Source organism: Camelus bactrianus, chromosome 9 (genome assembly GCF_048773025.1).
Source record: "Camelus bactrianus isolate YW-2024 breed Bactrian camel chromosome 9, ASM4877302v1, whole genome shotgun sequence".
Classification (NCBI taxonomy): Eukaryota; Metazoa; Chordata; class Mammalia; order Artiodactyla; family Camelidae; genus Camelus; species Camelus bactrianus.
This window is the reverse complement of record NC_133547.1, coordinates 44557594-44701772: the sequence shown is the minus strand read 5'-3', so window position 1 is coordinate 44701772 and position 144179 is coordinate 44557594. Positions and strand designations below refer to the sequence as shown.

General features: G+C 42.9%; 2 protein-coding genes, 1 long non-coding RNA gene and 1 other non-coding gene across 6 annotated transcripts; 2 read left to right on the top strand and 2 right to left on the bottom strand.

Moving 5' to 3' along the window:
• Positions 1–32044: 32044 nt before the first annotated feature.
• On the top strand, positions 32045–32151 carry LOC123612672 (U6 spliceosomal RNA). The gene has a single exon (XR_006719963.1). It is a non-coding gene; the product is annotated as a U6 spliceosomal RNA (small nuclear RNA).
• A 48338-nt stretch (positions 32152–80489) lies between these two features.
• LOC141578639 (uncharacterized) lies at positions 80490–89866 on the bottom strand. 3 transcript variants are annotated; one of them, XR_012509194.1, is made up of 4 exons: positions 88759–89866; positions 87113–87245; positions 85553–85950; positions 80490–85054 (listed from the first exon to the last, which is right to left on the bottom strand). It is a non-coding gene; the product is annotated as an uncharacterized LOC141578639 (long non-coding RNA). The 3 variants fall into 3 exon arrangements; XR_012509193.1 differs by adding an exon at positions 86951–87012 and having other exon boundaries at positions 80490–85950; positions 88759–89862; XR_012509192.1 differs by having other exon boundaries at positions 80490–85950; positions 88759–89857.
• A 119-nt stretch (positions 89867–89985) lies between these two features.
• On the top strand, positions 89986–127994 carry TSPAN2 (tetraspanin 2). The gene is made up of 8 exons (XM_074370246.1): positions 89986–90144; positions 105555–105657; positions 116794–116891; positions 118177–118251; positions 119553–119651; positions 120897–120968; positions 124023–124106; positions 126681–127994. Exons 1-8 carry the CDS (start codon positions 90076–90078, stop codon positions 126744–126746), a joined length of 666 nt encoding a protein of 221 aa, XP_074226347.1. The 5' UTR covers positions 89986–90075; the 3' UTR covers positions 126747–127994.
• Positions 127995–136925: 8931 nt separating this feature from the next.
• Positions 136926–138336, bottom strand: TSHB (thyroid stimulating hormone subunit beta). The gene is made up of 2 exons (XM_010968287.3): positions 137610–138336; positions 136926–137180 (listed from the first exon to the last, which is right to left on the bottom strand). Exons 1-2 carry the CDS (start codon positions 137769–137771, stop codon positions 136926–136928), a joined length of 417 nt encoding a protein of 138 aa, XP_010966589.2. The 5' UTR covers positions 137772–138336.
• Between the last annotated feature and the right edge of the window lie 5843 nt (positions 138337–144179).

The window sequence follows — 144179 nt, the reverse complement described above, 5'->3', positions numbered from 1 at the left end:
TAAGTAAAGTGAGAATTTCGAGAAAGAGACAGAAAAAATGTTTTAAATACCAAACAGAAATTACAGAGTTGAAGAATAAATTAACTGACCTGAAAACTCAACAGAGGGGTTAGACAACAGATTAGATCATGCAGAACAAAAGATTCACAAACTCAGTCAGCGAAGTGGAATCATTCAATCCTTTTTGAGGAACAAAAAGAAAAAACAATGAAAAAGTAAAGACAGTTAAGGGATTTATGGGACACCATCAAAAGGACCCATATATGCATTATAGGGGCCCTGGAAGGAAAAGGAGAGATACAGAAATGGTCTGAAGCTTATTCAAAATAATAGCTGAAAATTTCTCTAACCTTAAGAAATAGATACCCAGGTCTAGGAATCCCAAATGCAAAATAAGAAAAGCTAAAGGAAATCCACACCAAGACATATTATAATTTAATTGAACTGTCAAAATTAAAGACAAAGAAAGAATCTTAGAGCAGAAAGAGAAAAGCAACTTGTTACATACAATGGAACCCCCATAAGATTAAGAACAGATTTCTCAGCATAAACCTTGCAAGACAGAAGAGAGTGAATGATATATTTAAAGTGGTAAAAGAAAAAAACATGTCACCCAAGAATACTCTACCTGGCAAATTAATACTTTGGAAATGAAGGAGAGATAAAGAGTTTCCCAGACAAACAAAAGCTGAAGTAGTTCATCACCATTTGACCAGCCTTACAAGAAACATTAAAGGAATTGAATATAGTTCCCAAATTTCTTGTAATAACATATAATAGAAAAAATATAGATGTATGTGTATGTGTAACTGAATCACTCTGCTGTACACCTGAAAGTAACATTGTAAATCAACTACACTCCCATAAAAAATTTTTCTAAAGAAACATGACAGGGAGTTCTCCAAGCTGAAACAAAAAGATGCTAGTTAGTAACATGAAACATATGAAACTACAAAATTTACTGGAAAAGGTAAACATACAGTTAAATTCAGAATACACTAATATTATGATAATTAAGGGTAAATCATTTACAACTCTATCATAATTGTTAAAACACAAAAGTATTAAAATAACTGTAACTACAATAATTTGTAAATGTATATACAATATAAACAGATGTAAAGTGTAACATCAAAAATGTAAATTTGGGGAGGATGTAAAAATGTAGAGCTTTTCATGCATTTGAAGCTAACTTATCACCTTAAAACAGTTAAAAGATGCTTTATGTAAGCTTCATGGTAACCACAATGCAAAAGCTTACAGTAGATAAACTAAAGAGAAAGAGAAAGGAACTCAAGCATACCACCACAGAAAAATCACCAAAATACAAAGGAAGATAGCATGAGAGGAAGAAAGGAACAAAGGAAATAGAATACAATGAAGAAAATGGCCATACTAAGTCCATATGTATGAATAATTACTTTAAATGTTAATGGACTAAGTTCTCCAATCAAAAAGATACAGAGTGGTTCAGTGGATAAAAAACAAGACCCAAGACATACAAATGGCCAATAGGCACATGAAAAGATGCTCAATATCACTAATTATCAGAGAAATGCAAATCAAAACTACAGCGAGATATCACTTCACACCAGTCAGAATGGCCATCATTCAAAAGTCCTGAAATTTGCTGAGAGTAAAACTTAAGTGTTCTTATTTTTTAAAGGCCAATATGTGAGGTGATGAATGTGTTAATTAACTTGATGGTGGGAATTCTTTCAAAATGTAAACATACATCAAAACATCATGTTGTACAATATACCAAATTATAATTTAATTAGTCAATTATACCTCAATAAAGCTGAAAAATATTTGTTTGTTGGATATTGAGAATTTTATGTTGCTGAGTATCTCAATTTGTTGCCTTTTATAAAAATAGGATTGTGCTTTATTTTTGAAGGACGTTAAATTGAAAAGGAGCTTAATCCTTTCAGAACTTTTCAGTTTTTTGTTAGTGTGACTCTAAAGTAGTACTTTTTTTAATATATATATAAAGATCTTCACCTTACTGATAAAGTGTGACACTGCAGGAGTCTCTTCTTTGTGCCCTGGGTGATTAATAAGCACACTATTCTGACTGACTGTAACACAGCTGTCTCCCAGCCCCATGTGAGATCTAGTAATTGTTTAGCTTATAGCTTCATAGCCTTTCTTTGCCCACCTTGTGGAACTTCACACTACACAAGTGCATTTTAGTATTCAGCAAAGACTCAATCAGACACCTATGCAGATTTTTGGATCTCCTTTTCTGTTTATCTTTCTCCATTACAAAACTTTAGCCCACAAGGTCCAATCACCTCAGCCTACTTAAACTTAGAACTCTAAATTATCCTCTAGCAAGACGGCTGTATTTTGCTTGAGATACTCCTCTCTATGCTTTGATTTAGAGTGTGCCTCCGAGTAGAAAGCCAGGGCTATCACAGAGTTCGTCTTGTATGTTTCTCTTCTCTTAGGGATAAAAGGTCCATCCTGACTGTTGTCTATTGTTGAACATACTGTTTCAGATGCTTGTTCCATTTTCTGATCATTTCTCTTGGGAAGGCAAGCCTCATCCTTGTTACTCCATCATAGCTGGAACTTACATATCTGTTAAAGAAACTGAAAGAAGGAAAATACAGCATGTTTTATATTTCTGACATATTTACCATTTTGAGGTCTCTTCACTCTTTACTGTAGATCTAAATTTCCATCTGGGATCCCTTCTCTTTAGTATGAAGAATTTCTTTTAGAATTTCTTGTAGTCATATTTGCTGACATTGGTTTCTCTCAGCTTTTGTTTATGTGAAAAAGTGTCTTCATTTTGCTTTCATTTTTGAAGTATATTTTTGCTAAGTATAGAATTCTGGCCTGACAGGATTTTTTTTAATTATTATTTTAGTACTTTAAAAATGTTATTTCATTATCTTTTGTTTCCATTATTCCTGATGTGTTTTATCTTACTTAGTGATCACTATGCTTCTCAGATCTGTAAATTTATATATATATATACATACATATATATATATATATTTTTTTTTTTACCAAATTTGGGATTATTTCTTTAATTTTTTTCTGTCTCAATCTTTCTCACTTCTCTTTCCAGTCTCCATTTACATGTATATTAGACCACTTGGTATTTCCCCAAAGGTCAACTGAGGCTCTACTCATTTTTCTTTCATCTTTTTTCTTTCTGTTCTCCATTTTGGATAGTTTATGTTAATCTCAGTTCCATGAAATGATCCTTTCTTCTGCCCTTTTCAATCTGCTGTTAGGCTTATTCATTGAATTTTTCATTCCAAATATGGTATTTTCCAGTTCTAGGATTTCCATTTGGTTCTTTTATATAATTTAAACTTTTTGGCTGAGATTTCCCATCTTCTCATTCCTTACAAACATAATTCCCTCTAAGTCATTGTATATATTTATGACTTTTGTTTTAAAGTTCTTATTTTATAATTTTAACATCCGAGTAATCTCAAAACTGGTTCCCATTGGCTGATTTTTATCTTACCTGTGAGCCACACTCCCCACGTCTTGGCATCTGGTGATTTTTTTACTGTATAATTATTATGTATGATACATTTCAGAATTTCTGGAGACAGTTATTTTTGAAAAGGGCTTAATTTTTCTTCCAGTAGACAGATAACTAGGGCAGCAGCTGAAATGTCCACTTAGTTCCCTCACTCTTACAACTGTTGCTTTCTACCTGGTTCTCTGGCATTTCCCCTCCAGTTGCATAAATTAGTAATTAGCCAAAAATTGGGTAAGGCTTATGTGCAGAATCTGGGCTCCCACTTCTGCAGCTCTCTCCTTTCCAGGATGTTTTCCCTACCTTTGCAACCATTCCGGTAGCCCAAACTCTGTCCTCGAACACCTTACGGCAGGGACACTGGAGCTTTCTGCATGAGGTCCAGCCATCCTGCACCACACAGACCAAGTAGAATGCTAGGGTATGAAAACCTCATTCAGTTGCCCTCTTTTGTGGGTTGATGTCCCTCCAGTTTGCACTATCTTTTGGTCACTCTCCAGTGCCTTTAAGTGGTTGATTTTAACATTTTAATTCAGAGTGTATCATTGTTACCTGTAGGAGGGTTAATACAATGCAAGCTACTTTACCATTACTAGAAGCACATTCCTTTATAACTTCTTTTAAACTACATTAATCAGATTAAACAATATCATTATACAGCACCCCTGAACAACTTTCTATAAAAAGTAATATGCTTGGTGATTTTATATTTGGTTTTATTTTCTAACACACTACAAAATACTTTTACTGTACAATTTAAGCCCATTTTACCACTGAAGCAGAAGAAATACCTTACAAAATAGTTATGCTTTACTTCTGTTTATTCTTTGGTCTTTAAATTAAATTTAGCGAGGAACAGAGCCATTTTGAATTTTCACTTAATTTTTTCCCAGTGTTATGTATAGCCAACATGCTTCAGGTTTTTGAGTCAACAATGCTGATATTATGTAAATGATGAGAAAATATGACTCAAGACTTTGTGGAGAAAAGAGATTATTGAAAGAATAGATGAGATGGGAATTATTTCACAAGTCTCTGCACTATTTTCTTTTTTTCTGTAAAGTCACTGTCCTCACACCTGGGGAAGAATGGAAAACTGCTCCCACACTCTTGTTCTATTTCCTCAAGGATAAAACTGACCCATCTTAGCAGCTTCTGCCTCCTGGCAAACAACTGTACCAACTAGAATGAGTTCTTGCAAACTATAATGTCCCTTAGAACTAAACATTTAACATCCCATGTCCTTCATTTTAATCATACCAGAGTGTACTTACTAAGGGTTGGCTGAGCATGGTGCTGTACCCAGCAAGTTAAGCACGTGCAGCCTCTGCTGTCAAAGCAGAGAACACCATGAAGAAGGAATACAGACAATTTGACATAAACAACATTCTGATGATGATTCCTTTAAATCTGTTATCTACTTATCTACTGTGGCTGCCAAACATCTGGATGGAAGATGCAGCATTCAGTCAGGAAGCTCACTGTTCTTCCAGATAACTGAATAGAGTTTTATGTGAATTGTATAAACCTAGCAATTAAAATAGTTATGCCAACTTATTCTTCTGTAATGATTCATAAGTGCAGGGTACGTGTGTGTGTGTGTGTGTGTGTGTGTGTGTATAAAAACTCATTTAATTACCATATCCTTATGGAATGGCTTAATTGCCCAGTTTTACAGATGAGGAAGTTGAGAGTCTTTATCAAACATGTATTGATCTCATAATCTGCGCCAGACACAAGGCCTGCAAAGGAGAAATAAAACGGTCTCTGCTCTAACAGTGCCACAAACCAAGGGAGGAACTCGGAGTTGAATAAACTGGACTTGCCCAAGGTCACACAACTATTTACTGTCAGACCCGGGGCTCTGCCCAGCATTTCTAGCATTAAGTTCAGTGTGGTCTTCACAGCTGCCTCCGATAAAAGCCAGATGCATTTATAGAGCAGTGAGTAGAGAGGAGAAGGGACAGAGGTGCCAATGGAATTGAAAGAGTCTTGTCATTAACACTGAGATCAGAAATGAAGTACAAGTCATTAAAATTACAATTATGAAGACTATGACCCGACATTGAAAAAACATTTTTTTTTCATGTGGCAGGGTTGTGGCTGAAATTTCCTTTTTTTCTTTCTTTCCTTCTTTTTTCCTATTATTTATAGTTTTGTTAATGTTGCTACAATATAAACTATAAGTAGGAAAAAAGAGATAACATGGAAATATTAAAGCTTTTGCAGCCAGACAGACCTGGATTCAAATCCCAGTTTTGCCAATGCCTAGCTGTATGATCTAGGGAAAGTTATTTAACTTCCCTGTGCCTCGGTTTCTCTGGAAACCTCACAGTGTCACGCTGAGGATTAGAGATTATGTGTTAGAACACCTAATACACACAGAGCAACCACTCAACCTATAATTATTTTTATTATTTTTATTATATGATGTAAACCAAGAAATGTGTTGGGGAATAGGCAGGCACTGCAGGGCCTGCTGGGAGGCACAGGGTTGGCCAAGAGTCTGCAGTAGCATCTTTAACCCAAAGAACAGCAATGTGGAATCATCTCTATCAGCAGCAAAAACACGTATTGAGCCAGGTTCTTAGGAAACAAATGTGTAAAACATCACCTGTCCTAAAGGGATTTACCATCAATCTCTTTCCCTACTCAATAAACATTTATTACATACCTCCTATAATTCATAGACCAAAAGAAGAGCTAGTGGTATTAAATAGGGCTTAGTTCTTGCCATAGTTCATTGAGGGAGGAACAACCATGGAAACAGATAAATACGATAGAGTGTGGAAAGCATAATCACAAAGTAAGGCATTTTGGGGCATGAATAGATGAACACCTAATCCAACCTGGTAAGAGAAGATAAGGAAGTCTAGGAAAGATTTCTGAAAGTGTCGGCCTGGAGCTGAGCCTTTAAGTATAAGCGAAGTTAGTTAGGGAAAAGGCCCGGGTCGGGTGGTAGTAAAACATCACAGGCAGAGAGGAAAACATAAGGAACCATGTGTTAGAAAACCATGAGCAGTTCGGTTTTGCCAGAGCATAGAATTTGAGGCAGGGGATGAGACTGGAGAGGAAGGTGGAAACCAACTCAGAGGAGGTTTTGTACACATTATCCAGAGAGCAGGGAAGGATTGGAAGCCAGGGAGATGCGAGTCAGGGCAGTCAGCTTTACATTTCAGATGAATGCTCTAGAGCCCTGCAGGGGAAGGATGTGAACAGGACACCCTGTTCACAGTTAGGAGTCACCTCGTGGGGTTCCGGAGAAAGATGAGTCTGCACCGGGACAGTGATCGTGGGCACAGAGATCAGGGTGAGGGAAACCAGATGGCAAGACAGTCCTAACAATCCCAAGGGCCCAGTGTGAAGTAGAAAACTTTGAGAAAAATTTTGTTACAGGCACAGTCTGGGAAACTTCATGGAGGAGGCAGGAAAAAGAAGACGAGGGCGAGGAAATGAAATTAACAAAGCCAAAGAAGCAAAAATACGCAAGTAGGGTTCACAGAAGTAGGTCAGTCGACAGCAAGAATGTATGATCATTGGCGTGCCCTCTACATTCTCATCCCTGTCGTGGGGAAAGCATTTGTGCAGGACAGGCTGTTTTCTCCCACAAAGCCCTGCTTTTCTGAGATGAGGTATAAAAAGAGGCTATAAGGTGCTCAAGATGGAAAAAGATTCAGAAACTATCTTAGATCATAACAGAGAAGAAAAGACAGAGTCCCTCCTGATGGCACCAAAGGTCTGGTGGTCTTGTGGTGACTCCAGGCTGTGACCAGATAAGGGGAGAGCCTCTGTCCCCTGCTCCTGCTTTCTCATTCCCCACTGCAGGCCCACTCTTTGCCATCCAGTGGCTGGCAGAAGTGACTGACTGACCAGCTGTGTCAGGGAGAAGAGAAGAACAAGATAAGGGAGAGTGGGGAGAAAAGTGTTACAGTGACCTAGAGGACAAGGGAGAAGGGGAGAAAGACAGTGCCCGAGGTGAGAGGTTCCCTAGCCAACCTGAATGTCACAGGGGTGCTCGGGGTTAGAAAAGGAGCTGGCAAACTTGCTCTATAAAGGGTCAGAGAGGAAACATTTAGGCTTTGTGGAACATCCACTCTGTCTCAACTATTCATCTCTGCCATTTAGCACACAGACAGGCAACTAAATGAACAGAGTGATGCATCAATAATACTTTGTTCATGGACACTGAGATTTGAATTTCATAAAATGTTCACATGTCATGAATACTCTCGATTTTTTTCAACCAGTTAAAAATCATTCTTAGCTCATACACAAAAACAGCCGGTGGTCGGGGTTTGGTTTGGGGAGTGGGGTTTGCCTTCCCTAGTTCAGAATAAGGGTCTCACGATAGACAAAGACCTGGGATGGGTCAACTAGCTCAGAGAAGCTTCTCCCAAATCTACACTCCTGTGGGTTCTGGATGGGATGGGATATAGGGCTGAAATTGAGGAAAAGACCTGTTTTCTATACTTTTCTGATTTCATGAGTGCTTCCTGGGCCGACAATAAACTGTTTAGTAATGGACCGTAACTTCCCTTTTCTCATAATTAAGGCTGTAGTGATGGCGTTTTGCATTGCTTTTATATTAATTAAATTTTGAAATACTGCTTCACATATCTATAAACTGTATCATGATATTCAAAAAAAACAACAATAAACAAAAGGCACACATATTTGGCTATAACATACTCCTCTGGCTACTAAAAAAAAAAAAAGGTAATAGCTGGGACCATGCCTATGAGCAGCTGGACCTCCCTATGGCCTCAGTTGCCCATCTGGGAAATGGGCAGAACCTCCTAAGCAGCTATGAGACTTGCTCTTGCTCAACTGGCTGCTCCAGCTTGGAAGGTCCTCCAATCTTCCGCAGACACATAGTGTTTTATTTACCCTCCCAAGTCTCGGTCTCATCTCTCATTGGGTACTACATGATCTTTTATAGTTTCCAAAGATTTATGTGGTCTTGCTTGGAAAAACCTGAGACTCCTCAAGCTTTGTCTTTTCTCCCAGAGGCATAGCTGAGGGGTAGTTGTGCATCAAAATAAGATGATTAGGAAGATTGACTGAAAAGATTCTTGACAAAGAGCCCAACCATTTTCCTTGGGCTGGGCACAAGTCTTCAGATTTCCTTAAAATAAATCATCAATATCATGTCAAATTCAGACTCTAAAACCACTAAGCCCCTCCTCCCCTCAACCCACTGTTCCCGGAATGAAAGGATTCATGTTGTTACATGTCCCTTATTTTCTGCTCCTTGGAAGCAGTTATTCCTCCTTCTTAGAGAGAATGTTTGGGATGCTTTCACTGACCTCTTGCCTTATCTGTGCTCCAAGAGTTCTAACTTCCCGGCTAACACCCCAGACTCTTTCTCCTTCTCTGACACTCAGTCTCTTAGAGGTGGGAATGAAAGGAAGGGATCAAGGAAAAGAAGAGAAGCCTAGAGAAAATAAGGACGCATGCCAAGGGCTCTTGTTTCTGACATTCCTCCTGCCCTCAGCTGGCCCTGATGACCAGGAAAGGAGCCAGCCACTAGATCCACCCAGGACCTAAAAAGTGTGTAATCCACAGAACTCAAATCTGAAAGGACACTGCCAAAGGGATTTCACAGAATCAGTAATGGCAAACTTTGCTGTGTACATTTCCAACAAGTCAAAGCTCGCAGGACTCGCCTGGCCCTTAGTGGTGAGCTGGCCCCTCGTGACTATGTTCTGAGGAAGGTGGATGCATTTTCCCAACTCTGGGACTCCAGTCAAAGTCCACTTTCTGTCACGAGGCACCAGGTTGGTTCGGCCGGCTTCTCACAAATCCGGTTCTGAAGGAAGGACAGAGCTCTGCTAAGGACACATTCATTCTCTTCCCTCATTTGATCTTTCTTCCACATGCCTTTTGGATTAATGCTGGCATTTCGTTTCCATCTGTTTTCAGGTCTCGGTTAGAAATGTCCAAGTCCAGCCCTCCAGGGCTGGGGGTCCTCCACATGATACGGTTCTAGAGCACGGTCTGTGGACAATCAACTGCATGTCTTATTTCAAACCTACAAACACTGAGTGAGTGCCTCTTATGTGCCAAGCATTGTGCTGTCCAACAGGCACTTGCCAGATGCCATGTCATGCCACTTCTCAAAACTCAGCACAGGCTCCCATTTCACTTGGAATAAAGCTCAAGTCATTACAACGACCCTCTAAGGCCTAAAAAGACCCCCTTCCCACCCTACCCTTTGATCACATCCCCTGCAACTCTCCCTCTTACTCACTCCCCAAAGCCACCAGTCCTCACTGCTCTTGTGTGACCACAATGCCACCTCTGCCCCAGTGCCCTTGTACTGGCTGCTCCTTCCTCTCCTCCCTGAATGTCATTTCCCCAGACTTCCTCACTTCCTCATCTTCTTCAAGTCTTTGCTCAAATATCACCTTTTCAACAAGGCTTAAATGGACAGTTCTGTTGAAAATCACAACCCTTCAACAGCACGCCTGATCCCTCTTCCTGCCGAATAAATTTTCTTTTTCTTCAGCACTTATCACCTACTTCCATGGCCCAGTTTCCTACAAAACAGCTTGCAGGACCGCAATTCCAGGGAAGCAGCAATGAGGTGAAAGGGGAGTGAAGCACAGAAGCAGTGAGAGCAGACCTAAGAGCATGTTTCCAAATGACCACAGTGTTGTAACAAGAGACAGCTCAGTCCCACTGGACATCTTCAGAGAGGCTGAATGAAGCCAAGGCAACTCCCAACAATCTGCCCAGAGGAGGAGGAAAGTACGTGTCCTTCAGCATCTGTCTTCCATGGGTAAAAGTCTGACACGTGGGTGTTAACTCCCTCATATTTCCAGGTGATGAAAAAGCAGGTTAGCACCCAGGAGGTCCCTCACCTAAATGGCAGCACGGAAGCCCCAGCGTGGAGGATGGGAGCTGAGAGGTGCAGCACAGGCACCAGGCAGGGAGCAGCAGGAGGGGCAGCGCTCACAGCCGGCTGCTTTGCCTGTAGGAGTGGCGGCGGGGGGGCAGAGGCGCCAGTGGCTCCAGGACGGCAGGCACAGTCTGAGCTGTTGCCAGGACTGCTCCAGCCAGGCAAGGTCCAAGTATGGATCTGGACTGTGCATGAACTGAACCCTGTATGACCTTCCAACACGGTATGTACCTCCTCCAGCTAGAACAGAAACTCCCCCAAGGCAAGCTCTTTGTCTGTTTGTGTTCCCTGATGCACCTTAAAGTCTAGTAAAAAGAAGCCTGGTACATGATAGGTGCCCAGCCCACTACTGAAAGAATAAAAAGGTGATGACAGTGAATGAGATACAGATCTTGCCCTCAGTGAGCTCTCAGCACCCAGGAGGACACAGACAAGCAAACAGATCATTGCAGTACAGACGGGAGGGCTGGACTGGCAGCAGGAGCACTTGGCAGAGCCATGGGCAGCTGATCATTGAGTCCTAATGCCTCTGATAAAACAAGGACACTGGTGTAGGACACTGAGCGTTGGGCTCTAAACCCAACCTCAGCCACTAACTGGTAGGATCTTTCAAGAGTTATCTAAATAACAGTAATTACTATTTATCAAGTTGTCACTTTCTGCCATTCACAGGCTGAGTGATTTACGGTCTTCATCTGCTCAGGCTGCTGTAACAGAGCACCACAGCCCGGCTGGCCTATAAACAACAGATGAAGTTACTCTCACAGTCCTGGAGGCTGGGAAGCCCAAGGCCAAAGTGTCAGCAGAGTCAGTGTCTGCTTCATGGACAGCTTTTCACTGCGCCCTCACAAGGCAGAAGGGATGAGGGAGCAGCCTGCGGTCTCTTTTATAACTGCATTAATCCCATTCGTGAGGGTGGGGCCCAAATCATCTCCTAAGGCCCCACCTCCTAACACTACCACCTTGAGGGCCAGGATTTAACATATAAATGTGGGGGTACACAAATATTTAGTACACAGCATTCACATACATTTTCTTATTTCCTTCTTACAACAATTCAATGAGAGAAATATGATGACTCTTATCTAATAGACAGAAATCTAAACTCAATCCAGAAACAGTTAATGAAACTTCTCCTGGCTAAGCAGTGGCAGAGCAAGGATTTGAATTTGAAACTTCCTCTGCCAAAGTCTAAGCTCACAATCACCCGCCTCTAGCACTGTACAGCTGGGCCTTGGTGCCCTCTTTGTAAAATGAAAAGATTAGACTATGTAATCTTTAAAGTCCTTTCCCATTAAGCTGTATCCTAAACATGTCAAGGTCAAAGAGAAGTGATCCAGCCCAGACTTGTGGGAAGTGTTTGGATATTCTCCAGGACAAATATACCTACAGGGTACTGTGGGCCACCAACCAGGTCTGTGTCAGCAGCAGCCCCCTTCCAGGCCCCCTACTGGTGGGCACATCTCTCTGTACTGTCCATGAGGACATGCACAGGAGATCCGCCTGGCTAAGGTAGAGCTATCACCTGAGGAAACTTAATGTGGGACCATGAGGATACATACAGAGTGTTCTAAGCTATGAAACGTGCATTATGGAAGCCAAACTACTCACTCACTCACTGCAGAGCCTGCAGGTTGGAGGGCACAAGGACAAGTGCAGTCAAAGCCTGTGACTCAGCAAATGCAGCTTAGGTCTTCTGCATTGATCCAGATCACCAGTGTATGATAGAAATACAGCATGAGCCACATGTGTAATTTTACACTTTCTAGTATGCACACTTAAAAAAGTAAAAAGAAACAGGTAAAATTAATATTGATAGTATGTTTCATTTAACCCAGTATACCTAAAATATTATTTCAACGTGGAATCAATATAAAAATTCATTGAGATATTTTACATCCTATTTTTCATACTAAGTCTTTGAAATCTGGTGCTCAGTAGGAATCAGCATGTATCAAGTGCTCACAGGTGAATCATGGCAGCTGAATTGGACAGTGCAGAGTTAGCATCTGCTGGTGCTGACGGAGAACACACAAACACATGACTCTCATCCCAGAGCAGCACAAATAACAAAAAACTTTATCAAGTCCCTGCATCATCAGGACCAGCAAATAACAAGTGAGCCCTGCACCCAGGCAACGAGGTGCAGCATGGGAAATAGGCAGAGGCCCAGGGGAGATGGACACCAACCTGAATCCATACACAAAGAATGCAGGCGAATGAGAGGAAGTCAGCTGTTCGTGGGGGAAAGAAGCCATCTGGCTCGCTGCCCTTTGAAGTTCAGTTCACCTTCTAATAACAAGAGTAGCAGGCCAAGAAAAAATACTGGAGGCCTTAAAGCAACTGAGGCAAGAGGTCAGAGTTCCTTGGTCATTTCCCTGGGAAATGAGTTTCATATGAGATTTGGGAGAGGGTGGAAATTGCAGAAAATTTATGAAGTTAACAATTTGTGTAGTTAAGTGGTGCCAAACCACAGGAGCCTAGAGTCCTAACACATTAGGACTCATTTACACTGAAATTAACTGCTGCTTGAAACAGATCCACAGAAGCAAGGGGTAGCAAGGAAGATGTGTGTATTTTAAAACTGAAGGACTTGGAGATGACTGCTGGGGGGACTGTGGTTTTTCCAGGAATGGGATCGATTGAAATGGATTTTTTAAAAAGAGAAAGAAAAGAAAAGAAAAGGATTTCCATCCCTCCTTTGCAGCTCCCCCAACCAAACACGCAAGCAGCAAAGGAAGGGTGACTCTTCTGCCACCCGGAGAAGGCGGTTCCCTCCCCGACAGTGCAGACAGTCCCTGGGCCTCCCCACCCCTCCCCCCTCAGGAGCGAACCATCTGGGCGACACTACTCTTGGGGAGTGTTTACTTGCTGCATTTGTGAGGTTGAGACTGGAGCCACATGGAAGGCACATGCAGGAAATGTGCTGTAATAATCTTATGTTTATAATTCGAGAGAAGGATGGCAGAGTCAAGGATGGGATTGATCAGGTTCCAAATCTATTTCCTGGAGTCAAATTTAAAAGAGCGTTGCTGAGGGCAAAATCTCTAACGATGTGGGTACATCGCAACAAGTTACAAAAGTTTATTTCTATCGGTGTTTGTACAGATTTTTTAAATCTGTTGCTTTCTTCTCACATGTACTAGCCCATCCCTGCCAAAGCTTACGGAACTCTGAAAACTGCCTCCTGTAATATATTCTTATCAAATTCAGAAAAATCTGATTTTCTAAGAGTTCATTTACAGGACAGCAGTCTCATTTTGCTGAAATGACTGTATTATTTTTTTTTATTGTTATTGTTGGGATTTTAAGTGTTACCATCTGAAAAGCTGTCGATTTTCAGAGATGTTAAACATCCATCCAATCACAGTCTGGTTTCCACATTTCTCCCAGGACAACCAAAGCTTACAGTGGGTCTGCTCCCATTCCCTGGCACACCCATGCAAGAAGACATTTTTAAGAGTCTCTTCAAAGCCACTTGTCTGAGCTGGCCGCTCCCTGGAGCTGCTTCTGAGTCACTGTTCCCCATTGTCTCTCTCAATTAGAATGGGATGTTTTATAACTCTTGCCGGGAAGTAGATTTTCTGGGCTCCTCAGCACGACATTTCAATGCCAGTTACCTGCCTCAGGTAGGAAAGCTGTGAAGCAATGAAGCAAAACAGATGAGCTGAAGGACTAAGTGTAAGGATGACTAATAGTAATTGTTGCCGTCAGCAGAGCACTTTGCACCTTACAGAATGATTCTGCGCATGATATCTCATTTACCTTCACCATCTCCCCATGAGAGAGGGATTTGGCCTTCTTTTTATAAAGAGGAAACTGAGGCTAGGTTTGCTGACGCATCTCACCTAAGGTCATCCAAGTAGCCCACAGTGGAGCTAGGAACTGGAGTCGCTCTTCAGGTTAGAAACCCAGCTCTGCTCTTGAGACAGGAGGGAAGGGGGCAGGGCACAGCCATTCAAGGAATGACGCAGCAGTTAACATCAGAACTCCCAGTAGGCCTTGAAACTCAAGATGGTGGTAGATCTGACTTTCAGTAGACCCTGAGCTTCATTATCAGCTCACTGTAATGTATTAGCATGATAAATAACATGCCCACAGGTGCCATGACAGTTCTAAGGCTGACCATAAAAGGTCAAAGAGTGGGCGGTGGCCCAGTTCCTGGGAATCCCAGCCCCTTCCCCAGGGTAGTTGGAATGGTCCTTCCACTTGTTGGCATGTGAAGCTACCTAGCCCATAAAAACTGGCAACACCTGTGCCTCGCGGCTGCCTCTCTCGCTCTCTCATCTTAGAGAGAGCCCGCACTCTGTCTATGGAGTATGTATCTACTTTTACTATGACCTGAGCACCCAATCCCCACACCTCGTGACCTTTCTCTCGCCTTCTGAAACAGCGTACATTCGATATAGTATATTTCTCTCTAAATAAATCTATCTTTACTCAGCTGTGGATCGCTCTTAAAATCTTTTCCTGCATTAAGCCAAGGACCCACAATTGGCGGGGCATGTCCCAGGGACTCTCCTGAGATCTGGGACACAGCCCTCCTCACACTCCACATCCGTTTTTTTTCCTGCATCACTCTGTCCACGTATCACTTCCTATAGACATCAGCAAATTACCCCAGACAGCACAGATGTTTTCCGTGTAGCCTCACTCAGTCAAACCTCGAGTATATAAGACATTTAATTGCAAATGAGCATGCCTTTTTATATCTGGCATATTTCTGAATCTCTTCCTTCATTGCCTTTTGGCGGTTCTCAGGTAAAACAATTCCAGTGTTCATCCAAAATACAATGACAGGAAAAGAGTAAAATTTTACCAAATATTTATTGAGGGTCTACTATGTAAGGAAAACCTTGAGGCTTACTCTCAAGAAATGTATTATGTTTGAGCAGAGGAGCTGTAGACTACTGGGGATTAGACAGCAACAGGAGGTACCAAAACCAGAGCTGTCACCCTTGTCGAGGCGTGAGATGCATCCTGGGCCAGGACAGAACCACGGAGATTTTGTGGAGAAGGATCACAACCCAGCCTGGGTGCAGGGTTCTCAACTTCCCTAAAGACAAGTCACCAGGGGCACTTTTTAACAATACAGATTCCTGGACATCAATCCTGAACAGGGATTTCCAGGAGAAAAGCCTGGTAAACTACGTATTTAACCTGTGCCCCAGGTGATCCCTATCATCGGGAAGGCTGGGAGCCATGGGAAGCCTGAGTCAGCGCCAGAGGGTGAGAGGTTCAGCTGCAGAGAATTTCTGTGCGCTGAGAGGGAAGAGAAAGGGCAGGCAATGTGGTAAAAGAGACTGAGAGAAGTGAGCCCTAAAAGTCAGACAAATACCAAGAGAAGATTTAACTCCCAAATAAGGGCAGGGACAGCACGAAGTCAGCAGGCTGCAGGACAGACCGGAGGAGGGCTCCAAGAGAAAAGGAATCCTGGCTCCCTCAGGCTCCTGCCATGAGAGGGATGCACACAGCGAGTGGGCAGCTGGGGGGCCTCACTGCAGGGGCATCACGTGCTGAGGCAGTGCTCACTTCTGCCTCCAAGCCCGTCCTGGGAACCGTGGCCCATCCTGTCCTCTAGTTTTCAGCAGAGGGTTGGGTGGGGCAGCAAAATGGCTTAAATTGCTAAATGAACCTTCGTCTTTGCTCAGTGCCAGAATTCCTGCATCTATGACCAAGCCCTAGGAGACACCAGGGGAATTTTGTCCCAAAGGAAACCTCTAGCAGCCACAGTGATGGTGGAAAAGTTCTTGGTCTAGGGGAAATCTGTGTTCAAAGCCCAGTTCCACAAGAACCTCACAGTGCAAAATCACATCTGCGGTCCTTGGTTTCTTCCTCAGTTAAATGATAATAACACCTAACACTTACATATCACTCACTAGGTGCCCAGCATTGTCCTATATATTTTTATGTTTTAACACATTTAATTCCCACAACAACCATGTAAGGAGGATTCTGTAATAACAGAATTGTCTCAGATTTACAGGTGAGAAAACCAAAGCACAGAGGTTAAATGACTTGCCCAAACAAGTAACTGACAGAGGCAAGATTCAAACCCAGGCAGCCTGGCTCCAGGGGCTGAGCCCTTAACCTACTATCCCTTACCTCCTCTCCAAGGAAAACAATGTCTAGTTGGTACAAAAAGAACAGGTGTGTGTGTGAATATGTCCCGTGTTGAGAGGAGGTCATCGACTTCAGTGAGATGAGAGATTTGTTGGTGAACAGCACGACAACAGATTCTAAGACAGAAGATGATTCTGGGCTAGAAGTTAGAAGTCTTCACGAAGCAGGACTGATCCCACCCACCTGATGGAGAAAGCCCAGTGGACTGAAGAAGACCCATACAGATGTAGACTGGAGACCGGGAGAAAGGGAATTTGGGGGGAAAACACTTAGCACCCAGTGGGTTCCTTTATCCAATTCTGTGGATGTTTAGTGAGAGCCTGGTATATGCCAGGCCCCGTTACAGACACGGGAGACACACTGCTGAGTAAACAGACACCCTCCCTGCCTTCATGAAGCTTAGGGTCTAGGAGGCAAAATGGATAAAAAAGAAAGCCAATAGATGAATAAAATGATTAGAAAAGTGATGAGCTGTATGAAGGAAAGATCTGGAGAGTAACAAATGGGTGGCTATTTTAGCCAGGGGGATAGGAAGGCCTGTCTGAGGAGGAGTCATCTCAGCTGAGTCCTGAAAGAGCCAGACGGGTGCAAGAAAGTGGCAGACCAGTGTCATCAGAGGGCACTGGATGAGGAAGAGGTGATAGAGGTGAGGGCGGAAGATGGCCCTCAAGGCCACCAGAAGGAGACAGGGGTGCAGTGCAGTTGGGAAGACACTGCAGGAATCTAAGCAGGAAACAGATGTGCAATTTTTGTTTTAGGGCAAAACCTCTGGCTGACTATGAGGAGAATGGCTTGCAGTGACCCAAGTAGGAGGGCACTGTTGTCATCCAGGTAGGAATGGGTGGTGGTCAGACTGGTGGTGCCATGGAGGTGGAGAGAAGGAATAGGATCTGAAATGAATTTCAGAGGCAGAATCAACAGGTGCTCATAACTTTGTTCCCACCACCATCAAAGAACCAGTTGCAGAGACAGCAGCAGGATTTAGACCTCAACTGGATGCCTTATTTGCCAAGTATAAATCCAAAGGAAGAGGGCAAGAAGGACCACACACTTTCACAGCACGTACCAGTGGGAAAGACAGACATAAAGAGATGCTCTGTCTTAGAAGCACCAGTTCCTGTGCTGCTCTTCAGGTACAGAAAGGTGAATGCAAGAGCCAGAGTCTCTCAAGCAGTTTTGAATGAACTGGAACTTAGGGCAGTAATCCAAGCAGGAACAATAGATGTTCTGTGGGGAGCCCAGCACGATCCCCATGCTTGGTGCTCAGAGTCAGACAGGCACGGTGATGGAGGGTGTCCTGGGACATGTGTCATGCCGAGTGGCAAACAGACTGGCAGAGGTGGAGAGAGGAGATGGCCAAACAACATTAGCTGCCTGAGAGCAGAAGCACAGGGCATGAGTATGTGGGGGCTTAGAAGGGGAAGGGACTGTGAGTCAGGGGAGTCCAGGGGGCATCTCAGTGTCCTCGACCATGGACTAATAGCCAGGGAAGGGGATCTGCTGGAAATGGAGTAAAGCCGCTGGTGGACTATGAATTTTTAGTACTATATATCATTTTTAATAAACGTTTCCTTTTAAGCAAAACCAGTTGTGTCCCAGTAAAGAATTTTACTAGCTTCCCATTCTTACTTCTTCATTTATTTAGTACATGGTTATTGACACAGTATTCTAGACAAGGGCTTCTCAAACTCTAATGTGCTCATCAATCACCTGGGCATCAGGTTAAATGCAGATTCTGGTTCAGTAAGTCTAGGGTAGGGCCTCAGACTCTACATTTTTTATTAGTTCTCCAGTGATGCTGCTGGTCCTTGAAGGACACCTTGAGCAAAGAGTCTCAAGCCCAATAACTCTTCGGTCCATTTCTCACCCCACTTTGAATTTAAAGTAAAATGAGATCATTCACTATTTATTAGAGCACCTAGTATATACAAGACAATAGGTTGAGGGTTGAGAGAGATACAAGAATAAATGCCATACAATGTTACCTTTATGGAAGTTACAACCTGGTTGGGTGGAGAGATGGGTACTAACACATTGGAATTATAACGCATTGCCCCACTTAATCCTCACTGCACCCTGAAAGAAGAATGGTATCTTACAAAGAAGGAAAAGTAAGCTAGGAAAAGTTGAGTTGATTTTTCAAGCTGACACAGCCATTGAAAGGTTGGATTTTGACCCAAATTTGGATCTGTCTGGTCCCAAAGTTCAAATTCTTTCCATCAAGCCATACTGAGATCATAGATCAATGTATAAAGACCCCAAATACTGGGAACTATGTGATGCATACAAGACAAGAAATATAAACACTTGCCAGAGGAGTTCAGCAGGTGGGTGGTGACAGAAGCATGAAACTATAGCATATTTACTAAATGTGACTGTTTTACCAGGAAACAGCAGCAGTGAGGACTTACTTCATGTTGAAAATGTATTTTTTAACACTGCAGAAAAGAGACGAGTTTCTTTGTTCATAAATTCTCCTTTTATGGACTGCAGTTCCAAAGTTGAGGAAGCTACTTGCCCAAACAAAAGAGGCTGGCAACTCACAGCTCCAGATGCTAGCAGACATTTGTCTGCAAACCCTCAGAATGAGGGCTACCTATTCCAGAAGCAATCTCCTTCTATTACACGTCTTCCTCAGTCTGAACAGAGAGCAGAGCTCAGCCTGGAAACTCAGGATGTGAGCATGCTTATTACCCGTTGTTATTTGGCTAAATCTGCACCCCGTCACAGAGAGGTTTTCTTCCATAGTCAACACCACTTTTCAAGGCCCCTGGCTCTAAGTTTTGCCCTCCCACTTACGCACACAGATGGCTCCCTCCCAGCTCCCGCCAGCTCCTGCCTGGATTGACCACTAACGAGGAGCCCCCGCGGCAGCGTGTCTGGGACTCAGAAATGACTCCACTTTCTCTACCGCTGAGTCATTGTTATTAGGTCCGGACGGGAAGACCGAAACCTATGAAAGCTCACGTCTCAGTGGTGAGGGCCACTCCCTGCACTGCCACACTCAGGGCTCCACCTGAGCCCAGTGTTCCTGGATGGTGGCAAAATGTTCCATTTCATATTTGGAACAGAAAGGACAAAGAGAACTGAGACAGTCTGTCATTAAACACCAAAATACCGAAACACCTGGGAGTCTGCCTCCCTCCCCCTGGCCCGAGACCTACGAGAAGCTTTTAGTCACATTCCCTATTTACTCGACACTAATGCAAGCTTTCTATTTCCTGCATAGGGTACAGTACACTGAAACACGTTAATTAAGAAAAGGATCCTTGTAAACACCTCCAGACAGGCACCCCTTCCCAAACGCGCAGAGCAGCTTCCTCTCGGGACCTGTCACTATACCTGATCCCAGTCACTTCTGGGGACAAAAACCACACTAGGTTGCAGATGCCAAGGACAGTTTGTATGGGGTTGTTCCCACATTCTGGGTCACCCTCTGCCCCAAGTATGGGCCTCACAGAGCAATTTTGTTATAGTCACACACACCCCCAGGTGCCAATGGTATATTTTGTCATTAAATAGACATGAAAACCAGCATTCCTTTCGCCAAACATGGTGGAGACAGTTTTTGGAATCACTGAAATCCCATTTTATTCCAACAGCTGCTGACTACAGGGGCAGCGTTCAGTGTCCAAGGATGACACTTTAATACAAACTGAGCCCCCTCCATAATGAAGCAAGCTGGGCTTTAGGGGTGACTTGTTTAAAAGCCACATCATAAATCAGCTGTCAGTTCTTCTGTATTCCAGGTCTGGCGGGCTTACCTTCACCCTGAAGTAATCGCATCTGAAACTTGACCTCCCAGCCTCAGAGCCTGCTGGAAACAACATGTGCTCAACGACTTCCAGTCAAAGAAGCAAGAACTTAAATTGTTCCACATTTTTAATAAATGGGCCAGGAACCCATGAGGCGACTCCTATTGACCTGGGTGCTCAGCATACTGATCAAATAAAGAAGAGAGTGACAGGTTTGCAATGACCAGGTTTGAGGCAACATGTACTAACCCTGGCAGGTCGAGCCTGGACAATACCGACTCATGTTCTTAAGTACAAACAGATAGTCTCAGCCTAAAGAAAAGCCCAGAAATATTACATTAATTGCCATTAATAGTTCGGCCGGGTAGGGGGTGAGGGTAAATGGCCGTGAAGAGAGGAGGGAGGGAAGGCATGCAGGACCACCTGCCAGAGAGACAGGAAAGAGCTGAAGCTTTCTGTAAGGAGCTGCGCCTCTGGGACTCCTTCCAGCTTCTTGGTTCTCTGATGCTAAAAAGAGAAATTTGATTGCTGGGGAAAGCAGCTTTGCAGCTCACTGGGACAAGGCTTAGGAGCTGCTGCTCTCAGTCAGCCTTGGTGAGAAGCTCTTGTGGGCAAGGCACTGGGCTGACCAGGGCAGATGTGAAGATAATGAAGACAGGCTCCCTCTTCAAGGAGCTCGCCTTCTGCTGTGGGAGACCAACGTGAAAAGAGATCTGATGGTTTAATAAGAGGAACCACCACCATAAGCCTGTGCTAAGGATATAATCAGGAATACGATACACAGCCCTGCCCCCTAGATGCTCACAGACTAGTAGAAGAGACAGATAAAAAAGCAGAAAGTACCCACCCAGTGTGATAAGGACTATGAGAGGGCCCCTGGGAGGACCACCCAGATGTGGGTGCTCAGAAACATCTTTCCAGAGTGGAGGGTGTTCAGCCAAGACCCAGGATGAGCAGGGGATCAACACACAGGGTTGGGGGGCAAGGAAGGGGCACAGAGGAGGGACATGCAATACTGTTGCAGGGGGACTGGGATGTGGACAGCTCAGATGAGAGGAGGCACAGCACACTTGTCAAACTAAGAGGAACACAGTCAGACTAAGTATAAAATGCAGGGGGAATGGGAGAGAGAAAGCCAAGCAGCAGGCAGGCCTCTGTGTACAGCACACAACAGGAGCTTAATAGAGGCATGCAAGAGGGCTGCGGTGCACAAAGCAGGGCGCCGTGGAGTTCACTGAGAATGGCTGGAGAAGGCTTTGCCAAAAAACAAAAAAGCCTCTTAAAGAATGACTAGGCATTTACCAGAAGAAATGAGCAGACTGCTCCAGGCAGAGGAAGCCATGCTGCAAGAGCCTTTTGGCACTTTGAAAATTAACCCTATTCTCTCTCCCAATCCCAGGTGGGGTCCAAGATGAACAGCATACCACATACCTGGTTCTGTCTTGTAGGTTCACATCAAGGGCAAGATTATGAAGCCTCAAGCTCCAGAAAAAGTGGAGGGAACTGTCAGTAATAGTAGCTTCTGTAGGTCAGGGTCCTTGAGCACAGGGACCCTCCTGATGAAGAGAACCTACATGTCCAAAATCAGAAACACAGCCCAGCCAACTGGAAAAACTTCAGGGGGAGCCAGGGAAATGATCACCTCTTTGGGGAGGTTCCTATAAGTTGTTGACCTATTAATAATATAAAAATACCCTCAAAACAAGGATCCTCAGAAATGATGCCGATCTAATAGGCAACACTTACTATGTGCCAGGCACTGTGTTGAAGTCCCACAGGCACCATCGTGTTTAATCCTCTAATCAGCCCAATGCAATGTAAGTATTCCTACAACTTTACAGATGAGAAGATTGAAGTTAAACATCCTGCCTGTTGGTAAATGGCAGCTGGTGGCAGGACTAGGACCCCCTAGGCCACACTTCACATCGCTCTCGCCAGCTGCTCCCCATGGACAGGTCACAGCCTCACTAAACCATCTCCCGACAATGCCCCCAGAGGAAATAACATGGAGACCAGCAAGAGAAAGATTATTTCACTTAATGTGTGTGTACCAAAGACACTGCTGTGAGGTTTAGCTGAAGATAAGCCTTTTTACCTTCTCAGGCCATGACTGGCAGCCAACTCTCCTCAACTTACTAAAGATAAATCACCTCTTCCACGAGGCAGCAGGACTGTCTCATATATGAGACCCTTTCACTCACCTTTTCTTGAATGATCCCCAATGTGCCCATTTTACAGGTGGGAAGTCAAGATTCAGAGCCACTGAGTACCTTTTCCAAGGACTCACTGCTACTAAAGCGTTCGAGCTAGGACTCAAACCAGGTTCTATTTTATTTCAGGAACAAAGTCTTCCATGTCACCCACCACATCACAGCAGAGCAGAAGGGAACTGCAATGTTCCCAGGAGACACTTCATCATAGCCAGGGAAAGAAAGCTAAAGACCCGCTACCTAAGGTCTCTCACAAAGAGAAAGTGTATTTTATAAGGATCGCTGACATGTCTATCCTGCCAAACACAGGTTCTTCCCCAAAAGAAAAAAAAAGAAAAATACAAAGACAGTTATCAGTGCCAAAAAAGAGAGAAAAGGAACATTTGCGGATGGATACTGTGCCTGCTCCTGCAGCCAAACTTATGGTTACACTTTCCACTGTCAGATGCCATTGTCAGAGAGTAACTCTTACATGAGGCAGAGGATTCTTTATAAGACAACATACATAAAGTGTGGGGGAGGACCGGCCCCCAGGGACCTGGGGTAGACGCGTAAGACAAGTCCCTTGAGGAAGGGAGGTCTGCAGAAGGAAGAGCCCAGCTGTGTGGATTTGTACTGATGAAAGCTTCATTGTATTTCATGCCCAAATGTATAGACTCTGAAGCTGCCTGTGATCTGCTTCAGAGTGCTAAAAGGTGATGTCAGAGAAAGAGCACTAGACAGAAAGGAGACCTGGGTTCAAGCCTCTGTCCAGCCACCATTTCAGGAAAGTCACAGAAGCTCCTCTGCTCTCATCTTCTTTGTCCATAATAGAAGAAATTAGACTAGATGACCTCCGAACCTCTTACAGCTCAAAAATATGTGATCATGACTCTAGTGTCCTTCTCTTCACATCCTTGATGGGGCCACAGAGATACAACCCACCTGACAGAGTGAGCCACAGAACCAGGAAAATGCAAAGGTGTTACTAAAGGGGTTGGAGCTTAAAGATAAATTCTGTCCACACCACAGCCTTGCTCGAGACCTGCCTGCAGTCCAGTCGCAAGCCCTGGCCACCAGACTCACACAACACTGAAATCCCCACTCTGGTTTCTGCACCCACACGCTTTCACCTACACTACTGCCTGCCTGTGATGAAGGTCACACACTTGGAGAAGTCAAAAAATGAACAGCCCACAATCTCAAGATGAAGATGCTGGAGGAAGGCAGAGATCTTGCTGTAGGGCTCAGACAATACGTGTAACCATGGAGAGCAGTGGGATCCAGGTGAACCAGCTGTGTGATCTAAGGGATTTCACCACTCTAAACCTAAGTTTCTTGACAATGTAAAATCATGATGATGATGATGATATGACCTGATGACAAACAGCCTATCTCAGAAAGTCATTGTGATTATCAAATTACACATAAAACTCAAAGGCTCCCTAGATAAGCAGGTGCTGTTCCTAGGGCACATCCACGGGCAACAAGGAGTTAGGGCTGGGGCTATTGCATGTGTGAAGTTCAATACACACTCAGTCAACCCTTTGCCTACAAAATGGTCCCAAATTGCCTACACATTTGGTGGAAGGAAGAGGAATCACTCTTGGAATGGCAGGAAATATAAAGTAGGAACATGGGAGAGGGTCCAGCCATTTGGACCAGACTAGGGAACCCACCAGTCACCACCCAGAAGCATGAGCCCCTGAGGCGGTGGCGGGAGGTGGAATCTGAAGAGTTGTCTCTTTCTTTACTGAACCAACTTCCACAGGAAGGGAGGAGGGCCAGTCCCCAAGAAGAGGCTGCAGCTGCCTGGGACAGGGGTCATTTCTTATGCACTGCTGGATCCCCAGCACCCAGCGTGGAGCCAGCATGTCATGGACACTAATTAAATATTTGCTGACTGATGAATGATTAGAAATGGAGAGGCTGATGGAACAGAAATCCCAGTGAACAAACTATGTAGGGGCTGAGGACCTAATATGGCTGGACTGGCCTCCAGACAAGGGATGTCCCAGAGGTTGGGGTGACCTGGAGAACCAAGAATAGCACTTGGAAAAACCAGACCAGAGAGAGGGTCAGTCTGTGAGTCACCTGTCCTTCAAATGCAGGACCTGTCTGAGGAGGGAGCAGAGGAATGTAAGACCGTGAGTCAGCGGGTTATCTGTGCTGCTACCTTCTGAGTCACCGCCCCGCCCCACCGGGGGCCGGCCCTTGGTGTGAGGGGCCTTGGCATGTGTGGCCCTGTGTTTATATCTATACCCACACGCTCAGCAGACACCACCAGCCAAGATGAGTCAAGAGTTTCTCTCACGTTTTATTTAAGCTGTGTCACTGGGCTGACTCACTGCTTACTTGCCCTCTCCCGGAAGAAATGCCTTCCAACAGAGGTGCAGCTTGGCACACCTCGTGGTGTGTCGGGGCCATGAGATCTGCTTACTAGCCAGGTTCTGTCTGTCTTCAGGAGCCACATGTTTCCAGGCTCCCTGTGAGCACCCTGATGAGATCAGGCCCTGGCCCAAGGCTGAGGGTGGTGCGTCACCCCAAGCCCACGGGGAACCTGCCTTCTCCTCCCTCATCTGCCCCTGCTGTCTTCACTACCACCTGCTTCTGCATTGGCTCCTCAGGGATGCTTACAGAAAGGGCAGCTCCCTCCCGGGCTGTTGTAATTTATTATTAGAAAACTCTTGAAGGCCCCAAAGCCTTCCAATTTCCCTCCCCAACCCCGCTAAAAGAATTTCTAGTAAATAATTCTTCTCGCCACTAAAATCATGCCTGGTATTATTGCCAGATTAATCTTCCTCAGATGTAGCTCATTGCTCAGAAACTCCCATCTCATACCAAATTCAGTAAAAATGTCTTCTCCCTCACACTGTGTAGTTTGTTGCCAGTCACCGGCAGGGTGAGAGGAAGGAGCTCCAGGCAGCCGTGTCTGTACTGTGTGGCCCTGGTCACAGTAGAGTGTCCAGGGTGAGCCCCTGACCTAACTGGGGCCAGTCTTAATCTCTTCCTGGGAAATTCGGAATAGAGGCTCAAAAATTTCAGTCTCAGTCTGGGCTAAAAGCTTAAACAAGTAAAGACGCAGGAGTGACAGGGGATCATTTTCCTCGTAATGTGAATAGGAAAGCTTAGAAAGCAGGTCCACAGTGAAGGCTGGATGAAGCCGAAGTGCACAGAGAAGCAGAGGCGGGAGGAAAATACATTGCCCAGGTCCCTTATGGTCCCCAGTTCCCAGGGTCCAATGCCACCCAAAAAGTTCCTTCTCCAGTTTTAATATATAAGCATGGAAGGTGGTAGATGAAATAGCTAAATGTCCTTTTACAACAGAAAATTTAATCAGAAAAATATTTAAAATCACGTTGTATATAAAATAATATTTTAGAATTTTTTCCACACTCAAAGAAGGAAGACAAGAAGGAAGAAAGACAGGAAGAAAGAAGAGGAAAGGAAAGGAAAAACAAAAGAAAGCAATTTATAGCATCAGAAATGTTACGCTTTTCATTCTTCTTATAGGCGATTATTTATGATCTAAAAATGTTCTTCAAAGGGCTTAGTCACAATCGCATCTATCACTTGCGAGTGGGAAGCTCTATTTCCAGGAAGAATCATTTAATCAATATTAAAGTTATCTGCCCCATAGTTTCTATGTAAAGAACTCTAAAGCATCTCAAAAAAGCATTGATTAAGATTGTTTCAGGCTGGGCCTGAACCACCTTACCTTATTGTTCAAAACAAAGTAATTGAGAGGGTTCCCTGTAATATGAGAGCCTTTGTGTAGCCTCAGATATAAGTTTGCTCCCACAAAATCATTCAGATAAATTCTCACTTAGACTCAGGCATATACATTACTTTATCTCATGTAAACTTTACAAGCATCATTTGAAATAAATATTATTAACTTTATTCTACAGATAAGGTGACTAAGGTATAAGTGAGACCACACAGTACATGGCAGAGCTAGTTTTGGAAGTCGGGGTGTTCCGACTCCTACTCTGGCTGAAGCGGACGGGCTCTGCATCAGCTGCACGGGCTTCTCTTGCACGTCTACATCGTGCCGCCTGGGCAACCACACACTAACTTGATGACTGGTCCTGAGAACATCCATCTCACATGGAGAAGAAAGAAGCTTGCTAGTAAAGCTGATGAGCTGCCTTTAAAATGAGTCAAACTACTTAACATATTCATTCAATCTAATTTTACTGAGCACCTACTATGGGCCAAGGGGTCTGCTTCATTTTATCATCAGGATTTCCAAAATCTAGTAGACATGGACCACCTGTGAAGAACAAGCTTGAAATGTCAGAGAGTCTGGAAACTGGGGCCTTGGGCAGGAGTTGGGGTAAGACAGAGTGGGCAGTGAGAACAGTACACAGCTTCTCACCATGACGGCTTGTAGGAAAGGCAGGAATCAGTATATTAACCTACTAACTGGATGTAACTCCACCTGGGAACCTTAATGGTGGTTCATAATTTTTTTCTTTAATTGGAATTTACATATTTTTAAAAAATATTAATTGTCCCAGAGCTTGAGTGACACCCAAACTGTTTTACTACAGACAAATAGGCTCCCAGCCAAGGTGAGAAAGGATCTATGAAAGAATCCATGGTCTGTCTGTTCCTCTCTCTCTCTCTCTCTCTGTCTCTCTGTTTCCGGTTCCCACATGTGCAATCCTAGAAGGAGAGGGAAGCGGGGGTGGGCAGAGAAGGGAAGGAGGGAAGAACAGACATTCTCTGAGAAGCGCTTTTATAAGTGCAATAAAAAAGGCTAGCACTTATTGAGCATTCACTATAGTCACTGAGCTGGTGCTTTACAGACGTTATCACACGTAATCTTCACAAACAGCCTAAAGAGTGGGCACTATCCTCACCCTCCACAGAGGAGGAAGCTGAGGACCAAGGTCACTCTCCTAGTAAGTGGCAGAGTCACTAAGTTCAGGGCTTGGGCCCTTAACCCCCAATTACACTGACTCTTCTGGCCCATCTGGCTGTTGGTCCTCAGCTGACAAGTCACATGGCCCTCATCCATTAGCCAATCGAAACTCCTGGCCAGGGGCTGGAGAAGTAATGAGTCGCTATGATCTGGGAAAGAGAAAGCGCATCACCACCTTAGACCAAAGGCCCAGGGGCTTAGACCCAAGCAACTTTCCTGCCATCCTTTTGTCAAGTACACTCTGGTCAGGGACCAAGCCTGGCAGCCTCCTCTGACCCGGACCCTGGAATCGAGCCTTTCAGGAAGGTCCCGAAAGCAAAAGGAGCTGTCAACTAAGGGACTGTTCCAAAAGCCCTGGCCGTGAAGTGAATGGGTTAAATTGCTCTTGAACGGCCAGAAACTAAAGAGACAGGGTCCCTCATACTCCTATTCCTAGAGGCCCCAAAATGCCCCCAGCAGAAAGGAGCCAACGCACTGAAGCATCTTGTTTCGATTGCACTGAAAATATCCGCTGTCATAGCCCAGACCCCGAGAAGACTAAAAGGAACATTCTCGACTCTGCCGGCAGAACACAGAGTGCCGTGCAAAGAGCCGCTCACTGCACTCGAGCGTACGACAGCCAAGAATGCTTTCATAGTTGCGCTTTGCGCTGATTCTGTCTGGAATGCATAGACTTTGTCCCTTTGATCTTTGATATGGCTGCTTTGAGGGGTCAGGATCCCAGCATTTGAGGATAGTTCTGTCTTCATCCTCCACTGGTTCTGCCTCCACTCCAAGTTCTTGGACACAATTCTACAACTCTGCATTGAGAAGTCCCTCCTCCCTCCCTTTCTCATCTCATCCCACTCCTGAGAGCGTGCCCTCGGCTTCAGACCCTGAACACCCTGCCTCCCTGTCAGCAGGCTAGCCTAGTCACCTCTGACCTTCCTCAGGCAGGTCGGGGTGAAGGGACACTGGCTCCTCCTCTCCTCAGGACCACCTCCACAGTGCTTCCTGCACCCCAAATACAAGGACCAAACATCTAGATGCTTGGAAACAAACATCTGGTTAATTGGCTGGGGGTCTGGGGTTTGTTTTTACTTTTCATCCAGATGTTGGTGTCATGGAGACCCTGCTTAGAATTCCTGCAGCCACAGTTAGAAGTTGTGTTTTCTATTAGGATTCAGAATTAGTCACAGCAACTAGAAGAAGTGAGATGTTGTTTGTCCTTTCCAGCACCATGCCCAAGAATAAGACCTGGGGGTTTAATCTGCTCAAAGAAATTTATTTGTGGACATACTACTCTCTTTTTTAAAGGGAGAGGGAGAGGGGAAAGATAGATAAAAGCAAGATTCTAGAATCTGCTTAAACTGGGCTGAATGGGGGCCCCAGAAATACCAGGTCCTTATCTCTGGAACCTGTAACATTACTGTCTTTGGAAAAAGTGTCTTTGCAGATGTGAGTAAGTTAAGGATCTTGAGATGGAGATGTCATATGGATTATCCAGGTGGGCCCCAGTGCCATCACGTGCACCCTTCTGAAAGGGAGGTGGAAGGAGGTTTGACACACACAGAAGAGGAAAGGGAAGACAGAAGCAGAGACTGGAACAATGCAGACACAAGCCAGCAGCCACCAGAAACTGGAGAGGCAAAGAGATAGCCTTTGGAGGGAGTAGAGATGACTTGGTTTTAGACTTCTGGCTTCTAGAACTGTAAGAGGATAAAATTCTATTGTTTTAATAAGCCAGCTTTGTGGGGATTTGGTACAGAATCCCAGGAAACTAATACATGGCTATTTACAAAAGCCACTGCAGACAAGCCTAGAGATGGGGGTAGAAGAAGGAACAAGTAGGACTAACAGACTGTAAGATCTACACATGGGAGGTTTCATTGGTGACTGATGTTTGCATGTCTCTTGGGTCCCTTCAGATTAAAGAGCTGCTGCAAAGCAGGAGAATAATGCCTCCAACAGAAGCATAAGGAATCTAGGTGAGGTGAGGTCCAGCCAGTGGGTCCAGGAGTACTCAAGACCTGCTTTGACTTACAGCCCTCCTTCCTGTGAATTCCTAAGAGATGGGAGCACAAGGGAAAATACCAAATACAAAGCCAACATACGTCTGTCTAACCATCTAACTGGGTTTGGGCCTAAAAGTCCACTACAGAGCTTCCTGGTAAGCTGGGCTGACACATGTGTCCCAAGCTAATGGTTGAAGAGTCTTACCTCTTTCTGGTCAATTGTAGAAGACCAAAGAGATGAGTTCCCACAAACCTGGGTGGGTTGGTAAACACACCAGCCCACTGTCCTTCAAATCCCACCACTAGTAAATATGGCTCAATGTCCTGGACTGTGACTAATCTAATTATTAACTCATCCTCTCTGTTGGACACAAAAAAGGGAAGTAGGAATAGAGCTAAGCTCATCCTTGTCTTACAAATAGGAACAATTTGGGAACCACAACCTCTCTAAGACTGTTGATTGAAATCTCTATTTTGGGACATGGATGATGAGACTGAATCACACCTTTTGCGTGTTTCAGCTTCCTTCTCTCATCTCCACCGAGAGACACTGAGCCAACTTTCCCTGGGTATCTACCCTGTGCCATGTGCTATTCTAGGCACTGGGGATAGAGCATTAACAGGACAGACACAGTCCTTGTCTCCATGAAGGACCATAAACTCCGTCCCAGGCCCTGCTAAGCCTTCACAACTCTGAAACACAGTCCAAGGAAGTCCACCTCCAACTTAGTCCCCTCAACACCCAGTCCCCCTTAGTCATACTTCCCAACCAGCACCATGCTGGTCTGAAAACCTGAGAACTATAATTCTTGAAAGAACTATGTTTTAAGTGTATGAGAACTGGATAAAATTAACTTCTCTGAAAGCATGAAATGCTATAAAAATACACAGCATTTTTAATCGTACTCTATAGCCAGTTAGATCAGAGGATCAGAAAATTGTGCTCCTGAGGTCAGAACTTTGTGATCTCATTAACTGCATTTATTCTCATGTTACATCCTGGACTTAACCCCAAACAACTGATTAAAACCAACAGAAATCAGCTGACTCCCATTCAGCCATTTTTAGGATCAGCCGATAGCACTAGTTGCCTTTACAGAGAATAGCATGTTATTTTTGAAACATGAAGAAAGAACAGAAAGAAGACACTCTGCAAGCCCCAGGAAAACTCACGTCCATGGATAAGCAAGCCACATGACAAGAACTGAAGAAGGAGGAGGAGAGAGAAGAGGAAGAAGAGGAAAAAGAGGAAAAGGAAGAGGAAGAAGGAGGAAGGGGAGGAGGAGGATGGAGAGGGAGGGGGAGGAGGAGGTAAATATTTCTAAATATGCAAATGTTTGTTATGATGTAGAGATGGGAGCCTGTAACATTAAAGGAGACTTCTTTTATTTGATAACCATATCCATGAGCAAACACTAAAACTGAAGCTAATGGAAACCAAAACAACTGTTCTAAAATGACGAAATATGGGGATTACGTCTAATTGTATAATGCTAGTAAAAACAAGTTCATTTTGACTAATTCCATGGGAAGTAGCACAAAGCTTTCCTGTCCAGGATCTGTGGTTACCTGGGTGGCACACATCCAGAACCAAACGTCTTTGTTTTCCTATTGCTTCAGTCCCAGTTCATCACCGACACTCAAGAAATTTCCCACTAGACCACAATACATTAGGAAGAACCACCATTGTTTGGGTCAAAATGAGTGGAAAGCACACCACAGGAGAAGAAACAATAATAGAAAAAGACAAAAGAAAGAAGAGGAAGTGACAGATAAAAACAGAGCAGGAACATATAATTTGAAGAAGAAAGTGGAAACACACCACTTTAGAGGTTTGGTTGAACTGAATGAACTGAATGAACTGAAGACAAAGGCCAGTAAAACGTTCCCATCACCCTTGGCTTCAACTGGGTTAATTATGTCCTTACAGAACAGCCTGTCCAAGAGTTCACTTTGCTATTTCACAATCGTTCGACCAACAATTACTTATGGAACATGTGAGGCCCTGAGCTTAGTTCTAAGGAGGTAGAAAGGTGAGCACAAGCCTGAAGGTAGGATCTTGCAGAGACATGAGACATTAATGTAAACATACAAATACTAGTGTGACCTTTACATGGAAGAGTACAGCTCGATAGGGTGCATTTTTAAAAATAAACTTTTTACTTTATAGTATTTTTTAATTTACAGAAAAATTGTGACTAGAACACAGAGTTACCAGACCCCACACTCAGGTTTCCCGTCTTTAACATCTTGCATTAGTCTGGTACATTTGTCACAATTAGTGAACCAATATTGATTAATTATTATTAATAAAAGTCCTTACTTTATTAAGATTTCCTTACTTTTTACCTAATATCTTTTTTGGTTCCAGGATCCCATCTAGGACACCACAGTGCAGTTAGTCACCAGATCTCCTTAGGTTCCTTGTGATTGTGACAGGTGACAGCATTCATTTTTAATGTAATTTTATTTTTTCTTATACTGTCCCTCCAAATAGGTTTAGTGGACTGGTCATTTCTCTGCCCCTAGATGACATCTTGAGCTGGTCCCAAACTTTTTCAGTCTTTCTCAGATATTATGTCCTATTCAAATACAAAATTATTATGTCCAGTATTGTGTAACAGTTGGTCAAAATTGGGGGGCAGTATTCACTTTGGCAGCACATATATTAAAACCGAAATGATGCAGAGTAGATTAGCATGGTCCCTGTGCAAGGATGACATGCAAATTCGTGAAGCTTTCCACATTTTTTAAATTAGGAATTTGGGATTAGCAGTTAAAAATTATTATATACAAAATAGATAAACAATAAGGTCTTACTGTGTAGCACAGGGAACTATATTCAATAGCTTATAATAACCTATAATGAAAAAGAACATGAAAAAGTGTGTATATATATATATATATACACACACACATACATATATATATATACAAACACATACACACACACACATATATGTATAACTGAATCAAATGTGCTGTACACCAGAAACTAACACAACATTGTAAATCAACTATAATTTTTTTTTAAAATGGGGGGGGCAGGAGTTAGTAGAGGAATAAACAGGGAAGAAGTGAACAGGAGAGTTTGAGGACCCAGGAAAGCAAAGTATCATGGAAGCTAAAACAGAGAGAATCTTAAGAAGGAAAGGTAATCAGATGCTGCAGAGAGGCCCTGGTAGAGGAGAAGGAGAAGAGGACTTGGCAATCAATCCACTCACAGTTCTCAAAGATAGCTGTATGGAGTGGCAAGAGTGGAAAACACAGTGGAATAGGTTAAAGAGTGAAGATGTGGCCAGAAAATGAAGGCCACCAATTTAGCTCCTCTCTTGAGAAGCTGAGTGGTAAATATAAGGAGAAAAATAAGTTGACACCTTAAATGGGCAGCAGCAAGTTTGAGAAAAGGGCTTTGGGGTTGGGGTGTATGGGAGTGAGTTTCTAAAAGGTTCCTGATAATCCACGCCCCCCCCCCCCGATATCCACAGTTTAATCCCCTTCCCTTGTGTGTAGGCTGGACTGGAGATTTACTTCTGACAACAGAAGACTGCAAAGGCAATGGGATGTCATGTCTGAGATTAGGTTATGAAAGACTGTGATTTTGTCTTACTTACATTCTGTCTTGCTCTGGGTTTTCTCAGTTTGCTTACTCTGCTGAAGCAAGCTGCCATGTTATGAGCTGCCCTACAGAGAAGCCCACTCGGCGAGGAACTGAGGGTGGCCTCCAGCCAACAGCCAGCAAGGAACTAAGGCCCTCAAACCAACAGCCCATGAGGAACCAAGGGCTGCGAACAATCACATGAATGCACCTGGAAGCAGATCCTTCCCTGGCTGAGCCTCACTGAGGGACAGCAGCTCCAGCCAACACTGCAGTCTGAGAGACCCCGAAGCAGAGGACTGGGCTAAGCCATGTCCTCATGCCTGACCCACAGAAAACAGTGAGATAAGAAATGCTGTTTTAAGCCACCAAATTTGGGGATAATTTGTTACACAGCAACAGGTAGCCAACACAGGATGGTAATTTTTTTAATAAGGGAAGCCTACACATGATTCTAGTTTCAATTTTTTTTTTTAATCTTAAGACAAAATGCACATTCTAGGCACCAGATCTGAAGATTTTCATTTAAGCACTGGAGATACAACACTAACTGGATAGCACTCTTTGGGAAAGGACCCAAGAACAACACTTTTGAAATACCTCAGGTAATTCTGACGCAGAAGAGGAGGAAAGGTTCATCCAGTGAGAAGGAAATACCAAGAAACACAACTCAGAGATGTGGGTCCTGATGCCCCAGAGCAGGCAGATGGGCCAGAATCCAGGAATCATGAGGAAGTGGGCCTTGAAGTTTTGACTCCTTTCTCTCAAACAGCAGGGAAGAACAAAAATATGGGGAAAGATACACACAAATTTTGAGCTAAAAAGAAGGAAAAGCCTCAGTCATCTCTGAAGGAAGAACATGGAGCCATCTATGAAGCCTGAGGACATGGAACTATCATTCAAGGTTTAAAGAGAAGAAAGGATTTGGAAGAAATTGAGGACGCTTTGGTGAGTCACTAAGAATTTTTTAAATAATTATAAAAAGATTGAGAGGGCCAGAGGATGACTAATGAGCATAATTTGGAGAAAAATGAAGGCGCTCACACTCCTCAGCCTCCCCAATCTGTGAGCCATTGGGAGAGGGAGAAGGGAAGCCTCTGTTGGAGAAAGTTGCAGGGACAGGATTCAGGGCAAAGGCAGATAAGGAGGCAGAAGAGAGGCTTTGGGGAAAGGTGAAGGAGGAGTTTATTCTTAGTAGAACAAGAGTTCTATTTGGCTCCGTGGAAGAGTCCCATTGAGGGGAAGCAAAGGTATCCTGTGTTGGAGGGGCTGAACTGGGTAGGAAGAGAAGGGGCAGGTCTGTCATAGGGGTAGGAAGTAGTTCCCAAGGAAGCCAAAGATTGAGGATGGACTAGAGATTCCTGACAGCAATGCGGGGACAAGCAGATACCAGATAAGTTGATTGAATTAGCCAGCCCCTCAAATCTAAGTTAAATATTGATCACCATTAACACCATTATCTATGGCTCCTTTAACAGCAGGTCTAAGATAAGGACTGACAGCATAAGCCTCCTACAGGGCTGCCTCTGAGAGCTGGCCCACAGTGAAGATCAGGTCCCAGGAAAGCAGGGGAACATGGCCATATCTGAAATGATTAAAGCCCTATATTTAAACTTTGAAACTGCTCCATTCATCTCATACAGGAATTTGTTTGTGTCTAACTTGGTGTAGAGGAAGGATCCCTGAGCTGAGAGTTAGGAGATCTGGGTCCTCATCCCAGCTCCACCTCAACTAGCTATGCAGCCTTAAAAAGCCATTAACCTCCCTGACATCATCTGTAAAGTGAGGGAGCTGAGCCAGATGGTCCCTCATGTCCCTTCCAGCTCCAACATTCTAAGGGCCTGAAAGCACGCAACCCTAAACCAGGTCTAGGGATCATATGGTTTAGTTCTTGGAAACTGAGCTTCAAAAAAGGAAGGAAAGAATTCCAGCCCTTATCTGTAACCTTCTGCAGACTTCTTATCCATTGATAGAATTCCCTGTGGGAAATGTTTTGAAATAGTGGACATTCCATGAAATGAAATTCTGGGGATTAATCTGCAATAAAGGATGAAAATTTTCAGAGTGATTTTCCCCAAATGTATGAGAAATCTTTATCCAATTGGATGTGGGGCAGATTCTTTTCTAAAGCATCACGCTTGCATTCTCAAGGCAGGGCTTGGTAGGAAAAAGCACTTAGGCCCAGATATCTTGCCACTTACTCACAAAGTTTTTAGGGAAGATGCGCTGACAGCACGGGTGAATCATGTCTAGGTCATCTCATGTCTAAGGTTTTAAACTATCTCCAAGTATTGCCACATTCACATCCACATATACCTCACTACCAGAACCATGAGACAGATTGGGAAAGAGCTTCAGTCACATCAGTGAAGTGAAAGTAGGACTTTCTCCTGACCTCCAACATCCCCAAGGAATACTCTCTCTCACCACCACTTCTCTGATGGGAACTCCTAAGGTCATTTAATCCCATCTTACATTTTGGAAACTCAGGATAACCTACCAGAAATGTCCCAACTCATATCCCCAAACTTTACATGAAAGAGAGGGGATGAAAAATAGGCATGAGAGTCTTTTGATTTCCAAATGCAGGAATTTTGATTACCCTGTCTGGGCACTTAGACACTCTGCTTACATTTTCACAATACAGTACCAGTAAAAATAAAAATGCCCTTTACAGTGGCACACTGTATATTTTAAATATTTTATACATTTTTCCCAATCACCCAAAAAATACGTATTGAGCACTATGCTAGGTGCTGGGAGGAAACTCAACATCTAAGTTATGAATTAACTGTAATGCAAAAAAATCAATTGTATAACAAGAGAGGTATATTAAAAGGACAATATAATTCCCAAGGGTAGGGAAGTTGAGGGAAGTAAATGATGACTAAGAGAGTGAAGATGAGTAAGAGCTAGCCAGGTGATGAATGATGTTTGAAAGATACTCAAGGCAAAAGAAACAGGAGAAAACAAAGACACAGAAATGTGAGATTACATGTGGCATATTTAGAGATCTACTAGGGGCCTAATGTGGAGGTAATGTGGCTAAAGTATAGGGTTCAAAGCTCAAGAACAAAGGGACAGAGAAGTGGGGAAGTAGTTATGGGGCCAGCTTTTGAAAGCTTGTGAACAAATAGCATACTGAGGACTATGGCAACAGGGAGACAAATGATTGTGATCAAGATCGTGATCAAAATCTGTACTTTAGAAAGGTAATGCGGACAGCAGTGAAGAGAGTGGATCCAGGAGGGAGAGAAGAAAGGCAGAGAGAGGTCAAGATCTTTTGTAACAGCTAGGAGAGGAATGATACATGTAAAATACATCACATGTTATTGTCATTCTTTGTTTTTTTTTCCTTCCCGACACCCCCCACCCCACAGGTAAGTTCCTTGTGGACAAGTACCATGTCTTGTTCACCTTTGTATTCCAGCACAGAACAGAATGGCTGACACAGTGCAAGCACACAGCAAACGCCCTTCATAGGTGAATGAATGAATGGGGACTTACAGTAGGATAGTAGCAGTGGGGATGTAGAGAAAAAGGCATATTCAAAAAATAATTCTGAACTAGATTCTAAAGAATTTCATCTGAATAAAATTGAAAAATCTAAGGTTTCTATATTGAGTGACTTACAAAGTCTCTAACTTTTTAAAAAATACAAGAGGTTGAGCAGGTGGAGAAAGGTAATGAGTTGAGATGGGAACATGCTGAGTTGCAAGTATCTGTGGGCCACCATCCTGAAGTCCAGTAGACAACTGGAAATACGCATTAGGACCTCAGAAGAGTTTACTGGCTGATCTTTACTCATAATCACTCATAAAGGCAGGTGAACCAAATTATTTAAAAATCTAGTTTTTTGAACATGTGCTGTAAACTTTATTTCCAAAGAAAAAGTAACCAAGAAAATGAAAACTGTCTTCAAAGATTCCCTGCCTCATCACTCTTAAAACAAAAGCAAAGACAATTTTATTGGTCAATTATATCTCAATAAAGCTGGGGGAAAAACATTAACTAATTTTTTAAAAAATCAAAGGTAAGAGGAAGAGCCAGAGTAATCCTTCACTCTTTGATTTCTGAAAATCTCGCTGTCAAGTTCTCATATCTTCAGAATCCCAGTGGAAAGGTTCCTATGAGCAGCATTAGCTATCTAAGCATTAGTTTGCTGACTTACTGCAAAGCATTTAAACAATGAATATTCTGGCAGAAAATCCTAACATTTTCCCCTTTGTTTTCTGACACAAGGCCACTGAGAATGCTCAGGTAGGCATTGTTTTCTTAGACTCATGGAACATGATGGGAACCTGAGGCCATATGGTACCTGGAAACTTCACTGGATAAAGAGTTAGAAGAACTGGTCTTAGTTCCTTCTTCACCACTAAGTGGACATGTGACCTTGGGCAAGTCACTGTACCCTTCTGTATCACAGCTTCCTCATCTGTAAAATGAGATCAGTTTAGATTTTCTCCCTCTGTGTTTGTGTTTATTTTCTTAAACATTTAGCACCTAGACTTAGATCCTTTCATATGTGTTAATTATTAGCTCCTCTCTCCCTGGACTTTAATAAGACCATTAGTTAAAGCCTAAATTGCCTAGAACAGACTGTCAGAATCAGACTTTGAGGAGGTCACTGGTAAGGTCTTAAAAGAAAGTAAGGGGTATCTTGTTGGAAACTTGAAGAGAAAGGATCCTTGTATTGTTCTGGCAGAAAGTTTATTAACACTCTCTCCTGCAGTAATGGGAAAGGTAGTGAAGGTACCTAGTGTACTGGATAATTCAGCTAAGAAGTCTTCTAGCCCAAGTATTGAAGGTGCTCCCTGGTTTCCTGTTGCTGTTTATAATAAAATGTTAGAGGAGAGAGACAAGCCAAAGGAAGCACTGTCAAATCAAAAGACTACTGGTTGTTGGTTCTGAAGATTCTGGGGCTCCTCAGATGGCAAACAGTACTGAAAATAAGAAACTGCACCCAAGTAAAGACCAAATCCAGAACACTCTCAGAAAACAATGTTCTAAAGTTGAAGCCAAGAGTATAACTGTAAAATCCTTTGTTAAGATCTCAAAAAGTTAAAAGGTAGTTCCTCAGAGTACATTTAGTCAGACAAAAGGCCCTCTAGAGTTTAAAGGTTTGCCTCACATCTAAATGTAAATAAAGTCATCAAGGTCCTAAGAAGCCTAAGGGCATCGTCACTCAGCCACCTCAGTAGAAGCCCGTGTAAAGGGGATTTATCTCAAAGAGATTTACAGGTGTCTAATGGAGCAAACCCTAGTGAGTTTCACAAGAGGACCACAGAGGTTTTGAGACAAGAAATACTGCTAGCTTGGACTGAGAGTGACAGACACAGTATCAAATGAAAAGAGTCTTTTGAACTCCCAAACTTCTACAAGCAGGAAACAGGCGGAGTAAAACAACTCAGCTGCAAATACAAGATGCCTTTCATGAATAAGGAAGGATGACTCAAAAGGTGGACCAAGAACCTGGAGAACAGAGCCAAGAACTATGGAAAGTCACTTCCAGGCAGAGTAGGACTGAATCCAAATCAAGGAACTTACAACATTTTGCTGGTTGGATTTCATACTTGTTATGAACCAGTGACTCCTTGATGCCTCAGTTTTCCCCCTTTTGCGGAAGAATGTCTATATTAGTTATCCTCTGGTGTGCCACCATTGTATGTTGGATGGGCAGGGGACAGACAACTTGTTCTTAGTTCATAGGTCTACAAATTAAGAGGAACTGTACTCATGGAGCTGTATTTAAAGAACTACACTTTGAGAACCTAGATTTGCTTTAGAAGATGAGATTCTGAAATTGGATCTGATGCTGTAATGGGATGAAACTTTTGTGGACCTTAGAAGGGTATGAGTTTATTTTATATATGCAGGGCCTATGAATTACTGAGCGTTAGAAGACAGACTGTGGTAGCCATACTCCAAGATGGTCCTGAATGATTCGCACTTCCTGGTGTTCACATCCTGTGGCTTCCACACTGTGCAAAGATTTGTCTGTTTTATCGACAGCATATTGCAGGTGGGATAGTAAATCACTTCTGAGATTAGGTTATACTGTAACTTCTGCATTGGGTACTCTCTCTTGCTGTCTCTCTCTCTCTCTGTCTCTCTGATCATTTACTCAGGGGAAACCCAGCTGCCACATCTTGCACAACCTTATAGAGAGGTCTGCATAGTAAGAAACTGAAGCCTTCTGCCAACAGCCACATGAGTGACCTTGGAAGAAGATCATCTATCCCCGCTTGAACCTTTGGATGACTACAGCCTTGACCAATAGTTGAACACAACTCATGAGAGACTCAGCCAGAATCACCCAGCTAAATCACTCTGAACCCTCAGAAACAGTGAGATTATAAAATGCTTGTTCTTTTAAGTTGCTAAGTTTGGTGGTAGTTTGTTACATAATGATGAAAAACTAATAAATAAAGTCAATATATAAAAATACGTTTTACTTCTATATTGCACGAAAACAAATGGAAAATGAAATTTTAAAATACCATTTACAATAGCATCAAAAAACATATACTCCGGGATAAATCTGAAGACATATGTGGAAGAGTTCCACATGAAACATGATTATACATTGCTGAAAGAAAGTAATAAATATCTAAATAAGCAGAGAGATATACCATGTTCGTGGTTGTGAAGACTCGATATTTTCAAATTGTCAGTTTTTCTCAAGTTGATCTATATATTCAACACAATCCAATCAAAATTCTTGAAGACCTTTTTGTAGAAATTGACAAGCTGGTTCTAAAATTTATATGGAAACATAAATAGCAAAAACATTCTTTAAAAAGAACAACTGACTGTAACTGTTTTCAAGACTTATTATAAAGCTACTTTAATCAAAACAATGTGGTAGTGGCATAAAGATAGACAAACAGATCAATGGAATAAAGAGTCCCAAAACAGACCCATATTATATGATTAATTAATATTTTACCAAGGTGTCAAAGCAAATGAATGGGGAAAGGAAAATCTTTTTCTTTCTTTCTTTCTTTTTTTCTTTCTTTTTTTTTTTTTTTTTTTTTTTTTTTTTGATTCTGGAAAAGCTGCCAATCCATGTCTGAAAGAAACCTCAATTCATGCATAAAAATCATTTATAGATGGATCATTTACCTAAGTATAAAGCTAAAACTATGAAGCTTTTGGAGGATAACATAGGAGAAAAATTTTACAATCTTTGGGTAGATAAAAGTTTCTTAGTGCCCAGAAAGCAGTAACCATAAAAGTAAAAAATCAGTAAATGAATTTTAGCAAGATTTTAAACTTTTACTCATCAAAAGATACTATTAAGAAAATGAAAAGCAAAACACAGACTGCAAGAAAATTTCTTAATACCTACATCTGACAAAGGATTTATATAAAGAATATATAAGAATGTACTTTCAACACACTTGCAATTCAAAAATAAAAATATAATCCATTTGTCTTTAAATGGGCAAGAAACTTGAACAGGTACTTGACAAATGATGTTATACATAAACAGTTAAGTACATAAAAAGATGCTAAAGATCATTAATCATCAGAGAAACAAAATTAAAACCATAATAAGATACCAGTATACCCACTGGAATGACCAAAGTTTAAAGGAATGGCAATACCAAGTATTGGTGAGGATATGTAGCCAAGTGGAATGTCAAACACTGTAGTTGGGACATCCATTTTGGACCTAAGTCTGGTAGTTTCTCATAAGGGTAAATACGCACCTCCCCAGTGACTCAGCCATTCCACTTCTAGGTATTTCCCCAAGAGAAATGAAAACATGTGTTCACACAAAGCCTTATACAAGAATGTTCAGAGCAGCTTTATGCATAATAACCCAAAACTAAAAACAGCCCAAATTGCAATCAACAGGAAAATGGAAAATCAAATTGTGGCATGTTGATTCAACTCAATACTAATATAAAAGAGAGAGCCACTGGTACACAAAACAATACAGATGACCCTCAAAAGACATGCTGAGTTAGAGAATCCAGGTACAACAGAGTATAACTGTGTTATTCCATTTATTTGACATTTTGAACAGGCAAAACTAATCTATGGTGAAAGAAATCAGAACAGTAGAATGGTAGTTACCTCTGGTCAGGGAGGGAACAGAGATTGACTCAAAAGGAGAAAAGGGATCTTTCATGGGTGATAGAAAAATTCTATATCTTGGTTATACAGGTATATACAATTGTCAGAATCTAACTGTATACTTAAGATCTATACATTTTAATGTTTATAAATTAAACCTCAATTTAAAAGAGAGAAATCATTTACAAAACTATTAAAAATATCAGATACCTAGAAATTATTCTAATGAAAAATGTATAAATGTTTCACAGAGAAAAAAAATTGAGATAAATTGAAGAAGACCTAATTGAATGGAAGGCTATTCTATGTTCATGACTTGGAAGAACCAATATTGTAAAGTTATCAATTCTCTGAAACAATCTGTAAATTCAATACAGTTCAAATAAAAATTCCAGTAGACTTCTTTTTTTTTGGTGGAATTTAACAATCTAATTCTAAAATATGTAAGAAAACCCCAAGGCCAAAGATAGCCAAGACACTCTTGACAAAAGCAAAGAGGGAGAATATTTTTTCCAGATATCAAACTTATTCTAAAACCACAAAAATTAAGAGAGTGGTTTTTTGTGCAAAGATAGACAGACCAACTGAATAAAAGAGCAATTTCAGAAATCCACATATATTGCAACTACAGAGACATGGGAAAAGATTGATATTTTTAATAAAAGGTATGAGTTGTTTGGATAGCCATATGGAAAAAAAAAGAAGGTCTTATCTGAACTCTTTATCTCACACTATACACAAAAATCAGTTCCAAGAAGAATGCAGCAAAATAAATAAATATAAAAATAAAGGCAAAATGAAGATTCTAAACATATATGAATATTTTCATGACTGTGAGAAAGGATATATTTCTTAAACAGGAGTTAAAAATGCATTAAATATAAAGAAAAAGATTGATAAAATGCAATACATTAAAATTAAGAAACTGCTCACCAAAAGACACAATGAAGAGAACAAAGTGTACTAAGAGTACAAAGTCAAAATAGAATCAGGTATTGGCAATTTATGTAATTAACAAAGGGCTTGCATTCAGAAAATATAAAGAATTCCTATAAATCAAAAAGAAAAAAGAATACAGCTCGCTAGAAAAATGTGAAAGGGATTTGAACAGGCTCTTTACAAAGGATAATACCTAAATGGCCAGTAAGTAGGAAAAGTTGTTTAACCTCATTAGTCATCAAAAAAAAAAAAAATGCAAACTAAAACCACAGTGAGATAAGTAGCTCTACATTTCTACAACCTGGCTAAAATTTAAAAAACTAAAAATAATTAGTATTGGTAAGGATTTGGAGCAAACACTACTGGTGGTTACATCAATTGGCACCACCACTCTGAAAAATAGTTTGACATTAAGTATTAAAGATATTCATATCCTGCAACCCAACAGAAATGTATCCATATGGGCACCAAGAGACATGGGCAAGAATGTTCAGAGTAATTTTCTTTGTAAGAAAACTGCAGACAGCGCAAATGTCCACCAACAGTAAAAATGTATAAATTATGGTGTATGCATATAATGTAACACTATACAGCAATCAAATTTACAAACTCCAGGTACATTTAACATGAATGAGCCACAGAAACAAGACTCACAAGAAAAATTACTATATAGTTCTTGTTCGATAATCTTTAAAAACAAGCAAAACTAAACTATAGCCTTAGAAGTTAAATAATGACTTAGCTTTGAGGGAGTTTCTAGCATGGAGACAGAGGAATCGGCGTGAAAGAGGTGGTGACAGTGTTGTTCTCCACCAGGGTCGGGGTTACACAGTTACATGCATCGTTTAAATTTATTAAGCACATTTATATTATATTTTTTTGTATGTGAGTTGTATTTCTTAACCAAAAAAAGTTTAAAATAAAAAAGAAGTTAAATAAAAATGCCTGTCATGTAGTCAGCACTTATAAAATAGTCTTCACGATTATTCTCACAGCACCCCTCTCACCCTGAGAACATAAAACAGACTTTCTTCTCCCAAAGGGCTCTCCAAGGAAAATTACAAGCTGTCATAGGCAAACATTGACCTTCCTCTCCCTCTCCCTTTGGGACCCAGTTCCCAAGTTCAGAGATAGTAGGAAAGGACCCAGAAGCAGAGTCCTTCACTGTTTCACCAGACCCAGACTCAGGGCGGACTCTTATGACTATCCTCACATGCCCCTGCCTTCCGATCCACAACTTTGTAAGTTGTTGCAACCAGTCTGGAGGATAACAGCACTGCCAGTAAAGTGGAAGATACACTTTCCCTGTGACTCACCAATTCCGTATCTCAGAGGTGCTGGTGCACAGAACGCAGGTGCAAAGGTACAAAGGTGTTTAATGTAGCATTATTTGTAATAGCAAAAAAAAAAAAAAGAAAGAAAGAAAGAAGAAAAGGGGGAAAAGCCTGGAACAACCTCAGTATCCATCAACACAGGCATGGTGAACACATTAGGGAGTAGTCATATAACAAGCAGTTGTTACCATAAATGAACTTCATCTAATTTACATGGATAAATCTCAAAAATATGCAGCTAAGTTTTTAAAAAAAAAGTTGTAAAAGATATGTACAGTAGGACACCATTTATATACACTGAAGCATACAAGACAAGGCATGTTGCGTACGGATGTGTAACAGAATTATGGAGAAGGGACACACTTCAGGAAAGTAGTTACTTATGAAAAGGGAGGGTGGTGGGACTCGGGGGAGATGGCTGTAGCTGAATCTCTGATATTTTATTTCTTTAAATAAGTATCTGAAACAAATATGATAAAATATTAACAATCACTTAAATCTGGTGATGGGTATATTGGGTTCCGTTACTTTATTGTTGTGCTTTCTTGTATTTGAAATATTGTCCAACTTTAAAAAAAAATGTTAATTACCTCTCTTAAAACATTCTCCAGGTTCCTGTTTCCATCACAAATGATAATTTGTCTAATTCTGCTAGGTTTTCCTTTTTCTCCAAGGTGCAAATGGAAATTTATGATAAACAAAGGTTGGCAGTAAGGTCACCCATTCTTCTCCAGGCAGTTCCTGACACAGAAGCATCTCTGACCTCAGCAGACCCACCCGACCCTGCCCTTTGCCCCAAGAAGCTCACAACAAGTCCCAACAGCTTCTGGCTTCTGGCTTCTGACTGGGTTTGGCAAATGGGAGGCAGAAGCAGAGATGGTCCAACAGGAAGAAAGAAAGGACTAGGTATTTATTTATTCTTGGCTTCCTCCCCGCTGGCGTACAGTTGAAGTAGCTGCATGTCTCTGCTGAGGACCACATCTCCAAGCTGGGTTCCCCCGTGGCTCTCTCTGGGCTGCAGCAATCCCTCCTTCCCCCATTTCTTCAGGCCAGGGTTGTAATGGCTCCTGGCTGTCCCCAGCCCCAGGTGCTTCAGCGTCCTTTCTGGCTTCCCTTCACTCTCCCACAACTTTATAAATGGTACCCTCATTAGGCTTTCCTTGATTTCCCCACTTGAACATGCCATCTATTTCTCACTGGTACCCTGACCCCATAGAGCACAAGGGAAGTACTGTGAGAGCCTAGGCGATCCAGGAAAGCTGCAGAGATAAAGCTCATGCCTGAACAAAGCCTTGAAAGAGGAGCAGAGGTTTGTCAGCCAGTCAAAGGGTTATGCTGGGGGGAGGAGAGACAGGAGTGGCAAGACTGAGGGAACAGCTTCCACAAAGGCTTTTGCATTAGGTTGAACATATGAAATTGCCAGTATTGGGCTATTTTTTGATGTACAAAAAATAAAAGGCAATATCATGTGGTTCAACCTAATAATAGGACTGAGACTATGATGACCTTAAATAAGACGGAGCCCTAAAAGAGCAGGAAGTCTCAAAAATGAGCCTGTCCCTACAGAGTGGATGTCAGGAAGAGTGGAGATAACACTAATCTGAAGAGGAGGAAAATCTGCTTTGCAGAGAGGGATGAAATTTTTTCTATGTTTATTTCTATTCAAACAGAAACACAGATTTCTCACTGTTCTCCTTCTTATCTAGGTCTGCAATCTAGTTCTTACAAAGAAGGCAAATGCACACAGGCTTTCACATCTTACACCACAGCTCTTAGAGCTAGACAGATCCTTAATATTCTATCAACTCATTTCAAAGATTAAAAAAATAATGAGACACAGGGGTTAAGAGTCTTGCCTACTATCACACAACTCTGTGATCCTCCGATTGGATGACTTGATAATGGAAGACTTCTAGAAGGAATGAGTTTGGGAGGACTCCAGTAACACAGTTCAAAGAGAGAGAGGGTGAAGGTCATGATAGGGAAGAGTCAAACCCTGACAGAGGCAAAGGAATAAAAAGTTGCACAGACAGAAAGGATACCAAGAGCAAACTGGCTTGGCTAGAAGAGCAAAGAATGCATTTGGCAAAAGATTTCCTTTTATTAATTTTATCCTTGGACTCAAATTAATCTTTTCCTAGACTTGTTAGGCTGACCAAATTTATTATCCTTTATGACAATAAGCCTTCTCAGATTTGAGAAGAATTAAAAGATATATGATAAATTTTTCCTGAGATCATTCCCAGGACCACAGTGCTGCCCCTCAGAGCTAACATTTTGGCATTTAATACGCCAGGGAAATTAGGCCATGTTCTCCACAGTAGCCAATTGGAAAAACAAATGCTAAGTAATATTTAAAGATGGAGTTGTTTAGATCTCATAATTTCTCTCCTGAGATTTTAACATTTGAGTTAATACATAATCTGTAATCAGACTTTCAGAAGCCTGTGTTCAGAGTAAAAGAAGCCTCCCTGCATCCCACACGGTTTAATGACCTTAACTATCCGAGGTGCCAGGCAGGCTTTACCTGATGGTCCAGCATGGGGTAGTACCTTGGTCTCCTGAAGTGCCGCTCAGATCATCGTAAACAAGGACTATAGTGGGACTTTGGGCTAAGACTGTAAGGAGTAAGGTGAACTCTCACAGGAGCAGGGGGTGGTGGCTAAGTCCTACACCAGGTGAGGAACCTGCAGACATACCCATCCTGGTGGACAGCCACAATCATCAGCATTGTTCCAAACTAGGAAGAAGAATGATGCAGATGAAAGTCCTCCAGGAGCACATCACTCATGTGCCTCTGTCTGTTGGCTCAACGTAAATTGGCAGGCCTGTTGTGGTGTTAACTGCCTCAAGGACGCATGCTTACAAATAAGTTACTGAGTTACTTATTTCAGAACTAAATAATCAGTCAACATCGCATCCCCAAGTTCTTGGGCAGAGCTGGAAAATGACCAAAAGTCAACAAAATGATCAAAGAACTGTCCCCTAGAAGGGACCCTGGTGATGACACAGTTTTAAATTATCACCCTGGAAAGTCCAGAGTTAGTTAATGCTCATATGGCCTTGTAGTTAGAAAGTACAGAATTGCACTTGATTGCAAGTCTAACACTGACCAGCACTGGCTCCTGGATCTTCCTTCAGTACATAGTCCACTACTCATATTGCCTAGAAGCTCTTCTCCAACCCCTTCTTTTATATAAATCTTTCCTCCCTTTTGTTCAGCTGTTTCTGTTTAAAGACTTTGTCTTCTTGAAGGAGATTGTATGCATCTTAAAAGTATTTCAGTTTAGTATAATTCAGGGCATATTTATTGTAGTCTGTAAGTGCCAGGCCTTGTGCATATATTAAGCACTCAGTCAATATTTATTAAGCTGGACTATATATGGGAGGCATCTTTAGCATCAGCACATGAGAAAAGAGAGATTATGGGGGCAGGGTAATGGGAAATACGGCCATGCTAGTACACTAGTCATGATGAAATTTCATCTGAAAAGAGGATTGTGGTGGTGGTGATAGAAATGAAAATCATAGGGAAAAATGTGGAATGTACTTCAGAGTAAAACTGAATGTCAGGAGATGAAAAAAGAGAGGAAAGACGAGAAAATTATATTTTACACTTTTCAAATGTGAAGTACCATTGGAAACATTTGGAGAAGTCCAACAAGCAGGGTGAAAAGGCGAAGGTGGACTCAGGCAGGAGTCAAGGTCAGAGTCTGCAGAGAGGGGATGGCTTAAGCTCCATAGGCAGAGCTTGCCTTGCTAGAAGTTAACATGGATCTCTGCTAAAATTCTGGGCTACTTTGGGATATTTGAACTAGACCAAGGACTGGCAAAGATATTAAAATTAGAAAAAGTGAATAAAACAAGACCAGCAGTCCACACAGTCTACCCCAGGGGCAAGGCCAGCCCTTGTCCTTTTGCTCAGCCAGCATTCTTCCTACCCATCATTCCAAATGCCCAGCCTCCTCCAGAGAGCCCTCCTGTTTTGATAAGATGAGAAACACCAGCTTATCTGTCTTGGTTCCTAGATGTGGGCAGCTCAGTCATCCCCGTGTTTCTATCAGTGGCACACGCAGGCACTTGACAATAATTAGTTTCTGACATGCTGATGGTTGCTACATCATTCATCTGAACATCTCCCCTCCATTAGTGGCCCGTTTCCCCATTGTCACCTCCTCTCTCAGACTCCACTCCCAGTACCCTTGAAGCTCCTTGGGTATTGAAGCTCCTTGAAGCTCTCTCACCTACCCCTACCCCTGATAAATTCCAACAAAAACTGAGTTTTAGAAAACAAAACTTTAAAGACTGATTCACATTACAAAGGAGAAACCTGCTTAGAATAGACTTTGGCTTTGTAAATATTCCACATGTGTTTGAACTGCTCCTTAAATGTGGCAAAGATCTCTATTTGATAAACCTTTAACTCAATCTCATTTTAAATATTTGTAAAATTTCCACTAGAACATGTAACAGCGACTGGTGGCAACGATAATCAAAATAGCAGCAAGGAAACTAGATAAAAACAGCAGACCACTAAGGCCACCCAAGTTGGGAAGCCAAACCACAGAAGAGCAGGAAACTTGAAGGACAGAATCCTCTGGGAAAACCTTTGGCTTCCTCTTTACCAGAACAAAAATGTAGTCATACAGCGGTTTATCTTATCATGAAAGGGGTGCCCAGCCCAAAGACTGCAAGGGCAGGGGCTTTGCACGCCCTACCCCAGCAGCACCGCAGGGTACCACAAACAACCATCAGCATGTTGGAACTCATCATCCACGGTCTTCTAGATTCCCCAAACCTGCAATAACATCCCATTACTGGCACCAGAATAGTGAGGGCCTTATGAGGATGAACTTGAAATCTGAAATTCTCACGGCCTATGACTTGAGCAGGTCTCTTCCTGTGTGCTTAGCATTTCCTGTTTGAGCCATCACACCTTCTGTACAACAGATTGAAATGGACAGTTTAATCCATTTCACCCATTCCTTGGCTTGGAGATGAGGCGAATTCCCTGCAGAACACTTCCCACTACCACAACTAACAATAGCATCTTGTCTCCTAAGGCAGCCCCTCTAGCAAGAGCCCAGGCCAGACTCCACCACACCCAGTAATGGGAACTTTGCTGACAAATGTTTCTCATCTGAACCCAGTCAGTTTATGGGGCCATGAATGTATTCCATATGCGCTCCATCTCTGAAATTGTGAGACCTCAGCCCCAACTCAAAATCATGTTACTACTATTGTTGTTGTTATTTGACATTTTTTTTTTAACAAGTGCAAAGTGCAGCATAATCATTTCATTAGTATCTTATCATCTGGAGCCCAGTCCCTGTTCACTGCAGAGACCAGGAATAGAGGTGAGTTGGGGAAATATACTGGCATTGTTGTAGCCTTGCTGTTATTCCCCAACCCAACCCATCCACCCGTTCTTACCATCCAGAGGGAGACTTTGTTAATAGAGCTGACCTCGTGCAGAACAGTAACAGTTACCTGGTGCGGCGAAAGCAGAGATGGCGCTGATCCTTCTGAACAGGGTGGGGATCTGTAGTGCCTGCACCTTCAGGCCCCAGTGAGGAATGATGAGGGGAAGATGCTCCAGAGAGCCCTTGTTCTCTTTCGTGGAGAATGTTTGTAAGGTGGGGAAAATGATGGTCTGTGAGTCCATGCCTGGTGGAAAGAAGAGGATAATCAACTAGGTGATTTGTGGAGGGCAGTGGCCCACTGATGGCATTAGCCCCAATTGTTTCTAAAATTCCAAGCAGGTACACCTTCCCCACTCCCACCCCTGCTCTAGCACACTCAGGTCAAGTTCTTAGGCCCACCAGTGTGCTCGCACATTTCCAATCATTCTGATGGTGACCTAAGCAAACAGGACATGGAAGGTGAGTTGTCTGTCTGTAAAATGGTAAACGACGTCTGCCAGAGCTCAAAGAACTCCATACTTTGGGACAAGCCCTCCCCCGCACACACATACGTCCACCATCCTTACCCAGTGTGGCTCAAAATCAATGCTTCTTTGCAGACTGGTGTTCTAGAAGCATGCCTGGGGGTTGAGGGAGGGCGTACACTGCTTAAATCAAATATTAGCAGCTGTCTTCATGCACTAAAAAATGTGAACATATAGCCTTTTCTCAATTTGTAGGCATTTCTCCCATAAATTTTTGTTCCGCCCCTGGTGCCTGTTACCACTTGCCTGTTAGCCAGAGATACCATAAGACAAAATAAATGAATGAGTAGAAAACTATTAATGAGAAAATTCAGAAGCAAACACTCACACATCCTTTAACAGTTTGTTTTCTCCTGGCCTGGGCTGCTTATGTTTGTGGTTAAGACAATCACTTGTTTGCTGGGGAAATTGTTCCTTTCTCATTTGAGGGAATTCACTAGATGGTATTTCATGGCATTCTGAAAAAAAGCCCCCTGATTCTCAGGCCCCAGCCCCCCGCCTAGGCAGACCATAGCAAGGCAGTGTGGAAGGGGATTTTAAGTCAGGTGTGGTTCCCACCCCTGGGGAATTTCTTGAACTCACCTGACCTCTCCAAGCTTCAGTTTCCACATGAGTAAAATGGAAAAATAGTAAGCACCCTATGGGGGAACATTCTGAGGTCTAAACATGATCACGTATGAGATGTGCCTGGTATGAGGTAGGCACTTGGTACAATCAGTGATTGCTATTTCCAGGACTAAAGGAGAATACATTTTAAACATACTTCGCTCAATTCCGCACCCTTCAAGGTGATCCACAAATGCCACTCCTCCTGATCACTTTCTGAATTTCAGCTTCCCAGGGGGCTGTTACTCCACAGCTTCTATACCCTTGGACCTCCCTGAGCCCCATGAAGACGTGTCTGTCCCTGCTTTACACAACTTGGCTTTGAGGCTGTGTGTGAGCTCCTGTCCGGAGCCACCAGCTGACAACAGCCACAAACAGCCCCCAGAAAGCCCCAGGGGCCCGAGGTGCAGGTGAAAATAAAGCCAGAGAGAGAAAAGGTATCCGCACACCTACCACCAAACGTATCCGCACACCTACCACCTCCTGCCGGGGCCAAACCCCAATATTCCCCCAAAAGAGAGCCCAAAGCTCTCTCTTACAGCCCACCCTGGCCCCAGGGTCACCCTCTCACAGCTTTCCCTGAACCAGGCCCAGGAATTTTAATCAAATGCAAAAAAAAAAAAAAAAAAAAAAAAGTAAATCGTTCTCCTTTAAACAAAGAACAAGTACTCTCCATCCGGAAAGAGCTAACCCCTTGGAGATGCACACACAGCCTGGTGCTTCATCACAAGGTGTTGATCAGTTGGCAGAAAAGCACAAGTAAGAAAGGCTCCTCTTGAAGACAGAAGAAAAGCTGGCTGGGCAAGAGTGCTGGCCCACAGCCCCCTCCCCAAAGAGGCTCCATTTTTGACTTCCTGAAGGTGAATCTAATTGTTTAAACAAGATTAAACAAGCATGGAATTTGAGAGGGAGAAGGAAGAAATTTAAAAAAGAAAAAAGGCAAGAGAATTTTTCTTCCCAAAAGACCCAAAATAAACAAACTGTAAGAACAGCTTCAGCTCTTAGTAGCTAAAAAAAAAAAAAAAAAAAAAAAAGATGAAGAAGAAGGAGAAGAAGAAGAAGAAGAAATCTTCCAGGCTGAAAGTATCCAAGGGAAATTAGTTTCCTGGGGTCAACGTAATACAGAGAAATTACTAAGGAACAATGAACCTAGAGTCACCACCTTTACTTTGCTTTAGGAAAAAGAAACACATAGAAAACTTTCCAGCCCTAATATATTTCTATTTAGAACACTGACATCAGCCACTATAACACAAGAAAACCATGTGCTTTGTTAGATCCCTGAGAGCCTCATAAAAGCCACACAGAAGGATTCAGGGTCAGATTCTTGATGCACACATTCATCAATTTAGTCATTCAACAAACATTCTGTGAACATCTACTCTGTGCCAGGTACCATGCTAGGCACTGAAACTACAACCAGAACCCAGACAGCAATGGTGTCTTCCTTCAAGGAGCCTGAAGACTCGTGGGGCAGGAGCTTGTAAACCTGCCATATTAGATGCTGTGCAAACAGAGAGGAAACATGATTGGTTCTTCCCAAAGGGGTTCTTGAAGTAACAGACTCCTTCAGATGAGAGATGACATTTGCCTGGACCTTAAAGAAGGAGTACGAGTTCTTTAGGAAGAAGAGAATTAGAACCTTTTTAAGTGAAGCAGAGAGGTGTCCTTAGACATTGCATGTGCTGGGGACCTAGCCTGGGAGGAAAGACAGCTGTGCCTAGCTTGCCAAAGCTTTATTTACCATCCTTCAGAGCTCCAACTCTGCCCTGTGGATATTGGAGTTTCTCAGAAGGCAGAATGACATCATGAAGAGAACACTGGATCAGGAGCCAAGAACCAAGGAGTTTGCCATTCTTGGCTGTGTGACCTTGGGCCAGGGACTAACCTGCTCAGGGTCTCAGTTTCCTCTTCTGTCAAATGAGAGAACTGAGCTGAATGACTTTTTTATTCCACAAGAGGCGAGTGAAACAATCTGAAGATAGAAGCATGGTTTAGAAGCAGATTGTGAGGCTGTCCACTGGGGAAGCCCCCACCCACGCTTGGGCTTTGGATAAACTTCATCTAACCATGCACATCCATACACGTGCATCCACGTGTACACACTCGGTCACACCCCTCCAATCTAGCCTCCATTTGCTCACCAAAAAATGAAAGGGTTTAAATGCTTCTGGGACCCACAGTCCCTGTAGAATAAAGCTAAAGCTTTGTCCTCCGTGTGGAAGAGAAATACCTTCTTAACTCTGAGGTCTCATATCACAAACTTTATAACTAGACATTCAGGCTCCGGCCATGCCACCATCTCCCTTGCCCCAATTCCCCTAACATATCATGTAGCCTCATGTATCTGCTCCTTTGGCCCATGGGGTTTTGTCTGCCTGGAATGTCTCCCCTTGCTCACTTGGCAAACCCTTATTCACCCTTTAAAACTTGCACCAGAATGACCTCCCTTAGTAAAGCTTTCCCTCATCTCCCATCACCCCTCCTCGTGCATACTTCTACCCATGCCTGGGATACTGGAGAGGCCACTGACTGATGTGACTCTCCCCCAGAGAAGATGAACTCCTCCAGAACAGGACTGCGCCTCCGTGACCTTGTACCCCAGCCCCCAGCCTGGACCTGGACACAGATCGTCTGCAGCAGATATTTGCGGCGCTGGCCACTGGCATTTTTATTAACTGTTCTGACTGTGTGCATGTTAATACAGGATGGCCCCTCGATGGTGTATTTGGGAACCAGGGTCTCCTAGAGCTAAATTAGCTGCCAAGAGAGGACCGTCCAGCATAGGCTGGAGGCTCATCACATCCTTGTATGTTCCCATCGTTTCATGAACTCCACGTCAGACTGCGGGAGGACAGGTAAGAAGGTGGGCAACTTGCCCAGCAATGTCATTTGCGTCAAGTTATAGACTCAGAATTGAAAAGAATCCTTGAAGCCACTACAAACTTCCACCAGGACAGAGCACCTCTGCACAGCACCCCCGACCACTGCCCATCCAAATCCAGTGGGGCTCACCACTACATGAGGGGGCCTGTCCTATTCTTGACTGGTTATTAGAAAATGCTTCCTCATTGAACTCACATGATCCCAGAGTTCTCGTGCTCTTGTCTCAGTAACATCTCATTCAGGTTAAATAGTCCAACAACTAAGAAAAGGTGAAGGTGCAATTCAAAAATGTCCTGGGATTTCTCAAAGATTATTAAAAGGCAATCAAATAATAAACCACAGACAACTCCTCACAATCCTCTTTCCCCATATTCTCTTTTGATCCCCTACTCAATGCAGAGATCCCCCAAACTCTTCCTCTTTTAACCATTCCCAATCAAGCCTGCAAGCAGACTGCAATGTCCTTCCACAGGGCCCCACCTCCACTTGCTCTCGGATTCTACTGCTATTGCAGATAATCTTAGTCTCTCTAGCTCTTTAAATTTTCTCTTGTTTTCTCCTTTACCCTACTCCCCAGATTCTGCAGTACAAAACAAGGCCCAGGACCTTCCTTGATATTGAAAACATATTTTTTTTATTCTTCTAGTAAATGTTGGTGGAAGCAGAAGCACCTTCCTCTCCGGTCTACACACCCCTCATTTCTTCATGTGACCCTCCAATGGCACGGTTCCCAGAACCTCCACCATTCTGGCCACCTCCTTTTGTTATTATCCTTGGATAATTCCTATTGTCTTTCAAAAGAGCTGCTCATAACTGAACACAATAATTCAAGTGTTGTTTCACAACACAGAGCACTACGGAACTTTCTATGAACAGGAAACTTTATTAATGAGGCCAAAGAACGCATTACTTTTACAACATTTTCTATAAAAGTACAGCCCAGTTCAAAACTGGGCACACTTTCAGAGGTGGCCGACACAAGCTGTACATAAGGTGTGATGCAAGCGGCCTGCTGACGGATGTGCACCTTACCAGGCCAGCCGGGGCTGAGCACTCACAGGCAGGCCACCGCCGTGTGGTGTGATGTGAGAGGCTCTGAGGGCAGCCCCACCCCTCCCACCAAAATACGCCCACCACCTCCACACGTAACATGTTACTCTAGGCATTAAGAGCAGTTCTTAAGATGCAGTTGTGTCACTAGGAAGATGATATCCTTGAAACTTGTTATTAATTAGTGTCTTAGCTCAAGTTAAGATTTTCTGGCTCCTGCTAAAGGAAGTGAGGAAAGGTCTGGATTTGCCACAGTGGGAGGCTGTGTACGCCCAGCGGGAGCATAAGGAGAGGGAAAGGTAATGAGACAGATAAAGGACAGAAGCCTGGTAAGGGAACAGCCCAGCGCACTCAGCCTGGTGCGGAGTGCAGCTCCCAGTGTGACGAGGTCTGAGCCGGAGCCCTATTCGCTCAGCCTCCAGTGAAGCACACGGCGAGGGTGCCCTCTAGCGGCAGGAACAAGCGCTCGCCGCCCCTTACGTCTGCGTAGCGCAGCATGGATTTCAAGGTCCCGTTAAGTCACTCATTCAACAAATATTGGCTAATTTCCCACTCCGTGCTAAACACCACGATGGACACTAGGGAGGCGTGTGAGTAAGACATGGTCGCTCTCTCAGGAAGGTTTCAACTTGGTTGAAGAAGTCCCACGAGTCGTGGTGGATGTATGTCTGGGACCCTGGGCATACAGGGGCAGAAGTGGTGGGTCAGGAGGGTCTTCCCAAAAGAGGTGGCCCTGGAGCTGAGATGTTTGCCAGACAGGTAAGTGGGAGACAGGTCTTCCAGACAGAATAGCACAAACGGGAAGTGTTCCTGTCCCACCTGGGAGAAAGAGAGAAGGCGGGAGTATGGCCAGAGAGGAAGCTGGAGAGAGGTAAACTGGGTCAGATCATAGAGGGTTTGGCCGTCATCCTGAAGGAGACAGAAGCCAGAGGCATAAATCAGTTTTACAGACTTAAAAGGATTTCTCTGGCCAAGGGAACAGAAGCTGAACTGCAAGAAAAAAAAAAAAAACAAAAAAAACGAGGGTCTAAATTAAGGATCAAGATGGCAAAGAGGAAGAAATGTGAAGGCAAAAGGGTCTATACGCCTGGGTGACAGGTTGAGTGTGGGGGGAAAGGAAATAGAGGAGTCCAGACTAATTCCCAGCCCCAGGCTTGGGAGGCTGGCCTGACGGCAGTCATCCATCAAACCAGAAACTAAGAGAAGGAGTGGTGAGTTCAATTCCGAGCATGTAGAATCAGATGTTCCTGCAGGACAACAAGAGGAAATCCTAGGAGGTAACTGTTAGTTGACTGTTTAGTCTGGAGCTCTGGGAACTAACTGGGGGGTTCAGAACAATCTATGGCACTAGAAAGGAAAATGTCTCTTAAGGTTAGCAGTCAACATGAAGAGAGAAAAAAAGCGCAGGGCGCCCTTTGGGAAAGCTAATTTGTACGGGGCAGGCAGAAGAAGAGCTGCCCACTGAGGGACTAAGAGGAAAGACTAAAGTGGAAGGACCAGAAAAGAACTCCAGAAGGGGGTGGCCAACCTCCTCCAATGGGTGCCACGACTACGACTTTTGCAGTGAGTTGAGGAGTATACAGAGCTGGGAGGATTGTGGTCTTACAGACACTCAGCTCTACGGCCTCTTCAGTTTGGATTCTGAAAATATCAGTCTTTCCTTTCCTTCTACGACTCAGCATCCAGGACTGCCCAGGTAAAAAAATCATTGAGGGATGCAAACCCTTGGTTTAATAATACCCCTCACAGGACTGTGATAAGAATTCAATAAAATCATTTCTGTAGAGCACCTAGAAAATTGCCCAGCACATAGCAGGCACTCAAAGCTAGCTCCCTCCCCCACTGTGACAACATAACCAGGAAAGTAAATCTAACAGGATACAGACCCACATTAGGTTAGCTGCTGTCCAAGCTGACTGGCTTATGGCTCCCACCACTGAACTGGGTGCCCAAGAGTAGGCTCAGGGCAGATGGACACAATCTCCACCAAATGGGCATTGTGTTCAGGTGGCTCACATGTCCAGCGAGGGGTCAGAAATTGGATCCTGAGATTTAGACACATTACTGACCTCAATGACCCATCACAACTGTGGTATGAGGTAGGAATTATCATTATTCCCTGTTTACAGATAAGGACATTGGAATTATAAAGATTACATAATTCTCCCAATGCCACGCATTCTTTCTCAGGAAACAGGGTCTGTTTTTAAACTACATCATCTCTGATGTCCTTGCTGAAGATTTAGGAGGACGGGAGAGGAACAGGCACACCCACACCCATTAACTGTGCTGGACTGCAGCCAGTCTGAGCCGAAGCCCAATTTCCCCTCAGCTCTGTGGCTCGCTCACTACCTCATCTTTATGAGGCTCCTCTCACTGCTCAGGGCCTCGGTTTCTCCATCTAGAAGGGGGATGAAATAGTCCTGTGCCTTCCACCTCCCTCCAGGGAGTGGCCGTGATGAGATCATGTCTGATTGTTGGCCTGGGCAGAGGGAAGCCCTGTCCTCCTCCTCACTTCAAGGGGACGTGCACATTCAGAAGTCATACCACATCGCTCCCTCCCGAAGCCTAGACCACATGGGAACTTGGGGGTTTCAACAATGGTTCTCCACCATGAGCAGCAAGTAAACGAAAGCCCAGTTCCAACCATAAACCTTCAAAGGAAAGAGGCCAGGCCAACCGGCCAAGTCTCAGTAAATTCTGGTTAGGTCTGCACATTACCCTGTGGATCTCAGGACCTGAGTTCTTTACTCTGCCCTCACCCCTAACTTTATCCCTTCCCTTGATTTTAGTCTGGCTCCAAGTCCAAGTCCTGAATTCAAACACATGAGCTGGGACATCTTTATTGGATATAGTATAAAGAAATCTCTTTACGGGGTTCCTCTGAAACATCTTACACCTACAGCTTATCAACCTCCTATATTCTTCATCTCACCCGCCTCCTCCTTTCCTTTCTCCTACCCTCACTGTCTGTCCCTTGCCCTCCTCCTACTCTACCATACACACACACACACGCACAGGCACACGCACACACACCTCTAGCCACACCAAGCTGTCAAAAGGACTGATCCACTGTGAGGCTATCTCAGCAGCTCAGCCACAGAAGTGACACTCCTGTACCTGGAATGTTCCCTGGCCACCTCTTCACTGAACCCAGCCCTTCCTCCAGTCTACTTGCTCCTGAAAACCTACTTCCTCTGGAAGGTCTTCTTAGATTAATCACTTAAGAGCAGTTTCCCCTGCTCCACCCCGCCTCAATCAGTATCTTACAGCTGTTCCCACAAGCTACTTTCTCACCTCAGTTATTCACTCATCGCTTTTTCTAATGTCTCAACTGCACTTAACCTTTATGTGTAGCTGATGTTTATTTTCTGCTGGAAAGTTATGTAGCTTTCTGATGCCTTCCCATGGTCATGTGTGTGTCCATGCTTCTCTGTCAGAATGCAAGGAGGGTGAGTTCTCTGTGCAGAATCAGATAGGGATAATAGGGAATCTGTGAAGATGAAAACAACGATGATCACATTCAACAATTATTTACTGAGTTCCTCCTATCTGCTCATCAGTGTGCTAATTTTGCTAGAGTTGGGTTGTGAGAGAGCCATTAAAAACTATAAAGCATAGTCCTTACAAGAAGAAAATAATATCAATTCCTCACTTAATACCATAAATCAGGGTTTTTAAAGGTTTCTCAAACATTGGCATTTGATCCCTGTCCCTTTAAGATAGCCTGGTGGGAGACTGTTGTTCCCACTTCACAGTTCAGAGATGTTCCTGGCTTGCCAAAGGTCGCACAGCACAAAGATGCCAAGGCAAGGACTCCTGACCCTGGATCCAGGCTTCAAGGAAGCAAAGGCAACAATAAACCTCCAACACAAACACAAACCCTTAAGGGCAATAAACAAATTATAAGTGATGGGTACCAAAAGGCTATGTAGAGATGACACATGTTAAAGGCATTTGAAGAATTACAATGAGGAAGAGCTGGCCACAGTGGAGGGTCTCAGGGCGGACAAGATAAATATTGGCTAGAGATGTCCTCTGGGGACAGCACTGAGTTGCTGCCCTTCTGGCCACATGTCCTCTGCTCTGGGACAGAATCACGCTGCCCACGTCGGACACAGAGAACAGCATTAGTATTCTCCAATAAATCATTTTTATGGGCACAAGCATTGGGAAATAGTTTGAGTTTAAATGACATCTACATCCTGAAGGAAACTAAAATTAGCAGTTTCTACTGCCATGACCCATTAGTTCTTTCAACTGGACTACCCAGGACAGGAGGCTCTGCTTCCCTGGTTGATCAGCCCACAGCCCTGCCGCTCCACACTCACAGAACTTCCATATCGCAACCAAGCCTGCAAATCCATCTAAAGTAAGATACACGCAGGTACACATAGATGTATGTGTGTGCATGCGCACGCCACCATTCCACCAATCCTCATTCTCCAGGTCTCTAGGAAGTCAGTTAGGCTAGTAACAGCTTTTGTTTGCACGTACCCGAGACTGACCAATGCTTCCTCTGGTCATGGGGGCTTCTTGGCAGATCCCTGGACACAGGGACCCAGGGAAGCCACGCAGGCTGGCATCGGGGAAACACAGCACCTGGAGGTTGGTTCTGGATCTGCAGCAGCCCTGGGCCCTCAACAGCAGAGTCTGTACATCTTCCATTAACTTTATGCGATTTGACTTCCTTCTGGGCCCTCTTCTCGTTTCTCACTGCTGAGTGGGTGGCACTCTGATTCCCCAAACTCTCCATAGCTTTTCCCCACCTCACAGCGCCTGCTCAGCAGAGCACGTGCTCCTCTCCAGGGCTGGCTCACAGGCGTCCCCCTCTCCGGCTGCGCTCCCCTCCCATGCCGTGAGCTTCAGCTCCCATGGCGATCTCACTCTCTGTGTTTTCTGGTTCAGAACAGTTAGAGGGCAATCTCACTTGGCCTGGCTCAACGTTTTAAACAAGCAAGTCACTGGGTGGGCCCATGGGTTAGTTGCACTTAGGGCAGATGCCCTGGTGGATCAGGGGCCGGCCTGGTGCACAACTGAAAGCTCTGTGTCTGTTCATACTCACCAGCCTTTCCCTCCACAGGTGGCCCGAGGCCTGGCCCTCTGTACTTCACACCTGGGGCTCCACTGTAGCTTCTCAGCTGAATCCCTGCTTCCCACACTGAGCCAGGATTTGAGCCTGGATTTGCCAGGTATATTGTTCTTTAGATTATTCTCTGATGCTTCCATGTGAATATTTCCAAGGTCCAGTTGACTCATCAACAGACTGCAAAACCCTCAAGGCCAGGGAGAACCTCACCTTTCCCCTGTGTGACAGGGCACTGAGTGGAACATGCCAGGCAGGCCAGAGGCATGAATGAACGAACACATTCATCAATTTAGGGAGAAAAGAAGACTGACTGGTTGAATATCACTGTCTAAAGCAGTTAGCCTGCAGATCCCTGGACAAATGGCCACGTCCCTCTGCACTGTTCTGGCCACGGGGCCCACTGCTCTGCCTCCTCAGGGCCTTTGGGTGCAGGCAACTGAGCCCTCAACTACCCCAGACACCCAGGCCTGGAGGGTCCAAGGAAAAGGCTTTCTTGTCTTTTAGATTATGCTGCTGAGAGCCCACATGGAATATGAGCCATCTAATTTGGTTACTCGGATTTAAACCAAGTCCAGGAAAAGGAGAGTCAGGAGCACATTAAGAAAAGAATGTCTAGGGACAGTTTGGAGGGAGGCGAGGAGAGGGCCATCCTGAGAGTCTTCAGCACTCAGTCCACAGCTGGGCCTGTGTTCTGGGCCTGGGCCTGTTACTACCCGAGCTGTGTGTCCCCAGACAGTCTCTCATCAGTTCTGGCCATTCACCTTCCTACCCCCCAGGGTTACCGTGAAAGTCAAATGCAATCATAAATGCAAGACGGGTGTCATTAGCATCATCATCATCATCACGAGGCAGATAACTATGCCCGGTGTGGCTTGGAGTCCCGTGGGGCTCTGCCGTCTATAACAGACACACTCACCCAGACAAACACGTCGGAAACACAGACAGTGGGGAGAAATCAAAACAAGATGCAAACACTCATGTGTGTATATATCATGTATCAAATGAAGCAAAGTAGTTGTTTATTTTAAAATACAGGATTGTTTATAGTGTGGAGCCCGAGCCATAAGCACACAATTGACTTGAAATGAAGAGGACGGAATAACAGTAAGCCACCATCCGAGTTCCAGGTACTCTCCGTACATTGTTTCATTTCTTCTTCACAGCAGCCTTGATACTATTACCTTCTTTTTTGGCAGAGAATTAAATCAAGTGTGTATGAGACTTGGGACTTGAACTCCAAAGCTGATCCTTGTCCACTCCAACTGGCTTCCCCCAGAACCTCAGGTTAGGAAGCACAGAAGTTGTCCAGGCCAACCACCCTTCAGAGCAGTCATGAAGACCACAGCTGGCTTCTCTGCTGGTGGGCAGCATAGACCGTGCTTGGACATCTGGGACCATCAGAAAGGTGGCTGTCCTCTAGTGCTGCAGAGGGACCACATTTGCTCCTAGGGAATCTTCCTTGACACCCTTGTAGAAAGGGACACACATCTGTACCCAGAGAAACCTGAACAACCTGATTTTCACAGTAGTCATCCAAATACCAGACAGTGTGTTCTGTTTTATGAATGTCCCTGCATTTTAAAGAACAGAACACCAGCAACATCAATGCTAAAACAAAAGGCACATGGGAAAGGACTAGTGACCCAGAGCTGCAGGACCTAACTGTCTCATGAACAGCCAAAGGAAGGCTGGTGGCTTGTGAATCAGTCTCCATGTCAGGGCCTTGGTGGGACAGAGCCACCCACACTCACAAACTGGGCTTCTAGGCCTTTTCAAAGATCCTAGAGCCCAACCCCCTGCTCATCTCCCCCTGAAATCAGGGGTCCTAGGGTGGGAATGGGAGCCTAGTGGTGAGGAATGGGAGTCCAAGAGGATGGTGGAAGAGCCAGACAAAGGAGCTGGTAAGGGGCAGCTGGTGGCGCTTCAAGCCAGGGCGAAGGACTCTCTCAGTCCAGATGTGGCCGTGTGTGTGTGTGTGTGTGTGTCTGTGTGTGTGTGTGTGTGTTCCTGCTGTTTATAATCAGCAAATCCATTTTTGTGGAGCTGGGTTATTTTTGCTCAATGGACCAATACCTTGGGCTTTACAAACATGTAGAAAATAATAACAGTTTTAATAATGGGTGACTTCATCCCAGCTTCCCCTGAGAAGATGTTTGGAACCCACAAGATGGGAAGATAGGAAACAAGTGGGGGCCCATTCAGGACCAAGCTGCCGGATAGCCGTCCTCTCCAAGAACCTGGCAGGCCCACTCAGGCCCCCAGCCTGCTCCTCTCCAGTGACCCAGGCAGAGGAACTTTCCATCAAGGCAGGGCCTGACTCAACCTCTCCCAGGCAAACCAGACACCAGCCACCAAACTGCCAGCACAAGAGTTTCCATAATGAGAAGCTTCCAGGAAAGCCCCATAAAACCTTTACTGTAAATTCAATAAACTGGATTTCAAACATGGTGGCTGGGCTGGGGAAGCCTGGAGCCACACTGCCGCCCTCCACCCCCTCTGCCATCTGCGCACACACAGAAGCAGGCATTCCAGCCCAGACAGAAACGCAGCCCCACCCTCATCCTCATGCCAGTCCTCCCATTCCCAAGTAGCTTCTACATGCTCTCCCCATACCACCAGCGTCCTGGACCAGCTCGGGCCAGGACGCAGAGGAGTCTTGTCAACAGAACCTCCAGACGTGAGCCTAGCCACTCACGGGGTGTGAAAAACAAGTCCTCCAAGGCTCTTGAGCATCCCAGGGACTTTAGGGACTCAGCTCCTTGACATTTGTTGGAACCTCTCACCTGCTTTTTTGTGCCCCATACCATGAAAGCACCAGCCATCTAAGACCATGAAAAGGAAATATACCACCCTAACATTCAGTCTAGATCCAGAAGACATCTGACTCAGGGTAATGGAGTCACAGCATTTCCCCCTGTCCTGGTCAAAAACCTCAGCCCCTCACCCAGTTCCTCAGCCAAATGCCTTACACCCCACCCCCAAAACTAAGACACTGGATTTCCTATATACATGACTTTCTCCCACACCTTTCACTCTCTTACCCAAACTCTAGCCTCACTCTGCCCTCTCAGGGCTGAGCCATGCCAGGGGTCAAAAATGCTTGCAAAGCATCTGGCTTGGGCAACGCAACCTGGGCTCTGTGTTGAGATGCAGAGACAAAAGCAGGCCTTGGGCTTCCAGGCTCTGTGCTCGGCCAGCTTCAATGGGGCAAGGTGGGTATCAGGAAGGTCATGGCAGAGAGTCTGTCCTGGGAACCATGGCTGAGTGGACTGGGAAGAAGGTGATGGCTTCATTGGCAGGGCCTAGGAACTTTGTGTTTGATCAGAAAGCAGAGAAAGCACCTCAAAACATCAGAATGGGAAGGGACTTAGACTCAGACTTTATCCAACTCCTCACTTAACATTGTGCAGATGAGGAAATGGAGGTACAGAGGGGTGAACGGACCTGCCCAAGAGCACACATGCTTTCTTTCACACAATCAGCAAGCCAACTATAGGCCAGGCACAGTGTTGCCGGAGGTCAGCCTCCCGACTCCCAAGCACTCACTCCCCAGCACTTCTTGCTTCTGAGATAACGACAGCAGGGACCCACGGAGCATGGAAGGCATAAGGCTGTGAGGCATGCTGTGGTCTAGTGTGAGGACACTGGATTCACAGAAGACTGAGGTCTACGTGGCCCCAGGTAGAAACCTCCCTGAACCTTGGTCTCTTCTTTTGGACAGTATGTCCAGTAATATCTATATCTACACCTCACTTCCTCATTTGCTGCAAGTGTCAAACGAGATCACATATAAAACTGTGAATCACTATACAAGGTAGGAAGTGAGGAAGAGATAAGAGAGTTAGGTTAGAACTAGGAGGCTTCACAACCCCAGCATCCCCGAGGAAATAGACACACGAGCACCTGGCTGATACCTCACAGGCCAGGTGTCCTGCCTCGCCCACTCACTGAACCACTGCTCTGAGGCAGCTTCTTAGAAGTGATTCACATCCCTGGCCCCTTTCTAGATCAGGCAGAAAGTGAAAGGCATACTGTGCATTTCTCCTCCTCTGGGTGATAGGGTTTCACATTCCTTCCTGCCTCTTCGCAGCAGGACCACAGAATCTTCTCTGCAAGCCTGTCTAGAAGACTTCCCGCCCCCACTCTGTGCAGACACTTGGGCCATGGATATTTTCCACATTTTTTAAACTACTTTTTTGGGAAATTATTTTCCTCCAGCCCTGGACCAAAGACAAACCAGTCAGAGCTTGCAGCTGTGAGTCCAGAGGGCAGCCAGGCATTTGTCTGAAGGCTTGCAGGGCACCAGCACTGCCTGTACTTTTCCATGAATGGAGCAGGGTCAGCTTCCCAAGGAACGCTGCCTGGTGGCCCAGCATCCTGGGGATTTTCCCATTTGGCTTTGTGGAAGTTACTACAACCTGATCCCTTCCAGCTGTGGCTGAGGAACTGATGAGTGTAAGGATTCAGATTTCCAGCCCTGATTTTTAAACAGAAGGTGGTCCTCATTCACCTAAACCAGCTTCCTCTCCATGATGGATCTGAATGGTAATTCTTCCGCCTGGGTTTCTGGCATTTCCCTAACTGCCCTCCAAGTACCTACTCATTATTTGCTCGTCTTAAATGCCCCAGGCTTCAGAGCTGATTGGCCTCACCAATTACCTGTACTCATACCTCAGCCCAGTCCAATCCTAGGGTGAGATGGAGAGTGAACTTCTGCCACCAACAAAACAGACTGATGATAAGTGGATTTGGAGGGGACGTCAGCTATATGGAGAAATAGCTAAACACATGGAATTTGGGCTCTGCCATACTCAAAGTTCAACTGGCTCTGCCACTTTCAAGTTTCTGTTATTTCCTTGAGTTTTTTTCCTCACCAGTGAAAGAGCTAACATGACTTGTCTCAGAGGACTGGAAGTGGGATTAATTTAAATGATACATATTTTAAAAGTACTTATTACTGTGCCTGATACGAATTGATATCTTGTAATGATGAACAAGCGAGGCAGGGTGATGGGACCTACCCATCCTCTCCTGCCAGAATTATGATCCAGTGAAAGAAGGGAAGATGAGGACAAGGCAGACACAGGGAACAGCACAGAAGGACAATGTCTCCATTTTATGAGTTGCACAAGATAGCTGGGTTTTTGTGGCTGAGGCCTGCCAGGGAAGAAGAGGTGCTGGCTCTAGCCTGGCCCTTGGAGAACTCAGAGAAACTGGAATCTTCAGCGAGCTCACATGTGGTTCAAAAGCAGCCTTCCAATGTGACAAGCTGAACCGCATGCCCCAGATACGACCTATTTTCCTGCTGGGCTGATCCCCCTGCAACACAATGGGCTTCTTTCCATTCCACACCCCACTCCTCAGCTTCTGCCACCAGCCCCACCAATATCCATTTCTTCCTGCAAAACCTTGGAACAAAACTATCACTTGACACTATATTTTTCTTAAGTTCTGGTTGGCAGAACAATATGTATAGGATGATCATTCTAGTAATGCTAAAATATAAATATCAATGATTAGAAAACTATATGCCAAGGTAACTATATTCCAAGGTTGACAATGATGATCTAATTGTCTGCAAGGGGTGGAATTAGAGGTGATTTTTATTTTCAACTTCATGCTTTTCTGTGTTTTCCAAATGAACAATTTTAGGTTTTATAAAAAGAAAATAATTTTTTTAAGAAAACTAAGTTTATCACTGGCTTTTTTACATGTCCATTAAATCATGCACTCTCCTTCTTAAATCTTTTTGATAGCTTCTCATGCACATAGAACAAAATTCAAACTCCTTTTCCATGGCCTACAAGGCTAGACATGACCCAGGCCCTCCACATGGCTCCAGCCCCATCTCCTACCGTTCTTGTCCTCATCCACCAGCTCCAGCCTTGACAGCCTCCTCCTGGGTGAGAATGCAGCTTCACCACTTTTTAGCTGTGTGATCTCAGGAAGCTTACTTAACCTCTCTGTGCCTTGGTTTCCAATTCTGAAACAACAACAAAAAAGGGCATACTAACAGTATCAGTATCTGTACTTTATTTTGTTTTATTGTCAAATAATGTTTCATTGTGTGGATATATCTCATCCACTTGTCAGCTGATGGGCTTTTGGGTTGTTCCCACTTTTGGGGCTATTATGAATAGTGCTACTATGAATATTCACATACAAGTTTTTGTGTGGACACATATTTTCAGTTTTCTTGGATATTCACCCAGAATGGAACTGCTTGGTCATATGGTAACTCTATGTTTAACTTTTTGAGGAACTGCCAAACTGTTTTCCAAAGTGGCTGCACCATTTTACAGTCCTGCTAACAAATGTTTGAGCATTCCAGTTTCTGCACATCCTCATGAACACTTGCTTTGTCTGTCATTTTATAAAGTCATTCTAGTGGGCATGAAATGCTGTTTCATCGTACTTGGATTTACATTTCCCTCACGACTAATGATTTTGAACATCTTTCATGTGGTTTGTGTCCACTGGCATATATTCTTGGGAGAAATACGTATTCAAATCCTTGGACCATTTTCTTGCCTAACTGCTCTGGCTAGAGCCTCCAGTACCATATTAAATAGAAGTGGAAAGAGTGGATAGCATTGTTTTCCCCTGATCTTAGGGGGATGCTTTCAGTCTTTTACTATTAAGTTTCACATTAGTCATCAGCTTTTCAGCATGAAAGCGTATCCAATTTTGTCAAATGTTTTTCTGCTTTTATGAAGATGACCGTGAGACCTTTAGCCTTTGTCAGTTAATATGGTGTACTACATTGATTAATTTTCACATGTTGAATCAACCTTGAATTCCTGAGATAAATCCTACTTGGTCATGGTATGTAATCCTTTTTATATGTTTCTGGGTTTGGTTTGCTAGTGTTTTGTTGAGGATATTGATATCTATATTCATAAGGGATACTGGCCTGTAGTTTTTTTTTCTGGTGATGTCTTTGTCTGATTTTTAAATCAGGCCTTATAGTCTGAGTTGGGTGGTATTCTTTTCTATTCCATTATTTTTAATAGTTTGTGAAGTAGAGGTATTAATTCTTTTTTAAATGTGTAGTACAGTTCACCAGTTAAGCCATATGGGCCTGGGTTCTTCTTTGTGAGATGTTTTTAAACTACTGAGTCAATCTCTTTACTCGTTATAAGTCTATTCAGATTTTCTATTTATTCTTGAGTCAATTTCAGCAGTTAGTGTCCTTCTAAGATTTTCCATTTCATCCAAGTTATCTAATTTGTTGGCATACAGTCATTCACAGTATTTCCTTTTAACTCTTTTTATTTCTGTAAGGTCAGTAGTGATGTCTCCTCTTTCATTCCTGATTTTAGAAACTTGAGTGTTCTTCATCTCCCTTAGTTATTGATCTTTTCAAACAACCAACTTTTGGTTTCATTGATCTTCTCTGTTGTTCTTCTATTCCCTACTTCATTTATTTCCACTATAGTATTTATTATTTCCTTCTTTCTGCTAGCTTTGGGTTTAGACTGCTCTTCTTTTCCTAGTTTCTTTAGATGTAAGGTTATGCTACTGATTTGAGATCTTAATTATTTTTTAAGTGTTTACAGCTAGAATGTCCCTTTAACCTTTAGGTTGTTTTACAGTCTGTCCCGGAGAAGGTACCATGTGCCCTTGAGAAAGATGTGTATTCTGCTCTTATTAGGTGAAGTGTTCTACTGATGTGTTAGATCAAGCTGGTTTGTAATCTTGTGCAAGTCTTCTTTTTCCTTGTCACTCTTCTGCCCAATTGTTCTATCCATTATTGAAAATACGGTATTAAAGTCTCCAACTATTATTGTTACCTCTTTCTCCCTTTAATTTTTTCAGTTTTTCTTCATGTAGGTACATATATATTTATAATTTTTCTTCTTGCTGGATTGATTCCTTTATCATTATAAAATGCCTTTATTTATCTCTAATAATAATTTTTGTCTGAAAGCCTATTTCAGCACAGCTATTCCAGCTTTCTTTTGCTTATTGTTTACATGGTATATCTTTTTTCAGACTTTTACTGTCAACTTATTTATGTTATTGAATCCAAAGTTTGTTTCTTATAGACAGTATTTGGATCATGCTTTTTATCTATCTTCCAATCTCTGCCTTATGATAAAAGTATTTAATACATTTACATTTAATTAAACTACTACTAAAATAGAATTTACACTTGCCATTTTGCTATTTGTTTTCTGTATGTCTTATGTTTTTGGTCCTCTATTACTGCATCACTGCCTTCTTTACGTCAAATAGATATCTTCTAGTGTACCATTTTAATTCCCTGTTGTTTCCTTTAATTTTTATAGTTATTTTCTTAGTGGTTGCCTTGAGGATTATAATTAACATCTTAACTAAAACAATCTCACTTGGATTAATACCAACTTAATCTTAATTCTATAAATTTTTGCTGTAATATAATTTTATCCACTTCCTGCATCATTTGTGTTCTTATTGTCATACAAGTTATATCTTTATACATTGTAAATCCATCAACACAATTTTTTAATAATTGCTTTATGCATTTTCTTTTAAATAAGATAGGAAAAGGAAAGAGTTGCAAACAAAAATATATTTATACTGCCTTTTACATTTACCTATATACTTACCTTTACAGTGCTCTTTATTCCTTTATGTAGATTCAAGTTATTGCTGTGTATCCTTTTATTTTAGCCTGAAGTACTCCCTTCAGTATTTTCTGTAGGGAAGTTCTCCTAGTAATTTTTTCATAAATTTTTTGTTTCTCTTAGAATGCCATAATTTCTCCTTCATTTTGGAAGGACAGTTTTGCTCAGTATAAAATTCTTGGTTGATACTCTTTCAGTACTTTGGTGCATCATCACACTGCCTTCTAGCCTCCATGGTTTCTGATGTAAAGTCAGCTGTTAATCTTATTGAAGAACACTTGTATAGGATGAGTTGTTTTTCTCTTACTTATTTTAATAAGTCTTTGACTTTGACTTTCAATAGTTTGACTATGACATGTGTAGATATCTTTGAATTTATCCTACCTGGAGTTTGTTGAGTTTCTTGGATGGAGCCCTCTACAGACATCTCATTCCTCAGGTTTTTCTTTCAAGTTTTTTGGTCAGCCTCTTGCCTCAAGTGGTACTGCCCCAAGTGGCTTCAAGTAGTTCAATGTTAAACAATTGCACCTGATTGTTTTTGATAAATACCCAAGGGACAGAGCTTTCCTTGCTGAGGGAACTGAGTCAGGCAAACCAAAATAAGCCCTGTAAATGGGACATTTCCAAGAAACTTCCAGATTGATCAAGTAATAACAATTCTCTGTTCATGGAGATGGGGCTTCTCAGAGCATTCCAAACCCATTCTGCCCCCTTCAGTGATTGCTAGGCTGCTGGTTTTCATAGGTACCATGGTTTCAAGGCTGTTGGTTTCCAGGCTACCACAGAGCTGGGGAGAGTGAATGGGACTAGAGCAAGTTAAAACACTACAAAGCTTGCTATTCTTACCAAGATGGCTTCTTTAAATAAACACTCCTCTAATTGTTAAAGTCTTCTGTTAATTTCCATAATTCTGAAAAACTGATTATGGCATTTCCCCACAATGTTCTAGCTACTTTTATAGAGAAATTAATTTTTAGAGGTCCTTACTCCATCATTCCAAAATGCTTCCACCCTTATAAGGATTTGAAGGACATGTCTTGAAGATTCTCTTTATTTATTTTTTTAATTTTTAAAATTGAAGTATAGTCAGTTTATAATTCTTTTTATTTAAAAGTAGAGCTTCTTAACATTATAAAGGGTTGTTTCACAGCAGCTTCATTGGGAGCCTAATGTAGAGAAGACCTTCTCTCAAACATCATTGTGGGTATGGCTTTTGATTAGTGGAGTGGATTATAAACTGATACATAAAAGACCACAAAGGGTTTATTTAAGGCTTTTAAAGGATTATACCAGTTTCAATTGAGAGAGACAGACACTTCAAAGTGAAGAAGTCTTTTAACACCCAAACTTTTACAAGCAGAAAGTAGGCTTGGAACTCAGCTGAAAACATGAACTGTTTTACATGTAAAAAGAAGAGTGACTCAGAAGGTAAGATTAAAATCCCAAGATCCCAGAAGGGAGACCCAAGAGACACAGACAACAATTCCCAGAGAGCAGAATTGAGTCCTAATTATGGAACAAACTTGCAATATGTGCTCAAATATATTTCAGAATTACTGTGGACCAGTGACTGCTATATTCCTCTTATTTTCCTCTTTACGAACCAAAGAGTGTAGAGCTTATGCCTAACCTACCATTATATGTTGGCTATGTGGGGAGCAGAAAACATCTCTTTGTTTACAGTTCTTCATATTAAGAAGAATATATTCAAACTGATCCTTAAGGACCACACTTAAGTAGCCTCATTCATATTTGAACCTGATTGAAATGATAAGATTCTGGACTTCAAGCTGATGCCATAATGGGATAAGCCTTGGATGTCTATGGGAAGGAGATGAGTGCATTCTGCAAAAAAAAAAAAAAAAAAAAGGGCAGGAGGGGGATGGTGAACTGTTGTGGCCAGAGGGTGGACTGTGGTAAATTGTAATTTTCAAAGATAGTCATAATAATATTTCACATACCCACATGCTTTCCTTACAATGTTATTTTGATATTCTTCCCATTGAGTTATGGTGTCCATGTCCCTTCCCCTTGAACCTAGGTGGACCTTTTGGACCTTTGTGTCTGCCTCTATCAATATAGATGAGACAGAAGTAACACTGTAATTTTCAAGGTTAAGTCATAAAAAGTCCATGCACTGCTGCCTTCCACTTCAGGGGTACACACTCTTGGAACTCAGGCACCATGTTGTTAGAAAGTCTAAACTATCCCACATGGAGAGGCCACGTGTAGGTTTACTGTCCACCAGCCCAGTTCAGATCCCAGCCAACAGCCAGAATCAACCACAAACCATGCAAACTCCTGACATCTCCAGATAATCCTAGGTCCCAGCTGTTGAGTCACCCTCTATCTTCAAGTCTTCCCAGCTGAGTCCCCAGATGTTGTGAAAGAGAGATAAGCCATTCTTTCTATGACACGTCCAAATTTCTGATCCACAGAAACCATGAAAGATAATAAAACAATTCTCATTGTTTTAAGCCACTAAGTATGGGGATGATTTGTTTTACAGCAATAGACAACTGGAACTTATACCTTGACAATATCATTTAAAACCCCATGCCTGGACATTTGAGTTACTTAATTTTTTTGCAACTGTGAACATTGCTGCTATGAACATTCTTGTAGACTTTCCCTCCACACATCTAAAAGAGTGTCTCTTGGGTATGTACTTAGCTGTTCAGATTTACAGAATAATGTCAAATTGTTTTTCAAAGAGGTTGTACTAAGTTACATTCCATCAACAAGGTAAAAGTAATCCTGTTGATCGCTTACCTAAGGGCTCTTACACTGGCTATCCCCTCTGCCTAGAATTCTTTTCCCCTAGACATTCAGCAATTCACTCCCTCATGCTTTTCAAATCTCTCTCAAATGTTACTTTCTCAATGAGGTATACCCTGACTTACTCCATTTAAATTGAAATTTATCCCACTATCCCCAACATCGTTCTCAACTGACTTCACCTTTTTCTATATCTCCCTTTCTAGCACACTATATAACCAGCTACTTACTACATTTATTGCTTCTTGTCCATCCCCTCCCAGAATAACATAAGCCACCACAAGAACTGGCATTTTTGTCTTTTTGTTCACTGCTATGTCCTGAGCACCTAAAAGCATACCTAGTGAAAAGTAGGGTTGGATGAATTTTCATTGAATAAATGAATGAATGTCTACATTTTTTCCAATGCCCTATATTAACAGACTTTGTAATTTTTGCCAATTAAACAGATAAATGTTAACTCAATGTTGTCCTAATTTATTTTTCCTTGATAACTCATGAGACTGAATTCCTCTCCTTGACATTTCATAGCCATATAAATTTCTTTTTCCATGAAACCCCTGTTCATGTCATTTATCCATTTCCTATTTGAATTGTTTGCACTCTCTCTCTCTTTTTTCCCCTTTTTTTTTTTTTAATGGACGTACTGGGGACTGAATCCAGGACTTTATGCATGCTAAGCTTGAGCTCTACTGCTGAGCTATTACCCCCTCCCATTTTTTCTCTTTTTATTGAATTGTAAGAATTCTGCATGTATAATCTTGATACTGATCTTTTGCAAGTTATATGTACTGCAAATATCTTCTCCCAGTGTACTTGTCTTTAGCATGTTTAATAAACAGAAATTCTTTGTTTTAATATAATCAATGTTATGGTAAATTCTTTTTATGTCTTGTTTAAGAATAAACTAGTCTTAGGCCAGAGCATCAATGGGGGGGCAGTCCTTTCTAAAACTTTCTTTTTAATTAAAAACTTACTTTATTGACTACAGAGGTTCTGTGCATGAAATTTAAGATATTACAAAGGCCCTCCAGGGAGACAAGCCCAACCACCCCCAGAGCCAGGCCCCTCTCTTTCACTCAGCCGCTTCACCTTCTCCCCTCTGGCAACATAATGAGAGATAACACCATCAATCACTCCCCAAGAGCTGCCATGTGGGCAAGAGGTGGGGAAAGTGGAAAAGAGCCCAAGGGAAGGGGCTGCAGTTTAGAAATATCAACTGGCAGGAGTAGCCCTCCCCCTGCCAGAGGACTGGACAAGTCCCAGCAGAAGACTCAAAGGGGCATTTAGGGATTTGAAATGTAGCAAAAACAATGATAATGAAGGGAGGAACTAAGGAGAGCTCCAGCTAAAGTGGAAAGTGCTTTTAAAAAAGAGACACCCTTTCAGATGAGCCCCACTGAGGCAGGGGACAGTCAGGGTAACCTCTGCGCCTCTAGGAGAACCAGCATTGGTGTGATCTACACGTTGGCACAGGTTTCTGGAAATGAGTGGACATCAAAGGACAGGGAGGGAGAAGGGAATGGGGTTGTTTGAACCCAAGGCTCTATGTCATTAGTGTTCAGACCTTAATTTGTCATTCACTGATCACAGGCTTCCAAAGGCCTCCTCAGCTTCACAACCCAAAGATAAAAGTTACTTTTCCTGAATGGAGAAAGGGAGAAATTGCAAAACATAAACACAGAAGATGCCCCTGTCCACCTTCCTAAGATTAGCTCAGCTATCAGTGTATAGCCTGCAGGGATTCTCAAAGTCCCAAGTTGCCCACAACTGGCCGGGTCACTAAATCTCATCTGAAGTGTTCAGATTTTGCCTCCAGTGAATATTTGGCTTTGACACTTTCTGTCATCTCTGCTGAAAAGAGAATCAACAACCAGTCGCTGCTGCCAGAGCTCTGGGCACGGGCAAACCTCCCACCTCAGGCCATCCTCCTCTGCACCCACCTCCCCAACCCTCCAGAGAGAGACGGCCAGTGCTGAGCACTGGACTGAGAGCCAAAGAGCCCAACCCTGCTCAAAGTATTTCTCCTCTTGCACATGACACAGCAGTTGTTCCGCTTGTTCTGAGATGAAACCCAAGGCCAGAAACTGAAAGGCCATCAGCTGGAGAAGGGAGTCCAGGTCTGCCCTTTATCCTAGACCACAGGCTGCAGGAAAACATCAAATGAACCTCTGTGTCCTGCAAAATGGCACAAGGCACCCAGAGTAAGCCCACTCATCTCAGGGTAAATCCCCCAGCCTGGGAGATATCACCAGGCCTGTGATCATGAGAATTTCTCCTCTAGCCTTTTCAGGAAATGTGGTCCCCACACAGGCAGACAGCACCAGGACATGGGTAGTTTGGGCCCTGATGGGTAACTCTTCAGGAAAGGGAGCCCCACACCCCAACTATTCACAGTGTGCCAACCTTCCGGCCCTAGCTCGAGAACCTGCACACAAACAGGGCCTACCCAGAGAATCTGAAGCACGGGAGTGGGAGGAGGGGAGCGGGAGTCCTGCCTCCAAGGAGTTCCCAGTCTAAGGAAGAAATCATCATTACGATGTTCCTAATCTAAAGGGTGGTGGAGTCTGCTGTCAGGTAAAGAACCTCCCCACAGAAAGTCTTCAGCACAGGGAGCCCCCGACAAGGCAGATCACAATAGAGCTACTGCACTGAACAAGCAAAAACATAAGACATCCAGTGAAACTTCATTTTCAGATAAATAAGGAATCTTTTTAGTATAAGTATGTCCCGTGCAATATTTGGGACATACTTAAACTTAAAAAGAAATCCACAAAAAGACAACCTATGGAATGGGAGACAATTTTTGCAAAAGATAAGACTGACAAGGGCTTAATCTCCAGAATATATAAACAGCTCATACAACTTACTAACAAAAAAACAAACAACCTAATCCAAAATTGTGCCAAAGACCTAAACAAGCATTTCTCCAGTGAATACATACAAACAGCCAATAGGCACATGAAAAAATGCTCAACATCACTAATTATCAGAGAAATGCAAATCAAAACTACAGCGAGGTATCACCTCACACCAGTTACAATGGCCATCATTCAAAAGTACACAAATGATAAATGCTGGAGAGGGTGTAGAGAAAAGGGAACCCTCCTACACTGCTGGTGGGAATGTAGCTTGGTGCAGCCATTATGTCAAACATATTAGGGATTCCTCAAAATCTAAAAATAGACTTACCAATATGACCCAGCAATCCCACTCCTGAGCATCCAGAAGGAACCTTAATTCAAAAAGATACATGCACCCCAGTGTTCATAGCAGCACTATTTACAACAGCCAAGACAAGGAAACAACCTAAATGTCCATTAACAGACGACTAGATAAAGAAGCTGTGGTATATTTCTACAGTGGAATACTACTCAGCCATAAAAAAGAATAAAATGCCATTTGCAGCAACATGGATGGACCTGGAGGCTGTCATTCTAAGTGAAGTAAGCCAGAAAAAGAAAGAAAAATACCATATGATATCACTCATATGTAGAATCTAAAATAAAAAAAAAACAACAACAAAAACAAAAACAAAAACCACAAACTTATCTTCAAAGCAGAAACAGACTCACAGGCATAGAAAACAAACTTATGGTTACCAGTGGGGAAAGGCGGTGGAAAGGGATAAACTGAGAGTTTGAGATTTGCAGATACTAACTAATATATATAAAATATACAAACAAGTTTATACTGTATAGCACAGGGAACTACACTCAATATCTTCTAGTAACATAGTGAAAAAGAATATGAAAATGAATATATGTATGTTCCTATATGACTGAAGTATTATGCTGTACACCAGAAATTGACACAACATTGTAAAATGACTATACTTCAATAAAAATATTTTTAAACAAACAAATAAATAAAATGGTGCAGCTATTGTGGAAAAAAAAATCCTCATTTATCTGAAACTTAAATTTAACTAGATACCTTGTACCTGGCAACTCTAGAACGGAACAAAATCACAAGGCCCAAACCTAAGTCTGTGTGTGTGGCAACGTGTGAGAAGACAGAAATTAAGGAGTCACACAGTCGTAATGCTGAGGGGACAGAAAATAAAAAGGTGGCTCAGAGTCAGCAGCGGCCAGTGCCCAGGTTACCTGGAATACCGCAGATTCTGACAGTCCCGGGGCTGCTGCCGGCTGCATCCCTGGGTCGTAGGCAGTGTGGGACCCTGAGGAAGGAGTCCGGCGGCTGCCCCGTGGCCCTGCGGCCAGCGTCGTCCCCCCCACCTCGAGCCAGAGCTGCAGCAAAGCACCCTGGGAGAGCGGGGCTGGGGCGGGGCTTCGGGGAGACGGGGCTTCGGGGAGGCGGGGCCAGGATCCCCGAGCGAGCGCAGATGGTGCCCCAGGACAGCGCCCTTTCAAAGTGAAGAGGGAGGAAAGCTCCGTGAGTCCAACGCTGCTGGGGGTACTGATAACAGGGAACCTGTGAGCCGGGGAAGCTGAAGGCCAGGAAACGGCATGATCCAGAGCAGAAGACGCAGTCTCTGAAGGCCCGAACTCCCTGCGAAGTCAACTCAGAACACCTCTGCCTAAGGGAAGTCAGAGGTTCCATCTTCTCAGAGGGAACCTTCAGAAAGGCAGTTTTTCAGAGACAGTTTTAACAACCTCGGCTCCCACAGGCCTGAGGCTTGAGAATTGCTGTCACTCACCTTGCCGCAGTTCAGGCCTTGCTCTTCCTCTCCTCTTCCTGACTTGGGGCACCTGGCTCCTGGTCCCTGGTGTCCTCCTACCAGAAGGACTGAGAAGATCTGAACGGTCCCGAACATCGGGGTCAGAGTAGCTCTCACCATCGCTGAGAGTGGCAGTCGGGCTGCCTGTTTTGGGGAGCTCTGAGGAGAACCTGAGGCAGCCTCAGCATCACCACTGCTGTTATTGCTGTTTACCAGGCACTAATTGTATACCAGGCAATGTTAAGAACTTTATCCACTGCCTCGCTTAATGCGCAAACCACCTGGGAAGTGGGCACCGTTGATTCCTTTTTACAGACGAGGACCTGAAAGCCCCGGGCATCTACCAATCTAGACAGTTAACACTCAAGGGTAGAGGAGACCGGTGAGACAAAATACCGGACTTCTGAATTGATCTTTGAGGCTAAATTCCCGATTCTTAGGGAAGAATGGTAAGTCCTTGCAAAGCTGCTCTCTAACAGCAGGGGGCGCCAATGTCCTCGAAAAGGTACTAACCGCGGAAAATCTAGACGCGATTGGTACAGAGGAATACAGATGCCAAAGGGAAGAAGTGGAAACCCTCCCTTGGGCCTCACGAACCCCAGAAAAGAAACTCAAAATAAAACTGGTCTGTGATGTAGACACCTCAGGCCCAGATTTAGATCCCGGGTATCTAGCCATCTTATCAGCTTCCCCAGAGCTCAGCCAATGTCCCGTGGGGAAAACCAGCCTGGCCTTTGCGGCTCCTATGGTTTCTCATCTGTCATACCAGTCTTCGAGATGGCCACAACCTCTGCGGTTTCTCTTTCCCTACATGGAGTGTGCTGGCTCAGGTCAAGTCCACGCCCATGCTCAGAATAGGCACATGCCCCCAAGGAAGGAAATGAGTAGAGATCAGCTGGCCTAGGAAAGGCTTTCTTCTCTAATTTAGTTCTCCTCCTATTCATTGCATCCACTGCTCTCCATTGTCTTTCAAAACATGACTTACAACTTACCCAGTTTTCTTCTAGTTACTGTGTTACTGCAGTGGTACTGGTGGTGGCCTGTTGCAACTTTCTACATCCTACTCAGGAGCAGAAGTCCAGTTTCACCCTCTAAGCTTCTGCTTTCTCACTTGTGAAATGATTATGAGTGTGTAAGTATTAAGTGAAAGGAAGGATGTCAATCAGCCAACACAGTGCCTAGAGCGTCGGGGCACTTAGCAGAGAAGGAAATTTACTTTGGTCGGCCACCTGAGGGATTTGCAGGGGAGGCCCTCTGGGTCCTGGTGAAGAGCTCTGGCCTTGGTGTCAGTAGGCTCAGATTTGAACCCCAGCTCCCCAATTTGTAAGTTGTTTGACCTTGAATAAGTTGCTTAACTTCGCTCAGCCTCAGTTTTCTTCCCAGTCAAATGAGAAAAACTAATGTCTATCTCATAGTTTTGTGAGGATGAAATGAGATCCCATATGTGAAGTCCCTGACACTGTGCCTGGCTCCTGGTATGGCCTCAGTGGTAACTAGTGGTACATCTTATTTCACTTACTAGCTGAAATCAGGGTAGGCAGATTAAGGCATTGTAGTATTTGGAGAGTGCCTATAAAAGACCAAATGTTATCATGGATATCACAAAGCCATAAGGTAATAATAAAGGTTTCTTACACTTTGTATCCATTGAGCGATTGTCCCAAGTGCTTTGACAATCACCATCTCTCCACATCCTCACCACCACCAGTTGGCCCTTCATATCTGTGGGTTCCATATTCAGTTTCAACCAACTACAGATCAAAAATATTCAGGGAAGAAAAATTCCGGAAAGTTCCAAAAGGCAAAACTTGAATTTGCCACATGCAGCTCTCCCAGGCAGGCAGAGGGCAGCATGTGTGAGAACTCACATGACAGTGCATGAAACATTCAAAATTAGGGAAGGTGGCGAGCCAGGTGGCAGAGAGAGTGACAGTTAAATCTCTGTTGTGGCTGCATGCTCCTGTTAGACCCAGGCCCCAGCCACAGCCTGCAGGCCCAGCCTGTCCCGCCCTTGGTGGCCTCTCCGCCCCACCTTCTGCAGGGGAGGATCTAAAGAGCATTGAGAAAAGGGAGCAGGAGGCGGCCTTTCCAGGATTCTCTGATCTTAAACAACAGTAACAGAGTCTGGCTTACTTCAGAAAAAACTAATTTATTGGAAGCAGATGTTATAGCATCAAAGGAAAGGCTGAACAACTGAGACTTGAAGAGGACAGGCACAAAGGGAGTGCCACAGATACAGGCAGCAGGGATTAAGGGACGGTCACCACCATCAGAACAAATCTTCCCAACCGCCTCCAGTCCTTGTGCTGCTCCACTGGGGATTCTGGTTCCCCAGAGACAGACTCACAGAGGCTCAGTTTGGGTCACATGCTCAGTTCTTGGCCACAAGACAATACACATAGACTGACAGTCTCTTGATAAGACAGCTTCCAAGGGGGGAGGAGTGTTCCCCAAAGGAAAATCACAAAGAAATTATGGTGACATTCCCAAAGAAGTGGGAAAGGGTTCTGGGGGAAAAAAAATTCAGCAATGGCTTGTAGTAATATTTAATGAAAAAGAATATGTATGTGTGTATGCATGTATATATATATCTGAATCTCTATACAGTAATGAGAAACTAATACAACATTGTAAATCAACAACAAAAAAAAAGATCAGATGTTTACTACAGATTCTGAAGGAAAGGCAGGAGGATCATTAAGGAGAAGTTGGATTCCTGTAGGTTTTTCTAGGAAATAAACTTAGCACTGTGTGGGGGGTGGACCATATAGGAGGTTTAGGAAACAGGAAGCAAAGAAGGAGCCACCAGATGGCACCTCATAGCAGGCCACACGTCACGTGACCCTCCCCCAGGCCTCAGTCTCTGACTCATTGTAGCGTTCAGAGAGATAAGGTAACCATAAATAAATAAGTTACCAAGCATAATGAGAGGTGGCAGAGGAAACTGAGAAGGAATTTATTCATTCCCCAATAATTGTGTATAAACATGTTCATCTGACTCTGACATGCTCCTCTGCTTTGGAGGATGAAGGAAGAAATAAGTGTTACCTATAGATGAGATTCCGGGTGTGCAGAGCAAGAGGAAAGTAAGTCATGGGATCTGCTGACAGACTTAGAGGCAGGAAGCACCCAAGATGGGCCAGTGCCACTTCTCCTGCTCCTGGAGACCTATCTGTTGGAACGACATCGTGGTTTCCTTCCTGGACAAGGAAGCTTTGCTCAAAATATGCCAATCCAATGCATAATTTCTCACAGGAAGAACATTTCAAATGTGGTTGCAGTATCTCAAGAAGATATTGCAAAAGGACTGAAGATAAAAATTGCACAACAGGTGGACACTGGGTTGGAACGGGAAGCCCTGGCTTGCCTTCGTGCTGTTTTGCCTCATTGGAGTAGAGCTCAAGGTTCTTGTACAGTTTTGAGGCGTTGGCCTCACAGTTTCTGAAAGTCTCGTTTTTTCCACTCTTCACAGAAGATGTCTTCCATTGCATTAGATGGAAACTTTTGGGTGCAAAAAGAGTGGCACTGATTCCAAGGAAAGGAGCTCAGAGATGAAAGTCTGATGTGTAATGAGTCAAATCTTCAAAACACCACTGCCAAAACCAAGAGGTATCTTTTTAGCAGAAAGGTGGTAGGAAAGATTGTGGCCACTTCCAGCAGCATGGGTTGCTTCCATGTGAAGCAAGCTGCTGAATTTACAATAAGAACTGGAGCAAATATAGGAACACGTGAAGGACAAGCAGCACAGGTTCCTTAAAGAGGAAACTCTTATTGCTAATGCACTACAATCATTTGCTTACTGGTGTCTCCAGCTCAGATCTCTTTTTCCAATTTAATCCACTTGCTACCAGCTTGCAGACTGATCTTTCTATTGAATCACCACCCTAGTGTGCCGACCCTCCTAAATCATTCTAAACTTCTTAGCCGAATTTTCCCGATTTTTAGTTATTTCCATATTTCCTTGATGATTTTGTCATTTCTCTGCACCATCCATATTATTACTTCCTGAACATTGATTAAAGTGTCTCATTTATTTTGCCTCACTGTAAGCAACACTATCATTATTGTTTAAATATTTTCAATGTACATTAATCTAAACGCCTAACTTTAAGCATCCATCGCATACCACTAGAAATCATCTCGTGCGTCCCCAGGCAGCACTGCTCTTTGGGAAATGTGATTCAAGGCCTGTCCATGGCACCTACCAAGCACCCTTAATAAGCCCTGCACTCAGGCCAAAGTGGGCAATTCACCATTCCCCACACACACAGCCCACCTCCGTGTTTGTCTGCCTCTCAAATCACACTAATCATCCACGACCCAGGCCTCCAGTGCCCCCCAGCCTGAAGGAGTTTTGCCTCTGTGAACTCTCACTGCACTTGGAGCACTGGTGACTTCTCACTTTGGGTTCAGTGTAGATCTCCTTGAAATAGGAGGTTTGCATAGATGCCTTCTCCTCTTTCAGAACATCAGCAGGCTTCCTGAGACCAGAGGCCATTACCTGGTCATTTGGTAGAGTTAACACTTATCGAATGAATGTATCCCCTCACTATCTAGTCCTCTTTTGGGTAAAACACAAATCCAATGTCATTCTCCTGCTTCCCATGAAATAAAGTTCCAATAACTTAGCAGACATAAAGAGACAAGGTCCTTTACAACTTGGCCCCAAATGTCATTTTATCCAGCGCACTATCTCCCCTCTCCCAGCCACCACCCCTCCCCAACGACACACTCTGTCTCTAGCTACACCCAACTCCTTGCTATCTCTTTGGCTAGTCTCCCTTCCAGTATTAAACATACTCCTACTCTGTTTATCAAACTCCAACTCAGTCCTTAAGTGTTAGCTAAAATGGCATTTCTCCCTTGAAGCCTTTCCCAGCTCTCCTAGGTCCCTCCCTCCTCTCTATTCTCAAGTCATTCTATACATTTTTTTTATTGAAGCACTTGTCACTGATATTATAATTTCTCATTTAAATGACTGTTGCTCCCATTAGCCCATAAGCTCCCATAAGCAAGGATCTTATTCAATATCCCCAGTGCCTAGCACAGTGCCTGGCACATAGTCAGTACTCAGTACTTGAAGAGTGACCAATGCAGGGGTAAGAAAGTAGGCTCTCTAGTCAGACCTCTGGGATCTGAACCCAAGCATTGTCACTGCTTCCCTGCTTGGGCAGGTTACTTAACTCTTCCATGCCTCAGTTTCCTCATCTTTAAAATGGTAATAACTCATAGAGTTGTTCTTTCTTTTTTTTTTTTTTCTAAACTTGAATTACCCTTTTTATTCTTTTTTTTAAACATTTTTTATTGATTTATAATCATTTTACAATGTTGTGTCAAATTCCAGTGTTCAGCACAATTTTTCAGTCATTCATGGACATATACACACTCATTGTCACATTTTTTTTCTCTCTGAGTTATCATAACATTTTGTGTATATTTCCCTGTGCTATACAGTGTAATCTTGTTTATCTATTCTACAATTTTGAAATCCCAGTCTGTCCCTTCCCACCCTCCACCCCCTGGCAACCACAAGTCTGTATTCTCTGTCTGTGAGTCTATTTCTGTCCTGTATTTACGCTTTGTTTTTGTTTGTTTGTTTGTTTGTTTTTGTTTTTGTTTTTTAGATTCCACATATGAGCGATCTCATATAGTATTTTTCTTTCTCTTTCTGGCTTACTTCACTTAGAATGACATTCTCCAGGAGCATCCATGTTGCTGCAAATGGCGTTATGTTGTCAGTTTTTATGGCTGAGTAGTATTCCATTGTATAAATATACCACAGCTTCTTTATCCAGTCACCTGTTGATGGACATTTAGGCTGTTTCCATGTTTTGGCTATTGTAAATAGTGCTGCTATGAACATTGGGGTGCAGGTGTCATCCTGAAGTAGATTTCCTTCTGGATACAAGCCCAGGAGTGGGATTCCTGGGTCATATGGTAAGTCTATTCCTAGTCTTTTGAGGAATCTCCACACTGTTTTCCATAGTGGCTGCACCAAACTGCATTCCCACCAGCAGTGTAGGAGGGTTCCCCTTTCTCCACAGCCTCTCCAGCATTTGTCATTTGTGGATTTTTGAATGACGGCCATTCTGACTGGTGTGAGGTGATACCTCATTGTAGTTTTGATTTGCGTTTCTCTGATAATTAGTGATATTGAGCATTTTTTCATGTGCTTTTTGATCATTTGTATGTCTTCCTTGGAGAATCATAGAGTTGTTCTGAGGATTAAATGAGTTAAAAACTATAATGAGCTTAGAACAGAGCTCTGCACATTAAATGCTCAATAAAGTCTGTTATTTACATTATTCCCATCAAAGGCTCTGTGACCAGACGATCTCATGTAATGCTTCCATAACTGACTTGGATATGGAATGCCCCATGAATTCTCCATGTTTTTAAATGACAGCAAATTGTTGCTGCTAAACTCCTAAAAGGTCTTTAGAAGTTGGATAAAGAAGAGAGAATATGGCCAAGTGGTGAGTTCATGAGGATGGAAGCATTTCAATATACATTATTCCGGATGTGTCTGTGAAGGAGTTTCTGTATGTGATTAACATTTAAATTGGTAGACTGAGTAAAGCAGATTGCCCTCCCTAATGTGGGTGGGCCTCACCCAATCGGTTGAAGACCTGAATAGAACAAAAAGGCTGAGTAAGAGAAAACTCTTCCTGCCTGCCTTCCTTGAACTGGGATTTTGGTCTTTTTCTGCCCTCTGTCTCCAACTGAAAAATCAGATCTTCTTGGATCTTGAGTCTGCCAGCTTTTGGACTGGACCTATACCATTGGGTCTCCTGGGTCTCCAGCATCTTTCGACTTCTCAGCCTCCATAATCATGTGAGCCAGTTCATTATAATATGGATACACATACATCCTATTGGTCCTGTTTCTCTAGATAATCCTGACTATGAAGACAATCTTGCCCCTTGCTTTAGAATGTAAACGTCCTTAAGTACCTATGACTTTGCCTTCAGTCTTTTGGGGCCTCTCTTGAAACTTAGAAACAAAAAGAAAAGTCACATTAGAATAATGCCAGATTATTTATTCTGTAATTTTTGATTAATTAATTTCCTAATACAGATGATTCAAATGGGATCATCTATAAGACAAAATAAATATTCAGACTTAGAACTTACACCTGGGTTATGTTCTTCCTCCTTCCTCCAAACCCCTATAATAGTGAAAACAAACATGAGTAGGTTATTCCCATAGGGGCCTATGGAAACAATCAATCATCCTTTGAGTTTGCTCCATGATCCTGTTTCATAGTCCCTTCTCTTGCCTCATACATGCCTGCACAAGCAGGTATACACTCCTTCCTCTTACCAGAAGCTGGAAAATAATGAAAGGAAGCCATAGCTGCCTGAATGCTGCTGGGAAAACATTGTGAGAGGAGAGCTCAGCAACCTGTGACCATGGAGATGGTTTGTAATCAGCAAACCAAAGCCCTCGCCTTCCTTCCTTCTCTGGGCATCCAAGAAATGGTTGGTTTAGAAACCCTGAGCCCACAGACTATTTTCCAGCAACAACTGCATAGCAACAGGATTAATATGCTACAAACCCAGCAGTCAAAACACTGCTTATGTCCTGCTTATCAAAACCAAAGTCACGACAACAGGCACACCAGGCTTCTTTTTAACTAGCACTAGGGCAGACTTGATATCCTGAACTACCTTCTCCACTGAAACTAAAACACTGGAGAAAATGTGCAAGCCTCTTTTTAAAAACACATCGCTTAGCTGGCACAAAAGGAAGGGCATTGACAAAGGCCAAAATGAAGTGAAAGCAAGAACCTGGGGAAGGAAGCAGGTACCAAGACTACTTTTGGCCCCAAGTTTCTTTTTCAACAGCTGCAAAGGCTTAGGGTTCATGAAGTAAAGCCTGAAATCCCACTAAAGTAAGGAGTCTATTAGGTGACCCTACCCAAACCTGGTGCCCCCTCCCAAGAGCTAAACCCTCAAGGCAGGAGCAGACAGGAAATAACCCATCATGCAAAAGGAGATGTCCATATTTTGATCAGGGCAAGTAGGGGGGCATCTCCCCTGGGAACTTGTAAAGCCAGTCTTCAAATGCAACTATTGTCTGAATTAATACTCTGGGTTAGTGCCTTGAGGTAACTCGCAGAAGTCAAAGCATACCCTCTCTGGAGGAACAAAACCTCCACTGAGGACTCAAAGAATCTCCATAATTTTCCAAGGAAAAAGAAAGAAATCACACAACACACAAGGAAACAAGACAATAAAATCCAAGCAGAAAATTCCACAGACAGCAAAATCAGATTACAGTGAGTTCAAATACTGTCATTATGAGATACAGAACACAAAATCTTTCTACAACTCAGCCTTGCCTATTTCCTCCTGTCACCAAATGCAATTCCTCACCAGTGCTCTGGCTCTCAACCCCTTTCTGTTTCTTCCCAGATTTCTGCCCTTGCTTTTCTTCTTGTTCAATCTTTCTCCATAGGCACTTTACTCACGGAGTAAGAACACATCCAGATCTTTCCCATTAAGGAAGGAAGGAAAGAAGAAAGAAAACTTGCTTTCCCCTCACCTTGCTCCACCCCTCTTTTAGCTAAGCTTCCAGAGAGAGCCATCATTGAGAGTTCCCCACTGCCCATTCACTCCTAAACTGGCTTCCGCACACCCCCCACCACTATTCTGAAAAAGCTCTTACCCGGGTTGTCAACATCTTAAATGACCATAATGCCAATTCCAGTGAACTGTAATCTCATCTGTTATTGCTGAGATATTTGCACCGTGGCCATTCCCTCCTCTCAGAAACTCTTTCCTCACTTGGCCTCTATGACATCACTTCCTTCTGATTTGTTTCTTACCTCCCTGGCTATTTCTTCCCAGTCTCCTATGGCTGTTGTATCTCTGCCCACTTCCTAAAATGCTGTTGTTGTAAAGTTTCTGTTCTCAACATTTTCCACATTCTCCCTGGTCATATTATCCATTCTTAGGGCTGAACGCAGCCTTCTATGTCTGGGGCATGCATATCCTGGCAATGTAAGAAATCTTTCCAGAGGGTACTCCAGCGTGAATAGTTACAAAAGAATCAATTTCCAGATCCTCAATTTCCACGTATACTCCTTCCTAGAATCAATCTGCCTGAGAATATGCCTGTGATCAAGGTGTCTTCCCTCATAAGCTACCTCCCCCTCATCCTAAATTCAATTATAGTACATTTCTCCAGAGTTTATAGAAAAACCTCTGGGCCAGCAACTTGAAAAATTCCTGTAGGTACTGAGACCACTTACAATGACCTTAATATAGTGAATAACTTTAATATGGGTAATAAATGCTCTTGTAATTATGTGTTCAATAAAGTTGAAAAAAGACTAAATAAAGTTGTCAGCTGATTGATCATTAGAAATAGTTTTTGATGCTAGAACACTATGTGAATTGGGGTATATAATTCAGAAGGGGTTTAAAGAATTGATTGGCATTGACAACTCCTTCCATCCTCATCTACTTATTTGTATAAACAAAGTTTCTGAGCATTAATATCAAAGCAATAAAAAATATTGAGGGAATTTATGCTAAGCCCTGTGTTGTTCTAGCAATAAGGAATATTCATTCATGGATACATGAACTAGTAGAAAAAAAATCCCAACCCCACCAATCTCATTAAGAGATACATTTCCAGTAATATTTTACTTTTATGTTTAACAGTTGCTTATTTAAACTATATTTAATATTTTAATCAATTGCATACTAGGAATAATTTTAATGATAATTTAATCTAGAAGAAATTAATTAACAGCCTATGGTCTCAGGAGGAAAAATTTAATTTCTTTTAATAAATATATAACAATATTTGTTCAGATAACTATAAAAGGACATTCAGAAAAAATCATTTGATCATAAAAATGCATTACTTCAGGATTACATTTCATGGAAAAAGTGAAATGGAAACATAAGTTCAAGGAGAAAAAAGAAAGATGTAAAACTTTCACCATATGCAGCCATTATGAAAAACAGTATGGAGGTTCTTTAAAAAAATTAAAAATAGAGCTACCATATGATCCAGCAATCCCACTCCTGGGCATATATCTGCAAAAGATGGAAACTTTAATTTGAAAAGATACATGCACGCCAATGTTCACAGCAGTGCTATGTACAACAGGCAAGACATGGAAACAAGCTAAGTGTCCACTATGGATGAATGGATAAAGAAGATGTAGTGTGTGTGTGTATGTGTGTATGTATACACACACATACACATATATATATACTGCACACGCAATGGAATATTACTCAGCCATAAAAATAATAAAATATTGCCATTTACAACAACATAGATGGACCTAGAGATTATCATACTAAGTGAAGTAAGTCAACAGAGAAAGAGAAATATAAGATATCACTTACATGTGGAATCTAAAAATATGACACAAATGAATTTATTTCCAAAACAGAGACATACTCACAGACATAGAAAGCAATGGTTACCAAAGGGAAAGAGGAGTTGGGGGGGAGGAATAAATTAGTAATTTGGATAACAGACACAAAAACTGCTATATACAGAACAGATAAGCAGCAAGGATTTACCATATAACACAGGGAACAATATTCAATATCTTCAATAACCTATAATGAAAAATAATTTGAAAAAATAATATATATATATATATATATATAACTGAATCACTTTGAGGTACACTTGAAACTAACACAATATTATAAATCAACTATATAGCAATTACAAAAAAACTTCCACCATGTTAAAGAGGAGCTTGGTCATGCATTTTTAATAGATGATAAGTATATACAAATAACAAATCATTGTGTTGTACATTTAAAATTAACATAATGTATGTCAGTTATACCTCAAATCAGAATTTATTTTTAATTAAGTTTCTCATCAGTGAGAAATGTTTAAACATTGAAGAGATCATCATCTACAAGTCTTGACCAAAAATTTCATGCAGTCATTTCAAGCATCAAACCTGGTAAACAAAAAAAAGATTAACTGTAGGTAGCAGATCACACTGACATTTTGTTTCTATTGAATGCATTTAAATGAGAGATATGACCATTTTCTTTTAAAATGTCAATATTTAAAACAAATCAGAAATGACATGTTTTGCATATACTCAAACTTATAATAAATAATTTTACATATCAACTTAACAATGTGTGAGGGTAAATACTGTATAATTCCATTTATATAACATTGTAGAACAGGAAAAACTAATCTATAGTGAAAAAGATCAAAACCATAGTTATCTCTAGAAGGGGTGGGGCCATGGATGAACTGGGAAAGGGTACAAGGGGACTTTCTAGTGGTGATAATAATGTCCTATAGCTCGACAGGGTTTGGAGTTAGAAAGGCAAAAGCATTTGTCAAAAATCATCAAATGGTATAATTGGTAGGGGAGGTAATTCGTTGTTTTTTGTTTTCTGTTTTTTTTACTGGAGGTACTTGGGATTGAACCCAGGCCCTCATGCATGCTAAGCAAGTGCTCTACCACTGAGCTATACCCTCCTCAGTCAAATGGTATACTTAAAATATGAGCATTTCATTGAGATAAATTTTGTCTAAAAAAGGAGAAAAACTGTAAACAAATATTTGAATTCTAGTTAATGTTATGCATTCTGAAGAATTAAAGGGTGAAATTCATTAATGTCTAAAATTTATCTGTAAATGCATAAAAAATAAAATAGATTGACAAATGGGCAGATGTAGACATAAGTAATGTAACTAAAACAAAGTGTTTATAGTAGAATTCAAGTGATGAGTATGTGGTGTTCACTGCTCGATTATTCAACTTTTTTGTATGCTTGAAAATATTCATAATAAAATATTGGAAGAAATGTGCAAGGGAGAATATATTTTTTCATAATTATTTCAGGGAATGTGTAGACAAAAGTTTGGAGACCATTGGTTTCTTTTATTAACATTTGCTGATGGATCTTTAACGTAAACTTAGAATCCAAATCTCTCACCAGAATCCCAATTATATTTTCATCTGTCTCCCAGACCGCTTCATCTGGATTTCCCATCAGATCTAAAACTCAACAGACCCAAGTATGAATTTATTGTCTTCCTGTGTCATTTAGAAATATCATCAGCTACAAGTAACAGAAAATGAGGGATATTTTTCTTACATAACAAGAAATCCGGAGGTAAGTGGCTGCTGGTGTTGGTTCAAGAGTTCAACAATCTCCTGGCTGGAAGGCCCGCAATTCTCTTGGCCTTTCCTTGTAGTCACAGAATGTTCTACAGCTCCAGGCATCATGTCTGGGTTCAAGACGGGAAAAAAGGGAAGGGAGCAATGCCAGAGACAACTGAACCTTTTATCACGACAATTTCAGGTTTTCCAGAAACCTGCCAACAGACTTCCAATAAATCCCATTAATCAGAACTGTGTCATACAGCCACCTCTAGGTGCAAGAAACCAGGAAGCAAGTATTTAGCTTTCCTATTCTCTAAATTGGATGTAGGATTGGATGATAGGTGAGCCCACCTACAATATCTGTAACATTCTCCTCCAAACCTACTGCACCTTCTATAAGCCCTATCTCTCTTAATGGTTCCCTGATCTGCCTAGTTCCTTACCCCAGTAAGAAACCCCGGAGTCATCCTTTCCTCTCTTTCCCCCTCTATTTCTTACATCTAATCTGTCTTAATCTTGCAGCAAGTCTTGGAACATCTCTCAAATCTGAGCCTCCTTCCTATACCCACTGCCACCATCTTGGTTTAGGTTCTCATTTCTTACTTGAACTGCTATAATAGTCTCTTAATTAGTTTCAAGTCTTAACTTCAAACCAACCTCCATGCAGCCCCAATTTGACTAAAAATAGAAATCTAACCATCTTATCCCTTGCTTAGATCCTGTCTCTGGCTTTGCATAACATCTAGGTTAAAGGCTAACTTCCTTATCGTTTCATTTAATGTAGTCTCCTACCTTCATATAATAATGTACTCCTGAACACATGTTATCAGTTAGGATGCTCTAGTCCTGTCAAGGGTCAGTTTCTCTAAGACACAGCTTTGGTGGAGGCGGGCGGCTGGGGAAGTCTACACTGAAAATCTGTGTCTGTTACGTTCGGCAGGCAACCCTCTGTCTTTAACAAATGTGTGCTAAAATTGTGGTATGAAAGAACATAGATTTATATGCTATAACAGAGGTTCTGTTCCCAGAGAGTACAGAATATATAGTCACTAAGTGTATTTTGTCTTAAAGACATAATTCAACAATATGTTTAAAGTATATCATTGTTGTTCATTCAGTTCAGAGATTTACTGAATGCCTACTATGTATCAGACTCTATTCTATAATTTAGTTCTTTTCTAATAGGTCAGAGATGATAATAAGTGTTTGACTAAAGCTAAAGATTTGCCTCTTTCTGTATACCTAATGATTTCCAACTCTGCTTCTATTTTACTATTTGGGGCTTATGCTTATAACCAGAATCCATACTTTCAATTTTCTGTCTTCATTTTTATAAATAAAATTCACAAGGTATACAAACAAATGTCCAAAGACACAGATGTCGTCCAAAGACAACATGGTAGAAACTGCCTGGTTGACTGATAGAGTACAACACAGTGGTACCTAGTCTTTATAGAGTACTTACTCTGTGCCAGGCACTGTTCTAGGTACTTTACAGCTATTAATTCATGGACCTTCACAACTGCATGAAGTACGTACTGTCATCTCCATGTTGCACGTGCGGAAATGAGGCCCCAGGATAGTTTCGCGCTTTGGTCAGCTGACTGAAAGTTGTGCCCCAGCACCATCCCGACTCACCTCCCTCTGCTCCACTCAGGCTACAGCAGTTCTCATGGTCCCTCCAGGAGGCCTTGTTCTCTCCAGCCCTGTGCTTTTGCACATGCTGCCCCTTCTGCTCTTCCTCTCTGCTCAGGCTCATTCAGGACCAGCTCAGGCCCACTCTCCTCAGCGAGGCCTTCCCTGCCCAATGCCCGGGGCCAGCGGCTTCTGACCCGCACCCTGCCCAACCTCCTCACCTTGCTCTAATTATTTGCTTACAGATTTGTCTCTACCACCATAGACAGTGCTGCCAGGCCTATGATACGTACTGATGATTTTGCTGAATTAATGCATAGGCTCCCCGGATTTTACGCTTTCTCGTCGCCCCCATACTGTCTGGCACCACATATTGCAGACACTTAGTCAATGGGAGTGGGAGCCTGGTTTCCCCGCCAGCAGCCTAACGTAATAAAATAAAGCAAAACAAAACCTGCCCCCCTTTCTCCTATCTCAACATCACAACAATGCCCGAGGAATTGGATTCCTTTCCAAGCCCTCCCATCAGCGGAATCCAGCAGGACCCGGGGATCCGCTGGCCAGGAGGAGCAGGGTGAGGATCAGCCTTCTGGGTGTTTGGGAAGCCGCATCTCTCGCCTTCTCCCAGTTCTTGCCTATTAAGGTAACAGTTCTCAGAGGAGCGCGGGAGGGGCGGAGGGAGGGTCCCCTAGAAGCGGCTTCCGCGGCCTATACGCTCACAGGGCGCTGGGGAACCACAGCGCAGTCCGGGACCAGGTGCCCCCAGCTGGGTGCCCTGCAACGGGTACTGCCAGCTTCAGGGCGGCCTTGAGTCCTACTTATCTCTTCTACTGGTGGCCACCTTTTGAGGTTTCCATAGTCACCGGGGGCGCATCCTTATTTCAATCATCACCGCAGGCCTCAAATGAGTCTCTGCACAGAGAGCTGATAAAATGGGTCTCGGGTCCCCAGTGAACGCTCCTTCCTCGCAGATGCTCCGATAACCACCACGAGGGGGGCGCCTACAGGGCGCGTCGCCCTGCCTGGAGAGGGAAGGAGGCAGTCCCCCGTTCCGGGGGGAGAGCACGGGTACGTGCTCCCTCTGGCCGCTCGACCCCCACCCCGCAGCTCCCCAACCCCTGGCCGGCTTTTAGGCACCGGGTCCTCGCTGGCCCTCTCTCACCCGGTGCAGGCTCCCGCCCCGCCCCGCCCCGCCGCCCCGCCCCCAGCAGGCCCCGCCCACGGCCCCTCGCGCTCCGCCCCCTCCCCGCCGGCTCTCTCAGCTCCGGGCGCTCGGAGCCCGGGCCCGGGGACTCGGAATCCCGCCGCCGGGGCCGCAGCATGGGGCGCTTCCGCGGGGGCCTGCGGTGCATCAAGTACCTGCTGCTCGGCTTCAACCTGCTCTTCTGGGTGAGACCCGGAACCAAAAGGGCCGGGCAGGGGAGGGGGCCGGGCGGGGGCGCAGGGCCAGGGTCCCCGGGGAGCCGACCGCTGCGGTGTCGGAGCCGGGCTCCAGAAGGCAGGGAGTTCAAAAAGGCGGAGGTGAGAAAAAGGCAGACAAAGGGCGGGGCGGGGGTGGGATACAGGGGGAGAGGACTGACAGAGAGAGCAACGAGAAATGGTGAGAAGCGGGAGACCCTGTGCGGCTCTTCCCGCCGAGAAACCTCTCTGCCTCGGTTTTCATCTCCCTGCTGGTGACTCCAGGTGCGGGGACACTGGCTTCTCGTCACCTCTGGCCCCCCATGCACACACCCCCTTCTCGCGCAGCCTTTCCCCTGGAACCGGGGCCTGGCCAGGGCACCGGGACTGCCAGGAGTGGTGCCCCATCCCGAGCGTGGAGACAGCACCTGGCCGTGGTGGGCTTGTGTAGGAAATTGGGGGTAGGGGTGGAAATGCTATTGGAGAGTCGTCTTTTTTCTGGGTAGTAGGGGAGGGTACTACTGGATGAAAGGAGGTGGTGGTGCTCTTCTGTGAGGAAATGGGCGGAAGGGAGGGGCTTCAAGGGGCAGCCGCGTCGCCCCACAACCCCCAGCTTGCAGCCTCTGCTAAATACTAATGCTCCCAGAGATGATCTCATTCAACTTTGCATTGAATGAGCAACATTCCCGGGATCAGTGGGTCGCCACAGACAGATAGGGCCATGACCCTTGTCTCCTATATTATTGGGACAAGATTAGGGCTAGACGATCCCTAGATTCCTGGATACTCTGCCTCAGGCCCTGCAGGACTGGGGAACAAGGTCTGAAAATTGTCCGCACATTCCCTCTTGGGCTTCCTCAAGAGCATGTCAGCCACTATAACTGTTCAGATAGATCCTGAAGGAAAGTACAGATCTTTCTTTGGGTGAAGAGGTTCTTAGAACTGGGAGGAAGAAGCAGGGGGCTGGGTGGTTTGAAACAACTGGGATAGCGGAGGGTAGTTGCCCTATCTACTCTGGGGAGTTTGTCTTCCTGTGACTTCAACTAATTAATTATTGAAGGACTGTCTCTGCTTATGTCCGCCAACCCATTAGCCCAGAAGCCTGGGTGACTCCAGCAATTCCAATCTGTCAGAGGCCAAGTTGCCATCCTTAGCATCCTTCAGCAAGGGAAGGTGGGAAGTAGGTATCCTGTAGACAGCCCTGAATTTTAAAAATACACAGGCTTTTGTATACTTGGGTATTTACATCCAGCATTTTATGAGGAGGGGCATTTCTAAAGGCCCTTTCTGTTGTGCTTTTTAATAGTCTGGCTTAATTTCAAAAGCTGTTAATTATAGATGTTGTGCTTCAGTGACACTCTTCACTCTCACTGCTTACAAATTCAAAAGAGGTTTTATATCAGTCTGAGAAGGAATTCTTAGGCTGGGTTCTGTGCTTATTTAGTACCTGATGTTGTGCCAGCCTTTCCAGGGATAATAGGCAGCATTTATTGAGCATTTTCAACGTGTCAGGAACAGTGCTAAGCACATTGCATTCATTATGAGCTTAATTCTCACAACAATCCTGATGTGCATACTATTATTGTCCCCATTTTGTCAGATAAGGAAACAGAGGCTCAAACAGGTCTACTTGCCCAAGGGTCACACAGCTGATGAGTAGCAGAGATGGGACTCAAACTCAGACTTCATGCTTCTAAGCATCGTGGTACATTTAACCAGTGGTTCTCAAAGTGTGAGTCCTGGGCCGGCAGCACATCAGCATCTGCCAGAAACTTGTCAGAGATGCACTTTCTCAGCTCCATCACAGGCCTGCTGAATCAGAAATTCTGGAGGAGGGACCCAGCAATCTATTTTAACAAGTCCAGGAAATGCTGATGCCTGCTCAAGTTTGAGTACCACTCTGTTAAATAATCATTAAACAGGAATTATAAAGACAACCTATTATGTAAATATAAATATATATAATTTATAAGTATATATATGGTTTATGAATTTTAAATACCATTCCCTAAGATGCTAATCTAGTTGAGGAAACAAGACCAACGCGTAGAGAACTACAACAAACATGACAGATCTCACGCTTCTGACTCTAAACACGGGAAGGAAGGGAAGTAGGAACAGAGCAATGTTTGAGTGCCTACTATGTGTTAGCCACTGGGCTTAGACACGACCTTTCATAGATCTAATCTAGTTAAGGAGCTTAGAGGAAGGGTCACAGCAACAGTGAGGGATCAGGACAGTTCTCCTAAAGAAGATGTTTCAGCCGAAGCTCAAAGGACTGGTAGAATGGAGGTGGACAAGGGTGAGGCAGTGACACACCGTCCACCAGCAGAGGAACAGAGCAAGGGTGAGTGTGACCACCATCTGACAAAGAGCTCAGGCTCAAATGCAGAGATCCCAAGCGCGGTGTGCTTGAGCAAGTTATTCTTACTTTTAGCTCTGTTTTCCCAGCTGAACAATTGAGGTAACAGAGTTGCTGAGAGGATTAAAAAGAAATACATAAAGCTCCTGATCTCATCTTCCTATAAGCCCAGTACGTAGTAAGCACTCAAATTTTTTAAATTATTATTTTTATTAAGTGCTTGGCACACTGAAAGCATTTAATAATAAAAGTTAGCTCTCTTCCCCAGAGTCCCTTTAATATTGGGGAATAGTGTATACGTTTGCCAAGTGACTTGAGTTTGTGTTCATTTTAGGATAACTACACATCGGCTTCTCTATTGGTACTTTTGGATTTTCCCCACTGGAACTTGAATACTCTGAGAGCAGGGTTTTTTTTTCTGTCTTGTTCATGGATGTGTATCGCCTAGAATAGTACCCAGCACATAGAAGGCGCCCAATAAATATCTGTAGAAAGAATTAATGAATCTGCAGATTAGGGAACTTGACACAAATGGCCTTCCCGAGTTGTACAGATAATCAATGGTTAACTTAATCTGGAGGTCTGAGCCTCTCTCTTCAGCTCACCTGTCAATTTGTCGTTCGCACAGATTGGGTCCAGGAGGGGGAATATGGGGCCTTCCTGGAGCCTAGTTCCATGGGCGATGGGGAGCGGGGACCAGCAGCAGCAGTCACCGGCAGGTTTTCCTTGTCTGTGCATGTACAACCAAAGGGAAGGAGGCCACCTGGAACAGGTACCTATGATTGAGAGGAAAGCGACTGTTTGGGATAAATTGTCTCCATATCTACCTTCACTTGTAACCAAGGGAACCTGATTCCAAAAAAAGCTCTCCCCCCCCCTCCAGTTTCTGAAGTTGTTTTTCCCAGTTGGAGTGGTTTGCAGGAAGTTTGGGGAAGGGGCAGAGGGCAGGGGACAGTTTTCCTGAAAGGACAGGACAGTTAGTTGTGACTTCAAGTGCCATAGTTACACACATTCGCAGAGGCTTGCATGCCTGCCCTTCTGAGGTAGGCGGTCCCCCTGGTGACAGCACTTCCTTGCCTGCTGGGAACTCCCCAGAAGGCAGACACAGAGGCAGGGGTGGGGTATGTTTTGTGATCTGCAATTTGACAAATCGATTTGCAACCTCCTTCTGGCAACTTGGTTGAAGTTCCCCAGGCTGTGCTCCTGATTTTATGAACATTCAACTAGATCCTGCCAGAGCCAGCACAGCACTCCCTGGCCCAGGGCTGCTGACTGTGTTCACCGTTGAATTTTAACAAAACAAAAGCAAAGCCAAGCCCTGAGCCCCGCTAAATTAATTTCTGTTATCATGGTTGATGTCTGACATGAAACCCTTCCTGACATCTGCCACGTCTAAATTTGGACACTACAATCAGATAGCGTGGCATAGCCCCATGCCTTTCACTGAAATCACCTTTATTTTTTCCCTCCGTTGCATAGCAATATAAATAAAACACCACAATCCACCAAGCCACATATGTTGATTTAAAGAAAAAAAAAAAAAACTGGGCGCTGTTTATTCCTTGGTTTATTGTTGTGTCCTCAGCGTTTTCCTACCATTGTGCTGCCTGAGCTGCTCAGGGTTCTCCACCAACAGGAAGCAGGACCGTTCATTGTCGAAAGTCAGATGCCGTATATGGCTCGTCTGAAGTTGCTCTCCTTTCCTTCTCACCGCTATTACCGCAGCTTTGGAGTTTCACTTGGTGATGCCTAACAGGTGCTTTTAGGAAAGACCGTGTCTTGTGGGCTTGGGAGTGAAAGATGTTTGACTGCACTGAAGCTCACAGAGGTTGCCCCCTCCTCTTTCCCAAACTTATTTCAAACAGTAACTTCAGAGCTGGTTAAAAAAATATCTGAAGAAGGTTTTCTTTGGGATTCACCCAAAAGCTAGACCACCCCAGAAGGCGGATAGGAATTTCCTTGGCCTCATTGTACAATAGCCTTCCTTTCTGATTTTTGTCAAGGTGGGGAGAGAGCAGCAGCAGTCAGCCTCTGCTAATGTGGACAACGTGGGCCCAGTGGTGCTGGGAGGGGCAAGGACTCTATGACAGGGGCCAGTCTGCAGAGGCCAGAGCTGTAGTTCCAACAGTTGAGTAGCCCTCCGCGAGGTCCAGGCAGCGTAGCAATTCACACTCATGAATTCAAAACCTGGAAGGTGGCTACTGGCATCTCACTGTTGGGGTTTATTCCTGGCTGTACTGTTTACTAACTAGGGAAGCTGGGTTAGTAAGCTGTTTAACCTCTTTGAGCCTCCATTTTCTCATCTATATAATGGACATAATCAAGTACCAGCATCAATCTGTGATCTTGGTGCAGATAAAATGAATAAATATACGTAGTCAGTATGGTACTTGTGCATAGGAAATACTCAGTAACATAAGATATTAGTGGTAGTCATATTTAAACACTAGAATACAAGTGGGAAAGTACAGTCCAGAATCCAAGAGATTCATAAAGGTAAAGAGAAGTGGGAAACAGTTGTCCTAAATCCAACCAACCAAGCAAAGTGGCAAGAGTCTTCTAGCTTATGGAAGGGATGGAATCAAAAGGAGAGATTCCTTCCTCTACAGTTAGTCTAGTCACTCAGCAAATATGTGTTAACCCCCTACTATGTGCCCAGTTCTCTGCAAGGTGAGGGACATTCAAAACTGGCTAAGTCACAGGTTTTGATCCTAAGGCACTCGGGCCTTCATTTGGCGCTCCGCTGTGCGTCTGAATGCAGCTGACTGTCTCTCTACTGTCTTTGCTCCTCGGGGGCAGGGAGTGTGCTGTGCAGGTGTCCTCCTCCTTCCATCCCTTGGCACCAGGAGGAACTTCAGCAGTCACTGGCATGGCTCCGGCTGACAGGGTTGTGGGCACTGACCCAGTGTGACTGTTTGTTTCTTGCTCTGCCTCTGAACTACCAAGGGAAGCTGGTGAGTGGAAATAGGAAACCCTTTGGTGATCAGCACCTCTCAAACTTTAATGTGCTGACAAACCACCTGGGAATCTTGTTCAAATATATCTTCTGATTCAGTAGGTCTGCATATCTAATAAGCCCCCAAATGTTGCTTATGCTGCTGACCCAGGGAACACACTTTGAGAACCACTGGTTTAGATGTGGCTTAAAGGTGTCAAAGACCCACTGGTGGCTCTCATTTCTAAACAGGGCAGGGAATACCCTTCCTCTTGGCCTGCTCACCTGGCTTCTTTGTGGCAGTTCTCTTAATTCCAGTTACCACTTTATCGTTATTCTTTTAAGATATTTTTTACAGTAAGACTTGATGGTTTCTACAATTACCAGGAGGTCATCTCTCCGTGGTCCACTGCATTTCACTGTGTTATTCCAGAACATGCAGTATCTTTGGGTCTCCAACCATGTGTGACAAGAGAGAACATAACCTCCATCGTCCACCTTAACATTGACAGATAATATCGCGACGTGACTGTTCCCCAAAAGCAACGATGCTACACTGACCACTGAGACAAATCATGTCATGCTTGCTATGGAATTAAGGAGAAGGAGTTAAGGATGAGGCAGGTACGATGGGGCTACCAGATGGGCTGGCTGAGAGCACATCATACGGACGAACAGGGGTTACCTTGGCCTGCTTCTTTCATCCTCCTTCAATTTTAATTGGGGACAAAAATAACATTCATATGATGTTTTGGTTAACAAAATACTTTTACATACACAATCACACTTGATCATGAATCACAACAATCCCATGAAATAATATAATCCCCATTTTACAGATGTGGAAGGTAAAAGCCAGGCACAGTAGGTATTATGTCTAGGATCAAAGAGTCAGAGAGGCACAGAGCCAGGATTCACACCCAGGTCTTCTGATTTTAAACCCTGTGTTTTTTTCACTGTACTAACTTATGAGGGCATGTGGAATATAAGGGATAATAAATGCTACTGGCTTGGAAAATGTGAAGTCTGTGACCAGGGAGATTATATCCAGTGTTTGTCTTGCTGCATTCCAGAAATGCAGATGCAAAGAGGTGCATAAAACACTTGGCATATGGGAGAAAGAGGAGAGAGGCTGAGAGCACTACTGATCAGTTTAAGGCAGAAGAAAAGCAAGATGGGAATTGAGAAAGGGTATGTATCAAAAGACGGTGTTTAAAATTAAATTGAGAAGCAAAAAACTTGAAGAATAGTAAGCGTTACATAAATGTAAGCTCTGTGCCCACTGCTTTCCCATGCACATTTTGTATGTTAACCTCTTTCATCCTCATAATGACCTTTGCAATAGCGGCTTTACATATTAGGAAACAGAGGTACAGAGAGTTTGAGAGCCTTGCCCGGGGTCTCAGAGCTGGCCAGTGGCGGAGCTGGGTTTCTGTGTGTGACCCCAGAGTCTGTGCTCTTAACCACTCCAAGTCTACAGACTGACAAGGAGAGAAGATAGAAGCCGTGGTGAGCACGTGAATCCTAGCCTTGCACTCTCTAATATGGCAGCTGCGCTACTAACCACATGTGGTTTTTCAAATTTAAATGAATTAATATTAAAAGGAATTTAATATTCGGCTCCTAAGATGCACTAGCCACATCTCAAGCACTCAGTAGCCATGGGTGGCCAGTGGCTGCAGTGCTGGACAGCACAGATAGGGAACATTTACATTTATATCATTGGAGAAAGTTCTATTGGCTAGCTCTAGCCTAAATATAGTTATTCCTTCTCTCATAAGTCATCTTTTCCTGTTCTTCTCTTAGTGGGTCTTAAAAAACTACAACTAAAGTTGGAGGGGAACATAGTTTTTGGAAAGAAGCACTGACATACCTAGTATAGAGGTTTAGAAAACTCAGAGGAATCCCAGCTGTCATGGAAAGAGTGTAGAGCTAAAATAAAAATGAGTAGAGGGAGGTGGCAGAGGATGAAGTCATTAGAATCATGGCAGCGGTGTTTCCTATCTTGAGTGGGATTAAGTTTTCAGTTTTAATGTCACATTAGTGAGTCTAACACTGTAATAACAATTAGTGCTGGGCACTCACTGTTCTAAGTGTGTAATAGGAACTCATTTAATCTCTTAGGGAGGCACTATTATTACCTCCACTTGGCCGCTGGGGAAGCTGAGGGTTAGAGGGGTTAAGGGACTTTTGCCCAAGATCACGGGACTAGTAAGTGGCAGAGCCTGATTCAAACCTGGGATGCCTAGAACCCCGTTTTATCTGCTGCAGCTCCTCGACACCACAGCGTATACATGGAAATGTTTTTGTTCTTATCCTGTCCAAGAGCATCATTATTCAATCTGAACACTTAGAAGAGGCAAATTTTCTAGAACAGCTGGCAAATGTTCCAAAGCATGTGCCAAGCCCTGTCCTCCCCATCACAATGGTGGTTGAGAGTCAGCTTATAATATTAGGGCAAGGGAATGGGACAGAGACAACAAAGCCCCCAACAGGGCAGGGACAGGGGCCTGGAAGCTGCTGCCACTGGTCGGGGAAGCCCGCGTGGTCTCCCTGTGCACACAGTATCTGTCTAGTCCCCTGTAAGCGGCCCAGTGCTGCCTGCCTTCCCGACACGAAGTCATTTCCAGTCAAATTGCTGTTAAAAAAAATCTCTCTAGAATACGAAGCAACACTTTCATGATTTCTACCGGATTCCATCCAAGTTAACTTTTTAATAATTAAAGTGTTTTGACTTGTTCCAATCTAACCTGAGTTTTACCTGAAACATTTGTTTTCTCTCCTCTCTCTGGAACAACTAAAATTCGGTGAGGATCATTATTACTGATTGATATTTAAGAATCCTGTTTATCTGATCAAGAGTAGTTCTCTCAAACTACCTTGAACAGTATCAGGCTGTAACATAAATATTGTTTAATGTTCCGTCTCTGCTTATGTAAAGCCCGACCTAGATGAGATGTCGCAGCAGTCAGGGTAGCCCTCAAGGTAGTGTTTACTCAGAGGGCAAGCCTGGGGTAAGAGCTAGCCAGATGCTGCAAGGAGGAAGTTCAGAGAACATAGAAAAAGACCGTCATTGTCCTCCTGTCCCCTCGGTCAGGTGGGGCAGACACTGGATTTAAGTCACTTGGGTGACTTGGTGGGCTGGATTTTAGTTTAGTTGTATTTGATCTTCACTTGATAAAGCCAGCAGCTCACTGGAATCATTAGCCAGTAGTCGCCGGCATTTCTGTATGAAGAAGACTATACAGCCAACACCTTTCTGCTAATTCTTACCAATCTCACCTCTCCTTTTCTCTGTATTTCTTTAGAAAAAGGCTGAATAAATAATACACTTTCCATTATCTCTGTTTAAGTTACTGCTTTATCATCACAGCAAGTTTTCCTTCCTAGCTCAGTTTCCTTCCCCCAAGCTTGGTACCCCCAGTGCATCTGCACTGCTCACCCAGCAGTATCAGTCGATCCACACTAATTAACTCTATAACGACCTCAACAAACAGAAGAAAGTGTGTTTGGCACAAATGTATAGCCCAGTTGTCTTCCCAGAGATGAATACAACACACCTGATTCTGTCCTGGTTTGGACTGCAGAACCCTTCTGTTAGCGCAGAGAATTAAGCATTGATTTCAAAATATATCCTTACCTGAAGGAAGTCTCTCAGGAATTTCTTAGCATGAGCTTGTTCTTGAAATCCTTACAAGGAAAGTAATAGAGGAAATCAGAAACACTGGTATCTAACCAGTGCGCTTCCAGGCTGACAGCCTTGCATTTCCAGCCCAGCAGCCATCTCACCAGGCGCTGCCGCAGTCCTGCCTCCCAGTCCCACCCAGACCACACCAGGTGAGCAAGGCGGTGTTTCGAGGTGTTTCGAGGATCTGCAAGGTCCTTGGAGGTGGTTTCGCCTGGATGTCATATGGCATTTGGCTCTTGTATTTCTTCTGACAAAATCCTTGATTTTGAGAAAGTGCCATCTGAATCCTGGCCTTGCTTTCACTGCATAATAGGATGAAAATCTTGGGAGCTGGCTTTCCTCTCTGAGAGAATTAGTATCATCTTCTAGAGCAAATGTGCTTCTGACTTTTGCCTATTAAAAGGATGAAACTCCATTACCCTTATGGTATCATAATTTGGTTTGCAATCAGATCAAGAATTGTGAGTGTTCATTACATGATTCCATCTGGGATGAGAACTGCCACCAAGAACAAGTATTAGCTTAAAAGCTTTTAATGAAATCTCTAGGGTTGCAGTGTTATTTCCAGATTTATGTGACATCATGCCAAAGAAGAGAATTGCAAAAGAGTTGGGTGTGTATATACATAGTATTTGCCCTGAAGGAGCAGGAATACAGAGTTTATTTTGTTTATTCTTTCATCCGAGTGCATTCTGTGTGAGTGTGTGTGTGTGTGTGTGTGTGTGTGTGTTGCCATGATTGCATTAAGTATTTGTAATATGTCCTGCCTGTAAAAGGCATATATAGATTTATTCTTTGTGTCCATGGCTGATGCATGGCACGCATCCCTGCGGGCTCAGGAATACACAGAACTGATTCTACCTGCTCAAGTTTTGTTTTGTTTTTCTGTGGGAAGGTGTTTTGCTGAGTATATTCAACACGTGTTCACACAGTGCCTTCCGAGGTGTCTGCACAGTGTTTCCCAGGTGCAGATGAATTTGAAATGAGTACTTTGTGAAGTACTCACTCAGAGGGCTGTGAGGAGGTTGTTCACAATGGCTGCTGTCAGCCTGTTTAAGGTCAGGTTGCCACTAAAAAAAAATCCTTGCTATAGGCTGGGCGGCTTAAACAACGGGAATTTATTTCTCACAGTTCTGGAGGTTGGAAAATCAAGATCAAGGTACCAGCTAATTTCATTCCTGGTGAACGCTTTCTTCCTGGCCTGCAGACAGCTGCCTTCTCTCTGTGTCCACACGAGTCAGAGAGAGCGCATGCGCACTCTGGTGTCCCTTACAAGGGAATCCCATCCTGGGGACCACCCCCCATGACCTCATCTAAAACTAATCACCTCCCAAAGGCCCCACTTCCAAATACCGTCACACTGAGGGGTGGGGCTTCAGCATATGAATCTGGCAGGGACATGGCTCGGTCAGCGGCACAGCCTAAACGGCACCTTTGTGAAGGCCCTCCTTTCCTTCATTTGACAGATGCCTGCTGGGAGCTGGCTCTGCCAGGTGCTTGGGGCACAGGAACATAGACCCTGCCCCTGACCTCACATAGCTCAGGCTGCAATTTTTTTTAACTACAGAACTATTTAAACAGAAATGGTTATATGAGACATGGAGGCGGGTTCACACCTAGGCCAAGGTAGACTTTCTAGAGGAGGTGACACCGGAGCTGACAGCTGTGAGTGGGTGCAAGCCAGGTGGAGGAGAGCTTCCGAAGCTAAGGAAATAGCTAGAGCAGAGGGGCCGAAGGAACTGAAACTGTGTGGCTAGAGCATCTGAGAACAATTAGCTGTGTCTCCAGCTAGGGAAAGGCCCATGAGCTGTCTGAGAACTTCCCTAAGTGATGCTTTTTACCCAAAAAAGGGGCTTTCTGGTGGGTTTAGTCATCAGATAATGGAGTAGCATGTATTCGCTCTTTGTGATCAGGGTAGCCTACCCTCCTCTGGAAGTGAGGGGTAGGGGTGGGGGGCTGCGCAGAATGGAGGACCAGGCCTAGGGAGTGATCTTTGCATTTTTGTATCCCAGCACCACCCTCCCTCCAATTTAGTGCCTTCCTAAGAATCATATTTGTGATTCATGGGGAAAAAAAATTAAGTGAAAAAATATGTCTTCAAGATAAAACATTTCATCAGCAGTCCCAGGAAAGTGGAAATAAATACAGTGGGATAAAATTGAAATCCATTGACAGGCTCTGCTTCATGCTGCATGACTGGTTTCTGGCAGATAGGCATCACTTAAAGGAAACTTTGTGTCCATCCACTTTGCTTTAAAAGTTTTCTAATCAGTCTATAGTCCTCCCAACCACTTTAGTTTTAGAACACACACTGTCTTCTCCAGGAACATATGTTTGCAATTTGCAACTCTGTCCTGCAAACTCTCTGGAATATGGTTAGCTGCTGAAATAACTCACCCATGGAAATGCATAATATAATTGAACCTGGTGACCCCCTATCTAACCATATGGATTTATATGTCATTATCTGTTCCTTTCACTGCTATCTTTTTTTTTTCTATTTTACTTCTCTCCTCTTTTTGAATAGTGCACACACTTTTGCCCTCAAAACCCTGTTGCATCATATTCTCTGAGTGCCTAACGCACAGCTGGTACTCAGAAAAGAAATGGTGATACAGAGAATGATGGCATCTGGCGTCTTTTCAGGGGCTGGTTTTGTGATGGAATTCTCACCTGCGGGTTAGAGTCCCTCCTGGGCTACCCAGGGGGATCCTCTTCTCCAGAGCCCCTGAGATATTCTGGAGAAGGAACTGAGTATCTATGAATCCTTGCCTCCTGGCTCACAACTGATGCTCAATAAATGTATATTAAATGATTAACCTCAAAGCGCAACTCATGCTCTTGTATGAAAAAGTCCATTCCTGGAAAAACACTGTTTATAATGGTAATAGTTCAAAGGCACAGTCTAGTCATGGCAGCAGAGCAGCCCTCAGCAAAGTTCCTTAGGTGGCAGAGTGGCTCCTTTGTGTCCTCACCACTCACCGCATCCAGCCCCCAGCACCCCTGCTCTGTCTGGCCTTCAGCCACTCAGGTCGTTATCTTTGGCTCCTCATTGTGTCTGGCGTCAGGCAGCACTCGTGCTCCTGACTGTTGCCATCAAAGAGTGGCTCTCGTCTCCCCTCCCCTCAAGGCCCTGCCAAGAGCTTTCCAGGAAGGTAGCAAGCTTAGGGGAAGCTGTGAGACACATGCCCTCTGACCTCCCCTGACATCACTCTCTCCCCAGCACCATGTTCCAGGTAAGGAAGCACAGCTGTACCCACACTGTTCCCTCTGCCTGACGTTCACCCCTCCCTCCCTGCTCAGGGACTTCCAACTCATTCTTCGAGACAGAAGTCAAAATGGAATGTCTTCTGCCTAACGCTGGCTGTTGCACTTTGCTCTAATCCCTGGGAAGGGACGTGGCTCCATCGAGTGCCCTTCCTGCGTCCCATGGCTCTCTTAGCTCACGGGACTTATTCCGTGTCAGACTGAGTCATGTCTTTTTCATTGTTACTTCCCTGACACTTCGCACGTTACCCAGTCAGGATCATAGTTAACTCCCTGAAAGAGGGAGGCGGGGAAGGCGATGAGAGTGGGGGAGATGAGAAGGAAAGCTGCACGAAGGGGCAGCCTCTCCGTCCTCATTTGGTTTCACATTGGCTCATGTGCACTGTTGTGTCTCAATGCAAAGGAGGGGCTGAGCATAAAAGGAGAAGTGAGAATGGGGGAATGGGAGTGGGAGGGTCTAGTAGGGTTAAAATGAAGGACTAGAGGGGCCTGGATCCTTCCCTCAGGTCTCTCTGAGATCTCTTCCTGGGTGCGGGCTGCACAGAGCGATGGGATTTACTGACACTAGACTTGCTCACTTTGTTCCTGGCTGGACTGGCGTTAGTGTGAAGTTTTTTTAAGCAATTTCTGGTGTGTGGTAGAGCAACCAAAGTCCAGCAAACACGGAGTATTTTAAGAGCCTTGCAGGAATGGTGAGTTAAAAAAGACCAAAGGGCAATGTGGTCTCTGTCAGTGTCACTTTCCAAAGTGGTGATTGCTCTCATCACAAGCAACCTGGGGCCTGACCCATCTGCACCCACAGTATTCCTGCCCCACGGGCGGCGTGTGGGGAGGATTCCCTCCACAGTGATGACACACAGCTACGCCATACTTTCCTTGACCCGGGAGGAAACCCGTGTGGTTTGGGTTTGGGGGGCGTGGATGAGCAACGCAGATTTTCTCTCTTTGCCCCATGGCTTTAAATTGCAACCTCTCTTTTAATTTTCCATCATACATCAAACACATCTGTGGCAGAAGTGGACAAATGTATTCTGTCTGGGAGGATGATCCCAGACAGCTATAAATTAGAGCTTGTGTACAGAGATGCCAAAAATGTGGCCTCGTGGTAGGGTGTCCCTGGGACCAGTCACCTCCTCCACAGTCTGCTCGGTGGCTGCAGGCCTTGGCCTGACGCCACTGTCAATAGATTTTTGCTTTGTATCTGGAAACTCTTTCCACTGAGTCCCTGCAGAGGCGGGCCGGGCTGGGCTGCCTGTGGGGCTTTGCTGGGCACATCTGTCCCAGGCAGCCGCTGGCACCCAGAGGACCGGGCTTTCCCAAGGGCATCGCTCCTTTCCCTGCACCAGAAACAGCAATGACTTCAAAACTGGTTTCGTCCCAAACTGAAGCACAGCGCAAAAAAACTCTCCCCGCTTTTTCTGGATTGATCAGATAAACTACCATATAATTCTTTTAAGCTTAGAAGGGTAATACGTGCTTAATGCAGGAAACTTAGCAAATATAGTGAAAAGAGAAAAACTACGGGTAAGTCTACCGTTCAAAGAGAAATACTGTGAACGCTTTAGCACGATTTCTTTCAATATTTTTCCGTGCCTTGCTACCCTTTTTAGAAATGCAAAAATCTTTTAAAGCTGGTGGAGTCCAGTTCCTTTAGCTGTCCCTCACATTATCCAATTAGAGCTTTCCTCTAAGTACTGGAAACTTTTAGTTGTTGCACATGAGAGAGTCCAGCTGGTAGAACTCTGCCCCTCCGGTTCCTCCTGTGGGAGTCCTGCTGCTCTTCTGAAGAATCCAGCCACGGAGGGGATGGGCCTTGGGGGACACAGGGTGAAGAAGGAGAAAGTCCTCGTATACATCCAGCCAGATAGCCCTGGCCCTTTACAAATGGCCCCATGGATGGAAGAATCCTGTATAAAAAGGGCTCTGATCTGACCCAACTTTGATAGCATTCTTTCTTATTAAACCTCCACCTCTCTGACTTGTGTGCTTCTGTCTTCCTGTTGCCAGGCTCTCTGTCTGCTCTTCCCTGTTGGGGCGGGGGTAACTTCTAAATTGTTGATCTGGTGATGGGCTAGGGCAGCCCAACACTAACTGGATAGGTTGGTAGGACCAGGAGGCTCTTTTCACATCTCTGCTTACTATTCCCTGGTGCCTTGAGTCAAGAAGGTACCCAGTGAATATCTGTTTGTGGCTTGATACAGTGAAATTTGAGATGGGTGTTTGTGGAGAGAGAGGGTGCCGTGGCTGGAGGCTGCTGGCAGGCCTTTGTGACAGTCCTGCAATGGCAGAAAGGGCTTCCTTCCAGCCCTGGTGCAGAGCCTCACGAAAGCCCTCAGAGCGGCGGAGGAGAGGAAGCGGGCGATGACTCTACCAGCCGTCAGCCTGCCCAGCTGCTGCCTGCGCCAGCCACTCAGCCTCTCCATGAGCCACACAGCACACAGACCATGCTTTTTCAGAAAATTATTTTTTCCTTTCTTGCTTTCCATGGAAACTCAAAATAGCAACCAAAAAAAGAAAAAAAAGAAAGAAACAAAAAAACCCAGCCAGTCTCCCTCACTGCCACAAAACCATCCCCAGACAGTGCAATGATCGTGGAGGCCTGGGGGGTAGAACAGGGTTCTAGATGCCTCTAAAACAGCTTTCTAACTGGGCACTGCACACTCAGGCAGTGTGGGCGTGTTTCCTTTCCATTTAGAAAAGAGGGTCTCCCCAGCTCTCGGAGTTTATCTTGCTCTTGGTGACCTGGGGTGTTGCTGATGAAGTCCAAAGTGCCCAGCAGGGGACAGTAAGACAGAAAGCAGATGCCTTCCTGGGCAGGGTAGGGGGGGATCTGTTTTTGGAACCCTCTCTTTGAGAATCCTCCTGAGCTGTGCTGTGTGTGACCCCTGTAACCACAAGGCAGGCTGGTGGGATGGGAGCAGCTCTAGACTTGCAGCCAAGAAACCCGGGATCTAATATCATCACGGGCCTGGGGGTGGGGGCGGCAGCTTTGAGCATATCATCCTACCCCCACTGTGAACTGTGAAGAGGGCACAGGCTGGTTTCTTAGGGGCCCCCTCCACCCTCAGCATTTTGCAGTCCCAGCGCTCTCGGGTTATGCGCACACTTTCCCCTCCCTCGTAAAGGAACACGTGCTGTTTACTTTCCAGCTGGCTGGGTCGGCTGTCATTGCTTTTGGACTATGGTTTCGGTTTGGAGGCACCATGAAGGATTTCTCTTCAGAGGACAAGTCCCCAGAGTATTTCTACATGGGTGAGTGGCTTCAGCTTCCCCTTGCTATGGCTGGGGCTGCCCAGCCTGAGCCGAGCCTGCACCTGGACTTCTGTGGGAAGGGGGAGGAGGGAGACAAAGGAGGCAAACCTGAGCCCCATATGCCCACCTGGCCCTGGGGCCAGGGTGGGGGTGTGGTCCAGTCAGAGAGGGCCATGCCCCTCCGACCCTGCCCGGCCCACCCGGCCCATGCATGGTTCATCCGTCTGCTTCCAAAACCAAAGAAGACCAAGTGGGACTGAACCACTGTACTTCTTTCAGCCACTTCAAGTAAAGAAGCACAGCCTGTAACCACAATTCATTTCCAAAGAATTAGAAACCCCCTTTGCCCCCCAGGTGAAGTGGATGCACCACAAAGTCAGTTATCCATTCATCCATCTAGGGTGACAAGGGGCCCCTGCCCAGTCAGGGTTTGATTTTGTGTATGTGTGATCTTATATTTAAAATTGTCTAGGAGAGAAACATAATTCAAAATGAAGACAGACACCTCAAGGTGTGGAGGGACTGGTCTCAGTGCCCCCATGGCTAGGGACTGCAGAGGGCGGGGCAGAGGGAGGGGACAGAAGGGGGCAGGGTAGTGGAGGGAAGGGAGGGGAGGGCTGCCCTGGGAGAGGCCGCAGTGTGGCTGGTACTGCCTCCCTCCAGCTGTGGGAAAGGGGTGAGGAGTGTGAGGCCAGGTGATAAGTAGGCGCTAAGAGCTTTCCCCTGAGTTCAGTTCCCTCGGATCTACTCCTAGTCCTCTTCTGGGGCCTCTTCTCTTTCCCCAGCTAAGTGCACCCGGACTCTAGATTTCGAGAAGCCCAAGACCATCACTACTCTAGGTGACAGCCCTAAGGACTGGCTGTTTTAAGATCTGCATCAGCCATAGAGTATGCTCCAGTTGGCAACCTCTGTGCTTGAGGAGAAGCAGGGTCCTGTGCAGATCATTTGCTCTGAATCCCAAGAAGGTCTGTTTCCTGGGAGGGACCCTGATTCCAGGTCCCACTCAGAACCATGGACATCCTCATGAAGAGCTGCTCACAACTGTGTTACCTCCTGTTCTAAGCGCCCTTCCCACACTGCTCTCTCCTGTGAGGGGAGCAGCCAGACCTGTGAGGACCCATTTTAACAGGAAACCCACTGAAAGTTGGTTAACAATAAGGACATTACACATTCCAGCAAATCTTAGATGCAGTCTTTTGTAAACCACCCAATTATTTTAAGTTCCCCTAAGAACAGAAGAAATGCTACCCATTTAACTATGACATAAAAGATATATCCCAATGTCAGAAATGTTAAAGTGTAAAATATATGTCTATACCTTAGAATTGCTGAAATGTGGTAAAAGAGGTCTGGAGATGAAGAATCTCCAGAATTACTTCCAGGCTCCACAGATTCATCAGGGACCCAGGTTCTTTCCATCCCTCTGTTCACCATCTTCATATCCTCTCAGGACTCCAAGATGGCTGCAGTGGCCCCAAGCATCACATCCTCATACAGCAACATCCAAAGGAGAAAAAAGGAAGTTTCACCTCATATGGCCCTTTTTAGAATGAATAAAACCTTTGTCAGGAGTCCCCCAACAGACTTCCCCAGAACTGCATTATGTGTTCATGCCTAAACCAATCCAGGTCAAGAAGAGGATGCCTGTGACTGGCTTTCTGACTAATCAAGATTCACCTGGGTCTGCAGAGAAGCCCAGGCTCCCCAGGGGACCTCTGACACTTGAACAAAATCAGAGTTTTGTTACAAGGAGGAAGCAGAGGAATCTGCCATTGTACTTAACACTAAAATGCTCTTTCCCATCCACATGGTTTCCAGGTGGTACACACCCTTCCATTCAAAAACTAACACACACATTTATCATATCCTTTGCTAAGGAATTCCTGCTCTGAAAACCTCGTCAGAAGCATTCTCCCATCCCAGAGCAGGCCCCAAGTTCCCCAGGACAAAGTTCAGCTTGTCCTCGTCCTGCACCACCTCCCAGAATTGAAAGCCCACTCAGGGGACTCACAGGAACAGGCAGAAGAGGGTAGGAGAAGGAATGCATCTTCCTTCACCTTGCTGACGTTCCAGGAGCTGCTTATTTCACAACTATTCCCTGCAATTTCTAACTCAGTTTTAGCAAAGTCACAACTCTGCTCACTGGACTAACCAAAGCAAGGGTTTAATCCCATTGTAATAGGATTCTTGACTCTACAGATGTATAGGGAGGAAATGTTCAGCAATAAACAGCAGACAACAATCACGAGCATATGTTATGTGCTAATGAGTGGTATAGGCATGACCACTGAATTAAGAAGTGGGGCTGGCACCATGTCGGTTCATCGATTGTACTAAATATGCCACACTAATGAGGGATGTTGAGGGTAGAGGAGTATATATGTGTGGGTAGGGAGGGCTATATGTGAACTCTCTGTATTTTCTGCTCAATTCTGTTGTGAACCTGAAACTGCTCTAAAAGAATAAAGTCTATTTAAAAAAAAAAAAAAAAAAGGAAAGAAATGGGGCTCTCAGGACAAGCCTCAAGGTGGTGAGTGCTTGAATGGGACCTTGGAGGACAGATAGGTTTCAGATAGACCAAATTAGGGACAGCCTCATTCATGACTCTGAATTAGGTTAGCAAATACATGGTAGACAGCCACCATCCTTCCCTTGTCTGTGGCAGTTATGGCTAACTCTTCAGGATGCTCTTTTAGGGAAGTCTTCTTAACCTAGCTCTTCCCAGCTGTTTACAGTTGATGTTAAGGTTGAATGTTAATTTCTCTCCTTACTCTGAATTCAATAGTTTTGGTCCTAACAATGGGTCAGTCCCATTAAGACAGTGGAGGTCTTTTCCTCCTGAAATTCAAGCATGTAGGAGTTCAGGCTATTAGCATTCAGTCTGTCTACTGTTGTGCTGTGTTTACTGGAACCGTATTTATCTCATCTTCCTGTGGTATGACTCTCAAGACTTTCCACCCAAAGCTGCATTTGTGCCCTCAGATAGATGGGGAGGAGTCCACCTTAGTTATAACCAAAACAAGGGAAAACATCAACTGGTTCAGCTACAGTCTGACCTTCTCCTTCAAGTTTTTTGGCAAAACTAACAGCCTAAAACCCAACCACCTGCCAACCTCACCACCAAGTTTGAGGATGAAAGATTTAAATCTCTATAATACAATTTCTGATATTGAACTAGAAGTTTTCAGCAATAGTAAAAAAAAAAAAGAAAAGAAAGAAATTCAAAAAAACCATGAAGACCTGAGTTATGTGAAAAACTTTTAAAAAGCTATCTCCCTTTCAATGGTAATAAACATCTGGCTATCTAAAAATCTTTCCATGATTATTTCAGTTTTTGGATTTCAAAAAATGGTTTGGTTTCATACAAACACGGTTATGCGTTCAAGCAGAGGTGCCTCTATCCTTTCCATTTTCTTGTACGCACCTTCATTTGGGAAAACATACAACCTAGCCGTGGACACATCAGCCAGCATCTACAGTCCTGGGCTCTGGGGTGACACAAAGAAAGCATGAGAATTCTGTACCTGGCCCCATGTAACTTGCAGTCTATTTGAAAAGACTCACGGACAACAATTTTCATTAAAGCAGAAACTAGTGTGTAACTAAGGGCCAACTAAGTGTTATTTGCAGCTGGTGCGTTCAGGGCTCATTCTAAACTAGCGAGGCAGGAAGGACGTGAGTTAGGTTTGAAGGACTGACCATAATCAGTGAAGAAGAGGAAGAACAGGGACTGCAGAGGTTTGGGGTAAGACTGCACATGGTGTGTCCCCGGAACAGCAGACAGCAGCCCCAGGCTGGGCAGAGGACGCTTTCCCTAGTGTGAAGGATTCAGACACCGTGGGAATTAAGACTAGAAATGTTGGGGAGGGAGGGAGGACAAATACAGAGGGCCTTGAATGACAGAGATAGTTAAGTTAATAAACAATAGGATAATTTAAGGTTGGGGGATGATATGACCTGCACTGCATTTTAAAGAGATGGTTCAGGAATGAGAGGGGAGTCGTCAGACAGAAAAAGACCAGGCTAGACTGTTGATACAGTCAGGGTCAGGCCTGAAGAAATAAGGGTATAACCTATGGTGGTTACAGGAAGTGTGAAGAAGGGACAAAAAGGAAAGAAATATTATTAAGTGTTATTAAACATTGTTATTAAACATGGTTAAACTCAAGGAAAAGGAATCAAAACAGAAAAGATATGAGTGATGGACAGAGTCAAGCCTAGAAATCACAATTCATGGTTTTCAGAGTTACAGGAGGTCGGGACCCTGCGCAGAGAGAGGGGCGGGTACATGGAACCAAGGACGGGGAGCAGCCTGTCTGTGTTGCTCCAGAAGCAAAGCCCCGATAGCAATTTCACAGGTGTAGCTTTGGGTCCAACATAGGAACCCTTTTCAATGATTTGATAAATCAGAGAAACTGAGCAGACTTCTACAGAGGAAAATGATTTCTCGCATACCAAAAATTTTTAACCAAAAATCAGAATGGAGCATGGAGATTCCTGTGTAAAGCAGGAGGGTGAACTAGCGCTACACAGACCTTCCAGATCCCACTTCCTAATCTAAACGAAAGCAATCTGAACTGCCCAAGGTGCAAGAAATGTCGTCCGTTTATGGACATGCCTGTCAGGACTCTTTTCATCACAAGTCACAGAAACGTGACTCAAACTGTTTTGAGCAAAACAGAAATGTCTTGACTCACGTAACTGAAAAGCCCAGGAATAGCACTCATCTCAGGGACACAAGTGATGTGATAGGAATCCAGCCTGTAGCCATCTTTAGCTCTGTTTTCCTGTGGCTCCATTTTGGGGCAGGTTTCCCCTAAACGGGATAAAACAGCTGCCCACGGCTCTGGGCACCATCTCCCAGTAACCCCGGCAACAGTGGGACACTCACCTTTCATCCCAGGTGATCCAAACAAAGTCCTGGGCCGCCCTGTCACTGGCAGTCTTGGATTCAGTGCCGTTCCCACACCAGTAATCGTGGCCAGCTGCTAGGGATGGGCTTGTTGGCTGAAGCCTGGGCTTCACGCCTGCCTTGTAGCTGAGGTGAGTCGGCCCTCTCAGAACACGTGCACTGAGGGTGGAGGAGGTTCTTTCTCTAGTAGAGACGAAGAGGAAGTGAATTCTGGATAAGGAAAACAAGTCCACACTGCAGGGCCTGAATCCGTCTTCCCTGTTCTTGGGGGCCTGGGGCATGGATGTGGGTCTGCCCACCCTCAGATCTCCTTTCTCAGACACCCCCCCGCCCCTCCCTAAGTCAGCCCTTCAGTGGCTGGTGGGTGGAGGTGTTCATGGTCAGCACTCGAAATCCAGGGAATTGGGTTATTGCAGTCTTAGCACTAGACCGCATGAGGAAACCGAGGACTGTGGGGGAGTTGGGGGGTCAGGGGGTCGGCCGGCTGGCAGCTGGTTTTCCAGTTCTTCATGGTGGGGCTCAGCCCACAACCCGGGTCTGCCAACACCCAGGCCTGTGCTTGTTCTGTTCACCTTTGCCAACTCTAGAGAGTGCCAACAAGAAAAGGTCCTTGTGAAGCCAGGGACCCTTTCTCCACTTCAAATATTTCTTATAATATAAATAGAGCAAGGTACATTTTTGCAGAAACTGGTATTTCTTTTCTCAGTAAATGATTTTCCAAATAGGAAAGATACCAGTTCTCTAGCAATAAAACGAGAAGGAAAATACACCAGGATACCACTCTATGGACGCGCATAGCAAACAGTGTGAGGTCATAGGACTCTAAAGGAGGAGCAAGCCCAGTGTTTGGAAAATCTCACTTCATGTCACAGGGTACTGTTCCCTGATCTGTGTATTTTCTTTTCAGAATAGGTTCCAGAGCAGTCAGCCCATTAAACTCTGGTCACCCCTCTGTTAAAGAGCTCTGGGGAACAGGCTTGGCACATTCAAGCGCTCTGAAGGAAACAGAGACTCTCACTGAGAGGGACCTCGGGAAGGCACGCGGTCCAGCTCCCTGCTTCGGGGCAGATGACTGCCAGACTTTGTAGGAGAAACCCTCCCACCCCAGGGGATGCTTTCCTTTCTGGGACCCTTGTTTTCTCCTCTTTGGTAATGGAGAGAAGGAAGGTCCCCTCTTATAATAAAGATCCAGAAGTGACTTCACAGCCAGGGGCCCGGATAAAGAGGATCTGGCCATGAAGGGAGATGGAAATGAGGATGGGGGCCAGGGTAGTCAGACTGAGAGCTCCTGCTGCCTCTTCTCACGGACTGAGCTGATCCAGGGAGTCGTGTCCACTGGTCGCCAACATGGAGAAAGGAGAGACTGGCAAGGTGGAGCTGGCAGCACGAATGGCTGGGAGGTTTGGTGTTTCCCAGGCCCTCCTCGTGTTAATCTCCTTCAGTGGGTTCCTGGGAGAAGCCCCCAATATCTTCCAGATTCCACCAACCTGCCCCTCGGCCTTCATGTTACAGCTGGTCTCTGGGATTGCCCCTTGGTGGGTACAGACGCAGCAGGGGTCTTCTTTGCAGGAGTGCAGGTGGGGAGCGGTCCCCTCAGCCCTCAGAAGGCAGGAACACCTGAAGTCACGTCTGTGAGCGGACGGCAGAGGGCATCGGCAGGTTTCTCCACGAAGGGGCTGCCCGCAAGCTGCAGCCACTCACTCTCCGGGGTCACAGGCTGACTGCGGCTGTCCTTCCCTGTTGACTCCAGAGTCACAGAGCCTAGCTTTGATTGTGGCTGGATGTCAAGTGTGAGGAAAGCATTCCAGTGCTGAGTGTTGAGGGGCTGGCTTGCCTTTTTCAAACCTCGGAGTCACTCGGGTACTATGTTTTTAGTTCTTGGTTTTCAGTTGTACCTGAGATTTACAGTAGCTGCAGGACAAACGTGCTGTAGCTCACATTGTTGAGACAAATTCTCCAAAGCATGTTTACAAGAAGTTAACTAGCAGATAATTATTGCCATAGTGTGGATAACTAAACTGAGGAATAAAAGGATTCACCTGAAACCGCAGTTGGCAGGCCTGGATTTCTGGCTTCCAGCCCTGTGCTTTCAGAGGAAAACCCAGAAATCACCCGTGATAGAACTCTCAGGCCCTTTTCTCAAGGAAGAAGAAAAAGAACACTCTGGCCATTTATAAATCACAGAAGTAACAGGTTTCTAGCTAAGAGAGTTACCATGCTTCTGAGTTCCTACCAAAAATGCAGCTTAGGAGTTAGGGGGTGCACTGTGAGTAAATCCTGGGTTCAGTTCCAGTTTTGCCCCTCAATAGCTGTGCAGTCTTAGGTAAACTGCTTAATTCTCTGTGTCTCAGATTCCTCATGAATTCATATTCAGGGTTGATGTGAATATGAGACGATTTAACCAGTGAACGAGCTTGAGGGCAGCCCCTGTTGTACAGTGAGCCCTCAGTCAAAATTAGCCGTTACTAGCGCAGGGAGGGCGGGCTGAGGGGGTCAGCCTGCAGGAGGCACAATTACACGGGAGGGTGGGAGAGGGAAAGATAAAGGAGTGGTTTGGATGCCACGCAGTCAGAATGAGAGACTGGCTGGTAGCACTGAGGCTTCTCAAGCGGCAAGTTTGAGCTCACGCCTGTCACGTGTGCAGTACAGATGCTGCACGAAGCAGCTCAGGCACTGGGAGTTGTTACTCTCAGTGTCGAATGACCCCATGGCTAACACATGTGAAGCTCTTAGAGCAGCGTTGGATAATCACCAGCTGCTGCTGCTACCTGGAGAGGACCCAGGTCCTTACATTCCCCGTTAACTAAGTCCCATCCAATATTCTCAACGCGTATAGAATGATGTGCACCCAGGGCAAGTTGGGAGGAAGGGAAAGTTGCACAGAGGCAGAGAAAAATATTTTTAGATGAAAAACGGTCATTGGCCGGATATGTAAAATCATCTGCTGCCAAAAAGGCTCTGAAATTGATGACCATGCCACTATCCAGTCCCTAAAAGGGGAGCCGTTTTAAAATGAGTTGATGCAGACAAGGCTTCTGGGAGCTCTCCGTCTCCTTTCTGTGTTCAGTGATGCTTCTAGCTTAGGAAGAAGAACCTGAAACATAAGAAACAAGGGATGGAACTGTCAGGGCACTGGCGGTAGCGTGTCACCTGGAGATCACTGGCATTGCTGGGCCCAGCTATTAATGATAAAAATGCAATTTCAAAGTGTTTTCTCCTTTTCAGATCAAGGAAAATAGGACTGGGAAAGCATGGGGGGTTGGAAAATAGGTCATATGCTTGTCAGAAGGCTGCTGTGGGAGCAAGAGGGCTCTACAGAAACCATCTTAGAATTCAAATGTGACCGTCAATGAACATATTCATTCAACAGCTGTGTTTTGGGGGCCAGATCAGAAAAAGGATAAGGTATCCTTGGAAGTTACAAGTGGCTTCGTGGTGTGCAGAGTATTACAACCAGATTTGGAACTGGAATCAGCAGGCCCAAGAAATTTGCCATGTGTAAAATTTCATCTGACTTTCCCTTCAGCTCCAACCAGCAGTGCCCATTTGGCACTGGGCTGAGTCACTTGGCCCCACATGCACACAGAGGCTTGCTGGGGAGAGGGCTCTGGGAATGCTGGGACAGTTTCAGGGTGTTTGCTGCGAGCGCTGCAATTCTGACAGCCCAAGAATGGACTATTATACAAATAAAGGAATTTTCTTGGGGAGCTCTTTTTGGCCAAGGAACAGAGTGAGCTGGTTTGCAGTGGGGAGCATCTCTGTCCTCCTCAGCACCAGGTGTCTTGGTTTACTGTACCCCCACCTCCTCAGGAGTAACCCTCCTTCCTAGATTCCACACTCTCAGGAGCCCTTCTGCAGGGCACACAGCCATGTCCTCACCTGCCTGACTATGAGAGAGCCTAGCCCTGTGGCAGCGTCTTTGGATGCTTGTTGAGAGGTATTCCAGGCATGTACCTCTAAGCAAAGATGGGTGACAGCAGACAGAACTTCAGATTTGATCTGCTCTCTCTTTATCCTCTTATCCAACAAACACTGATCAAGAATTCTGTGTTGTGCCTGGCATTATTCTAAGTAGGGTGAATAAGGTTTGCTTGTGGACTTAACATCTGCAGAGAAAGACATGCATGAGAACCCACAAAGGCACAACATGGAAGAGCAGGCAGGTCAGATCCTGGTGGATTCCCACGTGGCTGGAGTGTGGGATGGATAAGGGTCCCAGCGGGTCTAGTTTCTGGGCTGTGACTCCAAGCAGGATCTGCAGGCTGCATCATGTAGCAAAGGGGAGATAATGAATGTTGTAAGCAGGAAATAAACATGCTAAGGTGGCCCACCCCTGAGACATTCTGTGAGGGAACATTACCAGTGGGGTGGGAATGGGAGCTCCGGGTCTGTGTGTCCTGCCTGGAACCTTCCTGCCTCTGACCCTCGTTAGTAAAACAGAAATGCATATAATACTTGCCTTACTTAGTGGGGATGTTTTGACAAGCCAAGGAGATGATAGAAACTCAAGAGCTTTGAAAAATAAAGAAAATTTTTTTAACGTTAAGGTGTTTGGGCAGTGGGGCCAACAATAGTATTATTTTTAATATAGTATCACTTCTCGTTACCACATCCATTCCCTATGGGTTTTTTTGTTTTGTTTTGTTTTTTCGGGTTTTTTTTTTTTTCTTTTTTTAAAAAAAAAAAAAGGGAAGGAAGTGGCAGAGCCTGCATAGCAGGAAATAAATAAATACCTGTCTCAGGAGCTGGGAGCAGCAGGGCTTCCCTGACCCTGAGAAGGTCCCGAAAGCAGCCTGGGTGGTACAGGAAGCCGAGCAGCCTGGCCCGCTGCCCGCTCTGGCAGAACAGAGTCTGCCCACAAACCACCATCAGCACCAGAGGGTTCCCGGAGGCACCCTGCAGGCCAGCCCCAGGGTTTCCCCGCAGAGGTGGGGCCAGCTCCCCTCCCTCTCCTGAATGGGAGTGGTTTCCAGGTGACTCAGATGAAAAATGCTGAAAATAGCGGCGATTAGCGTTATTCTAAGCAAGTCTAGTGCCAGGCCCCATGTTGTGTTCTAACTTATCTCAGGATCAGAAAAGGAAATACAGAGACGGCTTGGCTTGATTTCCCTCAGAACAAGAACATGACGTTTCTGCCCTTTTCTTTCTCCGTAAGAACGGCTGTTCCTGTGGCTTGACTTGGGAACTAAGTGAAATTACTACCACATTAAGGCTGCTGTTACTGTTACAGAGGAGGGTGGGGTGATGGTGATGAGCTGGCTTTAGGGGCATATGGGTGTTTTATCCCAGTTCTATGATCTTGGGCAAATCACTTAACCTTTTGGGGGCCCGGTTCCTCTGTCTAAAAAATAGAGATAATAATGGTACCTGCTTCATGAAGATTAAACTAACAAATCTGTACTAGGTGGTTAGAACAGTGACTGGAAAAAATTAGCCCTTAATAAATGCAGCCAATGTGATATTGATAACATTATTTGGTGTATATTACCTTATTACCTCCACTTACTGGCTAATTGGCTGTTTTCTCGTAGCTTAACAACCTTGCCCATGTCCAGGGTATATGCAATTGCCCTCTACAGTTTATAATTCACACAAAATCTTACTGCCTTACTGCTGTGTCCTCCCCTCCTCTCCTTAACCAGAAGCCCCCCTCTTCTGTCCCCGCTTCCCTGCTTCCCCATCTGTGCCTGGGCAGATCATCCATCCCCTTTCCCTTCCAGACACTTTGTCCTCACAGATGGAGACAGCCACTAATTTCAGAGTGTCACGAGAGGCCACAGGGCTCCTGAGGCGTGGGTTTGAATCCCAGCTCTGACACTGGCTGCTTACCGCCCTGGGCTCAATTCCATCAACTTCATGTGGATGGTACTAACACCCACTTTATAGGGCTGGTGGAAATCTGAAAGGTTATGTGCCTGGCATGTAGGAACAGATGTGGTTTCCAATCCTTGCTGGTTGTGTGACCCTGAGCAGGGCTTCCCCTCTCTAAGCATGGGCTTTCTTTGTTCCCTGGGGATCATAGTAAGCCCCTCCCCCTCAGGATCCTTGTGCAGGTTAAGTCAGGTGTATGAAGCACTCAGCAAGCATTCCACAAGGGTTACCATTATAGCATTAACAACCAAACGCTCTGCTGGGTGGGAGCCCTGGGGCAGTGGCTAGCGCTGGTGTTCAGGGAAAGAGCAGACCCAGAGTGGTCAGTGTCTTCTCTGGTCTCTTCCCTGCAGGGCTCTATGTGCTGGTTGGAGCAGGGGCCCTGATGATGGCCGTGGGCTTTTTCGGGTGCTGCGGAGCCATGCGAGAGTCGCAGTGTGTTCTTGGATCTGTAAGTGGGACATGGCGGGAGGGACTTGGTTTTAAGGGAGCTGGACGACTGGCCTCCAGCGCCAGCCAGCTCCTCAGACCCACTGGGACTAGAACTCACTCCCTTTCCCTGAGTCTTGCTTTCTCTGTCTCTTGCATAAGAATAATATTATCTTTGTCCCTATCTCAATGGAAAGTGGGAAAAAAAATTAGGTCATTAGTTACGAAGATGTCTGGGAGGAAAATGCCTGATAATGTTTCACAGTGAAGGAGGCAGCTGCAAGATCCTTACAGCCAAGGAAGTGCCGTTACCTGCAAGAAAAGCGTCGCTGTTTGAGATCTGTAACTTGACCAAGCACCCCTATTCTGGTTTATTTTAACAAGCAGCCTCTGTTTAAAAGAGAAAAGAAAAGAAAAGAAAAAAGAAATAATTTCAGTCAAATGTTATACACCCAGGGCCAGTATGACCAAAGGAAGAAGAGGGGCGGGAAGAAAGGTTTTGTGTTTCTCCATGAGGAGTCGGGAACGGCAGTTTTATCAGCCAGCCTCTCCTTGCTCACTGCCGTCTTTGCTGTTTTAACTGTGGCTGCTTCTTTTGATCTTTTGCTGTGTAAGTTTCCCAAGTTTTCCATTCTTTCTCTTTCCCCTCTTGGGGAGCATCTCATGTCTTATTTATCACTGAACTTAGTTTGATCAGAGCAGACCCAAGAGACCAGAACAGAAATCCGTCTAGAAGGACACCCTTCACCTCCACCCTCTTTCACCTCAGAGAAGCCTGCCAGATCACGCAGCCTCAGCTCACACCCTCCCCAAACCCAGGCCCCACCAGTCACACTCCGTCTCCTAGTCCTATTTTATATCTTTATAGAACCTCTTTTGTTCATCAAGTATTCACTGAACGTACGGACCCCAGGCACAGTTCTAGGAAGTGGGATTTCTATATCACTATCTGAAATTATCTTACCCACTTTTTTATTGCTTGCTTACTTATCATAGCTTCCCCTTTCTGCTGTGAGGTCCATGGTCGCAGAAACACTGAGATCTTATCTCTTTCACCACTGCATACCCAGCACCATGGGCAGTACCTGGCTCATAGCAAATGCTTGGTAAACAATTGCTGAATGAATTAATGAGTGAATGAATGAGTGAACAAACTGCAAGCAGCCTAAGGGGCCAAACGCTTCCTGCTAGAGCCGTTCAGACTAATAACCTTGCCCAATGTTTTGCAAATGGAACTAGAATCAAAGAGGTTAAATAAACTGAAAAGGTATTGAATTAATGAAGTTTGTATTTTCTCTTCTCTACAGTTTTTCACCTGCCTGCTGGTGATATTCGCTGCTGAAGTAACCACTGGAGTATTTGCTTTTATAGGCAAGGAAGTAGTAAGTAAATATTACTTAAAGTTGCTTTTTAATAATGGTTAAAGTGTACTCTTTATGGCAAAGCATATGAGAATATTGATACCCACAAAGATATGACAAAACCGAATAACCCCGTCAAGTATCATTTACATAGAGCTTTTTAACCTAGAAGTATGGTGTGCAGTTGAGCACATGTGTGTATGCGTGTCCATGCATTTATGTGCACACCTATTTCTGGGGAAATAGTTCATAGCTTTCATTAGATTTATAAAGGGATCTATGGGGTTTTTTGTTTTTAAAAAAAGTATCTCTAATTTAAAATGATCACGTTTGGAATGTGGTGGGAGTTGGACTGCAAACATGAGAGAGAAGGATGGGGAAGAACACAAATTCTCTTCCTTTATTAGCCTGCCCTTCATCCTTAGGGTTTGGCCTGGACAGAGGCCAGGTCCTCCTCAAAGACTACAGCCTGCCCCCTGGGCACTGGTGAAGCCAGTTTGTTTGGATTTGTGCTCAAACTGTAGGTGTGCAGAACAGGTGATCAGGAGAACCCACAGAGGAAGTGGCCTTTTTAGCTTTAAACACACAGTAGGAAAAAAAAAGGAGTGAAATGGAAAAGGAGGAAGAATGGAATCTTAAGTTTACTGTATTTCACATAAATTCGTGTCTTATCAATATTGTGTTTATGAACTTATTTTAGATTTTTTAAATGTTAAACATGTATAATAAGTAAATATCACCCTCTTTGGAATTTTTCTAAAGTAGCTGTTACGCTTGTAGGTTAGAGGAATTGGATCTTATGACTTCTTGAGATTCTATGGATTTGGAGTTACGTGCTGCTGAATATAGTTGAATGATGAAACAGTTTTCCTTGGTCATGAACACCTTTTAAACCATGCCATGAAAAGAGCCGAGTACTTGTAACCAGTGCAGTCCCAGGCATACATGGGTTCCTTCCCTGGCTGTACATCAAAATCACCTGGATGGTGTCCAGGAATCTGGGCTTCAGGGACTGCTGATGTTAATTCAGGTCTGTTCATTCAGTGGTGGAGAACCTCCACCACTTTAAGAAACCTTCCTTCCTATAAGAAATTATTCTTGGTTAGTCTATCCTTCCATTTCAAAAGCATCTTAGAAACTCCAGAATCTATAATCTGTTTCATATATGCAGAATTGTCTTAAAATACAGATAAACATATAGAAAGGCCATATTTTTGAAGGGTAGGGAAGAGGGGCTTTTTCTTGATGAAAGGAGAACATTTGAAACTTCACACTCATGTCCCCTCATTTTCCTGCTTGTTTGTTTGTTTGTTTGTTTTCAGGCTGTTCGACATGTTCAGACCATGTATGAAGAGGCTTATAACGATTACCTTAGAGACAGGGAAAAGGGAAATGGAACTCTCATTACCTTCCACTCAACAGTAAGTGACATTACTTCTTCCTTAAAGTCACATCTTCTAAAGATTATGCATGAGTCAGTTTCTCTCTAATGACCTGGATTAAAAATAAGAATAAACTGAGTGAGGTCAAGCAGCAGCGCTGTATTTCAGCCCTTGTGGGCGCCACGACTTGCATTAAGTGTAGAACCTAGAAGAGAAAGAGGCCTGACTCAGAGCAGACAAGTGGAAGTCACGACATGAGCCCCAAAAGACAAAAGAGCACAAACAAGAAACTGAGAAAGCAGCCCAGGTAAACATCAGGTTCTTTTAAGGGTTGCCTTGTGGTGTAACGGAAACAACTGTGACCTTCAAGTCAGAAAAGCTTATCTCTAGCTGCAGCTCTGCCATGGAACAGCTTTGGGACCTGGAGCAAGTTCCTTGCCTCCCTGATCCTCACTCAGCCCCCTCATTTGTAAAATGAAGGGGCACGTAAGACAGGCATGCTCCTTTTCTCCTGCAACGTGCTCTGAGAACGTGCTGTCACTGCAGTGCTCCCAGCTACAGGCAGTTCATCAGGGAGCGCTTCCAGGGGAGATGGGCCAGGCCAGAGTCATCCTGACTTCTCAACCACTGTGATAAGGAGAAGTAGCTCTGAACTCCTAGCCAAGGGTTTTCAGGTAGCCCAGTTCCTGTCTGTCACACGTCTGTCCTGGAAGGTGCCAAACATTTATCCCAGATGCCAAACATTTATCCCATTCCACCTGAGCTGCCCCAAGGATGTCAAGCAGCACACAGGTTTCTTCATCTTTGAAGAGCCCGAAGGCAGACCACCTGTTGGCTGGCCAGTCTTCAAGCTCCGGTCTTTTAGTCCGTGGGCTTTACTGTGGCTAGTCTCCTCTTTGTCCCCAGTTAATGAGCCCTTCCTGAGCTCATTATAAAACTTCAGCTACTCAGCAAGGCTCAAGAAAGAATGTAAAACCCACCCAATTCCTGTCTAAAACCCAGCAGTTTACACAGACACCGTCAGCGAGCTTCTTGCCTTGCTTAGGGTGCCTTGAGTCCCTTCCTATCATAAAACTTGGGCGATTTTGGTGAAGTCATTTTCTTGTTCTGCCAGCACAACTGTGTGACTCTTCACTCTCTCTCCAGAATGGCTGTTTGGGTTGCAGTGATGGGCCTCAGAGCTGCCTTGCAGCCTCAGCACCCCTTGTCCTTAGCAGAGATACCCAGATTCGTAGCTGCTGCTTCTCCCTCCTGTGTCCTAAAAGTTCTTTTCTGCCTCTCTAGTTTCAGTGCTGTGGAAAAGAAAGCTCTGAACAGGTCCAACTCACTTGCCCAAAGGAGCTCCTAGGACACAAGGTAAGCCTCTCCACCGGGTTCTATCCTGCTTGTGTGTAAGATGGCTCTTGCCCTTGGGCGGAAGGTGTGGTTGTAGAAGACCCTCTGCCAGGGGCTTCTGCGCCTCAGCTTTATTCTATGTAGAATAAGCGAAGCAACGCTGAGCCCCAGTCTCCTGGCTCCCTGGGGAATAATGGTGTGCCAACTTGCCAGTCACGATGTAGATACAATGGCATTAATTAACCACACCAGGGCCAGAGGGCTGCATGCCAAGAATGTTGCCCCACAACCCCTCCATGGGTGTCATGGCACTGATAAGTGCTTCTTTTATTAAGTTCTGCATGTCGGGCACTATGCCAGGTTCTGAAAACCCTAAAGTGAAAAACACGGTCCCTGCCTCAGTGGCCTCACAGACTATTCACGGGAGACAGTGCTGTGCCTGAAGTCTGCACAGAGTATAGTGGAGATACAGTGGAGTTAGGGAAGCTTGACAGAGGATGGGATCCCTGAGCTGAGTTTTGACAAAAGAAGGTCATTCCAGGCCCAGAAAGCAGCAGGAACAGCAGCATGGCAGTATTAAACTCCAGGACAGCTGGAAAGGAGGGAGTCCAGAGGGAATAGTTAGAGGCATTTTTGGAGAGGCAGGTAAAGGCATGATTTTACACCTGGAAGTTTGGGGAAGCTGTTGCTTTTAGCAGAGGATTAAAATAATCTGTTTTGCATTGTAGAAGGAGCACTCAGGCTGCTGGGTGTGGAAGGCAGGACAGAAGGGTGGAGTCAATGGAGGGAGGCCGCTTAGGTGGCATTTGTAGTCACCCTGGGCAGAGAGGATGAGGGGCTAAAAGCAAGTCACAAACAGTGGGGAGGGAGAGAAAGCGACAGATTCAGAGATGTCGAGGGGTGGAATCAGCAGGCCTGGGCGACTGATAGGGTGTGAGTGGGAGGTGTAAGGCAGGAAGCCGGGACTTCGGGCAGAGCGGGTAGGTAGAAGCTCTACTTGCTGAGGGAGGTGACTATAGGGAAACGAGCAAAAGACAGCTTCAGTTTCGGTCAAGTTTGCACTTTAGGTGCCTGTGGGGCTTACAGGTAACCTGAGCTGAAGACATGGGAGTAGGAATCCCAGCATATAGGTGGTAGCTGAAGCTTAGGAGCGGATGGGAACAGCCAGGGGAAGAATGTAGAGTAAGGAAGGAGGTGGGCTAAAATGCTGTCATTTAAGGAGTAAGCTGAGGACAAGAAGCCAGAACTAGACTGTGAAGGAGGAGTCAGAGTCAGGGAGAGTCCAAAGCCAGTGGCTCCTGGGAAGGAGATGATTTGTCCATAAAGTCAAATGCTGAGAAGAGGACAAGGAAATGAAGGCTGGAAGTAAAGGTTTGGATTTGGTGCTTAGAAGATTCTTAGGACGTTTGCCATGCAATTTCGATGAAGCAGTTGGAAAGGCACAGGAACAATGTGGGAAATGAGAGAAACATGAGAATGTGGGGACAATGATAAGAAGAAAACATGTCTTCTTGTCTCCATACCTACCACACCGTTCCCATGACTGATGCGGGTAGATGCTCAAGAAATATTTGTTGAGTGAATGAATGGTGAATGAATGAAGTATGATAGGAGATGTTGTTAGCTAGATATGAGCAGAGAAAGGGGGACACAGACCAAATGGCAGGAATTGGGCAGAAAGGAAGGGCACAGGCCAAATGCAGGAAACCACACATCATGTAAGCAGCAGGGATCCTTGGGTAGAGAAAGAAAAGCAGGAACCTTGGGGCTGATAAGGGATCATGCCTTTTGGAATGACAAGTGGCCTGGAGAAGAACAAAGAAAGGTGAGAAAAGGCAGGAATTTCTAGTGTCCGAATGTAACATTTTGCTCATTATGCCCTCGTTTCAATAAAATCACCCTTGCAGATCAGAAGTGCCCATCATGCACCGACGCCATGACACTTCCGATCCAGACTAAATAAGGACAAAAATCCCTCCTCCCTTTGGGAAGGTGGAGTTGGGATGATAATCAGGGAATACGACCCCAAACCCTTCCCTCCCCAATAAATATTCCACCCATTCATTTTTACACCCTATGTAACTAACTTGCCAAAGAAACTCAGGGCAGCTGCTCACCTGAGCCTGCCCGCTCTCCCCTGAGAGTGTACTATCCACCCTTTAATAAATCCTCACTTTACCTTTTTTAACCTCTAAGTCTTGTCTCTGAATTCTTTCTTGGATGGGACAAGAACCTGGAACACCGGCTGCATCTATCGGCAACAATGTGAGGACAGTGGTGGGAGTTTCATCTAGCTTAAGTGGATATCAGAGACAGCTGACTAGTGACAAGTAAAAAGACCTGAGTAGCCTAAGGACAAAATTGGGTTGAGATAACACCTCTGTACTTAAGAGGACCAAACAGAAGCTGGAGAAGCTAATTACCATTACAAGTGATCTGTTCTGCCACCTGTCCAGTTTGCCCCCATCCATGAATGTTCTCTGAACCTGCCCTGCACAGGTCTCCATGGAGCCCAGATGAAAGAATAGGGCCACGCAGCCCAGCCACCATAGAAGAGAACAGTCTTCTAGCTCCCGACACTCGGCTTTCCTTTGTTAAATTTGAACCTGTACAGATTTTATAGCTTCTTACTAAGTGATGCATACCTTACATAGTAAATTGGACCAAGTATGTAGAAAGTCTTTTAAACTATACAGGACAACCCAAAAGCAAGGGGCTATTATTTGGAGGATATTTTACTTATTTTTTATTTGCTGAAAGTAGGAAAAGGCTCCAAATTTTTAAATGCCTCAGGTCCCAGAATAGCTTCCTCCAGCTAGGTTTCAGGGCTTTGAAGCAGCCATTGGCCTAAATAGGAAAATTCCACCAAAAGGAGAGGATTATAATTTTTTCCCAAACTACATTTTGCTTCAGATTTATCAGAATGATATCTAGGAGGAATGGTTTAAATATGAGCAGAAGCTGACATGGGTTAACTCTCACAGGATGCTCTGTAGGGAAGAAAAGGGTTGGATTTGGGTGGTAATTCACATGTACCATCAGATGTTACTCCTCACTTTTTCTTTTCCAAAACAGAACTGCATTGAAGAAATTGAGACCATAATCAGTGTTAAGCTCCAGCTCATCGGAATTGTTGGTATTGGAATTGCAGGTCTTACGGTGAGAAAGTTCCAGAGTGTAACTTCTTCACCCTCTAAGAAGGCTTGAACCTTTGTATCTTATTTCTCTTCAAGTGTGATATGGCACTATCTTAAAGGAGAGATTTCTCATAAAAGACAAAGATGTTTGTTGACAGGACATCCAAGAACAAAGCTAACTAGCTACATCAATACTTAGCTCTACAAACTATGATAAATTTCAATTTTAAACTAATTATGACTTTGAGTTTATCATTGCAATAACTTCCCATTTTAAGGCCACCAAGCTTATACTAGACAAGTGATTTTTAATTCTGGGTCTTTTACTTGTTAGAAATTTAAAATAACATACCAGGTTAACCTCTCTCACCTGTGACTTGCAGAGGCGGCACAACGCAAGGATTAATAGTGCGAGCTCTGGCATCACGCTGTCTGGATTCAGCTCCAAGCTCCACTACTTAGAAGCCCCGGGATCATGGGGAAGTTTCTTAATTTCTCTACACCCCAGTTCCCTCATCTGTAAAATGGGGGTTTTAATGTACCAACTTCACAAGATTGTTGCAAAAATTAAGTGGGATAATACATATAAAGTATTCTTAGGAATTAATTCATATGAAGTGTCTGAAACATAGCACTCAATAAATGCTAGCTCTGTATATAATCTGAGTGTTCCCAAACCCAGAACCCAAGCAAAAGGAATAGCATAAAAATGTGAAGCATAGTGTGTCCACACACCTGCAGATGGCTCCATACTTCTAAAGTACAAAAGAAGAGTGTGCAAGAGTTGATGGGGAAGAAGGCTATGGTAGGAGAAGCAAGAGGTGACACTGGAAAGGGTTGTGAGAGTCCACATAATTGAGGTCTTTTGTGTGTGTGCCCTTTTGAGAGGTTGGGCTTCATTTTTAATGTAGAGGGGAGCCACCCAGGTTTTTGAAAGGAACTGTAGTGTAGTGTGGAGGTAAAGTTGGAGGGGAGCAAGACTGGAGTCAGGTAGGCCGGTAAAGAGGTGATTTCCATTGTCCAGGGGGCGAGTGATAATAGCTAATGCTAAGGTAGTACTTACCCTCAACTCCTCCTGTGTAGATTAATTCATGGCCTAAGTTGAGGCGGAAGCAATGGGAATTGTGAGGAAATCAATGAATTGGCAGTTCTCAGGAGACATCTTTCCTCCTTTCTGTATCTAGAGCACAGAGGGGTGGGGCAGTGGATGAAAAGGACCTCCCAATCCAGGGACTTCTCTCAGGCCCTCCCCACCTGCCCTGGGGCTAGCCCAACGGTCATTCTGCGGCTTCCCAGGGACAGTTCTGAGGAGGAGGATTTGAAAAATTTCTGCATAACAGAGCTATCAAATAGAGCCTCCCAATAATTCCGCAGTCTCAAGAAATGAGCATTGTAGAAGTGGTCACCCCTGACTCAGGACAGTGGCAGGATAAGGCTGAAAAAGTTTCTTTCTGAGGAGATCCAACCAGGATGAAGTAGGGGTTGCATCCAACCTTACAACCATGAAAAGGGGACATGACCTCTGTTGGCCATCTCGAATCAGCACCCGAGTTTCTTCTCTAATTCTTTTCTTTGTACGGTAAGAGTTGCACAGTATAATCAGTTAACAAAATGTCCATTAGGTGTCTCCCCTGCCACACACTGGTACTGAGCTCTCTCAGCCAGAAGCTTGGAGCCCTGCTTCTGGCTGTTCCCTTACTTAAATCTACTCTTTCCCTTCCAAAATAACTGACAGTACATGCCTTTTAAAATTCAGCATTTACAGAGCCTAGTCTGATGTAGGATGGGGTTGAAGAGAGAGCACAAGAGTTATGGTACTGATTTCTTTAAACAAACACTGACAGTAGTTTATGAACATTGCACCTATAGAGAGCGTAGCACAGGCCCTGCAAAATTGCAGGGGAAATGCCTGAGGACGAGAAGGATCTTTTGGCATGCTTCTGTTCAAACCATTTAAAGTGGTCATTAATCAATTGCCAAGTATTTGCCTTCTCAAAGAAGTATCCAAGAGGTAGATGTCAGTAATACCATAGCTCAAACACCTCAGCTTATGCTTTGGTAAAACTACTGAGTTAAATAATGAAGTATCATTTGCACTTAAAAATGGATCAGGAATGGAGAGATGCTCTACTTTTTAAAATGTGGTCACTGTTGCAAAAATTCCAACAATAGAAAACTATTTAGACCACAAGTGTATTTAAACAGCTAGTGGTTATGAAGATATTTTCCAAAGTAAATATATAAATGAGATCTGGAATTAACCTGAAATGTAAAATTCCAAAACTAATAGGGTATTAGTCTTTTATAATTATAAAGAACTGTTTATAAGCTAGAAATAGAGCCCTTTTCTTAAAATAGAGCCTTGTTATTTTTTAACAATAATAAAATAGGAATGTATTTTAAGCAAAGTTAATGGAATTCTTTAACCAGTAGCCATAATTAAGTAGCATATATAAAAGTGCCATTTATAACCAGTAATTATTGGTTATAATTATTTGTTAATATGAGTTAGATATCCAAGCAGTTTGCTGAACTTTTTTTTCCCTCCAATTTTCATCATCTGAAAGTCATTAACAAGTGGTTCCTTCTGTTTCAGATCTTTGGCATGATATTCAGCATGGTCCTTTGCTGTGCGATACGAAATTCACGAGATGTGATATGAAGCTACTTCTACGTGAAAATTGCAACCTAGAGCATACAAATGTCACAGGAGCTGTCTCCTGGCTCATTTTAATATTCAAAGGACATTAGGATCTAAAATAATTTGCTGTTAATTGTACATTTGCACATGTATGAATGTTTGGCTTGTTACTGGTTTACCCCCTTGAGTGAATGCCTATGTACGTTGACTGAGCGCATATTCATGTGTGATCTGCGTGTTTCTGGTATATGCATTGTACATAATGAAATCTGTTTGCAAGGAATTCCTGATTCTTGTTATGTGAGAGAAACAACCTATTTAACTCAGAAAAATATAAAAAAACTTTGATAAACTTAAAAAACTTGGTTACTTAGAAAAAATGATAATGGGTCAGTTTCTTAGACTCTAGCCATAGGAAGTTCGATACGGAGAATTCAGGGATTTCTAGTTAACAGAAGCAATAAGCTACAGGAATTGAGAGATCATGGTGCAATGTTAAAAGTGACTGTGTTTGGGTTAGGTGTAAGGGTTTCCTGGCATTTTTTTATATATGTACTCTCCCCAGAACAGTAAACCACATTTAGAACTAAACACATCTATAAAACTAAATATAGCATGGAAAATCTAATTTGAATAAGTCATACTTTCCTAGTATTTAAAAACAAAAAACCTCGCTCTGGAAAGAGTGTCACACAGACAATCATGTGCCCTATAAAACTGAGTGTTTTTAAGACTAAAAAAAAAAATTTTAAGAAATTTTTAAGGAAATATTTTTGTTCATATATAAAGACATTTAAATATCTCTTTATTGCTTTCTTTTTCTGACTCTGCTCTGAACTACTGCAACCCTCACATCCACAAAAGGGCTTTTATATCAAAACTTCTGTGTTTCTCCAGATGTAAGCATAAAAGACTAAAAGCAAGAAATCTGGCAGTTGCAAATTGTGGGATAGAGAATTTTTACTGGCATTGTATCTTTGAAATACCTCATAACTTGAGTTTACATATTTTCCTAATTTGGGGGGGGGCAGTTCTTATTTATTCACCTAGAGAATTCTTTTTTACAGATTAAGAATTACAGTTTTTGCCACTTAATATATTATATCATGAGCATCCTTGGCCAAACTAAAATAAAGAAAAACATTCTCTCCTAGTTTTGTGCACACAACAGAGACAAGCTAAGGAAACAAAAATACACGTACACACACAACAGAAATATGTTCTTTTTTGTGCAAGTTTCCTATAAAAATAAAATGTTCATGTTCTTTATGGTCTTGATGCTTCATTTTAGGTTATGTAATTCCAAATTTACAATCTAAATTGACATATCTGTCCATTTTTAACAACTTGGTTCATTTAGTAAATCACGGAGCTTTTTTAAAATTACATTTTAAACGGCCACACAAAAGTGAAAGTATGGGAGACTTTGGAAACCCTCAAGTAAGTTTGTACTCATGTGAGAACACAAGTCTTGGGGTTTGAACTAAAGGAAAGTGTGCACTCCCAAGGAAGTTTTACAAAATATTTTGCTGGGAAGACTGAACCATTTGAAATAATCTTACTCCCACAGAGAACCACATTTCTCCTGCCGCACTCGCTACTACTACTAACTCTGGAGAAAGCTTTCCTGAAAAAAAAAAAACAAAGTCAGATTGAAATCAAGCTAAAAATTTAATTGTATATGGCTACTTTACTGTATCTATAGCTAACAGAAAGATTATTTTAAGAAAATCACTTCATGAAATAGATGTTTCTACCCTGGTAGTTGAGAAATAGAGCCTTTTAAGCAAAGAACAAGCAGCCTGTCTCTCTTGGTGACTAGTTCATCTGTCTGCTGGAAGGCAGGACACAGGCCTAAGGGCATACTTAGTTTTCTTCCAGCTCAGAATCATCTGGGATTCAACAAAAGTGAGTTTCATTCTATATCTGAATTAACCTTAAAGAAGCCTCCACTAGTTAATACTGGAAGAGTAAAGATCTGTTCCGTAAATGATTAAAGTTCACCTTCTGGGAGTAATTTTTCTAAAATATGTGCCATGAATAAAATTAGAGAATTTCACCTCTGAGTGAGGGTAGATATCTATATATACATCCGGAATCTATATACATACATCTTGAATATATACACATATATAAACCTGAATAAATGTATACATGTGTATACATACACCCGTATACATATATGTGTACGTATATATAAACACATGTATAAATTTTTGGTTATGTCTATTTACCTAAATTAATTTGAGATCAGACCCAAAGATTTTCCTTAAATGTAGGATGCCAAGGCACTGAATTAAAACTTCTTGATGAAATATTTTAAGTTATTTTAAATTAAAATTTTTATGTACTAGAATTGCTTGTTTGAGGTACCTTAAAATCTGGTTATATTTTTACACACACCTTCACATGACTTATCTAAATGTCAAACTACCAATCAACCCAAACAATATGATGACAAAGGAAAAGAATCGTAACCTTTCTATAATGTTACTACTGAGAGCTGTACTTAAAAGCAACACTCTAACAACGTTATAGCATATACTTACATTTCAAATATTATTTCACCCAAATTGTGCCTCTCTGCCCCATAGTAGCTCCTTTGTTATCCATGGTACAACCTGGAAAACTGCACATTGATACAAAGGCCAGTGTAACCCACATGCAGTCATCAACGATAGGTACCCTCCTTTCCCCTGTGAGCACCGCCAACAGGCTTGGCTTGATGAGTCTGAGGCTTGTGGGAAGATGGCAGTAAAGCAGATAGCATATTTTCCCTTCTGAAGTAAGACTAAAAGGAAGAGACACCCTCCATGTCACGGGTAAAATATGGTTTCCATGGCCCTAAGGGCAGCCATTGAGTATTCAGGAGGTGCACCCCAGCTTTCCTTGTTCACTGCTGTCTTGAAATCCCCTTTGAACACCAGTCCTTCAATTTCAACAGCCCCGTTTTCCCCACCCCTAAGAGGGAGTACTCAGAGACACCTGAAGCTAGTCACTTAACTACATCATCTTAGTTTGGACTCACCAAAATCAAATTTGCATTAAGGTATATTTTAAGAGGGACAAAAGGCTTCTATTTTCTTTCAATATTTTTTTTCTATAAAATTCACCTGTGAGATGTAATATGTGGGTGAATTTTGAAAGGTAAAAAGACTATACCAATGCAAAGTGTTATTATTCATCATTTTGCTGTTATTCTCATTTTAACAACAAAGACTAATTTTCAGGAATCCACTATTTGGATGGCCATATTCTGGAGACATGAAATACATGAAGAATAGTTGTAATATGTCGTGAATGTTGCAAACTAAAATCTATGCTAATTTCACAAAGCTTTTAGCTAATTTGCCAGAAACACTTCCAAAGATTTTGTGTTTGTTTTGTTTTTGTCCGTTTAATTTATGATGGTTTTACTCATATTAAGTAGAAGCAATTTAAACTAAATTAAAAGAAATAACCAACAAAGTGCCTAGCATACCTGGCAACTAATGAATATTTTCTATTTTTATAATTATTCTGATGATGAGTTTTTGTTAATTATAAATCAAACATTCATTGTTGTGTGTAAAGATACTTCCACATGATACCAAATACCTATTTGAACACATTCATTTGTTGAACTAATGAATAGTTTTTGATATATTTCCCAATTCTATTTTAATTTAAAGACTTGATATCAATAGCCATAGCTAGAGGTCCTATATTTTTCTCTGGGCCTGTTACTGCCTTAGAAAATGCAACCCACTCTAATAATGGAATTGTTGTTTTTTTTTTTTTTTACTTTGTTTTGGAGCTACTATTTTGTACATTTGAAAAAACTCTATAAGAATGCTGACATACTAAAATGAACAAGCCTCTGCCCTCAAGGAATTTAGAGTGGAAAAAAGCAGGTAAATATGATTACCATGAAATGAGTGCTGAGGTAATCATTAACCCAGAGTGGACCTACTCAACATTGGGGGTGATGGTCAGGGGAGAGGGGTTTCCTGAATTTTAGGTCACTTAATTGAGTCTTGAAGAACCCATGCAAATGTGCCAAATAAAAAGTAATAGAGGTAGAGAAGAAAAGGGGATTTCTGGGGAACAACATGCAAGAAGGCCCTGAAACAGAGAAAAAGTGGAAACATTCAAAGAGGGCATGTCAAGAACTTAGGTGATGAAGGGCCCTGTTAAAGCATACCAAGGAGACAATGTTTGTACAGAGGTACTCGGGGAAATTTTAAACAAAATTAAATTAAATTGATTAAAATTAGTTTTAATCTAATTAATTTAAAAATCAAATTTAAACTTTTTAAAGATCATTCAGCTTTAGTATAAACAAAGAATGGAGGGTAAAGCCCAGAATCATGGGAATTTCTAACTAATGAAATGCAAATCCTACCAAGACGTAGACAGATGCAAGAGAAACTGAGGGAAAGAGGAACCTAGAATTATGCCCAGGTTTCTTGGCAGCTGGAAGATAGTGGTGTACAGGAGGAAAAGCAGATTGTAGTGGATGATGCAAGTTGGAGATGAATATAGGACATCCAAGAGGAAATATAAACAGGCACTGGATTCATGATTCTAAAGCTCAGGAATAAAATCTGGACTAGAACTATAGTTTAGGAATCCGCAACATAAAACTTGCAGTGTCCAGATTTGAACAATATGAGCCACCTCTCAAGTTTAAGACTTCAGTGATAAAATAAAGTTTAAAAAATTCATCAATATAGCAGGATACAAGATTAGCATACAGAAATCTGTTACATTTCTTTACACTAACAATGAAATATTAGAAAAAGAAAGTAAACAATCCCTTTTAAAATTGCATCAAAAAAATAAAATACTTAGGAATAAAACTGACCAACTTGGTGAAAGGTTTATACATTAAAAACCATAATATATTGGTAAAGGAAATGAAAGATAATTTAAAGAAATGGAAAGATATCCCACACTCTTGGATTGGAAGAGTTAATATTGTTAAAATGGCTATACTACCCAAAGCAATCTACAGATTTAATATGACCCTTATAGAATTGCTCAATCATTTTTCATAGAACTAGAACAAATAATCCTAAAACTTATATGGAATCACAAAGGATTCACACACCTACAGTCAATTAATATTTGACAAACAGTATACAAACAGCTCATACAACTCAATAACAAAAAAAACCCAAACAATCCAATCAAAAATGGGCAGAAGAACTACACAGACATTTCTCCAATGAAGACATACAGATGGCTAATAGGTACATGAAAAGATGCTCAATACTGCTAATTATCAGAGAAATGCAAATCAAAACCACATTGAGGTATCACCTCACACCAGTCAGAACGGCCATTTTAAAAAGTCTACAAACAACAAATGCTGGAGACGGTGTGGAAAACAGGGAACCCTCCTACACTGTTGGTGGGAATGTAGTTTGGTGCAGCCACTATGGAAAACAGAATGGAGATTCCTTAGAAAAACTAAAAATAGACTTACCATATGATCTAGCAATCCCATTCCTGGGCATATATCTGGAGGGAACTCTAACTCAAAAAGATACATGCACCCCAATGTTCATAACAGCACTGTATACAATAGCCAAGATGTGGAAACAACCTAAATGTCCATCCACAGATGACTGGATAAAGAAGCAGTGGTATATTTATACAATGGAATGCTACTCAGACATAAAAAAGAATAAAATAATGCCATTTGCAGCAACATGGATGGACCTAGAGATCATCATTCTAAGTAGAGTAAGCCAGAAAGAGAAAGAAAAATACCATATGATGTCACTCATATGTGGAATCTTAAAAAAAAGACACAAATGAACTTATTTACAAAACAGAGACATAGAAAACAAATTTATGGTTACTGGAGGAAGTTGGGGGTGGGAAGGGATAAACTGGGAGTTTGAGATTTGCAGATACTAACTACTATAAAGTAAACAATAAATTTCTACTGTATAATGCAGGGAATTCTATTCAATATCTTGTAGTAACCTGTAATGAAAAAGAATATGAAAATGAATATATGTATGTATATATATGACTGAAACATTATCTTGTATAATAGAGATTGATGCAATATTGTAAACTGACTGCACTTCAATTTAAAAGAAATTGAAGGAACTTTAACTATGCAACACAGTGTTACTAACTACAGTTGCCAAGCTGTACATCACATCCCCATAATTTATTTTTTTTATAATTAGAAGTTTTTTCCTTTTGACTTCCTTCACCCATTTTGCCCATCCCCACCCTCCACCTCTGGCAACCACCTGTTACCTGTATCTGTGAGGTTGTTTGTTTTTTCCTACATAAAAGTGAAATCAAATGGTATTTGTCTTCTGACTTTTTCACTTAGCATAGTACACTCAGGGTCCATCCACAGGGTTACATATATCTTTTCAAGTTGATATTTTCATTTTCTTCAGATAAATATCCAGAAGTGAAATTGCTAGATCATATAGTAGCTATATTTTCAATTTTTTTTTAAGGGAATTCCATAGAGTTTTCCATAGTGACTATACCAATTGATGTTCCCACCAGTAGTGTCAAGGGTTCCCCTTTTTCCTTGCTGTTTGTTGTCTTTTTGCTAATAGCCATTCTAACAGGTGTCAGGTGATATCTCATTGTGGTTTTTATTTGCATTTCCCTGAAGATTAGTGATGTTGTGCATCTTTTCATGTACCTGTTGCCCATCTGTATGTATTCTTTGGAAAAATGTCTATTCAGGTCCTCTACCCGTTTTTTAATCAGGTTGTTTATTTTTTTGATGTTAAGTTATGTACATCTTTGTATATTTGAGATATTAAGCCTCATGGAAGATACGTTTGCAAATATCTTCTCTCATTTAATAGCCTTTTTGTCTTATTGACAGTCTCCTTCACTGTGCAGGTTTTTAGTTTGATGTAGTCCTATTTTACTGTTTTTGCTTTTGTTTCCCTCGTCTGAGGAGATAGATCCAAAAAATATTGCTAACACCAATGTCAAAGAGCATACTGCCTATGTTTTCTTCTAGGCATCTTATGGTTTCAGGTTTTACATTTAAGTCTTGAATCCATTTTGAGTTGATTTTTGTATATAATATGAGAAAGTAGTCCAGTTTCATTCTTTTGCATATAGATGTCCAGTTTTCTAAACACCATTTATTGAAGAGACAGTCCTTTCCCCCATTGTATAGTCTTGGCTCCCTTGTTTTATATTAATTGACCATATATGTGTGGGTTTATTTCTGGACTCTCTACTCTGTTCCATTGATTTAGTGTCTCTTTTTATGCCAATACCATACTCTCTTATTACTATAGCTTTGTATTATAGTTTGAAATCAAGGAGCAAGATGTTCCAGCTTTCTTCTTCCTCAAGATTGCTTTGGCTATTTGAAGTCTCTTGGGGTGCCATACAAACTTTAGAATTGTTTGTTCTAGTTCTGTGAAAAATGTCATTGGAATTTTGATAAAGATTGCATTGAATCTGTAGATCACTTTGAGTAGTATGGGCATTTTAACAATATTAACTCTTCCAATCCATGAGCACAGAATATCTTTCCATTTATGCCTTCAATTTCTTTCATCACTGTCTTATATAAAGTTTTCAGCATACAGGTTTTTCACCCCTTGGTATTTTATTCTGTTTGATGCAATTGTAAATAGGATTGCTTACTTAATTTCTCTGTTAGTTTATTATTAGTGTATAGAAATGCAATTGACTTCTGTATATGATTTTGTATCCTGCAGTTTTACTGAATTAATTTATTACTTCTCACAGTTTTTTGTTGGAGTCTTTAAGGTTTTCTAGTAGCATGCCATGTGCAGACAGTGACAACTTCCCTTCCTAATTTGGATGTCTTTTATCTTTCTCTTGCCTAATTGCTCTGGCTGGGATTTCCAATACTATGTTGAATAATGGTGGTAAGAGTGGATATCCTTGTCTTGTTCCTGATCTTGGAGAAAAAGCTTTCATCAGTATGATGTTAGCTGTGGGCTTGCATATGTAGCCTTTACTGTATTGAGGTACCTTCCCTCTAAGAGAGAACTTTTACTACTTGAATTTCCTATTCCTAGGCAGCATCACACTATTACTTGCCAATATATCATCTTGGTACATTCACTTACTCCTGAAGAGTTTGGTCATTAGAAAAGCAGAGATTGCTGCTGCACCCATCCCAAATCACTTCATAATGAAAGAACACTTTATATTTCAGTCAAATGAGAAACAAGAGGGACTCTTCTAAAAGAACTAAAGTTCAAACTTCCTCTGCCAAAAACTGACTCCTTTAAACTTCAGGTTGAATGTAAAGACCATTTCAGAAGATATTCCAAAATAGTCACCTTTCTCTTCTTATACAAGCAGTAATTTTTCACTTTCCCATTTTTAAGTTCTCTATTTATTCTACTTTTAAACCCAAAGAATACTAATACATTCCAAAACAGCATTTCCATATATCCAAGTTTCTGGATCCATTCAAGGTAAATTGTTGGTCATGCCAATTCCTCACCTCTCTTCAAAGGGTTCTTTGTCTTGGACAACTCCACTTTTAAAAGTAGTTTAATATAATTTACATATGCATCTAATCCAATGGATTACCTTTGGTGGAAGGAAACAAGTTGTCTCTGATGCACCCACTCTAGGATTCTATAGCCCATGATGGTACAGGCTCACCACACCCAGGTCTAGGCCTAGCCTCTTCCCTGAAGGCTGAGGAAGCCCACTTAACTAAAGTCTTTTGAGCTGGACAGAAGGGGACTCCCTGAACCTCACATCCTTTCCACAGTTCAATTCCTTGGAAATCATTTTTCAGATTCCATGAAAGTCATATGTGATTAGTGCCGGTTAGGTTTGAACATTAGATTTTTACTCATTATTCAAAGATCTATATTTGATATGCAGTTTTCAGAGGGGATATTATAATACTGCAGATTTAAGTGCCCATGGTATCAAGTGATATGAGAACCCAAAGCCCCAGATTAATGTTTGGAGACCATGGTAATATTAACTTCAGATATTAAGGTAAGAATAATGGGGATTCCTGACTCTGCATTTAAATGTACAACTATTCCCTTCCCACCGGCAGAGTATGAGTTTGGTACTAATCCATCTGCACCACCTTAGCATCCCCCTGGGCACTGACAGCCTGCAGGCATTTATAAGATGCCAAGATGAATACAACCACTGACTATAGGATATAGCAAAACGAACTGGTCCTGCTGACAATTGATTTTCACCCTGATGGGAGCAATTTGAATGGATAGAAATGGACAAATAGAGGATAAATTATCTTTTTGACGTCAAGTCTGCAGGGCACTGGGTCTGTCTAGCTTCATACAGCTGTTGAAACCAAACTCTCATGAAAGAGTACCTAAGGAAGGAAAAGAAAAATAAACAACCACTTACTAAGCACATTTACTGGAAAATAGTGTTTCAATATTGAAAGTTTAGGTTAGAATTTAGGATGATTACACTCTATTAAATCCCTTAGCACTCTACCCCTATTCCTAAAATCTTTCATAATCATAGTAGTTTTTCATGACATCAAAAGCCAAAACAGCACAAGTTGCAGGAAAGTGTCTCATATTACCTGAAAGACTACAAAGGATTTAGAGTTCTACATGTAAAATGATCGTGGCCTCTTTTCTAGGCTTTTGGAGTATAACTTTCATAAGTCAGTTGGCCCACCAGAGTAATTAAAGAGATTAGAATATAGTGTTTACTGAGTTTTGGTTAAGTTTTATCTTGTGCATTGAATGACAGGATAAAGTAGTATATTGCAGATTTCACATATTCCTTACTCTCCACCTCCACACCAGCCCTGTGTCAGCTTATGGAAGTAGGTGTCTCCAGTACCCTGATGTTATATGTTTCTTCAGCTGCTGATCACATTACTCTGTAGCCTTCCCTTATTCATTTTCTAGGTCAAGACAAAACTCGTGGCCCTCTGTTAAAAGCACCTGCTTAAGGCTGGCTTTCATTAGTATTTCACATCCCTGTTCTCCATTTTACCTGCACTCTGCCCTTTCATGTGGAAACCATCCTTCATATGAGCTGGAATGGCTCTTTTACTCACCTTTTCTTCTAAAGCCCTTAAGCTTTCTAATACATGAATGGGTGTGGGTATGGATGAACTAGTACTCAAATGTACACAAGGTGTGAAATATATTGATATTTTATTAGTTTTATTCCAGGTAAACATATTGAACCAAATTGCAAATTACATCACTATTGAAGTTAGATGGACAATCCCACCACATGGGGTTTCTGAGGTTTGGTGCAGTAGTTCATCTTGACGGCCTCCTGTATACAGTCACTGTAGTCTGTATCACACTTGCCACACTTACAGCTCACAGCTACAGGGTAGGAGAAATAAGGAGTTACATGGTGTGGGCATCCTGGTATTTCTACAGTCTTGTACATGAAGTCTCTATAAGTACAAACATCCTGGGACAGAGCAAATTTGGGAAGAAACAGCTTGCCATTGAAATCCTGAGGAAAGAAGGAAAAAAGGAGCATAATGTGATAAGGCTTTAGGAACATACAGATAATGGGAACAGATAAAAATTAATTCACTTATATTCCTTTGTCACAAATAGGACTAGAGGAGGATTCCTTAGCTCTGTTCCCAAATAACAACCCAACATATCTACATTAAATCCCATACAGAAAAAAGTGACACTCCCTCTGTTTTATCCTATATCATGAGAATAAGATAAAGTTTAAATAAATTCTGGAAGTAAAACTGTTATAAAATTATCTGTATCAATACTGTTGAGTAGATAATGTGATCTGTGCACTCTACCTCTAGGGAGCCAATAACCATTAGATTTTAGAAATAAGCTTGTGGTTTATCTCATTTTCTTTCTGAGTCTAGCATTTTCTAATTTATAGCTAAAAGAAGTGAGATGAACTACATACCCGTGTCATACAATATCCAGCACAGATGGTGGTGTTGATAGTTAGGCAGTAAGCACACTCTTTCCTTTCGACATGCATCATATACTCAGTTGGAATACAAAAAGACATTGCTTGCCCACATGCAAGGCCAAAAAGCACGGACATCAGGAAGATAGCAGTCATGCTAAATCAAAGATAAAATTAAAGTATCTATTACATGTATCCTTTAGGACATTCAGAAGAGGCATTTGGAAAGAGCTACAATGTGTGTATGTGTATATACATGTATTTATTGAATGCCTACTTTGTCCTAGGCCCTATATTAGATGTTTTTACATAGTAAATACTCTCAATAACCTTTCTTTATACACTTAGATGTGGCTATGATCCATATACTCCATAGTGTCAGAGCTCACATAGTGAAGGTCCTGCTTGCAAGTGCCATTTAGCTCCACTGGGCAATGAAATGGCAAGCTTGAAACACCACAGAAAAATGGCAGAGACACATATGTTAATTAAGTAGAAAATAATTCATTCAATGGAAACAATTGAAATACCTGCCTTTATCACCATAAAAAGTAAGTTAAAAGACTTCAGTAAAGGTTTTCTCAGAAATGTGGTTTTCTAAAAATTTTGGTTAAATAGCTTAAAAGGTTAACGAACTGGTCATAATCAGAAAGGGCAAAGAAACCAAGAAAATGCATAATCAAATTTCAGGACCGGCTCAATGTAAAAAATCTTGTATATGTGCTATATATTGCCTGTCAAGAAAGGCAAGATGAGGCTAGAGAAAGTTCAAAAAGGTCAACTAAAATTACCACTAATGTTAAGCAGCTAACCCAGATATCTAAACCCCCACCCTCCTCAACCCTTAGGATATTCCTTTAAGACTGAAAGAAATAGAGTTGGAAAAATAAAGTTATTTTACTCAGAAATTATATGAAATTCATTATCTTAAGAAGATTATGGAGGCAAAAATATAGGTTGACAGAATGAGAGTGATACAATCAGGGGTGACAGGTCCATCGTAGGCTAGCCAGGAAAGTAAAATAAGTTTCAGCTGCATGGGAGACAAAAGGATCCACCATGCCTCAGGAAGGAGAACATGTATCTCAACAAATCCTGCCTGAGGAAGAGTGTGTCCAATGTCAACTGGACATTGTCATGAGCTAGGTAATATTATGACTTATTTAATTTCGCTAATGAGAGAGAGTAATCAAATTCCAGACTTTTGGTTGTAAGTTGATCACTTCAAAGATTAAGATTTTTTTCATCTTAGAAATATGGTACAGTTAGCTAGGTATATTTGGATTTTTTTCCTTTTCAAGTATCATTGTCAGAAAAGAAAATAGACATCTTAATGGAGTAGCATTATCTTTGAACACAAACATGTTTTATTATTCTATTATAAATTATAATTTATTAAACATTGTTATTCAAGCATCAAAAATATATCAAGATTTTCTCAAATCTATCAATTATATCCCAATAGCATCTTAAGCTGCGTACATTAAAACTTCCATTAACTGAAATCTCGAAGACTCAATATCAGTTAACAAAAATTTTTATCTTTAATCAACTTGTAAGAAAAAATGAAGCCACATTCAACAAGCTACCATGTATTTATTTTAAACGTCAACTTCCAGAGATTAGTGATCATTCCAACCAGTCTCCTATGAGTAGAATGAGAGTTGCAGATAAATTAGATAAACATATACTGAGCATTTGAACCAGGCACTGAGAGATACAAAATGGATAAGCTATGGTATTTGACCTCAAGGGCTGATAGCCTACTGAAGGAGATAACTATGTAACTATGAACACTAAAAATAAAAATACATATTGTTTGACTCATAACACCAAGTATTGGTGAGCAACTAGAACCCTCATATGCTGCTGGTGGGATTGTAAAATGGTACATACAAATATTTTGAAAAACAGTTTGATAGTTTCTTATAAAATTAAACATGTACTTAACTGATGACCCAGCAATTCCACTCAAATATTCACTCAAGATAAATAAAAAGATGTATCTACAAAAAGTACATATTGTTTTAAGTGCTTTCAAAGGGTCAAAATTATGACTCTGCGACCAAAAATAGTCAATGGTTTCTTCTATATAGACAAGGAAGTGAATTAATCCATTAAGAAGGGTTTTCTGGTGAACTCTTTCAAATAAAATGTTGCATATCCAAGCATTCTTGGAGGTTTTTTGGTATTTCAACTAGGGAGCAAAAATACAAGCACTGCTTGATCATGGAGTCTGGTTTTCTCACTGCCACACAAACGTGAGCTCCCTCAGTGGTATAGAGTTGGTTCCATTATTTTAGAGCCACAGACTTAGAGGATCCTCTGTAGGATCTTAAAAATACTGAGTAAATGATGTAAAATACTCACCCGTCATGATCATATGGTTCTTGCCTGTCTAGTCAGCCAGCTGCTGGATTTTTTACCATAGGAAATAATTAACTTCACATATTTTAACTTTTAGCTCTATGATCTATATAAAATAGGTAGATAGATAACCTAGTAATGAGAATATGGGTCCTGGAGTTAAGGAACAGAATTCTATTTCAAAATCTCCCACGAATCTATGAGAAGTCAACCAAGATATTAAATCTATCTGGGCCTTATTTCCCCATCTGCAAAACAGAAAGAAACAAATACACCTGATCCTTTTAAAGCTGTAGAATAAAAAAGTTTTGAAAGTTTTACCTATTATTATCATATTTATTATGGACACTGTATATTTTTCTCAAGTTTCTCTTATAAATGTAAAACTCTAACAAAAAGAAAAATTACAACTGCTGTATTATCAGCAACAATAGCTGATAACTTTATAAAGAAAGTAAGAATTATTCTTTCTCCTTTATTGCAAATAGTAAAACTTCAGCCACAAAAATCTTTCTGGGCCTCAATTTCTTCAGCTGTAAAAGGAAGGCTTAGAACTAGAAGATGATTAGGAAGACATTTTCAGCACAAATAGACTACAATCCTATGTGATAAATTAATGTCAGATCCCTGGTCTAAGAGTTAATGATCTAGAATTCTGCTTCTAGATTTTACTGAAATTGTTTGTAACTGAGAAATTTAGTATCTTTGTGCCTCCACTTTTCCATATACTCCTTCCTAAAATCGTGATAAGAATAAAATAATACATGTGAAGCACTTGGAATGCCACAGAGGACTATGTAACTATATAATACTGTATACACAAATCATTGTTAGTTAATACTTCCTGATATGATCTGCCACAATTTCTTTTTTATTGTCACCTGAATTCTTACCCTCTGCAACTTAATTGCCTCTGTTAAAATCATCATAAATGATTTACTGAGCACCTAATCACAGAAGTATAATTTCTGGCCTTAAATAATGAGAAGTAAATTTTTCAGTGCCATGACCACCTATGTCTACACTTCCAACATTTTTCTTTATTCCAAAATGTCCTCTTTCCTTTGCCCCTTACCCAACCTTTTCTCTCATCTTTTTGTTCTCACTATCTTCACTCTTTTTTTTAACCTTCATTCTTAAACACGTTTCTCTCTGCTCAACTAATTTCCTTCACCAATCTTTTCTCTCCAAATCCCTTACTGTATTATGAAAAGAATCAATTGTCTACCCTGTGAACAATCCAGAAACCTCACTAAAGCAATATATTTTTCTAGAGAGCAAAAAGTACTATAAGGTAGGTGGTGTATGCATTGGACACTATCCAAGGGGGTTTAGCTATAACTAAAATAATGCAGAGTAAATTACCTCTGCAGGTGCCCCAAACGGAATTTACTCTAAGTTTTCTCAGAAGTATATTATCATCAAAGATAATCATTGGTAATTGACAGGATTTAATACACAGATTATTCAACTGATTAAAATATTTGAATCAAATGTAAATAAGGAAGGGAAGGCCATGAACATCAAACAGCCTTCATTAGGGAATGGACCAATTTTTCCTCTTCCTTGAAGTCAGTAAAATATTTTCTTATCCTTATGTATATAGTTCACTCATCTTAACCCACCATTGAACAATTTAGGGCAGTAATTAGAATTTCTAGAGCCTATCAAAGCAAATTATCACTGAGCATCTAACCATTTTTAAATAAATGCTAAAATGATGAAAATGAAAGAAATTCAGAATAGCAGCATTTCATTTCACAAAGCCTTCTCAATGTAGACACCTACCTTACTTTGCATTGGTGAGCTGATGCTGTAACAACCCAGACTAAAATCTCTTGGTTCATTTTATACCCTTCAGGATAATTCCTCTCTGATCTTCTTGTTTATATAATCACGTTTGAATTACTGGCTTCTTATCTAAGAAACATCTATTGAAAATTCATACAGAGCCCCAAATAAAATGTGTTTAGACAAACAATTTCACAACATCTTCCTCTGGAAACTCTGACATTATTGCAGTATGAATTTTCCTTTCTCCTATTTCAAAATAAAATTACCCTTTTAAATATATCCTTTATTAATATCTATTAATATTTTAAAAAGATGTACATAGAATTTTGAAAAAAAACACAATCAAAACAAAAAACCCTTAACATCATCTAAGTAAATCTTAGGAATAAAATTTTATTTGGGGCTTGAGTTCCCCAAAGTTTACCTAAATGCTCACTTAGAAATATATAAAATTATTACCCATCTATAAAGCAAAGGCAATTTCCTTATGGTAATCCAGGGCAATTGTTTTTAATTTGGATTTAAAAAGGAATAAAATTTACATGTGGGAAATAATAGTCATGTAAGTAAATGGCCAAATCTGTTGATGTCAAACTGACTGAGATCAAATCCTGGCTCTGCCATTTACTAGCTACACAACATTTGCATGCTTGAGCTCTCTTTACTTCAGTTTCTTTACCTATTTAAAGGAATTATCAGTGTTTGTGTAAAGTACTTAACACAGTGTCTGGCATATAATAAATGCTCAACAAATGATAGCTAATTTAAAATAACTCAGTATTTATTTATTTTAAAAATAATTAGCTATAGCACCTAGTACATAGTAGGAAATTACTGTATTTGTTGAATGCATACATGATTAAGGGAGTGCATGGATAATTAATGAATTTTTGGAATCAACACACTTATCTCCATCCCACAGCTATAATTCAATTTTATCCCTTTTAACCTATTTACCTTACTGTAACAAAAGTAATATGTCAAAAGTTCAATGAGAATACATCATTGCCCCTAGTAAAAAAAGTCCCAACTTAGGTTATTATTATTTACAAAGTCACTCACAATCTATTTCTTCTCTCTAGTTTTATCTTTCACTGTTTCCCACCCCTCCCCCATCTTCCCTACCTTTTCTCCACTTCCTATGTTTTTCAGCCACACTGAACTGAGATCCTCAAATCAGTTACATTCTCTCTCGCCTCTAAGTCTTTTCATGTTTTTCATATGTCATTCCCTCTATCTGGAACATCTGCCTGATCCCTCATTCCATGTCTTATGTTACCCAACTCCTACTCATTCTTTATGATTTAACTGAGAAAGAACCCCTCTGCAAAGCCTTCTCTGATTCCACAAGATCTTTCTCATAGTTAGTAGTCTTAAAAGAATTAGAGAAAACATATAGAACATCTGGCACACGGTAGATGCTCAATAAATCATAGATATTATTTAACAACCTCATTAGTCTTCATTTATCCTAGTCTATATTATTAATAAAAGTTATGGGAAAAAATGAGGCCTGGTATAGGTGAGTCTCCCTGGAGGGAAGATTGGGAGGTCAAGGAAGAATCTGGGATATATATCAGGAAAAGCCATTCTAGAAACCTTCATATCTTGGGACTATGAGCTACTATGTAGTAAGAGAAGAACTATAAAAACAGGGAAAGTGGAAATGAGGATGTCAAACTTAACCTGCTTCATGTGATTCCATGTTAAAACAAGAGTATGGTAACTGTGAGAATGTTAGATGTTTGTTTTTAATGGAGTTAGTGACTCTGTTGTATAAAGTATTGATTCAGGAGCTCAGTTTCTAATAGATTTAAATACAATCTCTGGGAAATATATATACACATAATAGGTAACTGATGTACACTTGGCCTATTACTAGAAGAACTATAACAAATATCATACACTTCAGTAATAGTTTTCTTTTCAAAAAGGCTCTCATGTATATGATCTCATACTGTTAAAAGAATTCAGCCAGACTGAATTTTCACTTCTGGCCTAGATTTACTTTCCCATGTAAAATAACTATAAACAAGACAAGATATATGAAACAATAGTACTATACACATTGGACATTAGGCAACAAAGGAAAGTGACCCTAGAGAGATGGGAAACAAACAAAGTATCTATAGCTTACTCCCTAGAGAAAGTTTCTGGCCTACTGGTGCAGGGAGGGCTACCAGGGCAGAGGCCAAAATGTCCCCAAAATGAACAGAAGGACTTGGAAATTCATAGAGCTCCAGGCACCTACAGTTCTCAAAGAAGAATATTGGAGAAGAGAGAACTGCTCAGAGAGTAAATTCTGGAGATCTGTAGAGTATCTCTGAGTATTTAGCTGAAAACTGATAAACTCATATGAGGAAACTGGATGAGACTGAGGAAATAAACTTCTGAAAGGTTAAA

Bases quoted from the DNA above. Each gene is read 5' to 3' on its own strand.
- TSPAN2 (XM_074370246.1), top strand. From the start codon at position 90,076: ATGGGGCGCTTCCGCGGGGGCCTGCGGTGCATCAAGTACCTGCTGCTC. The intron at 119,652-120,896 runs GTAAGTGACATT...CTGCCTCTCTAG, and splicing joins TCATTACCTTCCACTCAACA to TTTCAGTGCTGTGGAAAAGA. The intron at 124,107-126,680 runs GTGAGAAAGTTC...CTTCTGTTTCAG, and splicing joins TTGGAATTGCAGGTCTTACG to ATCTTTGGCATGATATTCAG.
- TSHB (XM_010968287.3), bottom strand. From the start codon at position 137,771: ATGACTGCTATCTTCCTGATGTCCGTGCTTTTTGGCCTTGCATGTGGG. The intron at 137,181-137,609 runs GTATGTAGTTCA...TTCTTTCCTCAG, and splicing joins CTGGATATTGTATGACACGG to GATTTCAATGGCAAGCTGTT.